Here is a 144179-nt window from a genome sequence, read left to right on the forward strand (position 1 = left end):
CCAGAGTTGTTGATTATCTACAAATATGTAGAAATTCTTTAAGTAAGGTTGACAAGACTACAATTGAAACAAGAGTGATCTCAGATTCCTCATGCATTATCTTATCTGTTATCTGTCACCAATCCTATTCCAAGCCTAAAACAACCCCTCTGGAGATTTAATGATGAAATCTTATTGTGCTAAATCAAGAAGCACCTAATCGAAAACTCTACCAGGAACTTCCTTATAGATAATAAAGAAAATGACTGATCAGACCTTGAAAAGCATTAAAGGCAACAGTAAGAGGAGTAATTCCCAAAATAAGTGCAAATATGAAATACAATTCACCACTAGCAGAGATAATAAAATCATAAGCCGGTATTTGGATAAGCAAATCCATCAAAGCCTTATCATCTAAAATGTAACCTTCAAAGGTATACCATCGACACAATCAAAGACATGAATAGAACCATATATACCAATACGAGTAAGATAGCGGATATATTCAAAGATTTCTACCAAAACCTATATGACAATAATCGTACATTAGACTATACTAAATGCAAACAATACTTAAAAGAAAAAGCTTGGCTGCCTATCCTATCAGAATAAGGAAAAGACTAAAGTAATGGTCCAATCACCCGAGAGGAAGTTGATGAAACCATTAAATAGCTCAAACCCAGCAAAGCACCAGGCCCTGATGGCTATAACACAAACATCTTCAAGACATTTTCAACATCTTTAACCCCACCTCTCTTAAGACTCCACACACACTGTGCAAGGTTGGGTTATAGTCACAGGTACTCCAGCTGAAGCTATCATACCAGTAATACCAAAGGATAGTAAATATCCCCTGCTCCCAAAATATTATAGGCCAACCTCATTAATCAATCTCAACCGTAAAATGTATGCCATGATATTATCCAGCCATCAACAAAAATACATATCCAAACTTATTTACCCCTCTCAAGTGGGATTCCTGAACCACAGACTGTAGGCAAGTAGGATCTGCTTCTTATGGTTACCCCCACGTTTTGCTGATGTATCACTGTTTTCGACCTACACTGACAGGGATCATGCTATCCATGCAGCATGTATTATGCCACCCCTGAGAGACCATTCAAACTGACACCACAGGTCTGCTACTGCAGCCTGTGTAAGGTGGTGCATGCACCCCTTACTTAGATATAGGTTCACTATATCTATTCTAAATCACTGCACATATAAACCTATCAGTCACCCCTTTGGCAGGCCTTATCAATCCTGAAGGCAGGGTGCTGGGTTTTATGTAACAGGGTGCACCTGCATGAGCAGAGCTCCTCTGCATCCTTCGGAACCTATTTTCCGGGGTTGTTTGTGATGTAGCCAACCATATATATTTAAGTGCATTATAACCTTGCGGTAAACTTTAAAACGGCTGCTTAGAAACATGTTGTGTTTGATGTCAAACACCTTGGAATCATACCTCCCCACCAGTAACTGGCGGGGGAGGTATGATTCCACCCTTTTAGAGGGACTTATGTGAAACACCCGGTACACCCGGTACTAGCTTTCTCGACCTGGGCATCACAAAATGGATGCTGCCAGCCACATACAGGAGTCTGCCCTCCTGCTGCTGAGTCAAGCTCGAGCAGGGAAAGGCTTGACATTAGATTTCCTGTCACAGGGAGGTGTGACCACCTCCCGGACAGGCTTTAGTGTATTAGGGCTGGGTGGGTGCACTCTGAGAGTGCTAGAAAGTCTGCACTGGGGGCACATTTGGTGTCCCTGTGCATAGTCCAGCTCAAACCGGTTGCAGAAGCCATTTGCTCATGTTCTGGCATGAAACTGTACAAAGAATATGGGTGTAGCCACCCCTCTGTCCTGACCCTCCCATAGGTGGGTCCCCAGAGTTTGTCACCCCTTCCTTGGGTATAAAGTAGGAACCCCGGCTGCAGGACTTTAGATTTTACCAGGACTAAACTTTGCTACAGAAACCAAGTACTTTGACGATCTACACTATGCTGGATCACTGAAGAATCTCCCTTGGAGTAAAGGAGTTACTCCCCTGTAAGGCAGGAACCTTTAACGCATCTGACTGGTTAGCATCGCCCGAGCACCTGAGGACTACGAAGATTTCTGCAACACAGTAGGTGGGTTTGCAAGGTATCTGAGGTCGGTCTGTTCTCTCAGCAATTCTGAGACCAGTATCCCTTGTGGGGACTGTGCAACCCGAACCCCTGTGCGCCACATACTTTTGCAACAGCATAAGCTTTTTGGCAATCCCTGAGGCTGTGCTTTGGGCTACCTATAGTCCTGACCCCAAGCACAATTTTCACAGAAGATTTCCGGCCCACACTCCACAAGTGTTCTGTGGGCTGGTATTTTGTGATTCAGCTCGAGGTCCCTTTGCGATCCCTGGTCCGTTGGCCTGTGGGTCCCTGTGAATGTAAATTTGACTTTCTGTGGGCTTTCCTGGTTGCTCCAGATGTGCCCTGACTTTCCATAGCTTGGAGAGTCCCCAGGACCTTGTTGGTCCTCACCAAAGCTGATTTTCTCTGCAGGTGTGGGTTGCAGTTGCCAAGGCTTGTTGGTGTTCAATCCGGACACTTGTGGTAAATATTTCATTACCGGTACTATTTTTTACGCGGTAAAGTCTAGTAAGAATAACTCAGTAAATATAAGAGGCAGAATCCGTGGTATTAGAGGTTCTAAAAGGCTTTATTCCTATACAAAGGAATACAATTCGAATTGCAGGCTTCTATTCCATCACCACGAAAGTTCAGGAAGGAAGGGCATACATTATTGACAGATAATTAGTTTTATAGGAAATGCATTACAGTGAAACAGATGCAAGAGGCGTAACAGCTGATAATACAGATAAAATGTGCATACGTAACTAATAGAGGCGGACATATGGGCGTAACTTAGTAAACGTCATTATACATGATGTCACAAGTGGGTGGATCCATAAGAGAATCCTGCAATGTCAGCAGAAATATTTGGCAGAGATGCGTGCGCAGCCGCATGACGTGTGATTGACGTGCAACTAGAGGGTGAAGGGGACTTGACATTTAGCTCTACATGTGGAGACAGAAGTCTGGGGGGTCATGTCAACCTAATCCCAAATCATATCTAATATCCTATGTTTAAAGAACTGTGTTATCCAAAAGGAAAGGTCTCTAGTATAGAATCTATTCTATACTGACTGTTAGTGCGTGTACAAGCGTCTAAGTGTCTACACGAGAGGCGAGGGGGTAGGAGTATTCCATGGTAACGGGGCTATGAATTACTCGCATGTGGACAGCGAGGCCTGGCCCTTTGCACGGTAGCTGGAGGAATGTTTACCTAAACTACTAGACAGGAATGCATCGGATGAGGAGCGGAGCAGATAATCTTGAAGGTGAAATACAGTTTTTGGCAGGCAACAGGCTGGATCAGGCACCGTTAGCCGCGCAGGGAGTAGGACAAAGTTCATGGATACAGATGCAGGCTCAGACTGGAGCTTTCAGAGGCAGAAGGCAGGAAAAGGCTTGATGACAGAATTCTGGGCCTACTCGCCTGAATCTGTAAAATGTGGAAAGTGAACCACATAAAGTCGGTGGCCTTTCATACTTAGGAATGGAATATCTGACCCATTCATGGCGGATCTGAAAGAGGACATGTTGACGGTGGACGCACATGTATCTGCGTCTTCAAAACTGGAACTGGAGGGAACATACATGTACTTATAGCATGCACATGGAGCCGTTGGGGTCTACGATAGGGGACATAACTGATCACAAAATTCATATTTCCTCACACTGACACCCCAGCACTCGACATCCTTTGTAGGACAGCTCACCTCTGGACTTTGGTCATCGCAGACGTCTCCTGGTCCCCGTGGCTGCAGACTCAAGCATCGCATCATCTCACCTGAAGCACCCAACATCGGCAGGCATTCGTCCATCAAGCCCCTGGTCACCCTGAAGTGACCCAGACTCTGTCCCCACTGCTTTCAGGTTCTTCTCACCTTGGGTCCAGGCTTGGATTCCACCGGACACTTTTCATCTTCCCGGGCGCAGCACTTCTTCGCATCACGCCATTGAAAACAACGAGGGTTTCTGACACCGCTTGACTCCTATGCACGTGGCTCCTCTGGGATAGGTAACACGGGTACCTCGGTACTCACAAGGGTGCTGGCCTTAGAGCCTTCTTTGTGTGAAAGGGTTTGCTTGAAGTCCTCTCCGAAGTGTCCTTAAACTCTAAAATTCCAACCGTGACTTTCGCATAGAGTTGTACGGAGCTTGTGCCTGTGTTCACACACTGCACCCGTCCTCCCCGTGTCCCCTGTGTCACTACTTTGGCTTGTTCCTTGGGGACCCAGCCAATGTTCCCTCTAATTTTTTTCCTCTGTGTGTGGCAGTTTAAGGTCTCTGTGCGCTGCAACTAAGACTATGTGCGCCGGGAACCAGACCACGTATGGGGGTGCAGCGCTAAATATCACTCCAAACTTTTGCTTAAAAAATTGAAAAGATTGTGCATTTCCACACATGCCAGGCCATATGAAGGGTCTTAAAGCAGGTTTTCAATTCAGATACACATGCAATGACATGAATTGGTTACACAGGCAAGTACACTTCCGGTTTAGAGAAGCACAGGACTCCAACAGTGGTACCGTAATAGGATTTTACTAAAGATCCTCATCTCGAGCACTGTTCATAGGGTGGGGAGTGTTAGGAGCCTATACAAGATCACATATATACACAATTACATGACATATTTACAATTTGATGTGCAAGCTATGGAGTGATGGCTGGATATCCCATCAGAGATAGTTTGTCACCAGTCCAAAAACATGTCTCCTACAGCAAGTCATCGTAACCACTTCTGGGTGAAAGTAACTTGTGGTAAAGTCGCAGTCGGGGTAGTGAATGCTCTGCAAAGACTGGTCGTTGTTGAGACTGCGAGGTAAAGGAGGTTTCCCGTGATTAATATTTCTGCTGGAGAGAGATGTTTGTCTAGTTGCAGTTTTGACTCATCATAAAGTAGTACAGAGGGTTAGTATGCCTGTTATAAAAATGTGTACCATACACATAACAGAACTGTATTTTATGTGGATAGCTCAGTAGGTTACTGCTTTTGTTGTAGAGATCCATTTGTTACTTGCAGTTCATAAGTTGCAATTATGATATAGAACAGTAACCTATGAAGTGTCAAAGAGCTGCTTGCAAACTGCATGGTAGAGGTTAAAGAGTTATGTTTTTTCCCTTATCTTTCACTATACTAATGATGGTAAAAAGGTTTTTTTTGGGTATTAATACATATTTATTAGGAAAGACAACAGTATGTGGGGTCTTTATTTTCCTAATTGCGTTCAATGAAGGGCCATCAAATGTATTTCCATTGTTGTCTTCTGGCTGTGGCAGACTTAATGTTACTTGGTCGCTAAACGCAGACTTATGTTCATTAATTAGCTCTTCTTGGGTTAATTGCTCAGATGAATCTGAGATTTTAGTAGCAGATTGCTCATGCCCTACAGCATCATCAACCAGATTGATGGTTTTAACTTTCCATTGCCTGTAATAGATCCATATGGTTTGCTAGTAAAATTGAGCGCAGCCAGGAGTTCTCCACTTCCTCAACGGAGTCAATGATGGAGTTGTTTGTCTGCAGATGGTGCTGGTTTGGGTGAGGTCTTGGCGTGAACCTGGGCCTGTATCATGATAACTTTATCCACTGACATTTCTCTGTTTCCAGGTACTGTTACGTTTAAATTCATAGATGAACTTATGCTGGACCATTGATCTGGACACCCGCTCCGCCCGCAAACACGCCATCAAACTCTGGGACCTTCTCGACTCCACCTCCCCAGACGTCGCCTTCCTGACGGAGACCTGGCTGAACCCCACCTCAGCTCCCGACATCGCCATAGCCATCCCGGAAGGCTACAAGATCACCCGCAGGGACTGTACCAACGGCGTAGAAGTAGGAATCGCCATCGTCCACAGGACCACCCTCAGAGTCTCGACCAACACCGACGACACCCTCAGCACCGCCGAACACATGCTCTTCCAGATCCACACCGACCCCAACACCACCCTCAGACGAACCCTCGTCTACAGACCCCCCAGACCCTGACCACAGTTCAGCGACTACATCTCCGACTTCATCAGAACACACACCCTCGCCTCCATAGACTACATCCTCCTCGGGGACCTGAACTTCCACCTCAAGAACAACAATGACACCAACTCCACCACCCTGATCGACAACCTAGCCAACCTCGGACTCAGACCGCTCGTGACAATACCGAGCCACGCCGCCGGCCACACGCTCGACCCCATTTTCACTGCAAGCCCCCACGTCTCCTTCAACCACACTGGACCGACCACCACTGCATCCACTTCACCTTCAGGAAGCCCACCACGCACCACCGCACCCAACAGATGCCTCGACGCTGCTGAAGCAAAGTCACCGAAGACCAGCTAACCACCACCCTCGCCCAGAGCATACCAGCCCCCACGACCACCACCGGCACCAACCGCCTGCTCTCCTGGACCAGCATCAACGATGAGGACACCAGCGAGATCATGAACACCATCCACTCTGGATCACCGTTAGACCCATGCCCTCACCACATCTTCAACAAAGCCTGCACAGCCATTGCACCCCATCTCCATAAAGTAATCAACATCTCCTTCGAGACAGCAACCTTCCCGGAAAGCTGGAAGCACGCCGAGATCAACGCCTTACTCAAGAAACCCAAGGCTGACCCAAAGGACCTCAAGAACTTCCGACCCATCTCCCTGCTTCCGTTTCCAGCGAAAGTCACCGAGAAAATCATCAACAAGCTACCTCGAGGAGAACAGCATCCTGGACCCGTCCCAGTCCGGGTTCCGCAGTAACCACAGCACTGAAACGGCCCTCATTGCCGCCACTGATGACATCAAGACCCTGCTTGACAACGGAGAAACCGCGGCCCTCATCCTCCTGGACCTGTCAGCCGCCTTCGACACGGTCTGCCACCGCACACTATGAACACGCCTACACGACGCCAGGATCCAAGAGAAGGCCCTGGACTGGACCACATCCTTCCTCTCCGGCAGAACTCAGAGTGTCCGCCTCCCCCCCCTTCTGCTCCAATGCCACCAAAATCATTTGCGGCGTACCCCAGGGCTCTTTCCTCAGCCCGACGCTGTTCAACATCTACATGGCACCCCTCGCCCGCGTCGCCTGACAGCACGACCTCAACATCATCTCCTACACCGACGACACCCAGCTGATCCTCTCCCTCACCAAGGACCCTCACACCGCCAAAACCAACCGCCCCTCATCTCTCCATAGCCCCTCCAAGTCATGGCCTACTCCTCGGATTCCCTCACAACCACCCTCCACCAGTGCCCTTCATCTCTCCGTAGCCTCTCCCCTTATTGACCTCCTCCTCGGATGCCCTCACTGCCACGTTCCAACAGTGACCTTCATCTTTCCATAGCCCCTCCCTTCATGACCTGCTTCTCAGACTCCCTCACTACCACCCTCCACTAGTGCCCCTCATTTCTCTGTAGCCCCCACCATGACCACCTCCTTGGACTCCCTCACTGCCGTCCTCCAACAGTGCCTCTCTTCTCTCTATAGTCTCTCCTCCTAATGACCTCCTCCTCGATTCCCTCATTGCCACCCTCCAACAGTGACCTTCATCTCTCCATAGCCCCTCTCTCATATGCATTGCATTTGTTGTATAGCGCTACTCATAGTGTAGGGTGTCACAGTACTTTACATTGTGCACACATTATGCAGAGACAGTCAATCATACAAGTATATAAATCAGCCTTCAGGGATTGTCACATAAACCAATGAGGATTACCAGGTGTAGGAATCACATGCCATCCATGCTGGTTACCCCTGCTTAACCCGTGTGCTCTGTGGAAAGCTTAGTATCTCTAGCAGGTACTACAACGTTCTGAGCTGTCTTCAAATATAGTTTATGTTCAACTAAGTACAACCTGAACATCTTTACTATAATTATTGTTCTTGTTGTCAATTGCTTGGGGAGCGGAGTTTTAAATATATGATGCATAAGTTGTCTTTTATTCACCCTAGTCCCGATAGCATGGCCCAACTTTGCCCACTTTTGCCACCGCCATAGGAATCCTAGTGTTCCTTCAGTGTGGACGTGTGATACTGACAGCTGTCACCTCTGCTTTGAACTGCATTCTGTCTGAGTCTCTTTAGGTCATGATACTGACAGCTGTCACCTCTGCTTTGAACTGCATTCTGTCTGAGTCTCTTTAGGTCATGATACTGACAGCTGCCACCTCTGCTTTGAACTGCATTCTGTCTGAGTCTCTTTAGGTCATGATACTGACAGCTGTCACCTCTGCTTTGAACTGCATTCTGTCTGAGTCTCTTTAGGTCATGATACTGACAGCTGTCACCTCTGCTTTGAACTGCATTCTGTCTGAGTCTCTTTAGGTCATGATACTGACAGCTGTCACCTCTGCTTTGAACTGCATTCTGTCTGAGTCTCTTTAGGTCATGATACTGACAGCTGTCACCTCTGCTTTGAACTGCATTCTGTCTGAGTCTCTTTAGGTCATGATACTGACAGCTGTCACCTCTGCTTTGAACTGCATTCTGTCTGAGTCTCTTTAGGTCATGATACTGACAGCTGTCACCTCTGCTTTGAACTGCATTCTGTCTGAGTCTCTTTAGGTCATGATACTGACAGCTGCCACCTCTGCTTTGAACTGCATTCTGTCTGAGTCTCTTTAGGTCATGATACTGACAGCTGCCACCTCTGCTTTGAACTGCATTCTGTCTGAGTCTCTTTAGGTCATGATACTGACAGCTGTCACCTCTGCTTTGAACTGCATTCTGTCTGAGTCTCTTTAGGTCATGATACTGACAGCTGTCACCTCTGCTTTGAACTGCATTCTGTCTGAGTCTCTTTAGGTCATGATACTGACAGCTGTCACCTCTGCTTTGAACTGCATTCTGCCTGAGTCTCTTTAGGTCATGATACTGACAGCTGTCACCTCTGCTTTGAACTGCATTCTGTCTGAGTCTCTTTAGGTCATGATACTGACAGCTGTCACCTCTGCTTTGAACTGCATTCTGTCTGAGTCTCTTTAGGTCATGATACTGACAGCTGTCACCTCTGCTTTGAACTGCATTCTGTCTGAGTCTCTTTAGGTCATGATACTGACAGCTGTCACCTCTGCTTTGAAGTGCATTCTGTCTGAGTCTGTTTAGGTCATGTCTTAAGGCTTCATTAAAAGTAGATTGAGGGTGTCATCATGCTGCCTGTGCATTTATGATCCTCTCTAGCAGCTTGCAGCCACTAGTAACCCCCTATTATAAGTGGCAATGGCTTCTCTGGGTTCCCCCGTTTATTTTGTATTTTTTAATTAGGGGCGAAAGGTCACACGGTGTTCTACAATGGTAATTTATGAATTATTACTTGGTTTTTTCAACCCTTTAGCTAAACAATTAGGTTAATCTCAGTGGCTGAAGTATGATCTTTTAATCCGTTGATACCTTTTTTCCAGACCTCGACTACTGTCTTCAACTGTTTCTTTAAATTGATATCTTGACATGGAACTCTCCATAATATCACCAGAATGTTGAAAAGGAATCCTTTATAAATGGGTGTAATTTATACTTTACTTCACTTGTTTGCTGACTGGTTCATACCTGTGTAATTTTGTAGGAATGACCGAAATATCTGTGCTGCTGCTTGGCTATGTGAAAACCTTGTAAGGGGAATGCAGTTCAGTACACAAGTGATAATACAATGTTTTATAGCACTCAACTTTGAAAGATTAAAGGGCTGGTGTTACTATCAGTCAGTTTATCGATCTCGGAAGAATAACACGCTGAGATGACCGCGCCGGGTCTCCAGCCGGTGACTTGCAGGGCACACGCAGATACCATCCTCAAGGTCTTCGTTGAGGCGTCGGGAGCAGTATTGCGATCCAGGAAACTGCAAGTTTCCTATTGGTTCCTGGCACATCATTATCAGTTTCTCAAATTCCGGGCCGGGAAACTACGGGCACAGAGACACAAGCCCTCCAAGAGCCATCTGCGGAGCTCATTGGGCTGCACGAGAGGAGAGCAGAGGCAGGCACCCCCATGAAAGAATCCTTCCCTCCCGCTACCCCCACACCCCTCTTTTACCCCCTCAGGGCAAGACAAAAAGACCCATAACAAGCAGGTGATAAATGCTTGTGGATTCCAGGAAGGAGGAAAAACAGGAGGAATTGGACATAGTGTTAGCTGGTTCGTATGTTATTCCCCATTCAGGGGAAAACAACTCGTCCCCCTGTAAACTCAAATAGACACAACGGCTAAACTAGTTTCGGCTCCGGTATCTCACTACCGAGTTAACGTGGAACTCAGAATGAGGCCCCAGGTGCTTATATCAGTGACCCTTCCTCAATATATTTAAACACCTTGGGGCAGATTTACAAGCCCCTTGCGCCACTATTGCGCCACTTTTAACATGGGAAAAGTGACGCAAAAGTGGCGCAAGGGGCTTGTAAATCTGCCCCCTTATACTTACTAGACTTGCACTTTCATAGATTTTCATTTACTCAACCGTCGACGCTCTTATTTTAATGACGCACGTGTACAATTTACACTCTCCTGTAATAAAACTAAAAAGCAAAAAATATTTGAATTTTTTTTTAAATGAAGCTCCGGAGCACACATCCCTGGAGCACTGTGCGCTTTGTTACCCCTTACAAAGCACCATTGTCTCTTCCTCTGGCTCCCGGGCCGAAACCAGGAAATGACCGGATTTCGCGCCGCTCGCGTTTGAATAGCAGCGGCGCGAACGGTCTCGCAGAGATGTCACAGTGTGCGCGCTAAATCCAGGATACTGCGCGCTTCGGGTGACCATGGTGCGCGCGTGGAAACAGTGGTCCAGCTATTCTACGTGCTCTAGGCACTGTGTCTAGTCAAGTCGTGGTTGTTATACCACTTTCTTAGTATATGGTTTGGTCTCCCCGGGGAGCCACTGTGTATTGTGCTATTTACTGTTGTTCTAGTGTTTCAATATTGTATGCTTGGTGCTCTAATTTCATAAAGAGGTTAGTAGAGAGTGTTTAGTAATAAATACATATATTTTATATAGCTCTTGTGTGGTTCTCCTTTCATTTGGTCATTCAGGAGGTTCTGATCTGGTATAACAAGCTGCTTTACATTCCTTCAAGACTTAGCCTGAAGGCTGCTCTCCACAGCTACCACTAGGATAGCTTTCTTTAAAAGGTTATCTGTAACCTAATTGTCAATACTGGTTGTTTGGACTGGTACAGGGTGCCCACTTTAATTAGTGGACAGCATATACCAGACCAACTTCTCATACAGACTTTCCGGTGATAGTACTTGAATCTTACACCACGCCCCAGAGAAAGCCAAAGCAGTAATATCCCCAGCAGTAGCCTTTAGATTGGACCAGAGAAAGTGTTTGACAAGTTTGACTGGACGTACTTAAGCTTAGTCCTGGAGAACTTCAACCTTTGCGAACCTCTGATTTGCATGATTATGGCCCTCTACCACAAACCAATGGCTAAACTTAGAGCAGGGGACACTATGTCCTCCTCTCTCCAGCTGAGACTGGGAACCAGACAAGGGTGTTCCCTCTCGCCACCTCTATTAGCACTAGAGCCTTTTCTATGCCACCTGAGAGAAGAAGAAGACATACCTGTCATCACGTTTGGTAAACCCACAATCAAAATTGCTGCCTACGCGTAAGACATATTAGTTGTCTCCAAAAAGGCACACTCCACCTAACCAGCCCAAATGTCTTCAATCCAGGAATTCTCAGTGATCTTTGGATACACTCCTAATAAAGACAAGTCCAAATTTAAACTTATTAATAACCAGGGTAACAAAGACATACCAGGAAACTCTGGGATTGCATGGCAACTGGGCTGTATTAAATATTTAGGAATAGCATTCACCAAGATCATATAACCACATTACAGATGAATGAAAGCACTTTACTTAATAAAATAATTCACTGCGGGACGGATGGTCACTTAAATTCTTTTCCTGGTGGGGAAGAGCCAAAGCATTAAAAACGGTGAGTAAACTGCTGGTTAATTACCTCATCAGCATGCTACCTATGACCCTTTCTGAAGACTTCTTAAAAAAAGGTCAATAACATTTTTAGCAAATTTCTCTGGCAAGGTAAGAAACCTAGAATCTCAATTAAAAAAACTGAAGTGGCCAAAGGCAGGCGTGGACTAGGCTCCCCAACTTCAGAAACTTCCAAGCAGTCTATCTCTGTAAACAGGGCACCAACTGGTTTTGTTAATGACTCAGAATCAGTAGCGGCTGGTGCTGTGGAATAGTGGTGGGTGCAGGGAAAGGGTCAAGGGACAACAAAAGCGTACCAGCAGCCGGCCACTTCGTGCACTTCTGCTCCTCTACTATGCAGGCACAGGCTCCCAGATTCCACTGGGTTCAATCCTGACGCTTTCCTTATGCTGCTCGAAGCATCGTCAGTATTGACCTGAGCACTCTGAATTTGCACTCCCAGTGAGAAGGGGGCCTGTGCTTGGCGTCTCCAAGATAGCAACATAGCCCGGGTTGGAGACAGCCTGAGACAGCCAGCCAAACCGTCATGCGCACTGACAACAGTGCCCATCACTCTTTCTACAGCATTTCATCCTCCATGGCCCACCTCCTAAGACTGGCAGGAAAAGAAAATTAAAGTGATAATAACATATTTGTTTTATTTTTCCTTTCCTGTGTTTTGAGGCAGCTGACAAGGGTGGCGATGCTCCTCTGCCATAGCGAAGGAACTGCCGCTGCTCGAAATACCAACTGGTGTGGGTTGCAGGGGAAAGATCACTCATAAAAGATATGCCCCTCACTGTAATGCTGACAATGCACAACTCCCAACTCCCCTGCTCTAAATACATCCTACAGAATACTAAGAAAGCTCTCTTGAGATTAGACTACCGCTCACAGATCAAAATGTGTAACTGCAACACGGCATCCATAAGGTATAAACCCAAATTCAGTACCGGGAGGGTGGTTCAAACCCTTCCGCTTCCTCGCCCTTGGAGTGCCTGAAGCTTGCCGCCAATGATGATCGTGTAGCAGGTAGGCAGCACTAGCCCCGAGGCCATTTTGAGCTACTTTGGCCTACTTTGCTTCAAAGGAGCATTGAGTGGGTGGTACATGGGTGCTCCCAAGCATCCACCCATAGGTTTGTTTTGATAAGAATCCCTTTTGTAGACAGCGGTTTATGCCACATAGTGATGCCTCCTCAAAGCAGGTGTCACAGCGCAGCAACTTTACAGCACTGTACAGCACACATGAGAAGTGGAAAAAGAATGAATGCATAGTTTTTATACTCGACAAGTCCCCTTCGCGTACAAACCCTATGCTTGACAGAATGCAATAGATATAGTGCTGTTCTCTCTGTCTTTCATGCGATGCAGTGTAGTAACTATGGCTGCACTGCACTATATGAAAAATGAGTAAGTCTTTCCCCATATTTCTTTTTGAAATCTGCAAATTATGTGGTAAATCTGGCAAAGCAATAAATATGTAGTAAACTCAGCTCAAACAGAGTTGCATATATCCAATTGTCAATGAACAAATTATAACACAACTGTGTTATCAAAAATGTATTCTTTAACGGTAAACATGAAAGGCAAATAAAGAGGAACTAATTCTCCTAAATATGCATTATGCTTGGTGTGTTAATTATGGTTTGTGTGAAAGGTATGCAATATATGGTTTGTGCAGCAAACCGTTAATGGGGGATTTCAGGGTCGTTTTGATTGTATCTCTTACTATAACTACACTTTAACTTTTATCCGTTGTTTAAGCTGCATTTAAATAAGATAACCTATTCTAAGCAGAGCTTCACATTAGCAGTGTTTTCTTGTGTATTACTAGTGGTTGTGTGGATCTATGTGCCCGGTGTGCGGTAAGTGTGTTAGTGGCTGATAATGCATCAGTCTCCAGCCTGCCCCATGTTCTGCAGGCCCTTCAGCCTGGTGCAGCGGGGCTGACTGCAAGGCCTGGACACAGGCCAGAGCCTGCCCCAACCCACCTATCCTGAGGCTAACCACTTCTGCCCATAACCCTCCCTCATGCGCAACAGTGGTTTGTCTCAGCAAATCAGCTTCCCCTTCGTCCAACTGTCAGTAGCACTTGTAGGTTTCAAGTTTACCCAATTCTGATGTCTCAACTTTCCTGTAAATCAAACAAAGGTAATAACATATCAAAGCTTCCTTCACCCAGATTTTAATTTGACATCTTTTGTCTTTATGAAACCTGGGATTGTAGGCATTTTACATACAGAAAAATAAGAACTCAAGGTCCCCTGCAGGAAATCACCCTATCAGAAGGAGGTTAAACATGTCAGGGGTCTGCCTGTGTTCATGGGAATGGAAAATTGCACCAAACTCATTACAAATGAAAGCTTTTAGGACCCCCTGGTTGGATCTGATTGCAACCTGATATCCTTGGACTGCCCTTGACTTACTAAAAGCTTGCAGAGGTCCTAGCAGATTCATAACAATGGTTTCCAACATGGGAATGCTTTTATGAAACCCACTTTAACTGGGTCCCTTTGATAGATTCCTCAACCTATCACGAGTGAGCTGAGCATGCTAATTGTCTACCAGTTGTCATGCAGATTTATGAGACTGGGACAAAGTTATTCTTTAAATCCCCTTTGACTTTGTCTTCCCTTGATGGGCTGCAGGAAACCTGAGATTTCTGCACCTGACTTCCCTTGCTGATCACCTGTCAAGTTTCTTGTAGATTCCTTGAAAAGCATCAATGTGGTCAGAACATGAAAACATGTTTCTCCCTCTTTTAACTTTGTCCCATCCCAAATCTGCACAAAATGTCTCATATTCACAGAAGGCTAAACACACAATAGCTGTGCCAAATTCAATGTGGTTTGATCATGGAAATCAGCATTATTAACAAGTGAACACTTCTCTGTACCTTCTCCTAACTCTGCCACCGACAATCAGAACAAACTTACAACTACAAAGAGTAAACAAAACATGGCAGCAGAATTCTGAGATGGAAACAGCAGCACATTATGGGGTATATTTACAAAGCCCTATCGCCACCACAACATTCACATTGGGGCGTCCCTCATTCACATTGGGGCGTGCTCTCATTCACATTGGGGCGTGCTCTCATTCACATTGGGGCATGCTCTCATTCACATTGGGTAGTTCCCTCATTCACATTGGGGCGTGCTCTCATTCACATGGGGCATGCTCTCATTCACATTGGGGCTTTCCATCATTCACATTGGGGCGTGCTCTCATTCACATTGGGGCTTTCCATCATTCACATTGGGGCGTGCTCTCATTCACATGGGGTGTGCCCTCATTCACATTGGTTCATGCCCTCATTCACATTGGGGCGTGCTCTCATTCACATGGGGCGTGCCCTCATTCACATTGGGGCTTTCCCTCATTCACATTGGGGAGTGCTCTCATTCACATGGGGCGTGCCATCATTCACATTGGTTTTTTGTAATGCAAATGCCTCTGACACCATAAATAAAATTTTTTACTTTTCTCAGCAAGCCTATTTATTGACTGCGAGTTATATTTCATTTATAACAATCTGGGATACTTTGAAACAGAAGGAACACTTCTTCATTGTGACAAGTACATGTCCTTTGCATAAAACATTAAACAAACTTTACATTTTTCACAATAACTTAATGACAAATCGACGAACATAAACAAAATACTTTAAACAAACAGGAAAATTGTTGCACTTCAGTACTAAGATATCCTATTTTATAGAGTATGGGGACTCAAACTTATTCTCGCTTCAACGTTGACTACTTGTTGTGGTCCTATGCAGGGTCAGAGAGAAATATTTCATAGTAGTTGTGGAGAGCATTGACTGAGTATGTTGTTTACACTCTTCTGGGGACGTTATTGTGTAATTTTTATCCCAAACGTGTCTCGTTCTCTGCTAGCCGACGCGTTTCGACCTGTGTTGTTGTGGAAGTATATTATATTCATAAGGTCTTCATCAGGGCTCCTATGTGAATCCAAATGGACATCTTTTTCATTGTAAAAATAATAATATATCTACTCTTAATATATGTTGTAAAACGAGGTTCTTTTCTTTTTAAAAAAAACCTTATTGTTGGGGATACTTACGTACTAACGGATGTGGGTTGCTGTCATCTTCTTTACCTATGACACACAAAGGAGAACATGTCTATGAGATAGGTGGTTCTCTGGTGGTTTTGTCGTTTATTGACATTGTGGAACAAGGCTGTATATAAATAATTTTTACGTACCCTTTGGGTTCGTTCATGGGGAAGGGGACTGTCATATGGTTCTGGTCCAATCTCACTTAGGGCAGCTGGAGACCCTGTGAATGCAAATGGAAGGTGACGTTGTAGTGAGGGAAGAGCGGAAACCGCTAGATGGCTACTTGTGCAGCTAATGCTACCTTGTGAGTTTTATTTAATAAATTTGGTTCGGCTCCTGTGTCACGTAAACTGACGGTGTCCAAAAAATAGAGTATACGGAAAAGGAGCTTTGTGCGTTTGTTGTACTGGGGTGCTCGTTATCTTTACTGGTGACTGTGATTATGAAACGCCCCTTTGGGACACCTCGGTCTCGTGCTGGTCACTCTCGTTAAGTGGTGATCTTTCGTTCCTCATTGTTCGTGATGTTTGGGGGGATGGACTCGAGCTATCACTTGTGCTCCGTGAATACGTATTCTAACGGAAAGGTAAGCATGCTTTGTGCATATTGATTTGAGGAATCATGGCGTTACTGGAGTGCTCGTTATCCGTGATGGCGTTTGTTAGTATCGAGTGCTCATGCATGCCGCCTCATTGTCACATGAGGGTGACAGACAGTATCTCAATGATTTTCATACCTTGTTATTCGCAAAAATGTAGGTACCGGCTTGTATCTTGTGCGGTGTTTCCTTCGTTTACGTCCTCAGCTGTTGGAAAACGCTCCGTTTCAATGGAGTGTGTTGATTGGTTATTTTATGTTTCCGGCGTGGCTACGTCCGATGTTGTTCCCGTTGCGTTGTTATGGCAACGTTCGATATCTTTGCAGCTGGTGTCTTCCTTCGTCTCTTTGTGCTCATTTATCGTGTCACGGGTGTTACCCTTCGTCTTGGGGACCAGTATGTTCGTTTTCTATGTTGCGTGTTCCTTTCACTATTTTGATACCTTGATGTTATGGTTTATCGATATCTTGTAGCATTCATATGATGTTATATTGAGATTGCCGGAAATGACCAAGCATTCTTGGGGGGAATCCTTTCGCTTGTTTCAATAGTCTGTTGTGTGTTGTTAAGCAAGCGTTGGCGGAACTTGTAACTGTCAATAAAGTTTCTGGATGTTCGTTTTATATTTAACAAACGAGATGATCTTTATTGCTTGTGGTGGGAAAAGAATTTATATTGCCTCATGTTGACCTCCATCTCTTTGCCTCAGGGGGAGAGGACAAATGGAACCCTTCTTTTACACAATGTGTGTTAATTCTGTCATTTCGTTCAGCCCATTTTCAATGGTTCCGAGGAACATTATAGTTTTTGCTTCGCATTTTGATAATAAGGCATCGATGTTTTTACCTTGGATGTGACGCAGAATTGTCCATTTTAGGTCGTTTGAACCATGTTTTTTTTCAATGCAGTGAGAAACCATGGGGGCATTAAGTATTTTGCATTTAATCCTGGAACGATGTTGGGAAATGCGTTTTTTATGGGCTGGGTAGTTTTCCCAATGTAAGCCAATGGACAGGGGCAAACAACGCAATATATAACGTTGTGGGTATTGCAGTTTGTGAAATCTTCATGGTTTATGTATTTAGGGCCATACACAAATCTGGTTCCTTCGATAGTGCTATCGCACGATACACAAGTGCCACATTTTCTGTGTCCTTTGATAGGTGGTAATGATAGCATGGACCTCAAGGTTGGTTCTGGTTGTCTGATGGTTGTGTTGGCTCGTACAAGTTTCTCTCTGATACTTGTGTTTTTTTTCAATGCGAATATTGGAATTTGCGTGAAAACTGGTATGCTTCTTATTGTATTCCAATTTTTTCGGATGATTTTTTGCATCTCTGTCGTGCGTCCAGAAAAAGTAGTGACGCATACCAATGGTATACTTTTTTTCTCTGTTCTCGGGGTGAGGAGAGAGTCTCGTGGAGTATACCATGCTCGTTTCAGAGCCTTCTTAAGAAGTTTTTTGGGATAGTTTCTCATAACCAATTTCTCAAGTAGTTCAGTCGCGTTTCTGAAATAGTCTTCTTTCTTTGAGCAGTTCCGCCTTATCCTCAAAAACTGGCTGAATGGTAGATTCTCGCGCAGATTTTTTGATGGAAACTTGAGAAATGCAGGAATGTGTTTCTATCAGTTTTTTTGGTATATAGTGTAGTATATATGTGTCCCTCTTCGTGTTTAATTAAGAGGTCCAAGAAGTTCATTTCTGCATTGCTGTGGTTAACCGTGAATTGAATATTCGGATTCCTATTATTGAGCCAGACCACGAAAGTTTCAAGTTGTTGTACATCGCCTCTCCACAGGAGGAACACATCGTCGATGTATCGACACCAGATTTTGATGTGTCCATCGTAGGGGTTGTTGTTATATATCCATTTTTCCTCCTAAAGAGCCATAAACATTATGGCCATTTCTGGGGCAAATGGACAACCCATCGCGGTACCCATGATTTGCAAAAATTGTGTGTCATTGAAGGTGAATAAGTTATTTTTCAAGCATATTTCTGCTAACTGGATTAAGAAGATCGTTGGTACATTGTGTGGCCTAATACGTTTTTCCAGGAACACTTGAAGAGCTTCCAAACCAGCCTCCTGGGGAATGTTGGAGTACAGGCTCACGATGTCAAGAGCTACTAAGAGTTTGTTTTCTTCATCGAAAGGGAAATGTTCCAGTATAGTAATTGCTTGCATAGTGTCTTTAATATAACTTGGTGTGTTGCAGACTAGTGGTTTCAAAAACGTATCTACGTATTTTGCCGGTCTTTCTAATATCGAGTTGACTCCCGAGATTATGGGTCTGCCCGGTCGGTTGTTGGAGTCCTTGTGCACCTTGGGGAGAACATACATTATTGGTGTCCGTGGGTTGTCATTGATCAGAAATTGTGACTCTTTTTTGGTTAACCACCCTTCTTCCTTGCCAATGTGTATGATGGGCACTAATTTGTCTTTGATTTTTTTATTCCAGTCTTCGTTGGTTTTCCGGTAGTATTTATTGTCTGCTAGTTGTCGCTGTACTTCCAGCTCGTATTTCTCTCTGGGCCAAATTACAATTCCTCCTCCTTTATCGGCTGGCTTTATTATGAGGCTCTTGTTGAGTGATAGTTGTTCTAGAGCATTTTTTTCGTCTTTTGTAAGGTTCCATTTAGTGAATGTTTTCCTTTTATTGAGTTCATCCAGGTCTCTTAATACATTTTTTTCAAATGTTAGGAGTTCAATGGGCATATTTGTAGCGCTTGGAAAGAATGTCGATGGATTTTTCAAGCCTGAAAAATTTCGAGGTGTCGTTTCTTCGCTTTCCTGGAAAAATATTTTCAGTTGCATTTTACGGAATAGTTGTATTATTTCCATTTTGGTTTGATTAAGATCTGGTCTCACTGTGGGGATAAATGATAACCCTTTCCGTAGTACTTTAATTTCATCAATGGTTAAGTCGTAGTTGGATAAGTTGTATATGCAATCTGTATCTTCTATTACCATCGGTATACGTTCCTCCGGGTTGTGATCTCCCCTTGGTATTGATTGGATTGGGGTTTGTACCATCTGTTGGCTCGTGACCTGCCTCTCGGTCGGCTGTTTCCTCTGTCTAAAAAAGGAGCCGGCTGGTAGAATGGTCTTTGTTGATTGTTTCTGGAGGTGGAGGGTCCTTCGCTCTCACTTGAGGTACCCGAGGATGATGAGGCGTCGGAGAATGTAAGGAAACGTCTCTTACTTCTTCCTCCGTACGTTCTAAGAGCTCCGGTGTTTTGAGATTGTTTGTAGTATTCCTTATCCAAATAGGGATAAACTTTGATTTCCGAAAAGTTGGTTATATCCTTGTGAATTTTAATCTCTTGGCGTCTTCTGTGTTTTTTTTTGAAGGTCGTGTTTTCTTTTTCCAGTTTAGACAGTAATGTTTGTGCGTTTTCTATCGCTGAGTTGTTGAGCAGTGCTTCTTCTAATTCTTTGTTTAGTTCTAGTTCCTTTTGACTCAAGCGCTTCGCGGTTTTAATTGAGTGGAACATCCAATCTCTTGAACATTTGGTTCCGATGTGGCTGAATCCTTCCAAATATTCAGGTTGGTCTGTGAATATAACAGGAATATTCTTGACTTGTAATCCAGAAGGTATTGTGCCGGCTCTTAGGTGTTCTAGAAGTACCTCGCCATGTAGGGCTGTCCGTATTTGTTTTTTCTTGAGTCGTGTTATTCTTTCTAAGTCTGATTGTTGGGCAAAACTTGTTGGGTTCTTGCCTAGATTGAATGTTGATGGACGTTTTAAGAGTTCTTCAATGTCCTCCTCTCTGATGCTGAGAGTTTTCGGTTCTGTCATTGGTGTAAGAAGGAAAGGATCAGTAGTAGATTTTATCTATACTTTAGTTTCGCCTGGTTCCCAGGTACGCAAGTTTCTCTGAAAATCTAAAATTGAATCTGAATTGGACTGGGTTGTGGTTCAATGTAGGAGTGTTCTGAAATAATTTGTTACGCCTAGATAACTTATGTCTAGGTGACGGGAGTTTTTAATTCTCAAAGGTAAATGATTCTACCTTAACCCTCGTAGGCCTGGTGCCCACTCAATATAGGGGTATATAACACGGGGGAGATTCAGTAAGGTTTTCAGAGGCCGGAATCTATAGAATAACTTTTTTGTAATGCAAATGCCTCTGACACCATAAATCACAATTTTTACTTTGCTCAGCAAGCCTATTTATTGACTGCGAGTTATATTGAATGTGCCCTCATTCACATTGGGGCTTTCCCTCATTCACATTGGGGCATTGCTCTCATTCACATGGGGCGTGCCCTCATTCACATTGGGGCATTGCTCTCATTCACATTGGGGCGTGCTCTCATTTACATTGGGCCGTGCTCTCATTCACATTGGGGCGTGCCCTCATTCACATTGGGGCATTTCCTCATTCATATTGGTGCATGCTCTCCTTCACATAAGGGAAACGCTTTGTCATTTTGCCTGTGCTGTAATATGGACATGCACTTAGAGGAACATAGGCTGTCATGAGGAGCAATGAGGGGCTTATTTACACACCCTTTGCGTTGCGTCACTATTTTTAATGCTCCGCGCAGATATGGTTTAAGGCAACTTCATCATGGAAGCGTTTTTGAGAATTCACAGATTTACAAGGATCTCTAAACCTGGGAATGCGTCAAAATTGCATGCTTCCCCAGGGCAGGTGCAACTAGGAGAAATATATTTATTTGTCCTCGTTTTTTCCACTTTCTATGTGTGTTGCATTTTACAGCACACATAGAAAGAGAAAATGACTCCATGGATTGATTTTGTGCAGGAAGGGTCACCTTCCTGCACAACAACTATCCTATTAACAATGCAGACACCCTTGTACCATGAGGTAAGGGGGCCTGCATTGGCGCAAGGCAGCCAAAACTGTGCCAGTATAGTGGGAAAGGACTGGAATGCACCATATATTATACATATGGTGCATTCCCACCCTTTCCTTTAGACACAAGGCAGCGCAGCAAACAGTCTTGCTGTGCTGCCCTGCGTCAACAACTCATAAATGAGGCCCTGAGTGTGTACCCCATAAAAGTCCCAGAGGGCAGCACTCTGGAGGACGATAAGGGGGTCACATGGTCCTCCCAAACCAGCTCCTTGTAGGCGGGTGCAGTCATTCACTACACCCACCTGGCCCCATCTGAAGTGCAGGAACGTGTCCCCTGCAGAGTGAAAGATGGAGCGGCTGCTTCAAGAACCCACGCTGTCTTTCAATAATGAGCTGCCCGCAACGTAGGAGTGAGTGTCTGGCTCCCCTGGGGGCAGAGCATTGACTGTAAAAGGGTGCACTGTCTCTGTTTGTGCCTGGTGCCCTGCGGTGCAAACTGCAACAGTGCACCTGAGACATACAACGGGCCATGACGTTTCTTCAATCAATTTGAAGTGTATCTATGTGAGGCTAGCAAACGCTTTCATACTTGGTTTAAAAAGATGAGGGTCTTAAAACAGTGGGTGTTTTCCACACAAGGACTGGTTTGCAATCCCAACTTCACATTAATATTTATGAGACAGGAGTCACTTTGTGACTGAAGGCTGACATTTTCATTCAAAAGACAGGTTAGACAATATAAAGGTTGCCATTGGGTAAAGACATCGGGAGAAGCATGCACTGGTCCCGCTTCTGGCTCTCGCATGAAAATGTGTTACCATCCCCTTAACGGAGTGGGTGCCTATTCACTTGGTCTGTGGCCCAAATTGCAGTTGCAAAACATTGATATATTCCATTGTGATTTGTTAGGAGAGGGTAAAACTTATTTTCAAACTTCTCCTCCCACTAATGAGAAATCAGTTGCAATCGCAAGTCATTTCCGAAAACCAATGTCCCCTTAGCTCATTTACAATTGCATTTTAGCTTCGGCAGAATGCGGGCTTTGCAATCACAAAAATATATGACGTTACAATGCAAAGAATTACAACGCATGCCTTTACAACGCGGTTTTTACATCGCAACTACCATTACATTGTAAGATTTTACAACGCCTGCCATTACACCGCATTTTTAAAAACTACCATTACAACGCATACCATTACAACACATACCATTAAAATGCATAATACTTTTAGGGTAACAGTGGGGTAAGTGTTGGATAGTGTTGGGTAAAAATTACTATTCCTACTCCAGTGAGTGCAACAGTAGTGTAAGTGTTGGATAGTGCAGTGGTAAAAATTACTATTCCTACTCCAGTGATTGCAACAGTAGCCAAAGTGTTGGATAGTGTAGTGGTGAAAATTACTATTCCCATGTCCCCAAAAACCCATACCCACCCTAAAACAAATTAATCTCCATTACTTACCTTATAATGCTTTGTAATGGCATGCGCTGTAATGGTATGCGTTGTAATGGTATGTGTTGTAATGGCATGCGATGTAATGGCAGTTGCGTTGTAACAGCCGCTTTGTAAAGGTAGTTCTTTGTAATGACTGTGTTGTAATGGTTGTTTCCCCAATCGCAAACACTTTGAAAATATCAGACCTTGGGAAACACCATGTAGGGCTGATATAGACTGAACGCTAGGCTGACTTTGTGCAACAGCTGGAGTGGATCGGAGTCTGTCAGTTGTTTTAGGAAGCCGAAAGACCTGCTGAAAACAGTAGCCCTAAACATGGCCTGCCCTCAAATTAAGAGATGTGTGTTGTCTGCAGCATCAGACTTGGTGTGAAGCAAAGAAGACTCAGCTTTGTACTGTATCTGGAAGTAATGGATCACAAGATCAGAGGCATCCTAAAGATTATGGGGACAGATCACTGACAGTGGACAGGCACACTCCTCCAAATTCTAAATGTGTTAATCAATCAATGAGCCAATCAGGGTTGATAAAGCAGGGCTACTCACCCGTGAGGGTATCAAGTCACTAAGGTGTAGGATGGGGGGGTTGCTGAACCCTCTGAGCGCTGGAGTTCAGTCGAAGATCCAGGTCTTGAAAGCCTTCCTGAATTGTGTCAGCAATGGGGATTGTCTGAGGTGGAGAGGCAGGGTGGTACAGGTCTTGGTGGCAAAGAAGAGGAGAAGAATTTTACACCGTCCTGCTTTTGTGAATCTGAGGGTCAGTGGTGAGGGCCAGCTGGGTAGAGCGGAGGTATCTGGTGGGTGCGTGGAATGAGATGCGGTGGTTCAGGTATGCTGGTCCTGCGTTGTGGAGGTCTTTGTAGGCATCTGTGAGGAGCCTGAAAGTGATTGTTTTTGTTTACTGGGAGCCAGTGGAGTTCTCAGAGGTGTTTGGTGATATGGCTGTGGAGGGGGATGTCAAGGAACAGTCTGGCTGCAGCATTTTGAATGTACTGTGGTTGCCTGAGACATTTCTGGCTGAAGCCGGTGTAGAGTGCATTGCCATAGTCAAGTTTTCTGCTGATGAGTGTGTGGGTGACCATTTTTCTGGATTCGGTGGAGATCCATCTGAATTTCTTTCGATGCAGGTGAATACATCTAATAATAAGGGATAGTGACATGTGTTTCAATTTTGTGACACAGCAGCAGCTCACTGATATTTCTGCAAATAACCTCTATGACGTCCTCCTATTTCTCATATGAGAGGTCCTATCATCTGGGCAAGACTCTACAGAACAGAGCTGGCTCTATCATGAGGCCCCCTGAGAGGCTAAGGTCCTGGGCCATGGCCCACTTTGCCCATGCCTTAAAACATCTCTGTACAAGATGATCTCTGCTAGTAACCAGAACAAGAAGGAGAAACCGAAACTGAAAATAAGGGTGAAAAGGAACTTGTGCTTGAGTCCAGTAAGTGTACCAGGTCATACCAGGAAGGATGTTTCTGAAGGCTGTTCCCATCTGGTACTCTATTTAAAAAAAGGAGGTTTAAGTATTGCTTAGTGGTTTATTTTACAGCTTCCAGTCATGGCCTCTGTTATAACCTGTGTGGTGAACAGGGTTTTCCAGGAATGAGGTTAGGTCTGTTACCTTCTGGGTGAAGGCAGGTCTGTAGCCTGTGACCAGATACGTTGTATAGTGCTGAGAAGTCAGTTATCCCTTCCACTAGTGAACATGAACTGCTTGACTACATTGAGTTGGGCAGTCACTGGGGTTCTGCTGTTGACTTCCTTATTGGACGATCTACTGGACCTGAATTTTAGGGCAGTCATAAGGTCAAAAATGGTAGAAAGGGAGGCAGATGGGTAAATTGCCCTCTTTACTTATCACTAACACTTTATAACTGCTTTATTCAAGGCGAAGGCTTGGTGTACTATTCAGCCTGGTGCACAAACCAGAATATTTGTAACAAAGAGGAGCTAGAATGTGAAAGCTCTCGATAATGTCCTCCCCTTTAGGAGGTGACCCAAGGAACAGTGGTTGGTGGATGGCTCCTCGCCACCCCTGCTGTTACGGACATGCCTAAATGTTGGAGTTCATCTCTGGGACCTTCTGTGAGAATTTAGCTACTTAGGCCTGATTCACAAAGATAAAGTTAAACCAAATGTTCACATTTAGACCTGAAGTCTAAGTTTAGACCTAAAGTATAACTTTACATCTGAAGTCCAACTTTATACCTTAAGTCGAACTTTATACCTAAAGTACAATTTTATACCTGAAGTCTAACTTTACACCTGAAGTTTAAGGGCCCGATTCAGGAAGGTAAAGTGAGAACAAAAGTCTAATTTTAGACCGAAAGTCTAACTTTACAAGACTTTTTGTCTAAGTTAAATGTTTGTCTAAATTTAGACTTCAGGTCTAAACTTAAACTTTTGGTCTACGTTTACCTTTGTGAATCGGGCCATTAGTTTAGACCTGAAATCAAAGTGAAGACCTAAAATCTAACTTGACAAAAAGTCTAACTTTTCTACTATTAAAGTAAGGGGCATATTATCAAGGATGGCGTTAAAAATGATCGCCGGTTTAGCGGCAGAAAACTGCCGCTAAAGCGGCGATAATGGGCTTGATAATATGCCCTTGAGAATTCCAATAGAAGCCCATGTTCTGGTGTGAACATGGGCTTTTATTGGAATTCTCCAGGGCATATTATCAAGCCCATTATCGCCGCTTTAGCGGCAGTTTTCTGCCACTAAACCGGCGATAAATTTAACGCCGTCCTTGAAAATATGCCCCTTAGACTTTTGGTCTAAACTTATATTTTAGGTCTACACTTGGACTTCAGCTGTAAAGCTAAACTCCAGATATAAACTTAGGGGCAGATTTACAAGAAAGTGACGCATCTGTAGAGATGCGTCACTTTCCCTGCGCCAACATGCCAAATCCTTGCGTCACCATGGATGCGCCGTATTTACAATACGGCGCACCATGGCGCAAGGATTGACAGATGCGTCAGAAATTCTGATGCATCTGTTGACGGAAAAGTCACGCATTGCTGGAGTCGTGTCGGAAGCACGACGCAACTCCAGCAATGTTCAGGGGCGCCCTATGCCTAACATGCTGCGTCACTCCTTACGCCTACTTCAAGCAGGCGCAGGGTTTTGACGCAGCATGGACGTAAAAGTGACTCAGTGAAATCTTGTAGATTTCACTGCGTCACTTTTACAGGGCTTCCTGCGACGGAACGCCCACCCTGCATACATTAAACCTGACGCAGGTTTAATGTGGCACAGGGCTTCACAACGTGACGCATCTCCCTAGATGCATCACGTTGTAAATGGGCCGCAAACTTTTACGCTGCCGCTGCGTCACAAAAGTGACGCAACGACGGTGCAAAAGTGATGCAAGGGGCTTGTAAATCTGCCCCTGTGACTTCAGGTCTAAAGTTAGTCTCTTGGTCTAACTTTACCTTTGTGTATCGGACCCTCAGTGTGTGTTCACAGATACGCCTCTCCTTTGTTCCTAGGTACTTTTCTCATCAGTTAGTGGTCATGTATTTCTTTATGGGGTTCTTTGATAGACTAATGGGTGTGTTCTTATCTTGTCCTTCAACAGCAGGTCCAACAAACTTAAGATTTCGGGATGAGCTGTTATTGGGTGTATGTGAGGGTGTCTGTTTCCTGGGACTTGCTGCAGTACATTCAGTGCTGGTGCCCGTCAATCAGTTACACGGGGTACGTGTTTTGCTTTTAATGCTTCTCAGTGCATTAATCTTTAACATATACGTCTACGTAAACTTGTATAATAATGAGAGAAAGAAGAAGTGAAAGAGAAGGAAGGAGAAGGAAGAGGGTTGACTCAACTCCAGATACCCCTCCCTCTTGTGATGATCAGAGCTGCCTCACTGTGGGAGTACAGCATGTGTGTATATATAGTTTGCCACATCCACTGTCCCACAGGCATTTCACCCACACACACACATACACACATCCGTGGTTTGCATGCACCCTCCAGCACCCTGAAGACATGAAGGGCTTCTTCGTCTGTCTCCTGGCTGTGGCTCTCCTGGTTGGGGCAGGTAAGACTTAATCTCTAGAACTTACATTATAGGTGTATAAGGCAACAGCTCCTATGATGGGCATCCCCACAGGTGCCCCTAGGGAAAGCCATAAGCACAAGGAGAGATTTGAAAGCGTCTTGGATAAAAGAGGTTTAAAAGCTGCATGCGCCTAAAACAGCTTTATTTTTTTTGGGGGGGTGCAGTTCTTAAGGAGCTTCAATGTGAACTGAGCTACATCAGCGCATAACGGAGCAATTCATTTTTACATCATGTTTTTAATGTGCATAAAACAGTATTAATCTAGAATATTAGATGCTTTTAAATAGCCATAAGGCAACTCGTGCATCACTTTTTTTTTATTTCACACAAACTATTACTTTTGTTTTTGACATATACAAATTTCTGATACAAAAGTAAATAAATAAAAGAGAATGAATCTACTTTAGTACTTCTTGCATCTTTAAAATTTGTAAAAGGATAAACTATAACCCTGACAGATTAAAAAACAATTATGCTTGTGTCTTTGCTCCTGAATTTATTATTGCCCCTAGCAATTCTTAGGAACAGATTATAACAAATTCATATCGTCACTGACATGTTGTGGAACAGTTTAGTGGAATAGAAATAAGATCTAGACAGTGATTTTGTGCAAGATTCCCATGTGTGGGTGTTAGTAGAGGTGCATCATATTTACCTGGACATTGGAAGACCAGAGGTGCCAATGTTAGTGGAACTACACAAAAGTGATCTTCCTAGCATCTGACAAAGCACTGTCTCCTCACAATGGATCAATCTACTTGATTCTAGATGTGCAATAGTCCCAATTTGGCCTTGCAAAGCTGCTTTGTTGGCATTAGTAATGAGCCCTGTAGAAGACCAGTCAGATCCACTGAACTCCAGGTGAAACATTTAGCTGTGGTGGCTCCCGGGGTTGATTCTATGTGTAGCGCAATATGAGATGATAACATTAGACACATTGAGAAGTGGTGGACTCCCCTTTCTGGGCCTGCTCAGTGCTGGGATGTGAGATGCCTGGGGTTATCAGAGCTATTTTTATTTGGAGTCCATGAATTCTGTTGAAGTTGAGTCACAGTAGTCATGATTTCCCATTGAAATCCCATTGCTTGAAGGACTTCACATACCAATTCGCAATTTGGATCTGAAAAGCAGTCATCTGATTTTCAAAATTAGAGAAATTGTTAGTAATTAGGGCTTTGATGTCACTCTGATACTAATATGTAAAGCAAAAGCCATAGGAAAAGAAACATCTTATGAAAGAAGGCTAGTGGCGCCATCCAGAAGCCCCCCTCCAGGAGATCAGACCAGTGTGATCCACCAGGCATGTGGAGTGAGTGACTAAAGGGAACGTTCCTTCCCACCCGCTGGCCCCATCTCTGCTGTTAGTGGCGACAGTAACAGTTGCAGGGGTTCTGCTAGAATCCTTATAAGACACACACATAACCCTACAAACCCAACTGCTTTTGAAGGAATGGCAGCTTGAAATCCGAGCTAGATTTGATTGAGAGCAAGAGGAGGCTTGTGCGTCGGCTTGGCAAGACTATCTCCTCATTGCTACTAAAATATGGTGGCATAAATGACATCAAATTCTCATGATCAACAGTTTCCCCCAATTTCATCAACATCACTCTCTAGAGACTCATGGTAATTGGGGCAGAAATCGTTGTGTACCCTCCAGCTCATGGTAAGACAGCTCAGTAGCGTGATGTGCCCGCTTCAGAGTCACAAATTTTCTAAATTCCGCATAGCCTTTCTTTCGTTAATAGGGAGAAGGTATTTCGGCTCTGCACCCTTCCACTTTAAATGTGTATCTGAGTGTAAACTAGAAGAGACAATGGGTGCTCTGGGGACTGCTAGGAAACCAAGAGGGCAGATTTGGGAGACCAGCTGGGTTCATGAGGATTAGTCAATGTGGTTTAGTCAATGATAAAAAGGATTTCAGCAAGACGTCCTGGAGCCATCACAGCTTGGCCACCACTGGAGAGGTGGAAGATGAGTGAGAAAGACTGCAGTCATGTGACCCAAAATGGAGCTAGAGAGAAGACAGATAGAGTCGCAGGGAGCGGAGAACAGGGGGATACTGTCAGTGTCCCAGGATATGGTGAATTTTCTGTAAGGCAATGTTTACTTCTGATGTTTGCTGACCACAGATCTAGGGGCTTTTCATGGGCTTAAAACTCATCAGGTGAAAATTACCAAGCCTCTCCCAACTTAATCATGGAAACTAGTAATCGCTAATTCAGGGCAGCGCTGATTTGATTCTGATGTACTTCTATGCACTTTTTTCACATGAAATACTGAAAGCCCTATCACTGATTCCATCCAGTTATTACAAATTCATTTTTTTTGCCCTGTTCTGCAAAACACATGCTGGCTGTACTTGCGATCTAACTGTGAGTTTTTGAATTTCTGAATCAATTCAAGAATACAACTGTGACAAAACTGGTCACATGGTAATTCATGTAAATCTTGTCTCACAAACTTTAAAAAAAAACTTTTGCAACCATTGTATTTGTCAAACTCTTTCCATTGGGAGATTGCGTGGATATGTGCATGCTCTCTGCTACCCATTACTTGATTTCAACAAATTTATTTTTCTGCTGCCTTCACTCCCCTCTCTGTACTCGAGAGGTTGTTGCATGACACCCCTACAGATGCCATAAAAAGGCACTGTAAAATGTTGTACCACAATCCTTCTTCACATACAAATTCTGACCTTTGCCTTTCATGAGTTGTAGCTGAGACTAGCTGAAGTTGACCTCCAATCCTCCAAGGAACTTGTGGTGGTGAGGGTATGGTCTTTTGTGTAGTGCACCAGTAACCTTCTCACCCCTCCAGTGTGACAGTGCTGAGGGCAGCCATCCATTCAAGCCCTCAGTACACAGGTCATCAAGCCCTAAGTGCATCAATGTCCATTAATATGCAAGTCATCAAACCCTTACTACAGAGGTCATCCTGCCCTTAGTATGCAGGTCATCATCCCCTAAGTGCAGGGCTCATAAGTACCCTGGTCATCAATGTCAATTAATATGCAAGTCATCAAACCCTTACTACAGAGGTCATCCTGCCCTTAGTATGCAGGTCATCATGCCCTTAGTGCACAGGTCATTGTGCCATTAGTATACAGCTCATCATACCCTTAGCACATACAACAACATGGCTGTAGCACACAGGTCATTGTGCCCTTACCACACAGGTCATTGTGCCCTTAGTAGATAGGTCATCCAGCCCTTAGTTCACGGTCATCGTGTCTTTAGTTCACACGTCATTGTGCTCTTAGTACACACGTAATCATGCCCTTAGCACACAGATCACTGTGCCCTTACCACACAGGGCATTTAGCCACTAGTAGACAGGCCATTGTGACCTTACCACACAGGTCAGCACACCCTTAGTACACAGGTCATCCTGCCCTTTGTTAACGGTCATCGTGTCTTTAGTGCACAGGACATTATGCCTTTAGCACACAGGTCATCAGGCCCTTAGCACTCAGGTCACTGTGCCCTTACCACACAGGTCAATGTGCCATTGGTAGACAGGTCATCACACCTTAGTAAACAGATCATCCTGCTCTTAGTACACAGCTCATCCTGCCCTTAGTTCACGGTAATCGTGCTTTTAGTACACAGGTCATTGTGCCTTTAGTATACAGTTCATCATACCCTTAGCACATAGGAGAATATGCCTGTAGTACACAGGTCACTGTGCCCTTACCACACAGGTCCCTGTGCCTTTAGTACACATGTCATCGCACTTTAGTACACTGGTCATCCTGCCCTTAATACACAGCTCATCCTGCCCTTAGTTCACGGTCATTGTGTCTTTAGTACACAGGTGATTGTGCCTTTATTACACAGGTCATCATCTATTTAGTACACAGATCATCGTGCCCTTAGTACACAAGTCATCTTGCCCTCAGTTCACGGCTATTGTGTCTTTAAGTACACAGGTCATCCTGACCTTAGAACACAAGTCATCCTTACTTCAGTACATGTTCATTGTGCCTATAGTACACAGGTCCTTGTTTCTTTAGTACAAAGGTCATCCTGCTCTCAGTACACAGGTTATCATGCCCTGAGTACACAGGTCATCGGGCCTTTAGTACACAAATTATCTTGCCTTCAGTATGCAGGTCAGCCTGCCCTTAGTATAGGGTCATTGTGCCTTTAGTACACAGGTCATCATGTATTTAGTACACAGAACATTGTGCCTTAGTACGTAGGTCATTGTGCCCTTAGTACACAGGTCATTGCTCCCTTAGCTCACAAGTCATTGTGCCCTTAGCATACAGGTCATTGTACCCTTAGTACACAGGTCATCATGCCCTTAGTTCACGGCCATCATGTCTTTAATACACAGGTCATCATGCCCTTAGCACACGGGTCATTGTGACCTTATCACACAGGTCAGCATGCCCTTAGCACACAGCTCACTGTGCCCATAACACACAGGTCATCGTGCCTTTAACACACGGGTCATTGTGTCCTTAGCACACAGGTCATTGTACCCTTGGTACTTAGGACGTTGTGCCCTTAGTACGCAGGTCATTGCTCTCTCAGCTGGCAGGTCATTGTGCCCTTAGCAAACAGATAATTGTGCCCTTAGTACACACAGGTCATTGTGCCCTTAGAACACAGGTCATCACACCCTTAGTTTACAGGTCATCATGTCCTTAGTTCACAGTGATCGTGTCATTAGCACACAGGTCATCCTGTCCTTAGAACACGTCATTGTGCCCTTAGTGCACAGGTCATTGTGCCCTTAGTACACACATCATTTTGCCCTCAGCACACATGTCATTGTGACTTTAGCACACAGGTCACTGTGGCCTTAGCACACAGGTCATTGCTTCCTTTCTACACAGTCATTGTGCCCTTAGTACACAGCTGACAGTGCCCTTAGTACACAGGTCATTGTTTCCTTAGTACACAGGTCATCAAGCCCTAAGCACACAGCTCTCGGTGCCCTTAACACAGAGATCATCTTACCCTTACCACACGTCATTGCTCCCTTAGTACACAGGTCATTGTTCCCTTACCACACAGGTCATCACGCCCTTAGTACACAGGTCAGCAAGTCCTCAGCACACAGCTCACTGTGCCCTCAACACAGAGGTCATCTTACTCTTAGCACACAGGTCATTGTGCTCTTTTTACACAGGTCGTCATGCCCTTAGCACACAGCTCACCGTGCACTTCACACACAGGTCATCATGCCCTTAGCACACAAGTCATCATGCCCTTAGCACACATGTCATTGTGCCCTTAGCAAACAGGTCATTGTGCCCTTACTACAAGGTCATCATGCCTTTTAGTACACAGGTCATCGTGACCTTCAATCAATCAATCAAACACATAATTTGTAAAGCGCACTACATACCCGGTAGGGTTTCAAGGCGCTTGGTGGGGGAATGGGGAGGGGGGGGAGGTGCTGTTACTGGTCGAAGAGCCAGGTCTTGAGTTGTCTCCTGAAAGTCAGCAGGTCTTTGGTTTGTCACAGGTCGAGGGGGAGGGTGTTCCAGGTCTTGGCGGCGCGATGGGAGAAGGACCTGCCTCCGGAAGTGGTTCTCCGGATGCGTGGGACCGTGGCCAGGGCGTGGTCAGCGGAGCGGAGGTTCCTGTTGGGTACGTAGAAGGAGAGTCGACTGTTGAGATAAGCTGGGCCGGTTTTGTGGAGTGCTTTGTGTGCGTGGATCAGGAGCTTGAAGGAGATTCTTTTGTCGAGGGGAGCCAGTGCAGGTTCCTCAGGTGGGGGGTGATGTGGTTGCGGCGCGGGACGTCGAGGATCAGGCGTGCGGAGGCATTCTGGATTCTCTGTAGTCTGCTGATGAGCTTGGACGGGGCTCCGGAGTAGAGGGCGTTTCCGTAGTCAAGTCTGCTGCTGACTAGGGCCTGGGTGACTGTTTTCCTCGTGTTGGTTGGAATCCATCTGTAGATCTTGCGGAGCATGCGGAGGGTGTTGAAACAGGTGGAGGAGACTGCGTTGACTTGTTTGATCATGGAGAGTTTCGAGTCGAGGATGACTCCCAGGTTGCGTGCGCGGTCGGTGGGGGCCGGGGGGGACCCCAGTGAAGTGGGCCACCAAGAGTCGTCCCATGCGGAGGGGTTGGATCCGAGGATGAGGATTTCCGTCTTGTCTGTGTTCAGTTTGAGGCGGCTGTCCTCCATCCAGTCAGCGGCGGCCTTCATTCCCTGGTGGAGGTTGGATTTGGCGGTGAGGGCGTCCTTTGTGAGGGAGAGGATCAGCTGAGTGTCGTCGGCGTAGGAGATTATGTTGAGGTCGTGCTGTCGGGCGATGCATGCTAGTGGTGCCATGTAGACGTTGAACAATGTCGGGCTGAGGGAGGATCCTTGAGAGACGCCACAGATGATCTTGGAGGCCTCGGATCGGAACGGGGGAGGCGGACTCTCTGCGTTCCGCCGGAGATCAAGGAGGTGGTCCAGTCCAGGGCCTTGTTACGGATCCCTGCTTCGTGGAGGCGCGTGCGTAGTGTGAGGTGGAAGACGGTGTCGAAGGCGACGGAGAGGTCCAGGAGGATGAGGGCCACCGTCTCGCCGTTGTCCAGCAGGATCCTGATGTCGTCTGTGGCGCTGATGAGGGCGGTCTCAGTGCTGTGGTTGCTGCGGAATCCTGATTGGGACGGGTCTAGGATGCTGTTGTCTTCGAGGTGCCAGGTGAGCTGGGTGTTTACTATCTTCTCGATGACCTTAGCTGGGAACGGAAGCAAGGAGATGGGCCTGAAGTTCTTAAGGTCGCTAGGTCAGTAGGGCGTTGATCTCTGCATGCTTCCAGATCTCAGGGAAGGTGGCGGTCTCGAAGGACAGGTTGATGATTTTGTGCAGGTGGGGAGCGGTGGACTTGCTCGCTTTGTTGAACATGTGGTGCGGGAGAGGGTCGGATGGGGATCCGGAGTGGATTGTTCCCATGGTCTTGATTGTGTCCTCGATGCTTACGTTGGCCCAGGTTGTCAGGGTGTCGTGGGCGGTTGGGTGCGGTGGGTTCAGTGCGGTGTGGTCGGCAGGGGTCATCCGGGGTCTGAAGCTGTCATGGATGTCGGTGATTTTCCAGTGAAAGAAGGTGGCGAGGGAGTCGCACAGGGCTTGCGATGGTGGGACGTCGTTGGAGCTGGGGTTGGAGAGTTCCTTCACGATGGTGAAGAGCTCCTTGCTGTTGTGTGCGTTGTTGTCAAGGCGGTCTGTGAAGGAGGTTCTTTTGGCGGTCCTGATGAGGAGGTAGAAGTTGCAGATGGCGTCTTTGTGGGCAGTGCGGCTGTCTGGCGTCTTGTCGTTGTGCCATATGTTTTCCAGTTTCCGGCAGGTGCGTTTGGAGTTGAGGAGTTCCGGGGTGAACCAGCTGACTCTTCTGCTGGTGTCTGTGTTGGTGGGGTTTTTCAGTGGAGCGACGGTGTTGGCGCAGTCGTTCATCCAGCGTTCGAGGGAGAGTGCCCCTTCATCCGGGTTGGTTGGGGTCGTCGGGGGGTTGAGTGCGAGGTTTGTTTGTAGTTGTTCTTCAGTGATTTTGCCCCAGCGGCGGCGGGGGTCTGTAGGGTGCGGTGGTGTGTGGGCGGTTTACGGAAGGAGAAGTGGATGCAGTGGTGGTCTGTCCAGGTGAGTTCGGAGGCGTGGCTGAAGGTGATGTGGGGGCTTGAGGAGAAGATGACATCTAGCGTGTGGCCGGCGTTGTGGGTCGGCGTCGTGACAAGCTGTTTCAGTCCGAGGTTGGCGAGGTTGTCGATCAGGGTGGAGGAGTTGCTGTCGTTCTTGTTCTCCAGGTGAAAGTTCAGGTCTCTGAGGAGGATGTAGTCGGTGGAGGGCAGCGCGTGTGTGCTGATGAGGTCGGCGATGGAGTCGCAGAATTGAGGCCGGGGTCCTGGAGGTCTGTAGACGCGGGTGCCTTTTAAGGTAGTCTTTGGGTTCTTGTGCATCTGGAAGTGCATGTGTTCGGCAGTGCTGAGGTTGTGGTTAGTGTTTGTTGAGATCTTGATGGTGTTTTTGTGGACGATGGTGATTCCTCCTCCGGCCCTGTTGGTGCAGTCTCTGCAGGTGATCTTGTACCCGTCTGGGATGGCTATGGCGATGTCTGGCGAGGAGGTTTTGTTCATCCAGGTCTCGGTCAGGAAGGCGACGTCCGGTGATGTGGTGTCGAGTAGGTCCCAGAGTTCGACGGCGTGTTTGTGTGCGGAGCGGGTGGTGATCAGGATGCATCTAAGCTGGTTGGCTTCCGTTGTGTTGGGTGGCTTGGCGGTTTCGTGGCAGGAGAAGCTGCAGTTCCGGCAGGTGAAGGGGCCGTGGGTGCGCCTCGGGGCGGCCTTGCAGCAGGTGTGATTTCTTCCTGGGTTGAGAGCGATGAGGGTCTTGGCGTCGTAGCGGATTTGGTCGTCCTGGCAGGTGCGGGGCCAGGGGTTCTGGTGCTGGGCGCGGTCCGGGCGCGGACGGGCGCAGACGGGCTTGCCTTAGGCTCACCATATATGGGGAGGTGGGGAGGGAGGAGCAGATGGGAGGCGAGGGATGGGTGTGGCAAATGGGCATGGAGGGGGCAGGGCCGCAGGGGAGGCAGCGGCGGGGACGGAGGACGGGAGACTGGCGCGGGGCACAGAGGAGCGAAAGGTCTACAAAATGCAAAGGGGCACAGAGCAAGCAGCGATCAGGATACAAAATACAGGGGGCACAAAGCAGAGCAGTGAGCCGGGGCAGGGGGCACAGAGCAAGCGGCGATCAAGATACAAAATACAGGGGGCACAAAGCAGAGCGGTGAGCGGGGGCAGGGGGCACAGAGCAAGCGTCGATCAAGATACAAAATACAGGGGGCACAAAGCAGAGCGGTGAGCGGGGGCATGGGGCACAGAGCAAGCGGCAATCAGGATACAAAATACAGGGGGCACAAAGCAGAGCGGTGAGCGGGGGCAGGGGGCACAGAGCAAGTGGCGATCAGGATACAAAATACAGGGGGCACAAAGCAGAGCGATGAGCAGGGGCAGGGGGCACAGAGCAAGCGGCGATCAGGATACAAAATACAGGGGGCACAAAGCAGAGTGGTGAGCGGGGGCAGGGGGCACAGAGCAAGCGGCGATCAGGATACAAAATACAGGGGGCACAAAGCAGAGCGGTGAGCGGGGGCAGGGGGCACAGAGCAAGCGGCGATCAGGATACAAATTACAGGGGGCACAAAGCAGAGCGGTGAGCGGGGGCAGGGGGCACAGAGCAAGCGGCGATCAGGATACAAAATACAGGGAGCACAATGAGAGCGGTGAGCGGGGGCAGGGGGCACAGAGTAAGCGGCGATCAGGATACAAAATACAGCGGGCACAAAGCAGAGTGGTGAGCGGGGGCAGGGGGCACAGAGCAAGCGGCGATCAGGATACAAAATACAGGGGGCACAAAGCAGAGCGGTGAGCGGGGGCAGGGGGCACAGAGCAAGCGGCGATCAGGATACAAATTACAGGGGGCACAAAGCAGAGCGGGGGCAGGGGGCACAGAGCAAGCGGCGATCAGGATACAAAATACAGGGAGCACAATGAGAGCGGTGAGCGGGGGCAGGGGGCACAGAGCAAGCGGCGATCAGGATACAAAATACAGCGGGCACAAAGCAGAGCGGTGAGCGGGGGCAGGGGGCACAGAGCAAGCGGCGATCAGGATACAAAATACAGGGGCCACAAAGCAGAGCAGTGAGCGGGGGCAGGGGGCACAGAGCAAAACGGTGATCAGGATACAAAATACAGGGGGCACAAAGCAGAGCGGCGAGCGGGGGCAGGGGGCACAGACAGATGCAAGAACAAAGCAACAGGCAGCAAAAGGAAACAGTGAAAAACAAACCTAAAGGCCACCACTGGCCACCAGGGATGAGGCGCAGGTGGAAGCCTGCAGGTGGAGGAGGGCCTCGAATTCACCGGTGGCGGCAGCAGCAGCGATCAGCGAACAGCAACAGCGGGGTTGCAGGCGGAGCTGCAGCGGGGGGGGAGCAACCTACCAGGAGGTCAAGTGTGCCCTTAGCACACATGTCATTGTGCCCTTAGTGCACAGGTCATCATGCCCTTACCACACAGGTCACTGTGACCTTATCACACAGGTCAGCATGCCCTTAGCACACAGATCACTGTGCCCATAACACACAGGTCATTGTGCCCTTAGTATATAGGTCGTTGTGCCCTTAGTACACAGGTCATTGCTCCCTTAGCTCACAGGTCTTTGTGCCATTAGCATACAGGTCATTGTGCCCTTAGTACACACAGGTCATTGTGCCCTTAGAAAAAAAAAGGTCATAACTCCCTTAGTACACAGGTCATTGTGCCCTTAGCACACGGGTCATTGCCTCCTTCATACACAGTCACCAAGCCCTTAGCACACAGCTCACTGTGCCCTTAACACAGAGGTCATCTTACCCTTAGCACACTGGTCATTGCTCCCTTAGTACACAGGTCATTGTGCTCTTACCACTCAGGTCATCATGCCCTTAGTACACAGATCAGCAAGTCCTCAGCACACAGCTCACTGTGCCCTTAACACAGAGGTCATCTTACTCTTAGCACACAGGTCATTGCTCCCTTAGTACACAGGTCACTGTGCCCTTACCACTCAGGTCATCATACCCTTAGTACACAGGTCATCGTGCCCTTAGCATACAGGTCATTGTGCCCTTAGCACACAGGTCATTGTGCCCTTAGTACACAGATCAGCAAGTCCTCAGCACACAGCTCACTGTGCCCTTAACACAGAGGTCATCTTACCCTTAGCACACTGGTCATTGCTCCCTTAGTACACAGGTCACTGTGCCCTTACCACTCAGGTCATCATACCCTTAGTACACAGGTCATCGTGCCCTTAGCATACAGGTCATTGTGCCCTTAGCACACAGGTCATTGTGCCCTTAGCACACAGGTCATTGTGCCCTTAGCACACTGGTCATTGCTCCCTTAGTACACAGGTCATTGTGCCCTTAGTACAGAGGTCATCATGCCCTTAGTACACAGGCCATCGTGCCCTTAGTACACAGGTCATCGTGCCCTTGGCATACAGGTCATTGTGCCTTTAGCACACGTCATTGTGCCCTTAGTACACAGGTCATTGCGCCCTTAGTACACAGGTCATCGTGCCCTTAGTACACAGGTCATCGTGCCCTTAGCATACAGGTCATTGTTCCTTTAGCACACAGGTCAGCATGCCCTTAGCACACAGATCACTGTGCCCATAACACACAGGTCATTGTGCCCTTAGTATATAGGTCGTTGTGCCCTTAGTACACAGGTCATTGCTCCCTTAGCTCACAGGTCTTTGTGCCATTAGCATACAGGTCATTGTGCCCTTAGTACACACAGGTCATTGTGCCCTTAGAAAAAAAAAGGTCATAACTCCCTTAGTACACAGGTCATTGTGCCCTTAGCACACGGGTCATTGCCTCCTTCATACACAGTCACCAAGCCCTTAGCACACAGCTCACTGTGCCCTTAACACAGAGGTCATCTTACCCTTAGCACACTGGTCATTGCTCCCTTAGTACACAGGTCATTGTGCTCTTACCACTCAGGTCATCATGCCCTTAGTACACAGATCAGCAAGTCCTCAGCACACAGCTCACTGTGCCCTTAACACAGAGGTCATCTTACCCTTAGCACACTGGTCATTGCTCCCTTAGTACACAGGTCACTGTGCCCTTACCACTCAGGTCATCATACCCTTAGTACACAGGTCATCGTGCCCTTAGCATACAGGTCATTGTGCCCTTAGCACACAGGTCATTGTGCCCTTAGCACACTGGTCATTGCTCCCTTAGTACACAGGTCATTGTGCCCTTAGTACAGAGGTCATCATGCCCTTAGTACACAGGCCATCGTGCCCTTAGTACACAGGTCATCGTGCCCTTGGCATACAGGTCATTGTGCCTTTAGCACACGTCATTGTGCCCTTAGTACACAGGTCATTGTGCCCTTAGTACACAGGTCATCGTGCCCTTAGTACACAGGTCATCGTGCCCTTAGCATACAGGTCATTGTTCCTTTAGCACACAGGTCATTGTGCCCTTAGTACACAGGTCTTTGTGCCCCTAATATACTGATCATCATGCTCATTAGTATATAGGACATCACATCTTTAGTACGTAGGTCATCATACCCATTAGTACCCAGGCCATTGTACCTTTAGTACACAATTATTGTTATTGTTGAGCACTAAATATTTTTAGCTGAAAATTGTGAAATTCACCCTTCAGAAATCTTTACCTGTTCTTGCACGACAGCGCGTAGCCCTTCAGGTCACTCCCCGGTCCACCACGGGTTTCTGTCCCGATTGAGTGGAGGGAGCTCACTTCCGGTACTGGGTCAGCGCTCCAGTCTCTCTGTGCCTCACGCCATAAATCCCGATGCAAAGCGAAGCGCGCAGCGGACGCGTCAAGGTAGCCATATCGTTGTTTTTCGTCAGTCTACCTGGCGCTAGCTGTTGGTTGCACTCGCTCCTTTAAAAAAGTTTTATACGCCTTACTTGTTTTAAAATTGACTGTCACTCGTTATTGTTGAGCACTAAATATTTTTAGCTGAAAATTGTGAAATTCACCCTTCAGAAATCTTTACCTGTTCTTGCACGACAGCGCGTAGCCCTTCCGGTCACTCCCTGGTCCACCACGGGTTTCTGTCCAGATTGAGTGGAGGGAGCTCACTTCCGGTACTGGGTCAGCGCTCCAGTCTCTCTGTGCCTCACGCCATAAAACCCGATGCAAAGCGAAGCGTGCAGCGGACCCGTCAAGGTAGCCATATCGTTGTTTTTCGTCAGTCTACCTGGCGCTAGCTGTTGGTTGCACTCGCTCCTTTAAAAAAGTTTTATACGCCTTACTTGTTTTAAAATTGACTGTCACTCGTTATTGTTGAGCACTAAATATTTTTAGCTGAAAATTGTGAAATTCACCCTTCAGAAATCTTTACCTGTTCTTGCATGACAGCGCGTAGCCCTTCCGGTCACTCCCCGGTCCACCACAGGTTTCTGTCCCGATTGAGTGGAGGGAGCTCACTTCCGGTACTGGGTCAGCGCTCCAGTCTCTCTGTGCCTCACGCCATAAAACCTGATGCAAAGCGAAGCGCGCAGCGGAAGCGCGCAGCGGGCGCGCCGGCGGCGCGCCGAAGGCGCGCCAAAGGCAAGCCCGTCTGCGCCCGTCCGCGGCCGACCGGGCTCAGGGCCCAGGATCGCTGGGCTTGACTCCCCAAACTCGGTTACCTACTCGAGAGAAAACTTGCTAGCTATCAGGGGTCACGCTAATAGATGTTGTGTCCACCCTATCTCCCTGGATGCTCCTAAAGATAAGTGTCCCCACTGTGGTTACAACTTTGCCCGCAAACCCATTACCTCGCTCCCCGCAAGCAAACAACTGAACATGGCCCTGCTGAATTGCAGATCACTGCCTAAGCACGCCATAGAAATTTTTCTACTATTAGACGAGTCAGAAATAGACATCCTATTTCTCACAGAGACCTGGCTCTCACCCAACTCAGACCCTGAGGTGATTCAAGCACTCCCCCCGGGCTACGTGATCCAACGCCTTGACAGAATAGGCTGCAGAGGTGGAGGAATTGCCATTATTCATAAAGACCAGTTAGTCTGTCGTCTCTTACACAGCCCCCTGCTGGACTGTGAAAATATTCAATTCTCCATCCAAATTACCTCTCTAGTTACCCTCTCTGGGATCCTTATATATCGCCCTCCAGGACCTCCTGGAAAATTCTGCAGCTCGCTACTCGAACCACACTAAATCTAGCCTGCATCTCGTCCAATTTTACTCTGCTTGGAGATTTTAACTTACATCTAGATGAGCCCTCTAACAAAGTGTCTACTGACCTTATGCACGACCTCGCAGTGTATCAGCTCCACTTGAAAAACCACCTTGTCACACACGCGAAGGGCCACCTTCTTGACCCGATCTTTTCCAATAATAATGAGTTAGAGGGATTGGACCCCATCCCCCTTCCCTGGTCAGATCACTTTCTGATCCCTTTCGTCTGGCAAATCCCCCAGACACACACCCCTCTGGTGTCTTCACGAACCTGGGTGCGACACTGGCCCAGACTTAGCATCAAGAACTGGACCCACGAACCCGAACGGACTATTCCTAGTCCCGACCCCAATCCGGTAGTCGCAAACAGAAAGTTTCACGCATGGATTGAAAACTCACTCAACATAGTACTTCCCCGCAAAAACAGTCTGCAGAAAAGTGGTCCTAATAAATGTCCCTGGTTCACTCCTTGCCTTCGCACCCAGAAGCAACAATGTAAAAGATTGGAACGGGCTTGGAGAAAAGATTATTCTTACGAGAAAAAAGTTGCCTATAGAGCAGCTATTGCTGCCTATAAAACAGAAATTAGAGCAACACAGACCACCTACTTTGCAGAAAAAATTCAAGCCTCAAGCAACTCTTCCAAAGAAATCTTCCGAATTATAAAAACACTCACACGTACCACTGACCCCCCACAGGCGGCAGACCCCACTGGCCAGCACTGTGAAGACCTGGCAGGTTTCTTCTCCTCAAAAATTAAAAAAATCCTCAACCTTCTTCCACCCATCACGACGGACTATGTTTTGAACCCGGAACCCCTGGAGAACTATAGATGTCTTGATTCTTTTGCCCCTCTCTCAGAGGAACACCTTTGCCACATCTTAGAAGCAATAAAAAGGGGCTCCCCCTACGACCCGGCACCCTTCAAAATCCTTAAGCAGGCATTGCCTACCATTATCCCCCCCATTACCAACTTGATCAACGCCTCCTTAGCCGCAGGCACAGTCCCCAGGACTGGAAAAAGGCGATGGTGAAGGCACTTTTAAAGAAACCTCACCTCGATCCCCTGGAATTGGGCAATTATCGTCCTATCTCTCTGCTTCCAGGCATTAGCAAGGCCGCGGAAAAGTATGTCAATAAAATACTCTCGGCCCACCTGGAAACCTCTAACCTGCTCCACTCCTCACAAACTGGCTTCCGCCCTGGTCAGGGCACCGAGACGGCGCTTATTGCGGTGGTTGAGGAATCTCGGAAAATTCTGGACGCAGGAGGATCCTCAGCCATCATCCTTCTAGACTTGAGCGCCGCCTTCGATACGGTGAAGCATCACATGTTAATTCACCGTCTCAGAAACGTGGGAGTGACGGGTACAGCCCTATCCTAGCTGGAATCTTTTCTGGAAGACAGATCCTTCCAGGTATTTGAAGGGAATACTCAGTCTCAACCTGTCCCTCTCTTATGCGGAGTACGGCAGGGCTCCTCTCTGAGCCCTACCCTTTTTAATGTTTATATGTCCCCATTAGCTCAGATAGTCTCCCCATTTGGAATCCAGCTGATCACCTACGCAGACGACACCCAGCTCTGAATCAGGAAGAACAGTCCTCTATAAATCTTTGCTCATGCCTTAAAGAAATTAATAGCTGGATGAGCCTCTCCCATCTTAAACTCAATGGGGACAAAACAGAGCTCATGTTGCTGGGTAATCAAGCTAGCTTTATTCCCAGCATATCTTGGCCTACAGACATGGGACCTGCACCACTGCCCAAACAAGAAATAAGAAGTCTGGGCATATGGTTAGACCAGGATCTCACTTTTATGACACAAGCAAGGAAAACTGCGGCTACCTGCTATGGCATACTCCGCACTTTACGAAAAGTACTTCCCCTCTTGCCCCCCCTCCCAAGAAAACTCGTGGTTCAGGCACTTGTTTTGTCCAGGCTGGACTATGGCAATGCCCTTTACCTGGGCGCACCGAGAACAGTAATCTCTAAACTTCAGATCGTTCAGAACTCAGCTGCTAGGCTTCTCACCAAAACTAATAGCCGCAGTTCAGCCAAACCTGCTCTGCACACACTGCATTGGCTTCCAATACAGGAAAGAATCCATTTCAAGACCCTCTGTATTGCACATAAAATTCTCCATAATAAAGGCCCTCCCGCCATCAAAAACCTCCTTAAACCCTACAAACCTACAAGAAATCTCCGCTCAGATCAACTTCATTTAGCAGCAGTCCCCAGAATCAGAAAGGCTCGTTCAGGAGGTCGCCTTTTTTCTTACAACGCCCCGAAACTCTGGAACACCCTCCCTCTTTTCATCCGCAAAGAAGCCAACCATCTGTCATTTAGGAAACAACTTAAGACCTGGCTATTTCCGTAAATTCCATCCCCTTCTTGACTATATCCGCAGCGCTGGGATGCCTCCGGGTAGCCATGCGCTATATAAGAACATCTTCATTCATTCATTCAAGTCAAGGTGCCCTTAGTACACAGGTCATCGTACCCATTACTATACAGGTAATCCTTCCAATAGAACACAGGTCATCATGTCATTAGTACACCGGTCACCTTGCCCTTAGTATACAAGTCATGGTGCCCTTATTGTACATGTCACCATGCTCACCAGTACAATGGTCATTGTACCCTTAGCACACATCTCATAGTTCTCTTAGTACACAGCTAATCACACCCTTAGTACTCAGGTCATCATGCCCATTAGTACAAAGGTCATCAAACCCTGAGTACAAAGGTTATCATGCCCTTAGCACAAAGGTCATCCTTCGCTTAGTATATGGTCATCTTTACCTTATAATACAGGTCATCGCTCCCTTAGTCTCAAGTCATCGCACCATTAGTACTCAAGTCATCATCCCCTTAGTACACAGATCATCGAACTCATAGCTCATTGGTCATCACGCCCTTAGTACACAAGTCATCATACCCATTAGTACACAGGTCATCGAACCATTAGTACAAAGGTCATCGTACCCTTAGTACAGAGGTCATCACGCCCTTAGCACAGAGGTCATCATTCCCTTAGCACAGAGGTCATCCTTTCTTTAGTACATATTCATCTTTTCCTTAGAATACAGGTCATCGCGCCCTTAGTCGCATCATTGTGTTGCAGGGATTCTGCACATACACAGAACTACGCGCAGGAAACCAGGACCTCAGTGTGTAGTGGTGTACCAAAATACCCACCTCGGTGCCCAGAACCCCAATCCGACTAGCTGCAGTGTATCATTTGTTCTCCGTGCTACAGCAGAGCTACCAATTATTAGACATCCTAGAACAGGCTACTCCGTCCCTCTCAGGATATGTGGAAACAAGAACACTCTTTCATTCAAACTCTCGTACTTGTCCCCAACATGAGTAAATAGAGTCAAGGAATAGTTTAAAATGTTTATTTTAACTAACATGCTCTATAATGCAGTACACGAGCAAATACTTGCAGCGATATGCATAAGATCAAACAAATCAGCATTGATACAATTCCATATAGAACAAAAGGGGAATTCATGTTCTAATGATGGTGGAAACAGGACTATAGCTCCTTGCCACCCTCCCTGTGCTAGAAGCAAGTTTATTATAATTATAGAAGACCTCCAGGCTTTGTCAGGGGGACCCCATACCTCCGAATTCAGATGCAGGAATTTACATCACCGGACGAGCACAGCTCTTCTATCCTGGAAAGCGTTTCTCAAAGTGTGTTAACACGAATGCAAGGCAATATTAAAAGGACCAGATTTCCAGGTTTGCAGCTGTGTTCTGTGTTATGGCTAGGAACGTGAGAATGACCAAAGCAAATCAACAGAGCTCATTGTACTTAAACCTTGAACACGCAGTACAGACGAGGAGCAGAGTGTTCAACTAAATATGTGAAATGCAGACAGTTCTCATGTGAAAGCGAGCAAGCAAAGTGTTTATGGGAAATGTGGCATGTAGTAACGTGAGCAAAAGCGGCAAAATGGCGGTCAAGCATATACTAACTTATGCTAACTTAGCAATGTCCGCAGGTGTGTCCATATCCTCACTACAATTGCACTATCACTACTCAAGTCATCATCCCCATTAGTACACAGGTCATCAACCCTTATAGGCAGATTTACAAGCCCCTTGCGTCATTTTTGCGCTGCTGTTGCGTCACTTTTCGTGACACAGCAACAGTGTAAAAATGCGGCCCATTTACAACGTGACGCATCTAGGGAGATGCGTCACGTTGTAAAGCCCTGCGTCACATTATACCTGCGTCAGGTATAATGTATGCAGGGTGGGCGTTCCTTCGCAAGTAAGCCTCGTAGGAGTGACGCAGTGAAATCTACAAGATTTCACTGCACCACTCCTAGGACGCCACAGCATCAAATTCTTACGCCTGCTTGAAGCAGGCGCTAGAAGTGACGCAGCACAATGATGATAGGCCTCCCCCTGCATTGCTGGAGCTGTGTTGTGAGTGCGACACCACTCCAGCAATGCGTGACTTTTGCGTCAACAGATGCGTCAGAAATTCTGACGCATCTGTCAATCCTTGCGCCCTGGTGTGCCGTATTGTAAATACAGCGCATCCATAGTGGTGCAAGGGTTTCTAATGGTGGCGCAGGGAAAGTGACACATCTTTATAGATGCGCCACTTTCTTGTAAATCTGCCCCTTAGTCCATAGGTCATCATGCCCTTAGCACACAGGTCATCCTTCCCTTGGCACACAAGTCATCGCACCCTTAGTACACAGGTCATCACACCCTAAGTATACAGGTCATTGTTCCCTTAGCATACAGGTCATCACACCCTTAGTACACAGGTCATTTTGTCCTTAGCATACAGGTCATCGCACCCTTAGTACACAGGTCATTGTGCCCTTAGCATACAGGTTATTGATCCCTTAGAACACAGGTCATTCTGCCTATAGAACACAGGTCATTGTGCCCTTAACACACAGATCATCGCACCCTTAGCACAAAGGTCATTGTGCTATTTGTACACATGTGATCATGCCCTTAGTACAACGTTTAAAATTATTTTTATGGAAGGAGGCACAGAGGCACCTTGCATCATACTCTGATAGGGGCACGCTAAAGCGAAGGCTTGTACTTGTTCTCATAATTCCCTTACATCCAAACAGGCACTCACCCATTAATCCATGTGCATGGTCATTCATGAAGTCAGACATCTAGGGATTTAGAGTTACCAACATCTACGTTAGGAGCACTTGTACATTGCTGTGCAGCAGCCATGTGTTTGGTGGTCCCCGAAGACTATCCAAATGTCTCTGTAATTTGTTGTCATTTAACCGAGATAATGTCTGCAGTAGTGAACAGTGAATTCATCCATCCATGCGCACATCCATTTGTGAACACTCACTCTTCCACACACACACGCACACACACTCACAGTAACACTGACACACACCACACACACACACACACACACACACACACACACTCACTCACACATAAACACACACACCCTCACACACATAGCCACACGCGCACACACACACTTTCCAATCAAACCTTCCAATCAATGAACGAGAAGTTTCAGTTGTAAGCCAGATGCATTGACTTTGTCACTGTTTGTTTATTACAACAAGATCAAGTTGGTGAGTGCAGGATCTGGTTAAAACCAGATCACAGCAGTCACAAAGTGATGAGGAAGGAAGTCAGCATGCATTTGCAACAGTCCTCGATTTACATTGCTCATACATACCATACTAGGGCAGGATGATGAAGTATTCTGAGCAGTGTCTCCCTCACCTGTGCTCATAGTGCACAGTATAAAGAGAGAGTCAGCAGAGGTGCAGGGAACACCTTGTTAAACTGTCTCTTTGTTTGTTTTACAGTACATTCCTTGAGGTGTTATACCTGCATTGCAGCATCCACCAGTGATGCGTGCAACACTGAAACCAACTGCCCCTCGAGGTCCGAATACTGCATGAAAATCGAGGCCTCTGTCTCTGGAGGTAAGTGCAAACTTGTGTGCCTGCATCTGCGTCATCATGCTATGTATCTGAAGATACATATCCTAAACAGATCTCAAACATAAGAGTCTTCACAAACATGTGGGGTCTATGTAAGCAGAAAAATAAAATCAGACTGTTAGAACTGGGGGTCTCAAGTTGGCAGCGGTAGGTACCTTTGACCAAATAGGGACCCTTGCTTCTAAGTCAGGGAAAGGGGATTACACCACTGGATAACTCCTGCTCACCCCCTTGGTAGCTTGGCACGAGCAAACAGGCTTATCTCAGAGGCAGTGTGTTAAGCATTTGTGAACACATACAGTAATACAGTGAAAACACAACAGATGGACACCACACAGGTTTTATAAAAATAAGTATTCCTTATACAGACTTAACACAAGACCACAAACAACAAAATTCCACAATACTGTACTCAAAATTTACTTAAACATGGTAGGATTAACTTAGTTCAAGTTGATGATAAATGCAACACAGTTCTCAGTACCTGGATGCGTAATGCAAAATAAACAAAAGGCTCGCAGTGTTGGAGATGCGTCGGTTCCTTGCTTCGGGGGAGATGATGCGTTGCGCCTCAATGCTTGCGCAGAGTAGGGGATGCGTCTTGATCCTTACAGTAGAGGATGTGATGCGTAGATTCTCGTGCTGCAGCCCTGTTGCGATGCGGCAAGATGGCGCCTCGATGCGACAATCAGGTGTGATGCGATAAGATGGCGCCCTTGATGTGACGATGTTGAGACGATGCGGGCACGCCCTGGAAGCCTTGCGGCGACTCTGTACTTTGGGGCCGTGACAGGCCCTGCGACACGCTTCTCTGATGATGCGACGGTGACCCTCACGGTTGTGACGCACTTCTCCGGTGATGTGACAGCAGACAGCTGCGACGAAGACACGCTTCTGGGAGATGTGGCGGCGGCACGCTTCTCCGGCGATGCGATGACTACAGCTGTGGCGCGACACGCTTCTTGTTGCGTCGAGCTTCCAGCTCCCAGTGGCACGCAGGCTTCTGCAGATAGAATTCCCAGCAAGGAAATTCAGGGGGGAGCTGGTGGCGAAGTCTTTTGTCCCTGAGACTTCAGCAGGAGGCAAGCACAAGTTCAAGCCCTTGGAGAAATATTCTGCAAGATGATGAAGTACACACAAAAGTTCCTTCTCCTCTCCTTGGCACTAAAGACACCACTGTAGGCCAACCCAGCAACACAGCACCCTGGCAGGGGGCAGTCCACTCCTACAGCTTCCTCTGGTTCTTCTCCTTGGCAGAGGTTTCTTCTTCTTTTTCCTTGTTCTAAAGTCTTGGGGTATGGGTCCCAATATTAATACTATTTTTCACTTTGTTCTCTGAAGGCAGAGAGGCCTTTGCCTAGTCCAAACCAGTTCTGGTCAGTCCTGGAGCACTTTGTTTACCTGACTCCTTCTTTCCTTTCAGTGTGCAGGGCAGAGACAGCAGACACACCACAGGAGGTGGAGCCAGCATTGTGGAGGGAAGGCGCAGCCCTATTCAGATTCCAGGTGCAACTCCTCCCACCCATCTACATGCAGATCTTCCTATTCAGCCCTGAGCTGACTCACCCTCTCCCCTGGAATCCCCAGCCCCTGTCACTCACAGAACCAGACACACAATGCACAACCTAGCAGAGGCAGGCTTGGACAGTTAAGCAAGAAAATACCTACTTTCTAATAGTGGTATTTTCAAACACAAAATGTTAAAACCAACTTTACTAAAAGATGTATTTTATCATTCTGAGTTCTGGCATACTAAACTCGAATTTCTACCTAGTTCCCTGAGTCAGTTAGGATTTTAAGATGTAAAAATCAAACTGCCCATTCTGGCCGATGGGGAACAGGTAGCCTTGCAATAGTGAAAAACGAAAATGGCTGTAATTCACTATTAGGACATGCCACACATACCAGGGCATGTCCTACCTTGTACGTACAATGCACCCTGCCATTGGGCCTACCATAGGGGTGGCTGATATGAAGATAAGGGAAAGTTTAGGGACTGACAAGTGGGTGCACTTGGTCAGTCAGCATAGCAGTACCAGACTGCACATAGGCTCTGCAATGGCAGACCTGAGACACACTTTACAAGCTGCTTCTGTGGGTGGCACAACCAGTGCTGCAAGCCCACCAGCAGCATTTGATTTACAAGCCCTGAGCACACATGGTGCACTCTACTAGGGTCTGACAGGTAAATCAAATAACCCAATCATGGAGTCGCTAATCGATACATCAATTTAACATAGGGAGCACATGCACTGTGCACTTAATAGCAGTGGCACAGTGCCCAAAGCATCTAAACCAGCAAACCATATCAAAAACAGAGGAGGCAATCAGTAAAAATGCAAGGGAGACTCACGCCAATGGTACCAGGTCTAACACGTGTCCCCTCCAGCTGAAATGTGGGGAGAACTACCCTTCCCCTTGGGAGTTCTCTTCTCTAAGGCAGAAAAATCTGGACAGACATTGGCGTGTTCTGTACCAGGGCGGTGTTCCACCGTAAAGTCCATCCCCTGTAGGGAAATGGACCACCTCAACAACTTTGGGTTCTCACCCCTCATCTGCATCAACCATCTGAGGGTCCTGTGGTCTGTCTGAACCTGGAAGTGAGTCCCAAACAGGTATGGTCTCAACTTCTTCAGTGCCCAGACCACAGCAAATGCCTCATGCTCAATTGCAGACTACTTCTGTTCCTGTGGAAGTAACCTCCTACTGATGAAGGCTACAGGTTGGTCTAGGCCCTCTTCATTAATCTGTGATAGAACAGCCCCCACACCATGCTCTGAAGCGTCTGTTTGAACAATGAATTATTTTGTGAAGTTGGGCGCCTGAAGCACGGGTGCTGTGCACATGGCAGTCTTCAGGGCGTCAAAAGCCTTCTGACAGGTGTCAGTCCAGTTCACTTTCTTGGGCTGCTTCCTGGAAGTCAGCTCAGTCAAGGGTACAGCAATGTTGCCATACCCCTTGACAAACCTCCTGTAGTACCCCGTGAGTCCTAAAAAGGCTCTCACCTGTGTCTGAGTCTTTGGGGGTTCCCACGCCAGGATGGTATCAATCTTGGGTTGCAGGGGCGCCACCTGACCGCTCCCCACCTGGTACCCCAAGTACACCACGGAACCCTGCCCGATCTGGCACTTACTCGCCTTGATCATAAGGCCTGCCTTGTGCAGTGCCATCAACACTTCCCAGAGGTGACGCAGATGTTCTTCCCAACTGGTGCTGAACACTGCAATATCATCTAGGTAGGTGGCACTGAAATCTGCCACTCCAGCCAAAACCTGGTTGACCAACCTCTGAAAGGTGGCAGGGGCATTCTTCATCCCAAAGGGCATAACCCAGAATTGGCAGTGCTCATAAGGTGTGGAGAATGCTGACCTCTCTTTGGCCCCATCACTTAAGGCGATCTGCCAGTACCCAGACGTCAAATCAAACGTGCTGAGGTACCGTGGAGCCCCCAACCGATCAATGAGCTCATCAGCTCTGGGGATGGGGTGCGCATCAGTCCTGGTGACTGAATTCAGTCCTTGGTAGTCCACACAGATCCTGAGTTCAGGTGTGGCACCAGGCGAGGCAGCCTTTGGGACCAAGACCACTGGGCTGACCCAAGGACTGTTGGAGGACTCAATCACCCCTTAGGCAAACATTTTTTGAGACTTCCTCCTTGATGTAAGTCCTGACCTTGTCAGTCACACTGTAAGCCTTGTGCTTCACAGGAGGACTGTCCCCAGTGTCCACATCATGGACGCACCACTCAGTGACACCAGGAACCAAGGAAAACAAATCAGAGAATTGTCCCAACAGTTGGCGACAATCTTGCTGCTGATCAGGGGTCAGTGTGGCCGAGAGACTGACACCATCCACTGAACCATCTTGCTCTGTTGCAGACAGGAGGTTAGAAGGAGGTTCTGTCTCCTCCTCGATTCCATCATCCGTCGCTAGAAGCATGCCCACTTTGGACCTTTCTAAGTGGGGCTTCAGGCGGTTCACATGTAGGACCCACAAAGGCAAGTTCACCAGGTAGGTGACATCACTCTTGCGCTCTACCACCTCAAATGGACCGGTCCACCTATCCTGGAGTGCACAAGGCTCTACTGGGGCCATGATCCAAACTTTCTGTCCAGGTTGAAGCTCAATCAGAGTGGCATTCTGATCGTACCACCACTTCATCTCTTCCTGGCTGGCTTCCAGATTAGCCTGAGCGAGCTCTCTGAATCACAGAGTCTGGTTTCTGAATTCCAGCATGTAACTATATGCATCCTAGGGAGGTTTCCTGGGAGATTGCTCCCAGCCTTCCTTGACCAGACTCAAAGGTCCTCTTACCGGGTGTCCATAAAACAGTTCAAAGGGACTGAACCCTAGGGACTTTTGTGGCACCTCACGGTAAGCAAAAAGAAGGCATGGCAAGAGGACATCCCACTTGCGCCTCATTGGTTCCTCTAGACCCATGATCATGCCTTTAAGGGTCCAGTTGAATCTTTCAACCAGCCCAATACCTTGGGAGTGGTAAGGAGTGGTGAACTTGTAGGTAACACCACATTCCTTCCACAGGGACTTCAAATAACTGGATATGAAATTGGTATCACAGTCTGACACCACCTCTCTGGGGAACCCCACACGGGAGAAAATCCCCATCAGTGCACATCCCACCACAGGGGCTGTCACTGTCCTGAGCGGGATGACTTCCGGGTGGCATGGTCCATCAAGACCAGGATAAACCTGTTGTCCATGGCTGTCTTGGGGTCCAGTGGCCCCACAATGTCAATGCCCACCCGTTCAAAGGGGGTACTGACTACTGGGAAAGGTTGGATAGGAGCCTTTTACTTCCTTCCACTTTTCTCACCTGTCTGGCAAGTTTGACAGGTCCTACAATGAGTATCTGAACACTTCTGCATCTGGGGCCAATAAAAGTGAGTGACAAGCCTTTTGTCCTGCCCCAGATGTCCAGCTAAAGGTACATCATGAGCCAACCCCAGTAGGAAGGCTCTGAAGCGCTGGGGTACCACCAGCACATGGGCTGACCCAGGCTCAGCAACCTTAGGCTCTGTATACAGGAGGTCGTTCTCTCAGTAGATCCAATGTGATCCAAACTGATCACCTGCTGCCTGGTTTGTGGCCTGTTGCTGCAAACCCACAAGAGAAGGGCACTTCTTCTGTTCTGCACACAATTCCTCCCTGGAGGGTCCCCCTTCTTGCTGCCAATGGCTCAGCTCAGGCAGGTCCCCAGTTCAGCAACCTGCTCCCCTGTAGGTGCCAGGGCATCCCCCTCAAGGTCTTCCTCCTCCTGGACCGTGGGAACACTGGGGACTGGTTTCCCATGCACCCTACCTCTTCTCTTCAAGGCAGGCTCCTGGGCCATACTTTCAGGCTCCAGGACCTCTTCAAGACCCTTACTGGCTGCTATAGACCGAGTGGTTACACACGCCCAACATCTCCAAATGAGCCTTCTTCTCCACCTTAGCCCAAGGGGAGCTTTGCAAATCATTGCCCAACAGACAATCGACAGGCATGGCAGGCCTCACAGCTACTTGAAGAGTACCAGAGACCCCTCCCCCACTCAAAGGGAACCTGAGCCACCTTGCAGTGGCTCTCTGTGTTGTCAGCAGCAACAACTGGCTAAAAGGCATTGGGGACAACCTGCTCTTGAGACACCAGGTGACACTTGACAGCCGTCACACTGGCTCCAGTGTCCCTAAGAGCCTCCACTCTATGGCCGTTGATGGTCACCCACTGCCTGTATTTCTTAGTGTTATCAGGCAGCTGAGCTTGAGGGACCATCTCAAAGTCTCCTAATGAGACAAGGGACATTTTTGCGGGACCCCACCCACCTTGGGCACCTTTCTCCTCCCCTCCCAGGGCTACACGCGCCATCTGACGGGGTGGTGGTGCACGTGGTGGCACTCTGGAATCCTTCATGGGACACTGTGCATCAAACCAATGGTGGCCCACTTGACCACACGTAAAGCACTTGTAGGGGCCCCTCTGAACAGGTTTACCTGTCTGGGCCTCTTGCTTCTTCTCAGGGGGAGGCTGGGAACCCTTCCCTTGGTTCCCTTGAGAATTACTTTGGGGCCCTTTCTGGATCTCCCTCTGTTTACCCTTGTCCCCCCCACTCTTCTGCTGGGGACCCTGCCCACCTTTGACGGAATCTCCCACATGACCCTTGTGGACCCTGGGACTGACCCAGCGGTCTGCCTCCTCAGCAAGCTTCCTAGGATTATTTAACTTGCTATCAATAAGGTGCTGGTGTAGCTCTGGAAAACAGTTAGCAGACAAGTGCTCCCTTGCAAACAATTCATAGAGCGCTTTAACTGAATCAACTTTGCTACCCTTCACCCAACCATCCATAGCTCTGCAAAAAAAGATACATATTCTACCCAAGTGGTTCCCTCCAGTTTCTTACAATTCCTGAATCTCTGTCTATAGAATTCTGGGGTTAAACCATACCTTGTCATCAGGGCTTCCTTCATGTGGTCATAAGACATCCTATTCTCACTGGGCAGGTCTAACAAAGTATCCCTCCCCTCACTCGCAAAGCGGCCACACAACCCAGCTCCGCAACCCTTCTCAGGGACCTGGTGGGCCAACATTGCTATCTCATAGGCTGCAAAACACTGCCCAATAGCCTTATGCTTGTGGAAATCTTTGATGACATCCTTGGGAATGTACACTCTGCCTTCTGAAGGCACAGATGCTGTGCTGCCACCAGAGGGAATGATCTCTAAGCCCTTTGCCTTGATCTCTAACTCCCTCAACATACTCTCATGCTCCATTCTCATTCTCTCTCTCGCCAAGGACAACTTGTTGTTCTCCATTTCCCTCTGTCCCTCCATCTTAAGCTTAGCCATCTCCAGATTATGTGCCCTATTTCTCTCCCTGTCTTCCAACTCTCTGGGGGACAGGTCTTTGGAAGAGACACTACTGCGAGGTAGGGACTACACCCTTCCCCTGGCTGGAAACACTGGCCTATCCAGTTGCCCATCTGCCTCCCCAGCTGGCTCCACCACTGACTCAGGGGCATTTCTTGCTTCTACCCAGGCCCTCAGCGCCTTTTGATCGTCATCCTTTTTAGAAATGCCTGGTGCTGCAACTTTCAATTTCTTGCAGAGATACTTGAGATGAATCAAAGTGTAGGTTTCCAATCTATCTTCCTCAAAATCTAGATCCATAAATGCAACAGATGCTGGCCTACTCATGGCAGTAAAAATTGGCAGTTTCTCAGTAAAAAATAACAGTCCAAGGAAAAAACAATTCTGCCAAAAAGTATGTGGTCGCGGTTGTTCTGCACTCACTAGTAGTGTACACCAATCGCTGTATATGAGTCACAAATGCAGGTTCAAATCCCACCGCTGCCATCAATGTTAGAAATGGGGTCTCTAGTTGGCAGAGGTAGGTACCTTTGACAGAATAGGAACCCTTGCTTCTAAGTCAGGAAAAGGGGACTACACTACTGGATAACCCCTGCTCACCCCCTTGGTAGCCTGGCATGAGCAGACAGGCTTATCTCAGAGGCAGTGTGTTAAGCATTTGTGAACACATACAGTAATACAGTGAAAACACTACAGATGGACACCACACAGGTTTTATAAAAATAAGTATTTTTTATATAGACTTAACACAAGACCACAAACGACAAACATCCACAATACTGTACTCAAAATTGTCTTAAAGATAGTAGGATTAACTTAGTTCAAGTTGATGATAAATGCGACACAGTTCTCACAAAAGTACCTGGATGCGTAACGCAAAATAAACAAGAGGCTCGCAGCGTTGGAGATGCGTCAGTTCCTTGCTTCGGGGGAGAGGATTCGTCGCACCTCAATGCTTGCGCAGAGTAGGGGATGCGTCTTGATCCTTACCGTAGAAGAGGAGATATGTAGATTCTCGTGCTGCAGCCCGGTTGCGATGCGGCAAAATGGCACCTTGATGCGATGCGACATTCCGGTGTGATGCGATAAGATGGCGCCCTTGATGCGACAATGTTGAGACGATGCGGACACGCCCTGGCAGCCTTGCGGCGACTCTGTACTTTGGAGCCACGACAGGCCCTGCAACACACTTCTCCGATGATGCGACGGCGACCCTCAAGGTTGCGACGCGCTTCTCCGGTGATGTGACAGCAGACAGCTGCGACGAAGACACGCTTCTGGAAGATGCGGCGGAGGCACGCTTCTCCAGCGATGCAGATAGAATTCCCTGCAAGGAAATTCAGGGGGGAGTTGGTTGTGAAGTCTTTTGTCTCTGAGACTTCAGCAGGAGGCAAGCATAAGTTCAAGCCCTATGAGAAAAATTCACACAAAAGTTCCTTCTCCTCTCCTTGGCACTGAGGACACCACTGTAGGCCAACCCAGCAACACAGCACACTGGCAGGGGGCAGTCCACCCCTACAGCTTCCTTTGGTTCTTCTCCTTGGCAGAGGTTTCTTGTTGTTGTTCCAGAAGTGATCTAAAGTCTTGGGGTCTGGGTCCCCATATTTATACTACTTTTCTCTTTGTTCTCTGAAGGCAGAGAGGCCTTTGCCTAGTCCAAACCAGTTCTGGTCAGTCCGGGAGTACTTTTGTTTACCTGACTCCTTCTTTCCTTTCAGAGTGCAGGGCAGAGACAGCAGACACACCACAGGAGGTAGAGCCAGCATTGTGGAGGGAAGGCACAGCCCTATTCAGGTGCCAGGTGCAACTCCTCCCACCCATCTACATGCAGATCTTCCTATTCAGCCCTGTGCTGGCTCACCCTCACCCCTGGAATCTCCAGCCCCTGTCACTGACAGAACCAGACACACAATGCACAACCGAGCAGAGGCAGGCTTGGACAGTTAAGCAAGAAAATACCTACCTTCTAAAAGTGGTATTTTCAAACACAGAATGTTAAAACCAACTTCACTAAAATATTCTTTCCGTGAAATGAAATACACTGTTAAAAATGCTCCTTGCTCCCCCTTCGTTTGCCCACCTTTTTTTTTTAAAAGCAAAGCTAGAGAAGAATGTACGCAAAACAACGTTCTGCAAATAAAATGTTAAGTTAAACGTTATACTATTAAGCAACACTAGATGGCACTGTGACACAAGGTAACAAATTCAGTTACTTGGTTCTTCTCGACGTGATGAATGTTACTTCTCGGAAAGTTCAGTGAAAAGCGCTGTTGGAATTCAATAAAGAAAATTAAAAAAAACTTTAATAAACGTCGATGAACACGCTGTCAGTACCTTTCGTTTCCCTAGTAACGTTAGGGAAATAAATATGCCTTCCACATAGCGTTACGCACGTAAACAACGTTGCGTAATGTGACGAGATGATGACGGTGGAAGTCAAAAGAGTTCAATGACAATGGAACAGAGCGTGGAACCTTCGTGTGTCCTGAGTGCAAGTAGGTTGTTCCATGCAAATGGTTGAGAATGCGGTTGAAGTTTAAGAGATGTAATTGCATGAGCGTGTGAGTTTTGAAAAACGCCAGTCTTGTTTCCTCAAAGTAAAACAAGCATTTGCAATGCAATAGGTCTCGCAACTGCGAGATTTGGAGCTATTGGTATTGTAAATGACAATGCCTTTAATTTATTCACAAGCATCAGGCATCAGACATCCACAAGCATCAGACATCAGGCATAAGACATCCACAAGCATCAGACATCAGTCATGAGACATCAGGCATCAGACATCCACAAGCATCAGACATCAGTCATCAGGCATCAGGCATCCACAAGCATCAGACATCCACAAGCATCAGGAATCAGACATCCACAAGCATCAGGCATCAGTCATCAGGCATCAGACATCCACAAGCATCAAACATCAGGCATCAGACATCCACAAGCATCAGACATCAGGCATAAGACATCCACAAGCATCAGACATCAGTCATGAGACATCAGGCATCCACAAGCATCAGACATCAGTCATAAGGCATCAGACATCCACAAGCATCAAACATCAGGCATCAGACATCCACAAGCATCAGACATCAGGAATCAGACATCAGGTATCACACATCAGACAGACATCAGGCATAAGACATCAGGCATAAGACATCAGGCATCAGACATCAGGCATCAGACATCCACAAGTATCAGACATCTACAAGCATCAGACATTAGACATCAGGCATCAGACATCAGGCATCAGACATCCAAAAGCATCAGACATCCACAAGCATCAGGCATCAGGCATCATGCATCAGGCATCAGACACCATGCATGAGACATCCACAAGCATCAGACATCAGGCATCAGACGTCAGACATCATGCGTCAGACATCATGCGTCAGACATCATGCGTCAGACATCAGGTGTCAGACATCAGGTGTCAGACATCATGCGTCAGACATCCACAGGCATCAGACATCAGGCATCAGACAGCCACAAGCATCAGACATCCACAAGCATCAGACATCAGGAATCAAACATCCACAGGCATCAGACATCATGCATCAGTTATAAAGGTCTGAAAGATACTTCATATCGACACACTTATGCTTACTGAAGATTCACTGTGTGTTGTGTGAGACCTGGTAGAAAATGTACTGAAGAATACACCTGTAACTGGGCCAAGGCTAATATTCAATCTATTGTGTACTGTCAGTAAGTTAAGGCAGAGTGGAACATTTAAGTCACATCTTTGGCATTCTGCCACAACTGGCCAGGAACAATTCAAAGAGAGAGGAGGTGAAGCCGACGGGAACTCAACGCCCAGCTTCTGCAGCAGACCTAAACTTTTTTAATCCATGCCGGGAGATAGCGAGCTGCCTGCCCAGGGTCGAAGTTTGTTAAGAGGTGGAGCCAGGGGTACGCTTTGTGAGTTCTTTCGAGCCTTCAATAAGTGACACGACTGATTAATTCAATGGTTTTCACTGCTTGACCTCAGAAGGATAAAAGTCAGAGTCATCAGAGCTGGTAACAGAGATTTGAGGAGTCACATTATTGGTATAACGTAGGAGTGGGAAGTAAGCACGCACCACCTCTCTTGGTGCACGCCTTCCCCAAGCGCTTTTAAAATGTTTGAGCTCGGCTGGCATGCGGTAGAGAGATTTCTTGCCAGCCTATCACGTCCGACAAGCCGTCAGGGCTGGGGCAAGCAGCCATGAGTCAGGCTTTCCTGCATGGCAGGAGTGTATCTGGGCCTTCATGCTGTGGAGAGTGGTTAATGGTGACACCAGACACTGGGCTTGAATGCACGTAGCTGAGAGAATGAGGGGGTTGCGATACAGTGGTGGGGTGTTACACACAACTCAAGAATGCCTCAAGAACGCCCCTGATGCCCACAAGTTTATATGACGTGTCAGGGAAAATCTGACTCTAGGCTCAACCAAAAACACTGTATGCATACTCCCTACTTGGAGCAACACTACTGCATTACATTGTAAAAGGTAAAAGTTTAGCTTAAACTAGTGAGTGCCAATACATAGCGCACAGCAACGTCACACAGACTTATAATAATCACATACTACTATAACAGTACGCATAACTTCACCATCCCTAATGTGTTGTGTTACAACACGCTACTCGACTACAATATTACATCAAGAAATGTATGTCGATAGGACGCACACGCTCCCTCACTGACAGTCACACGAAGAGAACTTAATATAAGCATGGTAATTGAAATAGTATAGATGCACGCCCCTCAGTAACTTACCGGCATTGGGCAGCTCCAACAGTGTTCAACGTATAAAAGTAAACTAGTCGTAGAGCCCGGGCAGCAGTCGTTCCTCAAGTTAAGGGCACAGCACCATGCCCCCTTTAGCAGCTACACCGCTGACTTGAATGTTTAAAGGTGCGCATATTGTCGCGTACGGGTCAGCCATGGAAAAGGCATTGCAAACAAACTAAACGCAGATGTCTGCAGGCCATCCCATCTGCTATTAGCTGCAACCGCCTCAAAGCAAACCCCCCAAAAAGGGCTAGGCTCAAAGTCGGCTCAGCAGTTCCGATAAACAAAAGAGCATAAAAAACAAGTACAATAGAAAACGTAAATCAAAACCCTTAGCGTGCGTGGTGCTGGTGAACTTTGAAGCTGTTATTCATGGCTAGGGTCTTAAGGGGCTCGATGTGGACGCTGAACAATGCGGCGCCACCACAGAACAAGAAACACTAATCAGAGCAGGGACTCTGCTCTGTACGTTCACGGCAAGACACTGAGCATTAGGAGAAAGGAAGCCCTTGTATGTTTCTTACCAGGGGTGTACTTGAGCACCATGGACTGTGTGCGGGGGGAGGCGCCCAAGTCGGCCGTTAGTAGCTAGATGCTGCTGGGCAAGGCCGGGAGGGACGCCAGCCCTGCTCCCGATGTGTGCTCAGCAGCAGTGCCCTCAGACTGAGGGTATGGAGGGCAAAGGATACCTCTGTTGGTGAAGGGAGACATAGGAGCAGCGATAGCACCGGAGCAGCCCTAGCGCCAAGCCTCCATCTCGTCCCCATAATAACAGCAAACTCAAATCAGACGTGCACATTCCCAGCGTCTCGTGAGTGATGTGCACGTGCTGAATGTAAAAAAAACAGCGATCTGGGAGGGGTGGTGGGGCGGCAAACACGCACAGGGAGACAAGCGCAATATAAATTACATAAACAGCGTCCTGCGAGTGGTGTGCCCGCGCTGGCACAGTCATACTTTATCTCTCTGTCTATCCGCCTGCCTGCCTGTCTGTCGGTCCTGTGTGCCTGTCGTCTGGGCGGCCGCCTCTGGAAGAGTCGGCTGTAGCTCGGTGGATGCGCCTTTCTCTTTCTTGGTTGGTTGGTCTATTTCCATACATAAGTATCTATCTATGCAGCTAGTTTGTCCATAAAATAGATGTCTGTATGTTTATAAGGCTGCATGAACACATTGTATAGGTATATGTCATATACATAGTTGTTTCCGTTTAGCGCCTCCCTGGCTTGGGGCCGTTTTGTGCGGTGTGCTGCTCTGTGAGGCGCTGTCTGTGTCGACGGGAGTGTGGGGAGAGGCCACGTGGGTACGAACGTGCGTGAGGCACAATGGCTGTGTGCGTATAATAAACGTGTGTATTTGTAACAGAGCGGGTCTGTCATCTTTGCATGTTTCTTTCTTTTCACACGCTGTGTGTGTCGGTGGGCAGCGCACATTACATGTTTTTCAACAACAAGTACATGGACCAGAAGCGGAGGGGCTCTGGTGAAAGTTGGGGTCAGAGGCTTGCGGATTAAGGAGGGGGGGGGGGCGGGAGATAGGGGTGGGGGCACCCCATCCACTGCTGAGCAGAGCCCAATCACAGCGAGATACAGGTAGTGCGCTGCACTTTGAGAATCTGGTGGTGTGAAAGGAGGAGGGGGTTCTGTCTGTACGTTATTCACCTGTGTACAGAAAGAGAAAAGTCTGGCTTAAACAGAACCAATGCATCACCGCTGCTATGTGTCACAAAGACTTGCATCTCCTCTGCAGTCCTCAGAACTCACTGATGCTGGGAACAAAGAGATTGGAATCTTTACTGCCGATCTTTACTGCCGTGCGGCCCCCGAAAGTGAAAGCAAACGAGTGCTTTCAGGCCTCCAAATGGTGCGCGCGCCCGGCCGACGCACATGCACTGTATTTGGAGGCCTGAAAAGCCACTGTTTGCACTTCCAAAACTCGCTTACTATAAGTCTCGCCAGGGCAGCGCTAAAGCGCTGTCTCAGACGAGACCTAAAAAAGACAAGTTCAAAACATTAAAACAGTCAAAGAGAAAGTTGTCTCTGTAGCGTCGCGCTCTAGTGTTCCGAGCGCGCCCCGGGGCATGCCGGGAAGAGGCGCGGCTTCGCGCCAGATAGCCGCGAGGCAGAGCGGCGTTAGGATGTGTGCCCGGCGCTCGGGTGGATAAAAGTTAGTTACTAGCATTCCAAAGCGTATTGTGTTATTCCAGAGAGTCAGGAACTCCTACAGTCTCCACGCTTGGATGAATTCTTTACAATCTTGCCACTTAAAATCCAAACGCTGAAGAAAATCGATGTGAGGCAGTTTCATTAGTTGGTTACAAGTGCTGACCACTTGCACACAGAGGAAAGTAGACAACTCTCAAATAGTGCTACCAGACCCTCAGTGTGTCAAAAGGCGCCTCCAACACAATGCTCTAGGCTTTCAAGACTCTCAGAATGCAAATAGTGCTGGTCCTATCCAACAAGCAGTGCTGCAAAGAAAGTACTTTTGAGATAGTAGAAACAGCGTGAGATTCACACCAGCACAATCAGAAAGGATGTGAAAGAAAACGATGATAGCCCACTATTAATGAAATATCCATGAGCTATCAAGCGCCATGAGAGCCTAGCGATGACAATTCACTAATTTCGAAAAAAAAGTCCATGAATTATCATCACTAAGGTAGAGCCCGCACCGAAATCTCCCGACCAATTGTACCTAAATTTGTTTGCTGATTTTAATAGTTGAACAAATCAGTGCCCAAATTAGCGTTTGGTACTTACTGCCTGATGTGCCCCTGATCATCCCCATTGCAGCCGAGTAAGCGCTGCCGGGGTCTCCGCCATCTTGGGTGAGGGCAGGAGCAGGGCGAGCAGGCGAGTGCTTAGCCCCTCCCACCCTCCCGCCCCTCGCCATTACAAAAGACCCAGCAAGCATTCCCTCATTGATTGCTATTGAGCGTGGAGTGTGGGTAAAGCGTCCTGAGGCGGAAAGCCGGGACTTTTAAACTAAGCTATTTGCACGTTCTACTAGCGCTTTTTAAAACATTGTTTAAATCGTTGTATTGTACCTAAATTTGTTTGCTGATTTTAATAGTTGAACAAATCAGAGTGTCCAAATTAGCGTTTGGTACTTACTGCCTGATGTGCCCCTGATCATCCCCATTGCAGCCGAGTAAGCGCTGCCGGGGTCTCCGCCATCTTGGGTGAGGGCAGGAGCAGGGCGAGCAGGCGAGTGCTCAGAATCTCCCACCCTCCTGCCCCTCGCCATTACAAAATGGAGCCACCACGCCGGAAGCGCAGCGGACGGGCGCAGCGGGCGCGCCATCAGCGCGCCGAAGGCGCGCCTAAGGCAAGCCCATCTGCGCCCGTCCGCGACAGGCCGGGACCCGGGGCCATAATCCCTGTCCCACCCTCCAGCCATCCACGGCCATTGAGCAAATGCTCCATCTCTTATTCAGGGAACGAGCTAAGAAAACTAAACACCGCTGACTCTCAGACCCAAGCATCATGTGCACAACTGGAACCCTTAAGCACCTTGGGACCAGTCAGCTGTTGGAACTGCCACTGGCTGAGCAACCCCTGGCACTGCCCCACCAACCTCTCTACCCTCGAAGTAACTCTAAAATGTATCTATCTTAACGTAAGGTCCCTCCCCAAACATGCAATTGAAGTATGGGACATTCTAAAAAATGATCAACCAGACCTAGCTTTCATTACGGAGACTTGGCTAGATAACCACAATACCCCGGATATTGCCACGGCCCTCCCAGACAACTACAAAATTCTCAACTTGAATAGGAAGAAAAAGAAGGGAGGGGGGGTAGCACTGCTGTTTAAAGTCTCATTTTCTTGTAGACAAGAAGTGATCACTCAGGCCAGTACCCACGAGGTTATGGCATTTTCTTTATCCTCTAACACCACCATCCTATTTGGTGGAGCCGTCATCTACAACCCCCAGGGCTTTACCTCTGAATTCAACACTCATCTCTTGGCACAAGTTATGCCAATCTGCCTTCAGAACAAAAATATATTACTCCTAGGGGACTTTAATATCCACTACGATGACAGTAATAACCCCCTCACTAAACAACTAACTGAAAATATGGAGATACTGCAGCTGTCTCAGAGAATTAACCAACCAACCCATCAGGCCGGACACACCCTCGACCTGATTTTCTCCAATATTAACCCTATCTCCATCTCAGGGATAAGACCACTACCATGGACAGACCACTCTTTGGTTGAATTTGATATTCAATTACCGGCTAAAAACACTAGGCCCTCCTATCAGACAGCAACCCACAAAAGAAGTTATGCTAACTTCAAGGTTGAAACTTTCAAGAAAAACTTTGTACATCCCCCTACAGGAGAAATAAGTGTTGATGAAGCAACAGATAGACTGCAGGACCACATCGCAATGGCTCTCGAGCACTGCACTCGACAGTGTCGGAATCCCAAACCCAGGCGCACCATGTCAGAAAAGTGGTACGGCCAGGAACTGAAATCACTAAAAAGGAAATGCACCATGCTAGAACACAAATGGAGGTTAACAAAATCCCAAGAGACTAGGTCAATCTACAAAAAAGAACTGTCGCAATATACTAAAGCCATCAGGAAGGCAAAAAAGGACTACTTCTCTCATAGAATTCTAGAGAATAAAGACTCCTCTAAAGAGCTCTTTAAAATAGTTAATGAGCTATGTAGCCCGCCCAGTTTATCATCTAATCTGATTCCCTCGCAAATCAGTTGCGACAAAATGAACAACTTCTTTTGTGAAAAGATAGACAAGATCTATTCTTCCTTCCCCAACCCCGAGGCGGGCTCCCCGATGGACCACGAGCCACCCACCTCCCAAGCCCACTGTACTAGCTTCGGCCCATTCTCTGAAGAGGAAGTGGGCAAAGCAATGCTCGAAATTAAATCTGGCTCCCCCTTGGACCTTTGCCCCCATCATATTTTCCGACAACTCATTCCTTTAATTTGCCCTGCAGTAACTCAAGTGCTGAATCACTCGCTAGAAGCGGCAGAATTTCCATCCAGCTGGAAGAACGCCACAGTCACCCCCCTTCTAAAAAAAGCAGGCCTAGATATCAACAACCCGGCCAACTATAGACCCATTTCCCAACTTCCCTACTTGTCGAAAGTCCTGGAGAAACTGGTCAACAGGCAACTGGTCAGTTTTCTCGAAACGAATAACCTACTGGACATCACGCAAACAGGTTTTAGGGCCAACAACAGCACGGAAACAACTCTCCTGGCCGTGCTTGACAACATCAGAATGCATGTGGACCAGGGGAAAACAGTTGCCCTAATCCTGTTGGACCTCTCGGCGGCATTCGACACCGTCCCACACAAACTGCTCCTGGAGACCTTAGCATCTAGAGGCATTAGGGACAGAGCACTGGGATGGCTGCGGTCTTTCCTATCGGAAAGATCACAATCGGTGCACCTGGGCAAGTTCTCATCCCCCCGCCGGATCATCAAATACGGGGTCCCGCAGGGGGCCTCGCTAAGCCCTACTCTGTTCAACGTTTTTGTGTCTTCCCTGGCTGTAATCGGCAGAAAATGGGGTGTTGAAATCTGTTCCTATGCGGATGACACCCAACTCACTGTAATCTTGGACGAGAAGAACAACCCCAAGGACAGGCTTCTAAACTGTCTCTCTGAGTTGGCTGAATGGATGCACAAGCACTACCTTAAGCTAAATGCAGACAAATCAGAGATACTGCTGTTCGGAGGCCACACTCAACTGTGGAACGACACCTGGTGGCCTGAAGCCCTGGGTATCCCTCCTGCCCCGACATCAACAGCAAGGAATCTTGGAATAACTATTGACACCTCCCTCTCCATGAAAACTCATGTAGCCGCTATATGCGGTAAAGGCTTTGCAACTCTGAAGATGCTTAAAAGAGTCTTTCCATGGATTCCAATAGAGTGCAGAAGGATCCTAGTTCAGTCTCTCCTGATGAGTAGGCTGGACTATGGAAACTCCCTGTTCGTAGGCATGGCAGAGTACCTATTCACCAAACTTCAAATGGTGCAGAACGCAGCAGCCAAGGCTATCTGCATGAAAAGAAAATTCGACTCGGCCACAAATTGTCTGCGTGATCTACACTGGTTGCCAATGAAGCAAAGAGCAACTTTTAAAATGTTGTGCATCACTCATAGAGCACTGCACAAGACAGGCCCTCTCATCCTTAGAAACAGGATTCAGTTCTACACTCCCACCAGAAACCTCCGCTCACAAATCTCGGCGCAAGCCAGCATCCCCCGGGTAAAGAGAGCCAGGATGGGTGAACGAGCCTTTTCCCACGTCGCTGCAAGGAAGTGGAACGAACTTCCCGTGGCCCTCCGACTCACAGAATGCCACCTGGCATTTAGGAAACAACTAAAAACCTTCCTTTTCCCCCACTCCGACTAAACCACCCAACTATGCCCACTGCACCCAAACTTTAGCAATCACAGCGCCGTGATATCCCTTGGGATGATTGTTAGCGCTCTATAAGAAACCTAAATAAATAAATAAATAAAAACCTCTCAGGGAATATAACATCAATCTACATTTCAAGACTGGATTATCAAAAGAATGGTATTCTTCTGTATGTGAGTACCATTTATCACTTTGATGAGCTTATACATTAGAGCAACCACTGCACATCTCATCTCTTAATGTTCACAGAATGCACTTACTACTTTTGGTATTCACAGAATGCAATTACTACTTTAGGTATTCACAGAATGGATTTACGACTACTAACTTTATGTCCGCACTCGGGCCGGAGATTCCAGCCCGGAGGCGGAGCTTCCGGCCCGGAGGCGGAGCTTCCGGCCATGGCTAAATCTCCGCCACCGGCCGGAATCCCCACCTCTGGGCCAGAAGCTCCGCCTACGGGCCGCAAGCTCCGCCTCTCCGGCCCGAGTGCGGACGTAAAGTTAGTAGTCGTAAATCCATTCTGTGAATACCAAAAGTAGTAAGTGCATTCTGTGAATACCAAAAGTAGTAAGTGCATGCTGTGAATTCCAAAAGTAGTAAGTTTAGGATTTTGTCTTAAGTTAATTCTGTGAATCGGGCCCAGAGTCGTCACAACATTGTACACCTGTACAGCAATATAACTCACTAAGCCATCTCTATACTACACATCTGGACAGACATATTGCACACTCAGGCATCAGAAAATATAATATCTTTAGCACAATATACAACACTCAGGCAGTGTGACACATAACATCTGTAAAGACACATAGAAGACTAAGGCATCACTCCATTGTACACCTTTACATTTATATGAAGCACTCAAGCATCCCAACACTGCACCTCTGTACAGTGGTATGGGAAACTCAAGCATCATATAGCGTTCATATTGAACAGACCAACATCACAACACTACACATCTGTACAAGGATACATCAGCATCATATAGCGTTCATGTTGAACAGACCAACATCACAACACTACACATCTGTACAAGGATACATCACACTCAGGTCATTACACTGCAAATCTGTGTAGAGGAATAGAACATGCATGCATCACCAAACATAACATTTGTAGGGCTATTTAAAACACCCAGACACTGAACATCTGCACAGGATTATTGAACACAGAGGCACCACCACACTATACATCGGTCACTGTGAATAGGGCACTCAAGCATCACAACGTTTTATGTTTGAACTGTCGTAAAAAGCATACAAGCATCAAAACACTCTACATCTGTACTGCAATATAAAGCACTGAGCCAGCACAACCGTGTACATCTGAAAAATGATAATGAATGCTCAGGTATCACACCACCACACACTTGTAGAGTGATATAGAACCCTCAGGCATTAGACATCACAGCACTGTACAGCTGCCCAGTGATATGAAACATCCAGGTATCACACCACTATACATCTGTAGAGTCATATGAAACACTGACCCATCACAACACTTTGCATTCGTAGAGTGAAATACCACACCCTGGCATCACAGCACTGTACAGCTGCCCAGTGATATGAAACATCCAGGTATCACACCACTATACATCTGTAGAGTCATATGAAACACTGACCCATCACAACACTTTGCATTCGTAGAGAGAAATACCACACCCTGGCATCACAGCACTGTACAGCTGCCCAGTGATATGAAACATCCAGCTATCACACCACTATACATCTGTAGAGTCATATGAAACACTGACCCATCACAACACTCTGTATTTGTAGAGTGAAATACCACACCCAGGCATCACAGCACTGTACAGCTGCCCAGTGATATGAAACATCCAGCTATCACACCACTATACATCTGTAGAGTCATATGAAACACTGACCCATCACAACACTCTGCATTTGTAGAGTGAAATACCACACCCTGGCATCACATCACTGTATACCTTTAAGTCCACATGCAACACTCTGGAATCACAACACTGCACAGTAGTATAGAGATGAGGAAAATTCAGGCATGACAACAGTCCACATCTGTACAGTGATAAAGAGAACTCAGCCATTACAACACTGCACATTTGTAAAGGGATGCATAACATCAAGGCCATGTGATACACACATCTCTACAGTGGTTTAAAACACTTAGGCCTCACAAAACTAAACCCCTGTATAGGCATATACAACACTCCAACTTCACAGCACTGAACATTTGAAGAGCAATATAGTACACTCAGGCAGCCCAACACACCATCTGTACGGCAATCTAGAACACAGAAGCATCACAATAATGTCCACCTTTAAAGCAATATAAAACGCTGAGGCATCACAACACTGCACATCTGTAGAGTCAAACAGAGCACTCAGGCATCAGAAAACAGTACAACCGTAGAGCCAAATAGAAGGCTCAGGCATCACGCTACAGTATTCCTCGACATTTAAATGAAGTGCCCCTGTTAAGACAACACTGCAGCTCTGTAGAGCTAAATAGAGCACTCAAGCATCACCACTCTGAATATCTCTGCAGGCATCATGACAGTACACATTTGTGCAGGGGTATACGACACATGTTACTGAACATCTGTAGAGCAATGTACACTCAGGCATTGCAACACAACATCTGTACAGTGATAAAAAATTACACAAGCATCACAATAGTACACATCTGCATGCGCTCATAATGACGCTGCACATCTTTAAAACAAAAAAGAAGAGTCATTCATCACAATGAAGAGAACTGTAGACCACCTAGGCATCACAACACTGCGCATCTGTCTATGGAGACTGACCACTGAGGCACCTCAATAATGTGCATCTTTATATGGGTAAAGAACACTAAAACGTGAGAAAGATTTACATCTGTGCAGTTATATCTCACACACACATCACACCACTGTATGTCTGTATGACAGCATAAAGCACCAGTGTGAGAGGCTGGCTCAGTATATGATGTACACTTAAGTAAGTGGACACCTTGCACTAATCCAGACAACCCATGGTGACTCTAAGTGATAGCTGTGGAGAGCAGCCTTCAGGCTTAGTCCAAAAGGAGTGTAAAGCAGCCTGTTTTACCAGAACGTTATCTTACAGGTATTTATTATAGGACACTCACTAACACATACAGATATCTCCTACCTGGAGATATGCACAATGCACACAATACTTTGCAATAGAAACACGTAAGTACCACCGAATGCATGACTCAAGTCAAGACAATACCCAGAGGACGTTGAAGTGCTGGGGGCCCAAGGAACCACTCGAAGTGAGTATCTAGGAACCCCAAGGAGGTTGTGTGAACTGTGGGACTGCATTCTTACTATAAGTCAACAGGTAAGTGACAGTTGCAATTTTAAAGAAAGAGGGCCCTTCCCAGTGGACCCTGAAGAAACCCCATGAAAGACAGAAGGTTGGAGAGCCACCCCATCCATGGATACCATTGTGCCCATATCACCTGCACCAGGGAAGCCGGGTGCATAGTTGTGAAGTGGTGTCAGAAACCGCTGTCGAACCCAATGGAGGACTTCAGGAAGATGCCACTGCCGGTGAAGGTGAGAGTGTCTCGTTGAATCAGAAAGTGGATTCAGGGTGAAGAGTGACTGCAAGCAGAAGGGACAGAGTCTATGTCACTCAGGAGTGACCAGGAGGCCTGGAAGACAAATGCCCACAAGTGTTGGATATTGCAAGAGAGATAACGGTGACCTTGGAGCTGCAGCTGTGAGGACCAGGCAACCCAGTGGAAGACCAGGAATTGTTCACGAGCTGTCCCACGTCGGACGTCGAGAGCTGAGGGGTCGGTGTCCGTCCAGAGCACAAACAAGCCTTGGGAACTGCAAACAATGTGGAAAGCGAACAAGGTGGACTGTTGGGACCAGCAATACCCAGGGGACTCACCACAAGCAGGGGAGTTCGGGCAGGCCCGGGTAATCAGGGGAGCCCAAATAATTCAAAGGTGACCCTCAACAGGGCTCACAAGCTGGAGGCACTGGTTTCACAAGACGACCTCGAGCAGCTCACCAAAAGAAGTAGCCACGGTGCAAGCGATGTGGTGTGGTCGAAGATTCTGGTCACTGGAGATTAGGGCTACTTGGAGCTTGAATATCTTGATAAAAAGAAGCCAACAAGCCTTTGCACCAGCAAGTCGACTCACAGGGGTTCGGTTCCTGTGGCTCCGATGAGGGATACTTGCCTCAAACTCGATGAGAGGATAGGGCAGGCCGAAAGGGACCACGACTTGTGTTGCTTATCCTTTCGGAGTCTGTGGGAGCCCAGGTTCAGCAGACCAGTCAGCTTAGTGGCTGTCCATGCAGATGCAGGGAAGAGACTCCTTCAATTCAAGGGAGATTCCTCCAGGTGTCTTGTATGTCCGCAGGCCTTGGAAGGTTCCTGTATGGATCACAGGCACAGACATTGCGAAAGACGAGCAGGGCGGTGAGACCAGGAGCAGCAGCAGTCTTCCCAGTTGCAGAGCAAAGTCCAGCGAAGTCCAGAGTACCCAGATAGTCGAAGTAGAAGTGGTGTGTCAAAATGAATCTTTTCCCACGATGAATCTAGGGACCCGCCCTCAGGTAAGCCCTTAAGTAGCCTAAGGAAGGGGTTGGGAAGATTCATGGTTCCCTCCTGGGTCAGAAGTTGGACAGTGGAGAGGATACTCTCATATCCTTTGTCCAGTTTCGCACTATGGCGGGAGCCAATTGGCTCCCTGAGCTGGTTTGAACTGGACTATGCAAGGAGGGCACCAAATGAGCCTGGCAAGCATGCACATCTGTACATGGTTACAAAGCACTCATGCATCGCAAACTGTAAATCTGTACATGAATCTAGAGCGCTCAGGCATCACACAATGTAAATCTGTGAATGGTTACAGAGCACTCAGGCATCAGAAACTGAACATCTGTACCTGGGTACAGAGCACTCAAGCATCACAAACTGTACATCTGTAGTTGGTTGAAGAACACTCTGGCATCACAAACTTTACACGGTTACAGAGCACTCAAGCATCACAAACTGAACATCAGAACACTCAGGTTTCACAAACTGTACATCTGTACATTAATACAGAACACTGAGTCATAACAAACTATACATCAGTACATTACAGTATGTTGTTACAGAACACTCAGGCATTACAATGTATACATCTATACATTGATACAGAATACTCAGACATTACAAACTATATATCAGTACATGGGTACCGAGCACTCAGGCATCGCAAAGTGTGCAACTGTAAATGAACTCCGAGCACTCAGGCATCATAAACTGTACAACTGTATATTGTTACAGAACACTCAGGCGTCACAAACTATACATCTGTACATTGATGCAGAACACTCAGGTATTACAAACTGTACATCCGTACATGGGTACAGATAACTTAGGAATCACAAACTGTACATTTGTAATTGGTTACAGAGCACTCAAGCATCACATAGTGTTGATCTCTTCTTTGTTACTGAGTAGTCAGGCATCACTAACTGTACACGGTTACAGAGCACTCAGGCATCACAAGCTGAACATCAAAACACTCAGGCATCACAAACTGTACATCTGTAGATTGTTACAGAGCCCTCAAGCATCACAAATTGTACATCTGTGCATTGTTACAGAGGGCTCAGGCATCACAGACTGTACACCTGTACATGGATACCGAGCAATCAAGCCTCACAAACTGTGTATCTGTACAAAGTTACACAACATTAAGGCATCACAAATGGTATATCTGTACATTGTTACACAGCATTCAGGCATCACAAACTGTATATCTATACATGGTTACAGAGCACCAAGGCGTCGCAAACTGTACATCTGTATATGGGTCCAGAGCACTCAGGCATCACAAAGTGTACTTCTGTACATTGCTTCAGAGCACTCAGGCATCACAAACTGTACATGGATACAGAGCACTTCAGCATCACAAACTGTACATCTGTACATTGTTGCAGAGCACTCGGGTATGAGAAACCGTACATTTGTACATGGGTACCAAGCACCCAGGCATCACAAACTGTACATCTGTACATTGTTACAAAGCAGATCAGTGCATGGATACAGAGCACTCAGGCATTGCAAACTGTAAATCTGGCCACAGGTACAGAGCACTCAGACATCGCAAACTATACATCTGTAAATGGGTACAGAGCACTCAAGCATCACAAACTGTACATCCGTACATGGGTACAGAGCACTCAGGCATCACAAACTGTACATCTGTACATGGTTGCAGAGCACTCAGGCATCACAAAATGTGCATCAAATGTGTACATCTGTACATGGGTTCAGATGACTCAGGCATCATAAACTCTACATCTGTCCATGGATACAGAGAACTTCAGCATCACAAAGTGTACATCTGTACATTGTTACAGAGCACTCAGACATGACAACCCGAACATTTGTACATAGGTACCAAGCACTCAGGCATCACAAACTGTGCATCTGTACATTGTTACAAAGCACTCAAGCATCACACACTGCAGATCTGTGCATTGATACAGAGCACTCAGGCATTGCAAACTGTACATCTGGCCAAAGGTATAGAGCACTCAGGCATTGCAAACTGTACATCTGTACATGGGTTAAGAGCACTCAGGCATCACAAATTACATTTGTACATGGGTACAGAGCACTCAAGCATCACAAACTGTACATATGTTCTTGATTACAGAGCACTCAGGTATCAAAAAGTGTTGATCTCTACACTGTTACAGAGCACTCAGGCACAACAAACTGTACACTGTTACAGAGCACTCCGGCATCACAAACTGTACATCAGAGAACTCAGGCTTCACAAAGTGTAAATCTGTAGATTGTTACAAAGCACTCAGGCACATAAACTGTACATCTGCACATTGATACAGAGCACTCAGGCATCACAAACTGTACATCTGTACATGGGTACAGAGAACTTAGGCATCACAAACTGTACATCTGTACATGTGTACAGAGCACTCAGGCATCACTATATTCTACATCTTTACAGCGATATAGCTCACAGTGACATAATAACTCTTCACATTTGTTCAATAATATAGACCAGTGAGATATCCCAACACCGCAATTTGAGGGGTATAGAACACTCAGGCATCGTGACACTGCAAAGCTGCACAGAGACGTTGTTTAAATTGAGGCAGAGCAACACTTTTAATCTGTACATGTGTAGATAGCAGTCAAATATCACAACATTTGATATCTCTAATTAGAGGATGCAGCCATCACAACACCGTAAAGCTTTACAGCAATGTAAAACTCTCAGACTCCACAATGCTGCACTTCTGTTCAGCCAGGTAGAGCACTCAGACATCACAACTCTGAATATCTGAACACGGATATAGAACAGCAAGGCATTTCAGCAGAGCACATACCAGATACTGCACAAAGAATTCCCAGAATTATAGATACAAAAACCTAAGAATGGACTGCACCTACTATACCGCGTCTCCTCTTGGGCAAGCACAAGCATTTTCACCCAAACCAATTCACAAGAAAACTAGCTAAAAATGCCCCTGTCACCCACTTCAATGCACTCAGTGGCTCTCTGGGTAGGATTTCAGCTTACAAATTCAAAGAAATGCACATATATAGTTTTTCCAGCAGAGAATAGAGGATGTCAGGATATGACACATCACCCAACGCAACAAACACATCTCACTACGAATAGAACTCTAGGGCTCTTATTTATGAGGCCCTTACGCCACAGTTGCGTCACAGAGACAGCGTAATAAAAGAGCCGCACTGCGCCATGTTTAAAAAGTGAAGCATCTAGACAGATGCATCACTTTGTAAAGCCATGCGTACGTTATACCTGCGGTATTGTATGCAGGGTGGTCTTTCCCCAGTAGAAAAGGGTCATATGAGTGGCTCAGTGAATTCTATCAGATTTCACTAAGCCACATCTAGGATGCCGCTGCATCAAATCCTTACGCCTGCCCACAGTATACGTAAGACTGACGCAGGCGCCTTCACCATGGGACTCGCCCATGGGTTTTGATACATTGCTGGAGTTGCATCCGTTTTGTGACACACTCCAGCAACGTATTATTACTGAGCCACCAGATGCGTCAGGATTCCTGACGTATCTGGTCAATCCTTGTGTCATAGAGGGCTGCTGCGATCGGCGGCAAATGGCATCCAACATTGAGAGGGAGATTGTACTCACCAACATCCAGGAGTTCAGATGCGTGGCGTGTTATGTTATGTTAATGATGCTTATAAAGCGCACTTCTACCCTGAGGTGTCCTGGCGCTGAAGCGTTGCCTACATGGTGAAAGAGAGAATGTCCAATTAAGAAAAGAGTCAGGTTTTCAGGCCCCTTCTAAACTCTAGGAGCCCGGCTGGTCCTCTAAGCTGCAGGGGGAGGCCATTCCAGGCCTTTGCGGCGCAGTAGAAGAAGCTCCTGCCACCCCAACTGGCTGTTTTAACGCTTGGAACTTTTACCAGCTTTGCCTCAGCTGAACGTAGAGCCCTGGAGGGAATATACCATTGGAGATGTTGTCTCATAAAGGCAGGGCCGTATCCTTCAAGGGCCTTGAAGACCAGACAAAGGGCCTCACATTCCACGCGTTGTTTCATTGGAAGCCAGTGGAGGTCCCGAAGTCCCCTCTTAGCTGAGACAAACCTAGAGATACCCCGAAGCACCCAGGTGGCTGCATTTTGCACAACTTGCAGTCGGTTAAGCTGCCTTTTTTGGATGTTAAGATACAGGGCATTACAATAGTCTAGGCAAGACAGAATGAGCGCAGTTATTACTGTCCTAAGGCTATCCACAGGAAGAATACATTTAATTTTCCTCATAATCCTGAGGAGATGGAAGCAGGAGGAAACCACTATGCCGATCTGGTCCCCAAAGGACAGTTTAGAGTCCACCATCACTCCCAGATTCTTTGCCTTAACAGTTGGGGTTGGTGGTGGACCCAATGTTTCAGGCCACCAATCGGTTGACCAGAGATTTGAGGGGTTTCCAAAAATGATCACCTCTGTCTTCCCTGTATTTAACTTGAGGCAGTTTGCTGACATCCAGCCTGCGATAGACTGCATGCAGTTATATCAGTCACGACCAGTCTCAGCCTCTTTAGCCTTTTGTACAGATAACACTATTTGTGTGTCATCGGCATAGGAGGTCATCTGGAGACCAAATGATCGTATGAGGGCTGCCAGCGGAGACACATATATATTAAACAGCGTGGGGCTGAGCGCCGACCCCTGTGGAACCCCACAGGGCAAAGAAAATGGCCTTGAACAATCTTTACCCATATCTACTGTTTGGGTTCTGTCGGTGAGGAAAGATTTTAGAAGGGCGAGAGCCTTACCTGTAACCCCCCTTTCGCCTAACCGGTCCAACAATACTTCATGGTGGACCGTGTCAAAGGCCGCCGAAAGGTCCAGCATAATCAAGATCGCAGCTCCACCCTGATCTAATGCTTCACTAATTTTCTCGGTTGACTTGATCAGCGCCAGCTCTGTGCTGTGTTCTGCACGGAAGCCAAACTGAGTTGAATCTAAAAGACCATTGGTCTTGATAAAGGAGCTTAGTTGAAGATTCATTTCCCTTTCAATCATCTTAGCCGGTAAGGGAAGACGAGAGATAGGCCTATAATTGTTTGGCTCCTTAGGATCCAAGTTGGCTTTCTTGAGAAGAGGAAGGATTGAGGCTTTTTTCCAAACTTTGGGAAACAGACCTGACTTAAAAATGTTGTTAAAAACAGGAGCAAGGGCTGCTCCGATGGTATTCGGGACTAGTTTAGCTACTGATGCTGGACACGGATCTGAAGGGGAGCCGGATTGAATTGCCTGCAGAAGCTTAGTAGCATCTTGGGCATCCAATGTCGCAAAACTATCAAAAGTGGAGATTACCTTAGTATCCTTGGGAGAATCCCAGACTCCCATCTTGATGCCATCCTTTGGCAGAGTGCAGAGTGACCACTGCGCCCTCGGCCTGGTCGCCCCCACACCTCCTGCCTGCTCCTTACCTGCTGAGCCTCCTGCTGCCACCTGCTGCCTGAGCCACCACAGGGCCGCTGAGCGCCACCCCAGCCGCCACAGGGCCGCCGAGCGCCGCCCCAGCCACCTCAGAGCCGCCGCCGAGCCCCCAGGTTTCCCGCCGCTACCAACGAGACCCCGCCCCCCCGCCCGCCGATTGGGTCCCGCGCTCCCCGCCTCCCCGCAGACCCTCCCTCCCTGCTCCCCTCTTAAGGGGACCCTCACCAATGCCCCAGGAGTGACCACTGCGCCCTCGGCCTGGTCGCCCCCACACCTCCCGCGTGCTCCTTACCTGCTGAGCCTCCTGCTGCCACCTGCTGCCTGAGCCACCACAGGGCCGCCGAGCGCCGCCCCAGCCGCCACAGGGCTGCCGAGCGCCGCCCCAGCCATCCCAGAGCCGCCGCCGAGCCCCCAGGTTTCACGCCGCTACCAACGAGACCCCGCCCCCCCGCCCGCCGATTGGGTCCCGCGCTCCCCGCCTCCCCGCAGACACTCCCTCCCGGCTCCCCTCTTAAGGGGACCCTCACCACTGCCCCAGGAGTGACCACTGCGCCCTCGGCCTGGTCGCCCCCACACCTCCCGCCTGCTCCTTACCTGCTGAGCCTCCTGCTGCCACCTGCTGCCTGAGCCACCACAGGGCCGCCGAGCGCCGTCCCAGCCGCCACAGGGCCGCCGAGCGCCGCCCCAGCCACCTCAGAGCCGCCGCCGAGCCCCCAGGTTTCCCGCCGCTACCAACGAGACCCCGCCCCCCCGCCCGCTGATTGGGTCCCGCGCTCCCCGCCTCCCCGCAGACCCTCCCTCCCGGCTCCCCTCTTATGACGCCCCCAGAGTGACCGCGCAGCGGACGCGCGCAGCGGGAGCACCGATTGAGCACCGAAGGTGCGCCAAAGGTAAGCCCGTCTGCGCCCGTCCGTGCCTGGACCGCGCCCAGCGCCAGAACCCCTGGCCCCCGCAGAGGCCACCCCACCCGCCGGACTTACGATGCCGCCACCCTCAACGCACTCAACACCGGCCGAACCCCCGGGTGCTACCGAGCCACTCCGAGACGCACCCACGGACCCTTCACCTGCCAGTCCTGCAAGTTCTCCTGCATCCGGACCTGCACTGCTTCAGCACCCACCAAACGGAACACCAGCAGCAACCACCTCAAGTGCATCCTGCTCAACACCCGCTCCGTCCACAGACACGCCGTTCAACTCTGGAACCTCCTTGACACCACAGCGCCTGACGTTGCCTTCCTCACGGAAACCTGGATGAACGACTCCTCAGCGCCCGACATCGCTATCGCCATCCCAAAGGGCTACAAGATCATCCGGAGAGACCGCGACAACCAGACTCGAGGAGGCATCGCCATCATCCACAGGGACACCATCCGTATCTCGACCAACGCCGACGACACCCTGACAACCGCCGAACACCTGCACTTCCAGATCCACACCGACCCCAAGACCACCCTCAGAGGCACCCTGATCTACCGACCCCCGGGACCACGCACTCAATTCAGCGAAGACATCGCCGACTTCATCAGCCCGCACGCCCTCCCCTCCGCTGACTACATCCTCCTCGGGGACATCAACTTCCACCTGGAGAACAACAACGACCGCAACACCACCACCCTGCTTGACAACCTCGCCCCCCTCGGACTCAAGCAGCTGGTGACCACCCCCACCCACCTCGCCGGACACACACTCGACGCTGTCTTCTCGTCCAGCAAAGACATCTCCTTCAGCCACGCCACTGGACTCCACTGGACGGACCACAGCTGCATCCACTTGACCTTCAAAAGAACCACGGTCCACCACCACCAGCAGCAGGCTGCACGAAGAAGCTGGAACAAGATCACAGCCGAACAACTCGCAGCATCCCTGAGCCAGCACCCTCCCGCTAGCTCACCGAACCCCAGCCAAGCCGCCGACAACCTCACGAAATGGATCTCCACCTGCGGGAACGAGCTCGCCCCTCTGAGGACCCCGCCCAACAGACCCGGAAGCAAGAAGGCCCCGTGGTTCACCGACGAACTCAAGAGCTCCAAGAAGAACTGCCGTGCCCTCGAGAAAGCCTGGAGAAGAGACCCAACGCCGGACAACATGACTACCCTCAAGCTCGCCACCCGAATGCACCATCAACTGATCCACGCCACCAAGAAAACAGCATTCAAGGACCGGCTGGACAACAACGCACACAACAGCAAGGAACTCTTCAACATCGTCAGAGAGCTCTCCAACCCCAACGCCGGAACCAACGACATCACCCCATCGCAAGACCTCTGCAACTCCCTCGCCTCCTACTTCCACAACAAGATCGCTGACATACACAACAGCTTCAGAACACAACCAACGCTCCCCACGACCAAACCAACGCCCCCCACCACCACCCTCAACGCCTGGACACCGATCAACCTCGAAGACACCATCAGCACGATGAACTCCATCCACTCCGGATCCCCAACCGACCCCTGCCCTCACCACATCTTCAACAAGGCCGACGCTGTCATCGCACCCCACCTGCGGGACATCATCAACACCTCCCTCAACACCGCCACCTTCCCTGAGAGCTGGAAGCACGCCGAACTCAGCGCTCTACTAAAGAAACCAACGGCGGACCCCACCGAACTCAAGAACTACCGCCCCATCTCGCTCCTCCCGTTTCCAGCCAAAGTCATCGAGAAGACCGTCAACAAGCAACTGGTAGCCTTCCTCGAGACGACTGGTTCCCTCGACCCATCCCAGTCAGGCTTCCGGGCCAACCACAGCACCGAGACCGCCCTCATCGCTGCCACCGACGACATCCGAACCCTGCTGGACAACGGAGAAACAGCGGCCCTCATCCTCCTGGACCTCTCCGCGGCATTCGACACTGTCTGCCACTGCACCCTAGTGCAGCGCCTCAGCAACGTCGGAATCGAGGAGAAGGCACTGGAATGGATCATCTCCTTCCTCACCGGAAGGACACAGAGAGTCCGCCTGCCCCCGTTCAGATCAGAAGCCACGGAAGTCATCTGCGGCGTCCCTCAGGGCTCCTCGCTCAGCCCCACCCTCTTCAATGTCTACATGAGCCCCCTTGCGGCCATCGCACGCCAACACAACCTGAACATCATCTCCTACGCCGATGACACCCAGCTGATCCTCTCCCTGACCAACGACCCCGCCACCGCCAGAGCCAACCTACACGAAGGGATGAAAAACGTGGCCGAGTGGATGACGACCAGCCGCCTGAAACTGAACACAGACAAGACGGAAGTCCTCATCCTGGGCTCCTCACCCTCCGCCTGGGACGACTCCTGGTGGCCCCCCGCCCTGGGCAACGCACCCAAACCGACAGACCACGCACGCAACCTGGGCTTCATCCTGGACTCCTCCCTCTCCATGACCAGACAAGTCAACGCCGTCTCCTCGTCCTGTTTCAACATCCTGCGCATGCTACGTAAGATCTTCCGGTGGATCCCCACCGAGACCAGGAAGACGGTCACCCAGGCCCTCGTCACCAGTCGACTGGACTACGGCAACGCCCTCTACGCCGGTACCACCGCCAAGCTCCAGAAGAGACTCCAGCGGATCCAGAACGCCTCGGCGAGACTCATCCTCGACGTCCCCAGACGAAGCCACATCTCCAGACACCTGAGAGACCTGCACTGGCTCCCGATCAACAAAAGAATCACCTTCCGGCTCCTCACCCACGTGCACAAAGCCCTACACAACCAAGGCCCGACCTACCTCAACAGCCGCCTCAACTTCTACGCTCCCAAACGCCACCTCCGCTCGACCAGTCACGCCCTCGCCGCCGTCCCCCGCATCCACAGAGCGACAACAGGAGGAAGATCCTTCACCCACCTGGCCGCCAAGACTTGGAACGCCCTCCCGACCGACCTACGCCTGACCCAAGACCACCTCTCCTTCAGGAAGAAGCTCAAGACCTGGTTGTTCGAGCAGTAGCGGACCCCCCCCTCCAAGCGCCTTGAGACCCTCCGGGTGAGTAGTGCGCGTTATAAATGCCTATGATTGATTGATTGATTGAAAGACGAGAAAATAATATCAACTTTTTCCCGAAAGGCGGAGGCAAGAATTTCACAAAATTCAGGGCTGCTCCGTGGTTTTGCCCTGATAGGTGTTGTAAGTTTTAAAACAGTATTAAAAAGTTCTTTTGTGGAAGATTTCGCATTGCTAATCTGTTCCCCATAAAATTTATTTTTTGTGTCAAAAAGCACTTTTTTATAGTTAAAGAGACTATCCCGGTAAGCTTTTTTAATAGAATTAGTATACCCTTCCTCCATGCGCGTTCCAATCGTTTGCATTCTGCTTTATGTAGTTTTAAACTATCAGAGTACCAGGGGGCTGAGGGTGTTGTCCTCCTAGGAGTGCACTTTCTGATTGGGACTAATGTTTTACAGGCTGAGTCTAGCCATTCGGTATATACCACCGCAGCCTTCTCCACAGTGAGGACCAAGTACCCATAGTAGTCTTCAGATGATTATCAAATTCCTCGCTGTTAATGTTTTTCCAGGCCCTAGTTTCAACCCTGGGTATAGGTTCAGTTTTTGATTTGGGATCCTTGGTAAGAGAGATCTCAAAGAAAACGGCTACATGGTCTGACCAGGGGATTGGCAGAACTCCACGGTAGTAAATATAGGGATGGTTAGAAAAAATTCCATCCAAAGTGTGACCGGCAATGTGGGTGGAATCTGGGACTAGTTGAATAAGTTCCCCACCACTTAGGATTTCTTGTAACTTTAAATTATCAGAGTCCGTAGGATCCTCTAGGTAAAAATTAAAATCTCCTAAAATGGTAAAAGATTTGGCACTAAGTCCCTCCTCTAGTCTAAAAACGTACCTCTAGCTCCAGGAGGGCGATAGAGGAGGATTGCTTTGAAAGTATCATGAGGGGCGATACGGACGTTCACTGCCAAAGCTTCACAAGTTTGATTGGGAACTGAAAAAAGAGGGCTCCAAGGAATTGTGGTAAAGTATAGCCAATCCACCACCTTTCCTACCGGGTCTGTCTTGTGTATAGCAGAGATATCCTGGCGGCAGGGTTTTTACTATATCCGGGCCAGAAGATTCATCCGACCAAGATTCTGTAATAAAGGCCAGTATCATTTTGTGGTCCTCAATTAGCATTGCGCATTCCTCGCTGTGCTTAATTAGGGATCTGGCGTTTAGGAGCATAGCTTTAATAGGTGCAGGAGAACAGTTTTTTTTTACAGGGCTTTGACCCGATAGGACATTTCATAAGGCATGGGAACTCCATAAGGCATTTGGAGCAGGAGGCTGAGCCTGCTCGAGAAGCACGCTTGTGACCTACATACCAGGGGGAGGGAAGGCCGACGGAATGCTGACTTGTCTGTACCCATTACCTGCCTGCTTCTACACCTTACAAACAGTGACGAGGTGAGGTGTCTCCGGCTACCACGCAGAAGAGATTCCGGATAAGCAGAGTTCGAGGCATGTGGGCTGCTGAATTCATATCTGTGCATAGATCGCCGCCTAGTGTTGGGTCCGGATGTTTGCACGTTGTTGTCCTGGAAGAGTCTTCGAAGTATCCTTGGATAGGTGACTCCTCCCCTGGACTACAGTGCGCATGGGCATCCTCTCCATCCTCAGATTGTTTTTTTCCGCCATTGGGTTCGGATGTGCTATCTTAGCTCAAGTTAGGAAAAAATTTTGTCGAGGCCACAAGGCCTTTAGTTCGCGTCGGTACTGTTTATCGATCGGTTTTCGATACTCTCTGTTAGTTTACTAACTTTCAGCACCGACTTTGTTCGCATTTACCTGTCCATCAACTACTTCGACGATGGAATCGAGGACGCCATTCAAAAGGTGTCCGGTATGTAATGCGAAGTACCCACACATCGACGTCCATCCGGTGTGCAACAAATGCCTTTCGCCGGACCACGACGAGTCGACATGTATGGCCTGTGCCCGGTTCCGTTCAAAGAAGACTCTGCGGAATCGTCGAGCGGCGAGGCTCGAAGCGCAGCACGCGGCACCGGCCCCAGCTGACATCTTCGACGACGCGGACGACGTCGAGGAAGTAGAAGTCTTACCCTCCAGTCCCGTTTCCGACCAAGAACCCGGATCGGACGAGGCCGACGAGTCACTCTTCCACAGAGGTGAAGACGACACCGAGGTAGGAGACGACGAGGAGGCCTTAGGGGCCGAAGAGAGTAGCTCCGATGATGAACAAGGCCTACCTGTTCAAACCGAGAATTCACCAGTGCCACAGACTATGGCTCCGGTCGAGGGATCGCCTTTGGGCCTTACCCGAGACCTATCACGCAGTCCTTCGGCCCCGCCCTCGGGCCCGGCCTCGGACGTTCAGCGGCAGCCATTACCGCTTAAGCCAGCTGGTTTCCCTTCCACGAAACCGAAACCGAAAGCTGCTCAGGTTCCAACGAAACCGAAACTGAAAGTGGCGCTAGTCGGATCGAGGCCTTCAACACCTTCGACGCCGGCGCACCGTGTCGGCACCGACCGCACCAAGGGGGACTTCGGTGCCGAACTCGAGACGGGCGACATGGGAGTCGACAAACGGAAGAAGGCCATCGGCGCCGACAAACCTGCTCGGTTACCGGCGTCGACGCCACCGACACCGAGGGCCGTCCCGCCTGCTACGCCTCGCAGCACTCCCTCGACGACACCGAAACCTCACGTGTCGAAGACGTCGGCGGTGATCTCCACACCTCGGCTCGATGCACCACGGGCGCAGAAGATATCTGCAGCCGCCTCGACGACCCTGGCGGAGGCCACGACCTCTAAGGCGCCCCGAGTACGGACTGGCGCAATGCCAGGCTGCAAAACCAAGGCTGCCCTCCAGGACCAGTCGGGTTCGATCGATCCAGCGGTTTCGTCGGTGCCGACCAGCATTACCTTCAGCTTGCCTCCATCCACAATCCCGAAGGCGTTTCAACTCAGGACACAGGCCACCAAAACTGCGGTTACGCCTGTCGAGCCGTCTCCGTCACGCGTCATCGACGCCGACACTGGCAGGATGATTCTCCACGACCGAAGGATAACTTCGGAACCGCCATTGGAACCTTTCAGGATCCCGCTAAAGAGGAAGCTGCCTGTGGACACAGAACCTCTCCTGTATGAACCCTTTCATTCACCCTACCAGGATCCACACCGGGCCTCCCCCACACGCTCCGACACGGATGCATTGGAGGACTACATGGGTGAACAAGTCCCCTACCATGTGGACACGGACCCTGATGACCAGCAGGACCCTGACCAAACTTGGGGCGACCCTGCAGACCCCAGTGCACCTCTTGATGCACAGGACCCACAACTATATGGGGCAAAAACGTCACCCACAGAGGATACTGCGGCGTTCAACGCTCTGATTGAACGAGCGGCGAACAACCATGATGTACAGCTTCACTCTGATATCATCGAAGATGACTTTCTAATGGACACCTTTGCATCCTCAGAAAGACATGTAAAGACTCTGCCAATGTTGAAGGGGGTCCTTAAGCCAGCCACTGACATTTTCAGGGAACCCACCAGGGCACGAGTGATAAACCCCAGGATCGATAAGAAATACAGATCAGCACCTGGGGATCCTACTTACATCAGAGGACAATTACCACTCGACTCCATCGTTGTGGCGAATGCCCGCAAAAGGGCACACTCGCAGACAACGGGTGACGCTCCTCCCCCGGACAAGGAGTCCAAGGTGCTGGAGACCTCCGGCAAGCGAGTTGCCGCACAAGCTGCAAGCATATGGCGCATAGCTAACACTCAAGCGCTCCTCGCTCGCTACGATAGGGCGCACTATGACACAATGGAGCAACTCCTTCAACACCTCCCTGACCCCTACAAAGAAAGTGCAGAAATCCTTATCAGAGAGGGACAGCTACTCACAAATGCTGCCATCAAATGTGCACTAGACGCTGCTGACACGGCTGCCAGGGCCATCAACACTAGCGTCATCCTACGACGTCACGCCTGGCTACGTATCTCAGGATTCAAGCCTGAGGTACAAAACAATATACTTAATCAGCCCGTCAACCCCGACTTTTTGTTCGGGCCTGAGGTTGACGCCACCCTCGAGAAGATAAAAAAGGACACGGACACTGCAAAGTCCATGGGCGCCCTACAAACTCAGTCCTTTCGGAGCGGCTCCTTTCGTCGCCCCGGAAACAAGGGAGCAGGCAGAGGACAGGGGTCACAACAACCATATAACAAGGGTAATACGCAGACCACCTACGATAAGAACACCCGAGGTGGCTATCGTGGCTCCAGTACCAAGGGCAGAGGACGTGGCTACGGCAACACCAGGTCCTCCCCCAAGAACAAGCAGTGACGCCCTCTCCCTTCCTCCCGACCACATAACACCTGTCGGGGGAAGGCTACAACGGTTCCTGTCCACGTGGAACTCCATCACCACGGACAGGTGGGTCAAAGATATTATAAAATACGGTTACTGTCTGGAGTTAACTTCCACTCCACCCACAATACCACCAAGAAACCGTCCTATGTCCTCAGAGCACTTGACGCTCTTACAGCAAGAGGTAGAAAGTATGCTTCTAAAAGGCGCTATCGAGGTCGTACCCGTCCACGAGCGGGGCACGGGGGTTTACTCCCTCTACTTCTTAATTCCAAAAAAGGACGGGTCGCTCAGGCCTATATTAGACCTGAGACCCCTGAACCAGTACATTCTTTCGGAGCACTTTCACATGCTCACTCTACAGCAAGTCCTTCCGCTTCTCCAGCAGGGAGACTTCCTAGCATCACTGGACCTCAAGGATGCGTATTTTCACATACCCATCCACCCCTCACACAAAAAATACCTCAGGTTCACTGTTCAGGGGCAGCACTATCAGTTCAAAGTCCTTCCCTTCGGCGTGACAACAGCGCCCAGGGTTTTCACAAAGTGCCTAGCTACGGTGGCGGCACATTTACGGAGACAGCACATACACGTCTACCCCTACCTAGACGACTGGCTCGTTCAAGCGAGATCAGCCCAGCAATGTGCAAGCCACGTGTCCCGTACCATTCACCTTCTTCACAGTCTGGGATTCTCACTAAATTACCCAAAGTCTCATCTCCAGCCCGCACACGTACAACAGTACCTAGGTGCGACTATAGACACTCTGGCGGCCACAGCTCAGCCAAATTTAGTGAGGATCAACAGCATACAAGCGCTAATCTCCAAGTTCAGACCCAACCACTCGCTTCCAGCGCGAGTGTTTATGCAGTTGATAGGCATGATGGCCTCCTGCATCTTCATAGTCCCGCACGCGAGATTACATATGCGCCCACTTCAGGAGTGCCTAGCACGTCAGTGGAATCAGGCTCAAGGACAGTTGAAAGACCTAGTGTTGGTGAGCGGTCGGGCATACAACTCTCTGCATTGGTGGAATCCACAAAACCTTTGCAAGGGCCGACCGTTCCAAGAGCCTGTTCCACAAATAGTACTGACAGCGGACGCGTCTCTCCAGGGATGGGGAGCTCATGTACTCCACTACACAGTACAGGGACTATGGACGACACAACAGAAGAAGATGCACATCAACCTTCTGGAACTGATGGCAATCTTCCTAGCCATGAAGGCTTTCAAAGTACATCTGTGCAACAAGGTCGTGTTGATCCGGACGGACAACATGACCGCAATGTACTACATACAGAAGCAGGGAGGGACACACTCTCCACAGTTGTCTCATCTGGCTCAGAGCATGTGGAAGTGGGCCATTCAGAGGAACATGTTCCTCATGGCGGAACACCTCCCCGGCAAGGACAACCAGATGGCGGATCTGCTCAGCAGACACAGCCACCAGATGCACGAGTGGGAGTTACACCCATCGGTACTCCAACCGTACTTCCAGCAGTGGGGTCACCCAGAAATAGACCTATTCGCGACAAGCGAAAACGCAAAATGCCAAAGCTTCGCCGCCAGATTCCCACACCCGCAGTCGCAGGGCAATGCGATATGGATGAACTGGTCCGGCAGATTTGCGTACGCTTTTCCCCCAGCACCGTTGATACCGCTGGTGGCTCGCAAACTCCGACAACACTCCTTGACACTCGTCCTAGTTGCTCCCACGTGGGCACGCCAGCCGTGGTACACCACCTTCCTCGAACTTTCCGTGGTACCGCATCAAAGGCTGCGGATCAAACCCGCGCATTTGACGCAGAACCATGGAGAGGTTCAGCACCCAGATCCGCAACAGCTGAACCTGGCGATCTGGCTCCTGAAGTCCTAGAGTTTGGCTATCTCAATCTGCCACCTGACTGTATGGACATCATCAAGGAGGCCAGGAGACCCACTACAAGAGCTTGCTATGCAGCCAAATGGAAACGGTTCGTCATTTATTGCGGTAATAATGACATTAACCCGCTGGACGCATCCATCCACAACATCATATGTTACCTCTTACACCTATACCGATGCAATCTGGCGTACACCTCTATACGTGTCCATTTGACCGCAATATCAGCCTATCTGCAAACCAGGCAGCACCTCTCTCTCTTCAGAGTGCCTGCCATCAAAGCATTCTTGGAAGGACTCAAACGAGTCATTCCACCTAGTCACCCACCGGCTCCAATGTGGAACCTCAACTTGGTCCTCACACGCCTGATGGGTCCACCCTTTGAACCTCTACACTCATGCGAGATTCAATTCCTTACCTGGAAAGTAGCCTTCCTGGTAGCGATCACTTCCCTAAGAAGAGTTAGTGAACTCCAGGCACTAACCGTTCAAGAGCCATTTATTCAGGTTCACGCCAACAGGGTCGTACTACGTACCAACCCCAAATTCATGCCCAAGGTAATATCGCAGTTCCACATGAACCAGACTATTGAACTGCCCGTTTTCTTCCAAAACCCACAAACTGTTGCAGAGAGGGCATTACATACACTAGATGTACGGAGGGCCCTCATGTACTACATCGACAGGACTAAACCCTTCAGGAAGACAAAACAACTGTTCGTTGCCTTTGCCCCACACCACAAAGGTAACGCCATCTCCAAAGCAGGGATAGCCAGATGGATAGTTAAGTGTATTCAAATCTGTTATCAAAAGGCAAAACGCACATTAACTATTCCACCACGAGCCCACTCAACACGCAAGTTGGGGGCTTCCATGGCCTTCCTAGGAAATATTCCCCTGCATGATATATGCAGAGCAGCCACATGGTCCACTACACACACATTTACAAAACACTATTGCGTAGATGTGCAGTCAAAACAGCAGGCAGCTGTAGGACAGGCTGTTCTCAAAACACTTTTTCAGACCGCTGCAGCTGGCACGGGTAGCCGCCGCCAATAGAGGGCACTGCTATGTATTCTATGCACAGATATGAATTCAGCAGCCCACATGCCTCGAACTGAATATGCTACTTACCAGTATGCATCTGTTCTTGGCATGTAGGGCTGCTGACATTCATATCGCCCTCCCTCCTCCCCGGCGCCTGTCGCAGCTGCAGCTCTCAGAATTATTGCAAGCATGGTCATCATTTTCTGTATCTACTCCATCACTGCCACAATGGCGAAAAACAATCTGAGGATGGAGAGGATGCCCATGCGCACTGTAGTCCAGGGGAGGAGTCACCTATCCAAGGATACTTCGAAGACTCTTCCAGGACAACAACGTGCAAACATCCGGACCCAACACTAGGCGGCGATCTATGCACAGATATGAATGTCAGCAGCCCTACATGCCAAGAACAGATGCATACTGGTAAGTAGCATATTCATTACTGAGCGACACATCTCACCTCTGTTCTAGTGCAGCAGCCTTGCTACGAGGAGTGAACCAATTGGCTGCGCCACTCGTGGCTCGGAGTCACTTTGGAGCCCGGTGTGTTTGAGCCTGTAGCTTAAATTACAGTCCCCTCCAGGTGGCATAGAAGTAGAGGGGCTAGTTTCCCTTTTATTTATGGATTGCAGCCTGACGTTGCCTCGGATGTCTGCTTCTCCAGCGGGTATTGCAACACTAAGACTAACGTAGGTAGAGTGACTCCCTCTAAAGCTGCTGTCTAAAAAGCATAGGATAACTGCACCATTTGCCACGTCCATATAAACAGAAAACTAAAGTGAAGCAAAACATCTTAATACAGAACTAAAAAGAACGGCTAGTGAACACCCTCTTAAAAGCAGCAATTCCAAGAGGATACTTAGACAGAGAACCCGTTTCTTACTACACCAGCACTTTCACTTTCCTGCACAGAGGCAGCCGGGGACTGCATCCCCTATCAATCCCCCATCCATCCTTTGCCTGGAGGCCACTTTCTACGTGCCAGCGGCGCATAAAGGCACTCTCGGGATCCCGCAACGCAGGATGCTCGTGAGCGAGACCGGGCCAAGAGCGGGCCCGTCTGCGCCGGTCAGAGCCCAGAGGAGGCTGGGCTGGGTATTATTTTCCCCATAAATTGGTTACCTCTTAAGTCAAACTTTATTGAAAACTCATCCTTACTTAACATGGGAAAACAGAAACATGGCCATGCACCAAAAACAACTGACACTACCTTGGATGGTTTTCTGAAAAAGGCGGTGGGGGCACTAAACAAAGAAAAAGAATTGGTGGAGAGGAGACTGTCTCTAGTGTCCACCCCTGATCTACCAATTACATCTATTGTTACTGAGAACTCTCATATGGTAGACATTAGAATAAACTCTGAATTTAGAGCACTACCCTCATCATCGCCCTCTATTATCATTGCGAGTCAGGGAAATCCATGTGCTATTCATGAGGAAGAAGAGACTGCCCCACAAATAATCATGGAAAAAACTGGGCCCCTGAGTGGGATAGGAGGGAAGAGGAAGCAAACTGAATTGGTAGGGTTGATCCTAAAGCAAAAGGTTGAGCGCAGAAAACTATCTCACCTTTCAAGTACTGTATGTAGAACTCACAACGGTGGAGGGAAAACTGTACAGGTTGTTCTGGACATATTGATGGAAAAAATTAGTAAGGTTGTTGAAGATGCCCTGGAACCTATTCGCCTGGCTAGCATTGAAGAGCATCTCATGCGATTCCGGCAGGATCAAAGGGAACACTCAGAACCTCAAGATCAGAAAGCAATGGACCCCTTAACCAGCAGAAAAATTAAAAGGGTAACCGACGAATCTTTTAGTGTCTCTCCGGTGACTTTGGAACCATCAAATGTCCAACCTATCATAGATAGCTGGGTTTTTATGCCCAGCACCAGAAAAAAGCAAATTGATACGAGAGGAAGGGAAATTGGTATGGATGGGACATCTAGCGTGGACGGACGAGGGTGGACAAAACGGGTGAGATGAACAGAGAACCGCTATGCTCAGGGGAGAGGGAGAAAAACACAAGAATTAAGAAGTAACTCGGGCCCCAGGATATAGATGTTCAGCTAGGGATGGGGCCGAAAATGCTTTAAATCTCCCTCCTGACTGTTCTTATAAAGTAATTTTGACAGCCTTCCCATACCTCCTCTCAGGGCAACAAGAAAGTTGCTCAAGCCTTATAAATAAGGCAGTACATTGGTGCTCTAGGAGAATTCCATAACACAATAATTGGTTTGAACACATTATTATAGCAAGGAGAGTGGGCTGGTTATGCCCTACAACCAAATGCTGAGAAGGGGACTGCGTTGTACTTAATTTTAACGACACAAGGTGCGCATTCTTTGCCCTGAAGCACACCAGAGACTCATTAAATGACTCGATAAAGGTCTGTCCTTTGGGTTTTTTCTACCACCCCCCCCCCCCATCAGGGGACGAGCAAGCGGCAACATCTTCTAGGGTACGGGCCAAAAAGACACCCTCCTCTCCAGCCCCTTTCATTTACCCACCCTAACAGCTTTGATGTTCTTTCTGGCCTGACAGATATTGACTGACTGCCTGTTCAACCAGGAAGTCTAGTCGATCTGAAAAGTTCACGCCCATGGCGCCTTGTTTCAGGGGAAAACTTAGGTACAGTTGATATCGGGAGTAGGCAATTAACAGATCTATCTGGTCCCTTTTTGCTAAACATCAGCACACCCAGCAAAACATAATAATTCCTGAAACCCACACTTGGGACTTAATTCCTGTTTCTAATGTGAATTTGGGGCGGAGGGGTATGGTATCTTTTGCACACCCACCATACCTGCATCGCAATCAACCAAGGCAGGCCTGGCCACATGCTACCCCTGTGTAGAATCATCTCATGGAACATTGCAGGAATACGTGTGAAACTAACCAATGAGGATTGGGTGGATTATATTAAGCATTTTGATGTTATTTGTCTCCAAGAAACAGGACACCAAGTTGACATTGTGTTGGACGGTTATTGCTCGTTTAATGTCAATGCAACACCCTCAGCGGCTTAGAGGGTGCAAAGAGGGCTTGTGATTTTAATTTCAGTCAAACCCATGTCGTAAAAACTGTACCCTGGTACCAGGTTATCCCGATGTCCAACCTGATTTGGGCTAAGTTACTGCTAATAAACTGGTATTATAATATCTTTGACCAGAATAGCAGTCACATGATTGAGAACTTACAGGAGCAGATTAATACCATTGCGCGGAAGTGGCAGCCCTTATGCATCCTGTGGGTGGGGGATCTTAATTGTATCATTTGTGCTTTCAGCAATATTGGAGTTTGCGGGCTGCTAGAAACAGATGGTCAGCCACAGCCACACTTTATCCATACTATACAGGGTGAGGCCTTGAACTCCATTATCATTGATAACGATTTAGGTCTCATTCATACTAATTATTTGGACTGCAATTCTCTACCTCAGTGCTCCACATATGTCAGGGAGGTAGAAGAAGTACAATTGATTTTATGTTTATTGCTAGGAAATAATCCCTGTTTGTTGGTGATTTTGAGAACGCACCAAACGTTGCCAGTGACCATAATCCACTAACTGTACGCTTCAGTATAACAGCTAGGATAGGGAAAGGTGATGGATGCCCTATTGATTTTAACTAAAACAAAGAAATGCGGCTAAACTGGGGGTAAAGTTGATCCGACCCAATTTGAAGTAAAAATTGTTGACGCAAACTTAAATCTTATTATGAGCTGCCTCCATGATGACACTTCCCCTGATGAGGTGGTTCACGACTTTGAACTGATCTGTGCAGATGTGGCAAAAGACCTGACCAGATCGGTTTGAAGAATGGAATCCCAGGATGTGCGTTGGTTCAATGCAGAGTGTTTTAGGGCACATAGGAATATTAAAATGACCCTTCATACCACCCCACATGCTAGAACAAAAATTATAAATATAAGGCAGATTTATAAGTGTAGTATCAAACAAAGACAAGATGAACTGAGGAGCTTGGCTTGGGAGGATCTGGAGAGAGCGAGTTTCTGGGACATATTTAATTGCCCTCTATTTAAGGATGAACCTAAACCTTTGGATTCCCTGATCTTGAGGTCCACCTGGGAATCTCACTTCTCAGCCATATTTAATCCAAAAAATGCCTCAATAGTCGAAGCAAGTGAGGAACTGATATGTGATTTAAGCTTGGCCTCACAATTAAGTTTATCAATTACAGTGATAGAGGTAGAGGAGGCTTTAGTAAGGAATTAGTATTAAAGCCCCTGGCCCAGATGGGTTCCTCTTGATTTGTTTAAAAACAATCCTGATTTACGGGCACCCATACTCACTAATGTTTTTAAAGCTGTAGTGACTGGCCCCATTCCATCAACCTGGAAGGAGTCAATTATTGTTCCAGTATATAAGAAAGGTAGTAGGATTGACCACGCCTGCAACAGGCCAATTTCGCTAATCGACGATACTGCTAAAATACTGGGAAGGGTTATCCTTGCGAGACTTGAGACCTGGGCAAATAGTACAGGGATTGTGTCTAGACTGCAATATGGATTTAGATGGTGGATGGGTACTACAGAACAGTGCCTAAACATGTCACTTATTGTGGGCAAGTTCATGAAGGCCAGGAGGAGTTCCATCCATCTGGCCTTCATGGACTTGTCCAATGCTTTTGATACGGTCAACAGGGAGAAATTGTGGGGGCTTATGGAGCAAATGGGTATTGAAGAAGCTCTTATATCCCTCCTACGTAGGCTTCACACCTCCACAACAGTTGCTGTACAGTACAGTCCTGGGGGGAGAAGACAGGCCCCATTGTTTCCACAGAAGGTGTCCGGCAGGGTTTAATTTTAGCTCCATTCCTTTTTTTAGTGTATACAAACGGTTTAGAGGCTTTTTTAATAGAGAAGGAATTTGATTTCCCTAAAATTGGAAACAAAGCGATCCCATTGTTATCTTACGCAGACAATACTGTTTTAATGGCCTTGAAAGCCAATGGCCTCCAAAAGTCACTTACTGCTTTTACTGATTTCATGGCAGCATTGGATTTAAAAGTGAATTTTATTAAATTGAATGTCATGGTCTGTGGCCTTAAAGGTACTAAAACAAGAAAACTTGAGGTTAGGGGCAAGGCCATAGACAAGCTGAAAAATGTCACTTACTTAGGGAACATTTTTAATGATACTATGAATTGGGACCATCTTATCAGAGCTAGGGCACAACATACCAGTCGGGTTGTGGAGGGATTATTTTGTTTTGCCCACCAGTTAGGCTATAAACCAGTAACAGAACTGGTTACCCTGTATGAACGAAATGTTTGTCGGTGAAATCCTATGGTGCGGGAGACTGGGGGTACTATAATATCCGACAATTGCAGGTCCTGGAAAATAAATTTATAGAGAGATTATTATTGGTTCCTAATAGTGCCCCCACATATTTTTGCCACCAGGATCTAGGGTTGGTCTACCTTGAAGATTGAATTGCTATTGCTCCATTGCTCTTATGGGCCAAGATTTAGTTATCTGAGGACCTAATGTTCTCAAGAGACGTTATCCAAGATTGTACCAACTTGAATAGTGCATTGTCTATTCCCTGGCATCACTTTGTGAAGACAAATCTATATGGTTAGGTTTGGGGCATTATTAAGACAATCCTGCAAGTATTAATATAAATGCGAAAGATGTTATAAGAGAGGCATCTTTTGCCAGGGCCCACCTGCGCCGTGCACAAATGGTAGTATCAGATCCCCTATGTTTATCTCCTGGAGAACAGACATTTTATCTAACCTTTGCTACTAACGTCCAAGCACAATTTTACCCTACTCGGTTTTGATTAAACACATTGCACTATTTAGTGGCATTCTCTGAAAAATCAGGTTTTGTTCATAGTTTATCACCCTGTCCGTCAAAAAATTTATCAGCACAGAGCACGTTGCACTTTATTTTGTTCTGTCCCCTTTATAAATTTCAGAGGGGGGAATTTTTAACCCCATTACTGAGGGAAATAATGTCATGCACTAATATTTGCGGTTTTACCTTTCTACTGTCTTTGTCTACCATCTGCACTGCTGTTTCGAATTTTATTAGAGTTGCAATGTCTATAAGAAAACGCTACAAGCTATTATAACGGAAGAAAATCTAGGTAATCCTTTCTTACTAATTAGTTACACAGGCTATATTGTACAGGTGATAATAGCGATGGATGCTTATGGGAACTCTCACTTAAGCAATTTCTATGATTTGATCTCAAATACATAAAAATACAAAAGTAAGGGTACATCAAATTAATAAACACATTTTGAAATGCTGCATTTACTTCATAGACAAAAACATGCACAAATCAAAATTTTAATTTTAATAAAAGGTTAGAACTTCCAACATTTGGTTTTATTTCTAAAAGATGAAGCAATTTGCTGGACTCTTGCTTATGATTTTGTCTTTTTGCTCTACAGGCATGATTTCTTTTTGTTGGCTTACAGCAGTGCTTGGATTGAGGCAACTCATCACCCATACTAGATTGCTCTGTTGTATACTCGCGTCTCTCCCATGAATCAAGATAAGGATAGCAATTTAATTTTTGGCCACCCATTTCAAAGTCCTTCATATTGAATGTTTCAATTTTAATTTTTTTATGTATATGTTCTTTTTTAATCAGCAAATATTATTTAATTTTCTAATAGTCGCAAACCCTGCGACTCCGGTTAATGAACAGGACGGGAGACGGTGATACCACTTGACCGGCAGCAACTAGAAGTGAGTGCGCTCGTATCACGGAGCTAGCACGTCACTTAGAGGATACTTTTTGATGCACGCATTTACATCTGTTTGAATATTGGAGACGCAAGAAGCGCATACACTAAGATTAAATGGTGTGACATTGGACGATTTTATATGGGAATTCGTGTTTACGAACCACATGACTGGATATTCTACCAACTGCTTCGTTGAATTTGTTGCCTTGAAAAAGTCTTTTGTAAGACGAAACACGTGTCGGCTGGTCCGTGTATTTTGGAATTGACTGAACATGTGTCAATAAAGAAAGGATGAAAAAAACAACCACTAATCCAAGGGTCCTGGATTGAATTTGTGACTGATTAATGATTGAAAGCAACTGTTTTCATCTTTTTTGACATTGTAATAGGTTTATATGATCTAACTAAGAAACTGACAAACTTGTATCAGTTGGGTATTTTACCCATACATTGGGTAGGTGTGCAATATTAGTCTTCTAAAAAAATTACAGTAACTCTTGCAGTGTAATAGTTGTTTAACCTCCCTACTCCCCGAATGTCTAAAAAGAAACTACTTTGTCAAGTCAGCAAGCTCAAGCCGTATATGCCTCCTGAGTTTCCAATGACATCTGCAAACTTCCCACAGGGACTTCCTAGTTGCCATTGACTCTTACAAACTGAAAAAACTACCATGACAAAGGAGAACACACATGTCCACTATATATGACATGATCTTGAGGATAGTTCTATCTTGTGTGTTGATTTTCTACAAGTTTCTCTGCAGTTTCAAGTTTCACACACATCATTTGGTCTGTAGACAACCTCAGAGCAGTAGCAGATGTTATGAAAAGATCTCTTGTTCAATTTGGTATCAGCAAAGTGGACATGGACTAATTTAAATGCGTAAATGTTTGGGAAAGAAGCTAACTGTTGCATGGTGACTTGTAATCGTCAAAATGGAAATGACACAGACTCCTCTTTTTTAGGTCTCGCCTGGCGAAAGCAGCACATGCGCTGCCCTCGCCATGGAGAGGACCTTTTGGAATCATTTCTCCCCAACGCTTGCATGCACGCGTCTGCATGGACAAAGATGGCGCTCTCGCCATCTGTCCAATGCAGACAGTAAGTGCAGTGGGTAAACCTCAGAGCCTTCTGCTGGACTCAGTTGCACAGTATTGAAGCAATCCCTTGTGAACTTGGAATTTGACTTTGTTGGGTTAGGCCGTGGCACCAGGACACTGGGCTTGACAGGAGCTCTTTGCTTTCTTGAAGCAGCATGCCCAGGTCTAGTCCTTCCGCTGTGCAGGTGTGTTAAACAGTGAACTGATTCTGCAAAACAGCAATCTATTTGTTTAAGTTATGGAGGATAGTGCCCATCTAACTACAGTCTCTGTTACTGACCTAAATGCAGGGAACTGAAGAGAAGTAACCAAAGTTAATTGGATATCGTTCTTATGTGATGTCCGGTTCCATGGTGGCAAAGCATCCCATAAGACTACTACTGGTGTCTGCTGGTGACTGAAAAATATTTGCAACGGCCTTGCCCTGTGCCTAGTGGGTCCTACAAGAAGGGGGTCTGTACAAAGTACCTCTCTTGGAATATTCAATATGACCTCAGCGAAGACACAATTGAAGGCATTACCGAAGAGACACATATTTTGTATTTGTTATCTTTTGCCTCTAGTGGGATTACAGCCTCTTATCAATGGCAGCTAGTTGTCAAAATGTATATCAAATGTTTACATCTTGTTTATTGTATGTGTACATATAATTTTTGTATGCAGAATTACAACAGGGTTTTTCCCCTGTATTATATCTGTAAGGACATCTAGTTGCAGACAGTGGTACTGCAGGTTTTACTGTCTACAAGCTCTATGAGGATATCTGTGCTGTGAAACTGTAACTGTTGTGTTGCAGTCACGACTGATGTGGCCACGTGCGAACAGATTATTGCATTTTGGATTTCGTTAATGAGTTTGTGTGTGAGGCCCTGAGCAGTGCAGTGTTCCATAGCTAGTCTTAACTGTGGTATTTCAGAGGTTGGAATTACACTCCTCCCCTCAACTAGATTTTTCGGCAGATTTTGTATTTTTATAATCGTGATTAGTAACCAATTTTAGGTGATGATGCTTCTTAACTATGGTGTGTACCAGTAAATAATAATTATTGATAGATATAATTATAAAATGCCATGTTTTGTTATTCTCATATCCAGGAATTGAAGTCGGTAGAGATATTGAGACTAAATAGATTTTATATTTAATCACGTTAGGATCTAATTTTAAAATTTGAAGACATTTAGGCAGTGGGTTCCTACAGATTAACCCTCTCCTTTCCTTACAGCATCAGTGGTTACCAAGGTCTGTGCTCCCGATTGTACAAAGGAATCTGTCTCTGTGCCAGGTGGGTCAGGTACAGTTTCCTGCTGCAAGTCTGACCTGTGCAATGGTGCATCCAGTGCAAGGATTAGCTACACACTGCTCTCCCTGGCAGCGGGCATCAGCGCCCTGGTGGTCGGAGCTGCACTGTAAGGTAAGGAGTAGTCAGACTAGATGAAGGCAACCCTTGGAAGAACCCTTTCTCACTGTGTCACTATACATGCAGCATGTCCAGGATGTTAAAGAATGAAAAAGCACACAAGCCTACATTTCAATGCGTTCAGACTAACATATCCACCACTCTAATAATTTCATTGTTCACTATAATAGTTCACCATTAATTCTTTTTGGGTTCTGGAGTAGCACGTTACCCGCAGAAACAGCGCTTTGACATTTCGTCAGGGGTAGTCAGCACTATATAAATCCAATTAGAATACAATGCAATACTCAGTACTGGACAGTACATACCCATATAGGGCACTGAGCCTAAGTCGATAGATGTTAACGCCTTTTCCACAGTGGTAAACTATGGTATTTGCAGTTCCAGTAGCAATCACAATCACCCTAAGCTAGATGTGCCATAATCCCAAAACATGAGGAGCTGAGCATGTTGCATTAATCGCAGCAGACCTCCCTCATTCAGGGCACAATGATTCACTACTTCTTCAGGCTGGCACAACCTAAAACAAACGTTTGTGATCTGGGATCCGTCAACCAGGGTCAACTGAAGATGCAAAACAAACAAGTCCTGCATCACAGGGGCAGTATTTATAATTAATTTACCAGAACCTGGCACCAAACATCTGCTCCCATTTCTTTTGAGCCTTGACCCTGAATATTGTGGGAAACCTGCCCCATAACTTTGCCTTTGGCAAATATGCAAATCTGTACTGAAACCCTAAAGCCACTGTTCGCACAAAAGCCAGAAGTTACAGGCAGAGATCTCTGTCTCCGCCTGCACTGAATTTCTTATATTTTTGGAATTCACACACATTCCCAGGAATATGCCTGGAGACCCACAGTTTGAGGTGGCAACAACAGACCCATGCTGTGAAAACTACACTGGCTCCCAATAAGGCATAGAGTCCCTTTTAGAGCACGCTGTTATTGCGTGAAGGCTCTTTCCTCGCCCGGTCCTCACTCCCTTCAGCTGATGGTGCATCCCTATGTGCCCACTAGAAACTTGAGTCCAACGGAAGCTAGACGACCCATCATCCTGAAATCCATAAGGGCCAGAGCAGGAGGCAGTTCTTTTGGTTTCCTAGCTCCTAAAGCCTGGAATACCCTCCCTGTGGAAATTCAGCAAGACCCATCTGGAATCCTATGCAGGAAGAAGTTAAAGACCTGGCTTTTTAGCGAAGAGTGAGCTTTTCCATCAGACTGGGTGATCCCTCGTCCACTGTGTCAGTACACTAGTGGACGAGGGATCTAGTGCTGGGACACTCCGCAAGGAAATAGCTAGGCGCTTTACAAATCACATTATTATTATCATATCGTGACTTACACAGAGCCCTTTAACAACACCAGCTCTTTCCCATCAGCCGGGGTTCACACATCCCACACAGAGGGGTCGTTAGCTCCTGTCGAGTTGCTCTGGAAAGAAGAGAGCCCCGTTAGATTCAACGCATTCATCGTGACCTGAGATTCACTTTCTGGGACAGCACCCACATGGATTAGAAACAGGCTCAGGGGCTATACTCCATAATACATTCTGAGCTGCACCAACACTGGTTTTCTGCATGACCCTACAATATTCCTCACATATACTGATTCTGCTTCTATGTGTGAGTGTTTTAAGGGTCAAAGGCCACTCTCTCTCTTAGGTGACCTCACAGTCCCAGGGCACACCTGGCACTCCATTTGTTACTGTGGAAATCCAAAAAAGCTGCACATGGTTCAAGAGTGTCTGTGTTGCATGCAGGATTGTTTTTGAGCAGGAAGGAGCTCCTTCAATCCAGAGAGGGGTTTTTCTCTTTCTATGTGTGCTGCAGAATGCAGCACACATGGAAAGAGGAAAAAACGAGATGTATATTTTACCTCGTTACGCCTGCTCTGTGGTTGTATACATTTTTGGTGCTGTCCCAGGTTTACGTGATTAAGTAAATCTGGGTCAGTATAAAAATCCATGGGTGTTGCAGGGGGAACCAAACACAAGGAGATGATGGACAGAGCGCTGAAACTTTTCAGACACTCACCCCCAGTCACAGATCTGGGTTGAATCCATCATCGTTCTTTAGCTCACTTCGCCACCTCAGTTCAGACCCAGCTATATGCAAATCAGTCTTGACTTTGTGCCTCATGGGAACAGTCCAGCCCGAACTGCCAAGCCAGGTCCTCCATGAACTGGAAACAAGCATCCTGGGACCGGTTTCGGGGTTACATCCCTCATCAACCAGGCCAGCTTGAATCCAGTGGCAAAGGGCCTTATGTAGGTGGGCTTGCATTTACCACTTCATAAATACCGAATCATACCGATTCGGTATTTATGAAGTGGTAAATGCAATGTAGGTAATGAGTCGGTAAATATTACCGATTCGGAAAAATTCGGTAATTACCGAATCGGTATTTACCGATTCGGTAATGAGGCATACCTTCCCATTGATGGGAAGGTATGCCTCATTACCGAATCGGTAAATACCGATTCGGTAATGGGGGAGCACATGCAAGGGTGGCAGGGTGTCACATTGACACCCTGTTGCACCCCTGATTCGGCCATGTGTGCACATGTGGCGCACATACATGCCCTAAGGGCATGTATGTCTGCCACATTGCACACTTAAACGTGCACAAAAATGCTTTTTGTCACCTATTCGTCATTTACCACCAACCTTTAGTTGGTGGTAAATAACGAATCCCCACACCCACCACACACTCCCCCTACATCTCATTTCTGTATTCGGTATTTACCGAATCGGTAAAATTACCGATTCGGTAATTTTACCGATTCGGTAAATTACCAAATACAGAAATGAGCCCCCTACATGTCAAAAGCCTAAATACCGGTCGGTAACGGTATAATTACCGAAAATCGGCCGTTACCGACCGGTATTCGGCTACGTACATGAGGCCCAAAGTGAGCAGGGGAAAACGCAGTTCAATGCCCATGTAGAACCTCCCTGGTGCAGAGTAGGGCAGCGCAGTGACTTGCACTGCTTCATCTTACTCCATATCTATGTGGTCATGCAAAGTGAAAAAGTGACGCTTCAGCAGTGCTGGCCTCTCATAAATAAGTTCCTTATTTCCTTCCCTTGAGCTCAAAATTACTCATTTTTAATCATTCCTAAAAATACTTGGGCAATATATATCTTTCGCTTAAATATTCCCTGACTGGAGCAGGAATACTATATACTCCTCCTGGAATATTTGGGGTAAAAGTTGCTCTTTCCCCAATTATTCTAGGACTTGAGTTAGAAATGGTGCGCTTGCCACATTGACTACGGGGACTCCAGGTCCTGAGGAGGAGGGGCGGCAACGTTGCAGTCAGGTGCTGGAGCACAATAAAAGTACGGGAACCACCCCCTGCACGTGATGCTTGCCCCATAAGCTATGGGGAATCCAGGTCCCGTTTCTGCCTTTTTTGGCCCGAGGAGGATGGTCCGCAACATTACGGTCAGGCGCCGGAGTGCCCTGAAACTACGGTAGCCATCCAGCTGTGCAGGACGTGCCCGGGATTGGCCTGGGCAAAGACCGGGCAAAGACAGGCCCATCCTAGCCCGTCATAGCCTGAAATAGGCTGGGCTGGGCCATTCCTCCGACGTTTTGCATCTGGGATCCAATTCATCACTGAGGAGGTTCCTTAAATAGAGGTACTGTTTATATGTTTTGATTGTTTCTGCCTTCTGGGCGTCTTGGGTTTTCCCTTGTTTTATTTATCACACCAGCTTCATCATTTGCCACGCGAACATGGGAAAAAAGAAGGACACCTCAGGTACACTTAGCGCCCCACTACCATGTACTCGTTCCATGATTGACAACTACTAGACACCGACGGTGGACACGGTTTCTAATGAGATTAGATTGGTGGAACAATGTCTTTCACTCACTTCGGAGGATTTTGCACCAGTCCGGCTCTTCAAACAGGATTACTGTAATGCCTCTGGTGGTCCTCTGGAAACTTCCTACTTGAGGTTACCTATTGCTTCTGCATTAAGTCCACCAGTTGTTCCAGCTACCGAGGCCAACCCTGAGGTTAAACATCCAGCTACCAATGCCAAGCCAGTTGACTTGGGTGGTGCTTTACATCCTTCAGTGATAGTCCAAGTAGATGAGTCAAATCTTACCTGAACGGTGTCCCCAGACCAAGCCTCCGACCCAGATTTTGGACCTAAATCAAAGCTTAGGAGGAAAGCTGTGAGCTCTCTGGCTAATAAACCTCTAAAAGCCAAGGGCAAACCTGTGCTCCGTAAAAAGCCCTTTTAATGAGGATCTGCCTGTGCAACCATCGGCCATCACAGAAGAATCATGGAAGCTTTTAGGCATTTAGGCATGTAGGCATTTAGGTGACCGGCTGAATATTAAACTGCACCCTATCATCGATCGCCTCACCCATATTGAGGTGAAACTGCCTGAGACATCAGCTGCCAGGGTAACAACTTGCTCCAAGGGAACGGAGTACTATCCAGTGTCTCCATTGTCCCAAGCCCCTGTTCATAGGGGTGGTTGGTCCATTGTAAACCAAAACTCTGCTCCTGTCAATGGTCTGGATTTAAATGGAACCTCATGGCAAAATGAAACGCAACCTCTAATAGCCAAGCAGGTTGCTAATCAGGCTGAATGTTGTCAACCTAGTCCGGTTCCCCTCCCGGTGATCTATCTCCCTCCTGCGTCTTCTCCCCGTGTAATTGTGTTAGCTGATGTTCCCAGTCTCCGTGCTGATAGCTCAAAATCTACAAGGATCCTTATGAAAAAATCAGTACACTGGTTGAACACTAAGGTATCTGCCTATTCTGATGGCAAGAAGTGTGGGGGGAATAGTGGGTCGGGCAAACAGTACAATGGGGAAGACATTGTGATTAACTTCCGTAATCGCAAAAACGTATTGGGCTTAGCAAGGGCTGGTATGGTTAAAACTAGTCCTGTTAAGATCCTGTCTCTTGTTTCTCTTAGGGGCATCTGGCAACCCCCAATATCAGTACAGAGGGACCAATAGCGCCAACTAGAACATTTCCTAGATCCTCGCTACATTCACCAGTACTCCCGAGATATACGGCCCTGGCAGGTTTGGAGGATGATGATTGACTGCATTGCAAGGAGCGTGTCTGTATAGGCGTTCTGGACAATGGAGGTGTGATTAGTAGTGAGATACCCGGCCCACACCTCTCTATTGCCCCTTCTTTATCAAGCTTCGGTAATCCTGATAGGGCGCAAGTCCATGTTAATCGCCCGACTTCACAAGAAAGGTCTGAAGTTAGAATATCGAAGACTGAAGGGGCTGAATACTCTCCCCTTCTTCACCTTGTAAGTTGGAATGTTGCTGGCCCAGCCTCAAAAATCCTAATTGAAGGCTGTCAATCCCTTATCCGTGATTACGATACAGTTTTTATGCAAGAAACTTGGGAACTGAAAGGGGGATCCTTCAATGGATACACATGCTTCACTCTGCCAGCGGCAGCGGAGCCAACTGGATGAGCCAAAGGGGACTACCAGCCTAGTTTAACCTTAGCATTGGCTGTATTATTACTCCCCTTCTCTTAGATCAGCGGGAGGCACAGGTCTTCTGCCTTTGCTGGAATGGTAATCTTTGGGTGTTATATGATGAATTTCTACAATCAAATATTTCCCGGCAAGGGCGATTGTAATTTTCAGGGTTTGTGTTCTGTAATTGACCTGTTAGTAGAAAAAGAGGTCCCGGCTGAATGTCCCTTTAACCTGCTGGTGTCAGGAGATTTTAACGCCGAACTAGGGCATTTACTCCCTCTATCATCAACTATTGTTGGTCCATCTGCCCGAGAAGTTGATCACAAGGATATGGACGCTAGGGGATGTGCCCTGTCTTCCCTGCTGGCTGAGCGCGTTTTGTCAACAAGGCCCATAATTCTGCTGGTTCAGATTTCCCAACTTTTACAGGACAGGGCGCTGGAAAACAATAGACTACGTTTTTACCTCCCGATGTATGTCATCAACTATTTTGAGTAGTGAGGTGCTTGCACAGATCTATATGCGACCACAAGCCGATCGCTGTGCAAATAGCAGGCCCGCAAAAGCAATATAAGCCTAAGGCTCTGCTCTCCCAAACGCTAACCGTGAAGGATGCTGGTCGAACTGTGAACTTGGAGCACATCATGTCCCAGGTTGTCTGTAGAGTTCAGCACTGCTAGGTGCCTGTAATTTAGAAATAGGTGACCCAGCACTTACACTAAGTCACTTTATTGATCTTTTAAAATGGATTAAAGGGATGCTATCTAGACCCTATATTCAGCCATGTTTCCATGTTAAATATTGGTCTGACAAAGAATGTAGAGCCGCAAATGACTCTTTGCGTAGGGCCCTAAAACAATCCCCCAGAGACCAGGCTGTTATTGCAGCAAACAGAAAGACTTATCAACTGGGACTAAAGAAAAGGAGATCGGCCATGCAGGATGAGAAATGGGAGTCCATAGTTAGTGCCTGTCCGCTCAAAGATCCTCAAGCCGTTTGGAAGACAGTGCGGTCAGTCTTATCTCCCTCGACCTCCCAAGATAAAGTAAGGGTTCATATTACGGCTGAGGCTTGCTTGGTACATTTTTCCGGGATGTATGCTACTGACAATATGGCTGCCGATGAAGCGCCGATGGCTGACTCCTTTTGCTTAAAACTTGATTTTTGTGAGGAAGAGGTGCTTAAGGCAATTGTTGATACCCGGTGCGAGAAGGCAATAGGTCAGTATGGTGTCCCCCTTGATTCATTCAGGGAAAACCCGGGGCTTTGGACACCGGTCCTCAATTGCGTATTTAATTCTGTGTGCTGTTTGGGTGTACCTGCATTGTGGTGCACCTCAATCATCGTTCCCATTTTTAAAAAGGGAAATGTCCACGTTGTAACGTCCTACCGTCCGATGGCTCTCCTAGACTCTAAGGCAAACATTTTTTGGGAGAGTAGTCCTGGATCGCCTTCTTGTCTGGATATACAAAATAACATTTTATCCCAAACTCAGCATGGGTTTAGAAAGGGGCTTGGGATGATTTTACAGTACCTCAACCTCCATCTTGTGGAAAAAGATGAATATGCAAAGGTTGCCTCTACACATCTGGCATTTATGGATTTGTCCAGCGCTTTTCCGTGACTAAAAAATATCAAGGATTGTTCTCTAGCTCTTGGTTGTGCACATTTGTTTGAGTACTGGAGACTATCATGAAAAAGGACAAAGATTGGGTCCAGGATAGCTTTGTTAAGCATAGGCAGGCCTCTCGGGAACTAACGGAGTGGCCAAACCCATGGTTAGGGATTATTGTATCCTTCCGACTGTGCCAACGATTGTCCCTTGTTTATTATATGTGGTAAATGTGAAAAAGCATTTGCAATGCAATAGGTCTCGCATTTAGGAGAGTTTGAGCGGTTGGCATTGTAAATGAAAAGCAAGCCAGAGCCAAGGGCCATCCTCCCCACCCCCTAAAAAAAAAAAGAAGCATTTGCAATGCAATAGGCCTTGCATTGCATTTACGAGAGTTTCAGCTGTTGGCATTTTAAACGACAATGCCTTTTACTCATGTTTTGTTTTTAAAACAGATAAATAAAAGGCCTTGTCATTTATAATGCCAATAGCTTGAACTCAAGTGCGAGACCTATTGCATTGCAAATGCCAGCGCCCGTGCTATGAAAAAGGCCAAATATTGGGTCCAGGATAGCTTTGTTAACCATAGGCAGGCCTCTCGGGAACTAACGGAGTGGCCAAACCCATGGTTAGGGATTATTGTATCCTTCCGACTGTGCCAACGATTGTCCCTTGTTTATTATATGTGGTAAATGTGTACGAGAGAACGCTACTGGCTAGATTCAGGTTAGGTTCCTTTCGCTGGCTAATATGCTTTCCGCTGGGCCAATATTCCTCAGCTACCATTGGTATTTGGCCATGCGACGAGCAATCTAGCCCAACTTTACTGCATTTTGAATTTTTTTGTTGAAATTATCTATCGTTCACAAGGAGGTTTTTATTACCATTGCTGCGTAGACATAAATTCAAAAAGGCTGTCCTATTCTTTTTATTACAACTGACCGATCAAGACACGTTACTCAGTTGCTAGCTATCTGAACTGAGCTTTGGCCCAAAGAAGGAGTATGATGTTCTAAATTTATGTTGTATAGAGATCCATATGTATCATGAATTGTCGGTTCTTCATTATGATGTCATTTCTGAATTAATGCACTTTAGTGCACTTAAACCACTTGTAAGGGGTTGCAAGCTCATCTGAATAATACATTGCTATTCTTATATTGATTTTTTGTTTTTTTACTCCTCTGAATGTAGTCATTCATGAATTTTATTGCAGATATTTTTAATATTCCTGCTCTTTTCTCTTCATTTGTTTGACTCTTTCTGTGTATCTTTTCTGATCTACTTTTGGTTGATCGAATGCAGATTAAGACTAAGACTAAGATTTAGAAAAGTAATTTTGACCTTCCAGTGTTCACCACGCCCACGGTCTTCAGTGCACAGAACTACTTTGTGCCCCTGGGGCACCTTTAGTAAGATGCAAAGGCTGCTCCACTGCCCTATCTCCTGGTAAGGGAGGAGGGTCCTAATATGGGGTTCTCCTGGTAACCTGAAATCATGAACACCCTTGTCTGTACCATAATGTAATAAAAAGGGTTGTTTTAGGTGTCAGTAATAATTGTATTTATTGTCTCTTAAACCATCATGACGTGATCTCTTGTTTGTTTCCTCCTAGCTGAGGAGACCAAGGTCACCGAAAGGTCTGCGTCCAGTCCACCTGCACTTCTCCTGCTGTCTGTGATTTTGAGAAAAGACAATATTACCAGTTCCAATATTACTAATGAAGCAATAATATCTGTTTCACTGAATAAAAATGCACATACCTGTGTCCTCTGTGTTCTTCTATAAAGCACTACATTTAAGCTGGCCTGTTTTCTATAGGTAATTAAAACGAGTACAGCCCAGCTGTCAATTTCTATTGTTTACCAACAACAAACAGAAGGTTCCTTTCCCTAAGCTGTTGTTGCCAGCACATGTCTCAATCTAGGCTTTGTGGCACTTTGTAATTGTTAAATAAATGCCCACAAAGATGTTTTCTATGCACTTTTTCATTCAGCTCCAAGCGCGGCAGGCGAGCACAGGTCCAACCTCTGCACCTCAATGTACAGGTGTAACTAGGCCTGGGGTAACAGCATCTCAAGGGAAACAACCATAAGGTCATCACAGTAACTGTGTGATCCTCAACACTACATATCATCCTTGCAGCCTACCAGTAACCCCATAGTAGAGAGCTGAGGCTGAAAACCTTCCTTGCGACCTCAGAGGGCAGAGGTCCACTGGTCAGCTGGCTGCATCCTTAAAACTTACAGCCTCAACACACGACTAAATCAAAATCACCTACAGTGAACCTGACCCCATTGTTGGCTTTAACTCTGGTGGTAACCAGTGTGACAATCTGTGTTGGTGGTCCCCCAATGACCTTCTTCTCCATGCATCCCTCACCACCTCCCTCCAATGATGCCCACATCTCTTAGTAACCCTTCCTGCACAGCGATTAAATGGTATCTCAAAGTAGTGTCACAGCTCTTTACATCAAACAAACATGTTATTCAGAGACAATAAATCATATGTGTGTAAATTAATGTATAGGGAAACTTACATAAGACATAGAGGGATAACATGAGTCGCTTATCAATCATACTGGTTGGCATTATGGGGAATATCTATGAAATATGGCAAAGTGCAGCGCTGCATTCTTGACTTTTTGCCCTGCGCTGGTGCACAACGTAGTAACTCTTGCACCATGGTGCATGGGTACCTGCGTTCCTTACTGTATTGCTTTTGTGCAGGAAGTGACACCTTCCTGCAGAAAAACCACACTGAGAGGTAAATGTTGCTCGTTCTCTTTGTGCTGCTTAGAAAGAGGAAGTAACAAGTAGAAATGAAGATGTTTTCCGTCCTTACACCTCTCTTGGGCAGGTACATCATTTTGGTGCATTCCCAGGTTTACAAGTTCTTGTAAATCTGGAAATGCGTCGCTATCCATGGGAGTTGCGTGGGAACACCCATGTGATGCCCATGACATGCCTTCCCTGGGCAGAGCGACGCAATGCAGTGATTTGTGCTGTATTGTGTTGCTCCAGATTTTTAGAGCCTCATTGCCTCATAGATCTGACCTAAAGCTGGCTTCGCTCTTGCATCACGTTGCGTTGGTGCAAGAGCAACACAAACCGGGTCATAAATATGTCTTTATGTGTCAAGAGTGTATGGTTTGGACAAACAGAAAAACAGGCTTTAAAATGTAATGCAGCAATAATAAGAAAGGGTTACTACCCTAAAGAGCCATTGTAGCAACCTTAGAATAACAAACGATTCAGGCAATGGCCGAATATAATTCTAAACCTAGGTCTTGCAGTTGGCAAGCAGCTCTTTCCTGCTGGTTCACAGCTCTCTGTGCTAAGACTGATGAAGCACTGTTGCAATTAGACTCAAAAAGGAAGTCCAGGCAAAACTAATGGAACAGAAGGAATGAAGGAGCCAGGAAATGTCCTGCACAACCGCCAACATGATGATAAGCCACTGGAGGGTATAGGCCAGGGGACAATGAGGTCAGGAGATGACATTACCACAAACCACCAACTTTGCTGCCAGCGATAGGACCATTCAACACACCACTTCCCCTCCCATCCGTCATAAGTGTCATCTCCAAGGCCAAGGAGTAGATCAACAAGGATTGCACATTACTGTCCCCTATAACCAACACCATCCACTCACTGATGTTGAGTAGATAACAGGAAACATGAAGGGGGGCTGAGGAGGGCCATGGGAGAAGAGGATATGTCAATCGATAAGGCGTCATAGGTGGATCCAGGGGGCTGTTTAGCTCCACTGCTGCGCAAGGGATGATCACCGCCATTTTGGCCACATTTTAAAACTTTGGATGCTTCTGCCAGATCTGGACCAGACCATGATAATGTGGTTGGGCCGAATGATGTATCCAAAAATGAATTGTTTTTCCACAGTTCTGTTCCTGTTTGCAGTCGTACTGATGGTAGAATAACTACGGAATTTGTTTGGGGAAATAAAAGAGCCAGGATATCATACCAAGTGAAGAGGGGGCCTTCTCTCTTCCAGGACAGAAGGCATATTGTAGAGTAGCTCAACTTAGTGTGTTCACAGACCACCTGAGAGAGAGTACCAGGAGACAGTGATCAGATTTAAAGTACTGTACAACTTCTCCTTTCAAAGTATGAGGTTAAGAGTGGTCCCCCAAAAAGATATCAAGAACTCTAAAGGACCACCCTACCTTTGGTGACTTATGATGTGGAATAATACAAGCCGGCAGAGACCTCAACAGGCTGGCGTGAGCGCCATACTTCCGAACTCTTTCACAAATGTTGAAATAAGGATCACCCAAAAGTGCAGAAAATGACACCATACTTACATGCATACCGCAATTGTATGAATGCTCCAATATTACCAAGCCACACTTTGAACTGTGAGATATAGCCAGTGACAGCACCAGCATTGACTATACCTAATTGATTTAAAGACATACGTCAATAAATTGTGCAACTCATGCACATATATGAATCTGATGAAACATAACTGTGATACAGAATAAAGCACTCCATGAAATTACATCAACAAGCAGGCGTGCACGCCATACTTTCAAACTCTGGGCCTCATTTACAACACTTTGGAGTACGGCAGCAAAGCAGGTCTTTTTGCTGCACTGCCCTATGCCATTTCAAAAAGGCAGAATGCACCATATGTACAAGATACGGTGCATTCCTGTTCTGGCACACAATTTGCAGCCTATGCAGGCTCCCTTGAAGCATTGTGCAAGTGTGTCTGCATTGATGGTATGATTGCACCTTCCTGCGCAAAAACAATCCATGGAGGTAAAATGACGGAGACATGGAAAGAGGAGAATGAAAACATGTCTCCTTGTTACTCCTGCTCTGAGGAGGCAGAAGGTTTTGGTGCTGCCCTAGGTTTACAAATTGCAAATTGACCACTAATAATAATTAATAATTCATTTTCCAACAATGCATAATATATTATGCATGCTACTCTTTGAAATATCAAGCTATGGTGGCCATGCCCATTCTTTACTCCTGGTTGTAATTTATGCAAATTTAGTTCAGACTATTTTAGTAGATTTGAATTTCCTCCTACAGCTTCCTTTCCTTTACCACTCACTTTTCGCATTGAGGCCAATGCTTAGAGCTGAATAGTTTCCTCCTTCAGACCACTAGTTCATCTCTAGATGACTATATGCCACCTCAAAATGAGTCTTTTCACTCTTCGGTTAGGCTTCTCATATGTCGCGGTTGCCTTGTTCATAGTCTATCCTTAGCCTTGTTTCCTTTATTGTAAGACTTGGCAAATTTCACTCACATCTTGATTGATTTTCACATAGTTTGCATAGCTAGAATTTGTCTTCCTCATATGCTTATTCCTGTACTTTCCTACAGTGGGAGGATTGTTTGGGCAGAAAATGTCTTCCTGGAAATGTAAAACTGGATGCCTGCTGATGCCCTTGTGCCACACTAGCAAAGTTCTCTGTTACTTCAGAAACTGAAAAAGAAAACATTTTAGCCTGTGTATCGGTTGACTTTTTGTATGTGCAGGCACACCATCATGAAATGTTTTTAAACAGATGACTGTTCACTGGTATTTTGTGCAATATATGCATATGCTTAATACAGGGGTACTTTTTACAACAAATCTTGCTTATTTTATTTTACATGAAAACATCTAAAGTTTGCCCATTTCTCATCTAATGCATCTCCTATTACAGTCTTTTTTCTGAATTTCCTCATCTAAGATGTGCCCATTACTTATCAACACCACAAACCTGGTCACCAGGAGGTCTATGAGCACATTCCTGAAGTGTTTTTCAGCATGGTGTCTTTATGTACAAAGTAATGTTCAAGGAATGTGGAATCGCCTCAAAGAATTCACAGAAATGGCATTCCTTCAGAATATTTGTGAGCTTAGCGGCAAAGTGAGTTGTTTCTCTAAGTACTCTTCTCACTTGGAAGCCAATAACATATCTTTTAAGAAGGAGATAAAAAGTTGGTGTAGTAAACATTATGCGACTGGTCCATCGGATTGTGAGACAATGGACTGGACATTATGAGGCAGGGTTCTTTGAGTAATGTGGCAAGAAAATCAAAATTTTACTGCAGAGAAACACAAAGTAAATTGCATTCTAAGTAATAAAAGGACACTTTTGTGATACATACTGTAGGCTTTTATTCCTAGCTACTTGATGACGTGAAAAAACATTACAATGCCATATAAAAATCATATGCCTCTTCATAAACAATGTAATACCACATCTTCTTCATTTCTATGCCCTGTAATTATTATAATCTCATTCATAACATGATATAAAACATTATATTATGTACTGCATATTTCAGAGGTAGGAGTTTAGCTCGCTGAGCCACCCGGGTGTAGGTTACTTGCGAACAATCATTTGTTTTACCTTACATATAATATCATGAAGAGAATTTTACTAGCAGGGACCTTTCTACCTCCCAGTAAAGTTGTATGTGTAAAATTAATACAAGGCGGAAAACGTACTTCTACGGAGGTGTGATACCTGTACCTCTTGCATCCTGCATGTCGCAGGGAGTTTTAAAGCTTGTTTTCAATATCAATCTTACCCAGTGTATTTAATTCATATGTATTTTCGACTTGGTTTAGTAAGGCGCACTTTAAAAATCAAGACATCAAACACGCTGAAACAATCTCTACAAATTCAGAATAGTCCGTATTGTGTAAAAAAAATAATTGTTTTGTTTTTTTAACTTACCAAAACAATTTGATAACAAAAGCATGTTTTTCCCTTTTTCTAATAATGTGTATTTGAATTTTCTTTCCCTCCAGTTAAAAAAAACCTTTGGTTCAGTCACTCATATGGGGATGCCGATACTATTTGCCTTGAGAGGAAGTTCAAGCCAAGTCAATAGGGGTTTTTTAAAGACCCTTTTTTTGACAGTCCCGTGGCACAAATCATAAAATCATATCTATGAGGCAATGCAAAGCCACCCTGCCTCATAGATTTTGAGTAAGAAAAAGCAGGGCATGTCGCTGCCTTGCCCTATTCTGCATCAAAGAGCCATTCCACGGGCGTTGCAGTTGGTTTTCCCGCGCAGTGTCCATGGATTGTGCCGCCGCCCCGGATTCGCTTGATCATGTAAACCTGGGGCAGTGCCAAACCATACGACACCCTAGAAGAGGCGTACCGAGGAGAAATATTTTTATTACTCCAACTTTTTTCCTCTTTCCATGACTATTGCATCGTGCATCACCCATTGAAATAGAAGATTAGGCAGCAAATGAGGCCCCAGTGCAGGTGAAAGGACAGGAATGCTCTGTCTTTCAAAAATGCTGTGCATTTTTGCTCTTTCACATTGGCTTAGGCAGGGCAGCAAATGTGGATGCCCACATGACAAAAGGCCCATTAGATCGACAAAAGGACTTGCCATGCAAGCTTTATAAGTTGTGCGCTCTTTCTACCTGGGGGTTGGGCCCTGCTGCTTTGAACAGACCTTCCTACAGAAGAGCAGTGGGAGATGAGACTTCCCTCACAAACTGATAGTAGCCAGAAAGGCACAGCCTAAGCATGTGAGGATATTTGGAAGTTGTTTTCCAACCTCCTCACATTCACTCCATTTCGGATTGCATCAACTGATCATATGTTAATCTGGATCATATGTTAACCTTGACCTTGACCCTGTTATCAGGCAGGTCGCTCCTCTCGCCGCACAGCACCACCTCTGTGTCGCTGTCCCTGAGCCCGCTGCTGCCGCTGCTTAGGTTCGAGCCTTGAGCTCGCTCTGCCCCCTCTGTAGTGAGTGTGCATCTGCCTGCATTTTCTGTATTGGTTTTTCACTGCTGTATTGCTTTTCACTGCTGTCCCTGCTGTAATTATTGTTTATTTCTACCCTCAGTCCCCTGATTGTACCCCCTTTTTCTTCTGAATCTCCTGCCCGCTCTCCCCTTCGTTGTCCCGCCGCTGCCTCCCCTGCAGCCCCACCCCCCAGCGCGTCCATTCGCCACCCGGCTCCGATCTCCCAGATGCTCCTCCCTCCAACCTCCCCTTATATGGCTGCCCTGCGCGGGGAGGAGAGAGACCCTTTACCCTGTTATCAGGCAGGTCACTCCCCGTGCCGCACAGCACCACCTCTGTGTCGCTGCCCCTGAGCCCACTGCTGCCGCTGCTTACGTTCGAGCCTTGCACTCGCTCTGTCCCCTCTGTAGTGTGTGTGCCTCTGCCTGCTTTTTCTGTATTGGTTTTTCACTGCTGTATTGCTTTTGACTGCTGTCCCTGTTGTAATTATTGTTTATTTCTACCCTCAGTCCCCTGATTGTACCCCCTTTTTCATCTGTATCCCCTGCCCGCTCTCCCCTTCGTTCTCCCGCCGCTGCCTCCCCTGCAGCCCCACCCCCCAGCGCGTCCATCCGCCACCCCGCTCCGATCTCCCAGATGCTCCTCCCTCCAACCTCCCCTTATATGGTGGCCCCTGCGCGGGGAGGAGAGAGACCCTTTACCCTGTTATCAGGCAGGTCACTCCCCGTGCTGCACAGCACCACCTCTGTGTCGCTGCCCCTAAGCCCACTGCTGCTGCTGCTTACGTTCGAGCCTTGCGCTCGCTCTGTCCCCTCTGTAGTGAGTGTGCCTCTGCCTTTTTCTGTATTGGTTTTTCACTGCTGTATTGCTTTTCACTGTTGTCCCTGTTGTAATTATTGTTCATTTCTACCCTCATTCCCCTGATTGTACCCCCTTTTCCTTCTGTATCCCCCATCCGCTCTCCCCATCGTTCTCCCGCTGCTGCCTCCCCTGCGGCCCTGCCCCCCCAGCGCGTCCATTCGACGCCCCGCTCCCGCCTCCCAGCTGCTCCTCCCTCCCACCTTCTCTTATATGGTGGCCGCTGCACGGTGAGGAGAGCAACCCTTGACCCTGTTATCAGGCAGGTCGCTCCCTGCGCCGCACCGCACCACCTCTGTGTTGCTGCCCCTGAGCCCACTGCTGCCACTGCTTAGGTTCGAGCCTTGTGGTCGCTCTGCCCCCTCTGTAGTGAGTGTTCCTCTGCCTGCTTTTTCTGTATTGGTTTTTCACTGCTGTATTGCTTTTCACTGCTGGCCCTGTTGTAATTAATGTTCATTTGTACACTCATTCCCCTGATTGTACCCCCTTTTCCTTCTGTATCCACCGCCCGCTCTCCCTTCGTTCTCCCGCCGCTGTCTCCCCTGCGGCCCTGCCCCCCCAGTGGGTGCGCCGCTGGCATGCTGAAGGCTCGCCTAAGGCAAGCCCGTCTGCACCAACGAAGTAGGAGGAGGAATCGTCATCATCCACAGGAACACTCTCCGTGTCTCGACCAACACCGATGACACCCTCAGGACCACCGAACACCTGCACTTCCAGATCCACACCGACCCCAACACCACCCTCAGAGGAACCCTCATCTACAGAACCCCTGGACCCCGACCACAGTTCAGCGACTCCATCGCCGACTTCGTCAGTACACACACCCTCGCCTCCACAGACTACATCCTTCTCGGGGACCTGAACTTCCACCTCGAGAACAACACCGACACCAACTCCACCACCCTGATCACCAACCTCGCCAACCTCGGACTCAGCCAACTCGTCACAACAGCCACCCACTCTGCCGGCCACTCGCTTGACCCCATCTTCTCTGCAAGCTCCCACATCTCATTCAACCACACACAGAACTCCACTGGACCGACCATCGCTGCATCCACTTCACATTCCAGAAACCCACCACACACCACCCCACCCAACAGATCCCCCGCCGCTGCTGGAGCAAAGTCACCGAAGAACAGCTAACCACCACCCTAGACAACAATGCACACAACAGCAAAGAGCTCTTCAACATCGTGAAGGAACTCTCCAACCCCAGCTCCAACACCAACGACATCCCACCTTCGCAAGACCTGTGCGACTCCCTTGCCACCTTCTTCCACAGCAAGATCGCAGACATCCACGACAGCTTCAACGTCACGACTGCTCCGACAACCACTGAGACCTCCGTCCCCACGGCCACCATCCTCACCGATCCCCTGCTCTCCTGGACCAACATAAACGACGACTACACCATACAAATCATGAACACCATCCACTCCAGATCTCCGTCAGACCGTTGCCCACACCACATCTTCAACAAAGCCAGCACCACCATCGCACCCCATCTCTGGAAAGCCATCAAAATCTCCTTTGAGACACACAAACTTCCTGGAGAGCTGGAAGCACGCCGAGATCAACGCCTTACTCAAAAAACCCAAGGCTGACCCCAAGGACCTCAAGAACTTCCGGTCCATCTCCTTGCTCCCGAAGGTCATTGAGAAGACCGTAAACAGACAACTAACCCGCTACCTAGAGGAGAACAGCATCCTGGACCCATCCCAGTCCGGGTTCTGCAGCAACCACAGCACCGAAACTGCCCTAATCGCCGCCACCAATGACATCAGGGCCCTGCTGGACAACGGAGAAACCGCGGCCCTCATCCTCCTGGAGCTGTCAGCTGCCTTCGACACTGTCTGCCACAGCACCCTACGCACACACCTCCATGATGCTGGGATCCGTGACAAGGCTCTGGACTGGACCACCTCCTTCCTCTCTGGCAGAACCCAGAGCGTCTGCCTCCCCCGTTTCCGTTCCGAAGCCACCGAGATCATCTGCGGCGTACCCCAGGTCTAATCCCTCAGCCCGACATTGTTCAACATCTACATGGCACCGCTTGCCCACGTCGCCCAACTGCATTACCTCAACATCATCTTCTACGCCGATGACACCCAGCTGATCCTCTCCCTCACCAAGGACCCCCTCACCGCCAAAACCACCCTCCACGAAGGAATGAAAGCTGTCGCCGAGTGGATGAAGAACAGCTGACTGAAGCTAAACTCAGACAAGACGGACGTCCTCATCCTCGGCCCCACCACCTCAGACTTGGATGACTCCTGGTGGCTGACCGCACTGGGAACAGCTCCAACACCCACCGACCATGCACGCAACCTGGGGTTCATCTTCGACTCTACCCTCTCCATGACAAAGCAGGTAAACGCGGTCTCGTCCTCCTCCTTCAACACCCTCCGCATGCTCTGCAAGATCTACAGGTGGATCCCCACCGAAACAAGAAGAACGGTCACCCAGGCCCACGTCAGCAGCAGGTTGGACTACGGAAACGCCCTCTACACAGGAGCCTCAGCCTAACTCCTGAAACGACTTCAACGCATTCAAAATGCCTCCACATGCCTGATCCTCAACATCCCTCGCCGCAGCCACATCACACCCCACCTAAGAGACCTGAACTGGCTCCCCTTCAACAAGAGGATCACCTTCAAGATCCTCCCCCACGCACACATGGCACTCCACAACACCGGACCAGCATACCTCAACAGACGACTCAGCTTCTACACCCCCAACCGCCAGCTCCGCTCCACCGAACTCGCCCTCGCCACTGTCCCCCACATTCGAAGAGCGACCTCCAGCGGCAGGTCTTTCTCCCACCTCACCGCAAGACCTGGAACACCCTCCCCATCCCCCTACGGCAGACCCAGGACCTGCTAACCTTCAGAAGACTCCTCAAGACCTTGCTATTCGAGCAGTAGCAGCATCCCCCCACCCCCTAGCACCTTGAGACCCTCACGGGTGAGTAGTGCGCCTTACAAATTAGCTGATTGATTGATTGAAGTTTAAACTAAAATAATATTGTACACAATTTGAAATGTTGTTAGGCCTTACCTTGAGCATCCTTGGGAACATTGGGCAGGGAAGTAACACAAGCCCCCGCATCCACCCGCAGTGCGGGGGCCCCGAGCTGCAGGGGGCCCCCTAAGCACTGTACTCACGCCGGAGACCTCTGGATTAAATTCTGAGGGGGCCCCCTCTTTGTACCTTGCAGGGGGGGCCCTTCAACTTTCGTTACGCCACTGGTGTGACACAATACACAGAACATGGTGGATGCGTTGAGACAAATAATGGGAGCACACGGTGGACCCTACCTTAGGTTTTTGTTCTTTCCTCATCCCCCCTTTTTGCTTCTTTAATCATAGTTTCTATCCCCTACTCTGTAATGGCGGATTGTAATCTGATTTCGTATCACATTTCATGTTCTCGGATGTCGGATGTATAACCTGATATGTCACTCTTGAACTCCAAAAGTCCCCTATGCATCTTGTTAAATAGTTTTTTAACTTCTGCTTATGTTAACCTTGTACGTGTGATTATAGCTATATGCAATATTTCTATGTATTTTCATGGCCATGTTGCTTATTTAAGAACGAATATCTGATGCATTACCTGTCGCATTTGTCTCAATTGGCTTACGTCCTGCTCAAGACATGTACGTGAGCTACAACGGCTTCCTCACTAACAAACCATGTCACCTTAGAGGTAACACTCGCTTTACAGAGAGGTTAACCGCACCCACAGTGTCTCGCCAGCCAGGCTTCAGGCCAGAAACGATCAAGGAACACCAAGAACCATAATCCCTCTCTCTTCGCCATCATCCTGCCACCACCGACTAGCACTGCCACCAGCCCGCCTTCCTCTCTTCTGGGAGCCAGCGCACAGTAGGTACATGCTCCAGCGACCCCTGGAAGGTGCATCTGCTGCTGTCCTCTGCTTGGAAAGACACACAAGAGATGCAAGTATCTACTCACCCTTTCCAAAAACCAGCACCATCAGCTTTGAGAACCGCAGCAGCAGAGTCTTGCTTTATAGACGATGATATGGTTGAGGGAGTGAATGAATGAATGAATGAATGACACATCTTGGAGAGGTTTTATGAAGAATGTGAAATAAGAAAACACACAGGGATTCTGGTTGACTAGGGGGCTCCCACTTAGGAATATATTTTAAGTATGCAGGTTGTATTCCTGAGAAATGTCTTCTGTTGTACAGTGCATTGTTCCTGCATTACTTTACTGCAATGAAGCGTGGGGTACAACTGCCTTTCCCCCACGCTGACCTAGATTTTCTACAAAATACAATTTTTAGAGCCCTCATGGGCTCGCCAAGATATGCCCCCATTTCTGCTGTAGTCAGGCTGATCCACACATGTATTTGTGGCTTCTATATATATATAACTTACTCTTTGGGTGCACAGGAATATGGTTTCAGGACTACAATGAGGCATCTCTACAATGGCTTTTGAGGCCCGAGCCCACAGTTGAGGGCCTACAAGGAGACAGAGGGCCCTTAACCACCAGGATTGCCAGAGGCAAAGCAGCTATGAGGCTATTAGAACATTCACCCACTGAAGTCTGAATATTCTTAAATGAGAAACACAAACATTGGAATGTTGGAGCAGAAGGTCGTTATCAGCTTTTATTGGCCTCAACACACTCCATTGGCTTCAGAGGAGTCTCTCAACATTCCAGTGTTCTAGGACTGCGCTGGGTCAGGGACTTCATAAAGAAACGAGGCGGGCAGATGGAGAGCAGGCCTAAGGACAAGAACCTCAAAATTCAGCATTTTGTGTTACACATAGTGCCCCTGGCTGACATAAGAGCTTTAGTTGGCAGATGTAGGGTAAATACACTACCCCTGGGGGTGGAAAGTTATCAGAGCCACACCCCATGTGTGGTGTGAGGATGTATGTCGTTACAAAGGTTGTTCCCCGTGGTGTGACTGTGGCTTAAAGACACAGAAGACCTCATGAACTTTCTTCTGTTTTTCCTTGAGATCAGAAGGCCTAGACCTGGTCTTATGAAATCCCATAATCCCAGTATTTCGATAAATGTATATTCCTATGGAAAAGAGGACGTGTGGAGGCTTTGTACTGTAGGGGCAGGTTTGTAAATGAAGCATTAATGAAATGCAGGGTGTCTACTTTATGAGCGATATGTCCAATTTGATTTTTATAATGGAATTTTAGCCAATTATGTAAGAAATGTGTGAATACCTGATGTATAAATTCTTAGCATTGTATAAACATCTCAAATAAAATAAACAAAATTACCCGGAAGTTTGCGGGGGGGGGGGGGGGATTCAGGCAAGAGCTGGTGGGAGCTACACTTAAGGAAAAGACACACCTCCTTTGTTCCTTTGAGCACCTTGGGTGGAGAATACATTCAGATTTTGATTCGGGTGCATTATGGGTTGGGGAAATTATGAACAGTAATACTTTGCAATCATTTGATGCTTGGGCTTCTGGGTGCCTGATAACAGTGATGGAGCAGGTAAAGCAAAATTTTGTATACCTCCTCTATTTTGCATGAAAATACTAATCACTTAATCGACTTATATTATAATTTGAATTAACTATTTGCTGTGTTATACTGACCAACCTTTTTCATTTTTGGTACACACAAATTACACGCGGGACTTATTACTATTTGCATGGCAGAATAACCATAATACCGAACTGTGGTACGCCTATTAATAATAGTACATGTGGTAATAGGATATTGCATGATTTATGTCGCTTTGGTGACGTTTGCATTCATGTTTGGACCGAATGGTGAGTTTTATTGCATTAAATGTCGCTATAAGTTAGGTAAATACCAATACATAAAGGGATTAGTGCAGGTTTAACATTAGAATCTTCATTTTGGTGTATTAATTATTCTTTTGTGTTTGTTTGGCTTAAGTTGGCATTTGGGCCTACCAATCCATGACATCCAAAATGGAGTTCAGAAGTGGCCACCGTCTCGTGAGCGCGATGTCTACTGCGCAGACTCGGATGGCTCCGTAGACCTCCAGGCAACCTCAAGTCAGAGCACAGTGTTCCTGGTCAAGGATAGGAACATGGAGAACTGCCGAACTTCAGTTAGTAAAAAAAAAATACAAGAACAATGAATATCCACAACCAGGAGAAATACATTGTTTCATGGACACGTCCAGGACTGAGGAAGTGACTTAACCCATCTTTGGGAACCAAAAGTATGGGAAAGTAGGATGATGTTGACATTTTTTCCAAATGAACCAATCGGATTATAGTATTGTTAAAAGAATGTTTCATGTTATCCCGAATTTAATTATAATAAGGGTAGTAGAATAGGGAGGAGTTAACGCACACCCCTACCGACCCCACAGGCGATGACAGACGCACTAGATGCTTGCACGATTCCTGGTCCTTTGGAGATCTTTGGGACTGTGACGTGCTGAGCAAAGAACTTTTCCGGACTTTGAGTCTTGGCCTGCTTATTGGGACAATTGATCAGAGATATTCGGTTTATGCAGAGCCAACTGAATTAGAAAAGCCCGATAGCAAGAATAGGTAATTATAAAATATCATGCGATTTGTGTTGTTTGACTAAATTTCAACTTGATTGACCAAAATGCTAATTATATAATTGCGAACATGATTTAGATAAACAAAGAATTTGATTAACAGAAATTTCGAGTTTGTGATTTTTCCAATAGGAGATTACAGGATTCTGAAGCTTAAATGTGTTTTAGCTGGTTCTAAATCACCATCTACCAGTCCAACTAATTGGTCCGTCGACCAAGTGGTGGAGTGCCTTGATGTTAAGGTTAGGATCCTATAGGTGGTGATGCAAATGTATATTCTGTAATACAACTTTTCTTTCCTATAGGTAATAAGGTACCCCCCACATGTCCAGCGCATCATTCCTACTGAGTGCAGACTCGTGAGAGAAACGTATGAGTGTTGGTGTTATGGGCCCCACCAATGAATGCGTGTGTGAATGAGTTAGCGTGACGACGGGTCTACGACGCAGGGAAGATCTGTAAATTTTGCACCCCAGTTTCGCGCTGGATCAGTTAATTATTGATTGCAGATGTTTGGATGAGTATTGATTTATGTTCTAACATTTTATGTTGAGTTGCGTCGTTTACTATGTTGTTTTTGAAGACTTCTGGGATGTAGGAAGTCGGATGGCCTGTGGCAAGTGAAGTCACATGGTGTATTGTTTGTTGCCCTGTAGGTACATGGGGAAAACGTGTGACGATTGGAGTCGCACAACACATTGTCTGGGTTCGATTTGGTAACATCGTCATGTGTTATCGTTAGGGATATTTCTGTGTGAAAGAGGTGTATGGGCAGCGAAGGCCATCTGTGAAATTTAGATCTTAAGTAACAGGAGTCCAGTGTGAGCTCTGATTACGCTTATCCCTGGAAAGGTAATAGGTGTTCCCTAAGCTTGTTAGAAGGGTAAAGTAGAGGGAAGTGCTACTTTATCAATAAATGAAATAATTCTGTGGAAGGGCAGAGGTAAGCGCTGCTCTCGAGAAATACAGGATTATTGTGTAAATGAACTACATTTTCCGTATGAATGTGTGTACGTGAAATAGCATTCGGCTAAATTGTGAAACTCTGGACTTAATTCTCAGGAGCAGTGTAGTCTCCAACAGGTGTTTTATCTCCAGAGAAATGGTTAGCTAATGCTTGCTGGAAGGGTAAGGTAGCGGGAAGTGCTACTTTATCGGCGAGTGGAATAATTCTGTGGTAGGGCAGAGGAAAGCGCTGTTCTCGAGAAATACGGAATTCTTGTGAAAAAGGTCAAAAACGATCTCTTTGTTAGCAAAGCAGACAATGGTGGTATTTTTATGTCGTTACTAACAGATTTTGAGTAAAAGAGAGCGTAAGAGAAATTTTGCCAATACATTTTGTAAAGGAGGGGTCAGCAGAAGGAGGAGTAGCTAGACAAGTCAGAAAGACCGCGCTGGGATTGGCCAGCCATTGAGAGACGTAGACGCTCCGGAATAGTGCGTTAGTGTACGCCGCGCTAGGAGTTGAGAAGTGACAGGGTGACAAAGACGCTCCGGATTGGTGCGTTAGTGTTAGTCGCGCTGGGAATGGAGAATCGCAAAAGTGACATAGACGCTCCGGATTGGTGCGTTAGTGTGAATCGCGCTACGATTGGATAAGACAACAGAATAGTCGTAGAAGAAATCTAGCGATACTAAGAAGAGAAAATTATGTATTACGATCCACCAGAAAAGGAGAAAAAGTCCTGGTTTGGAAAGATTAGGAACTTACTCAAAAAAGATAAACTAATTGTGACTAGAGAGGGACAGGTGCTTCCTCCACCGAAATCACCCGCATCCTTCATGGTTGCGAAATATGGGTATCAAACATGTGTTTGGCTAGATAATTGGGCAAAGTATACAAAAGATGATGGAGTTTTAGCACTTCCAGAACATGGTTCATTCAATTTAGCGGTATTAAGGAATTTAAGAGAAAGAATGATGAGATTAGAACCGATACCTAGACCTACTCAGTTTGAAGCATTGACTGAATGGGAAGATGAGATGTATGAAAGAGAACAACAGCAGAGTGGCGGAAGGTATAAATACATGTTTGGTAGACCATGTGGACAAGAGAATCATGATGCCAAAATGAGAAGATGGCGAAGTGCACATATGGCTGATGGGATGTTCCCTATGAGAAATGCTGAAGAGACTAGTAGTAGAAAATGTATACAGAAGAAAAATAATACAGGATCAGAAGGTTACAAGTATGGTGTGAGTCGGAGGATGATGTACTTGAGGAAATGTTTTATAAAAATCCTTCCCTGTATCAACCAAATTCCACGTTATTGACACCAAGTGCCCCAGTAAAAGAGACACCACAAAATATAAAATTTGAGACAATACCACCTGAGGTAGGGAGAAATAATCCCTTTAGAGAATCAGAAAATACACAACCTTGTAAAATGACAAATGAAAATTCAACTGAATTGGCTAGAACTACTTTAGAGTTAACTGAAAATATTAGGGAATTGACAAAAAATATGGAAGCTGTAACAATAGGACCCGTAATGCCTATTTTTGATAAGCAGAAGGATAGTGAACATTGTCTAATGATCCCATACAAAAGTAATAAACAGATCGAAATGGAAAAGAGGGATTCAAGAGAAAATCCATGGGGACAAGTGGCAGGAACTTCTGAATTAAGTAGTCCTAAAAATGTGACAGTGAATCAGAGCCTAGCGAATAAAGCAATAATGACGACAGAATCAGTACGAGGGACACCAAAGAGTTTAGAACAAACAAGAAATGAACCAAATCCTGTAGGTCCTACTTCAGAAGAACTAAGTGAATGGTTAAGGAGCTTACAGCAAAAAGATGCTGAACTCGACCTCTAGATGTGGCAAAATTAAAAATAGTCCTAGAAGAATTAATAGAAGGAACTATTCCCACAGAAAAATTAAAAGCATATCAGGATGAAGAACTTATGTTTCTATGCAAAAGTATAACATGGAGAGCAAGAAATGTATAAGTGAAATGGGTATCGATTTTGAAATCATTACAAAAACCATACAGCGTAGACTTTGCTGAAAAGGACATTGAGAATTTGAATACAGCGGGAAGAATAACCCAAATTAAAGAGCTAATTGTTTTGCTGAGAAAATGGGGCGACATATATAAATGGAAAAGTAGGTGGTTTTGAAAACGGGACGATGCAACAGATAAAACGTTCGCAGTTTTCCCAGAAAGAGAAAAAGAAAAGGTGGTAACTGAGTGTCCCATGAGGGAGATTCCAGGAGGAGGCTATGTGCATGACTCCTGGACGAGACAGGACATTTTATCATTCACCAACGACTTTCCTTGCTTGCGTGAGAAGCCAGTCGAGTGGTACAGGCAGATAGACAGGTTTGTAAAATTATCAAAAGTACTATGGATTGATTTGAACAGTTTATTTGACATAATTCTGCCAGCAGATCTATGGGCAGAATGTAAAATTACAATAGGTTAACCTACTCAAGAATACCCTAGGGATCCAAAAACAGGTGCTCCTGATCCAGAAGTAATGAGAAAATACGAACAGGTAGTTACCTTCCTGAAAAATAAAGTGCCTCCAAAAGAAACTGATGGGGTAAAGATTGATAGAACTCACCAAGAAGTAAAAGAATCTGTACATGCCTATTATGAAAGATTATTATTGGCTTTTAAACAATACAGTGGTGATGAAAATTTGAGCGAGAAAGATCTGAGTCATTTTGTATATCGATTTGTGTATGGGTTGCGTCCTGAAGGAAGTGAAATGATTAAACAGCATACAGTGGATTGGCAAAATAAAAAGATAGATGAAGTACTGAGACATGCAAAATATTTTAGCGATGAGATTGAAGCCAAGCAACGTAAGTTAAAAGAAAAAGCCATGTGGGCTCAAGTAAAAGTGGCAGAAAGACAGGAAGCCCAACTGATTGAACAGGCAAATGGCATGAGCGTGAAACAAAAGCCCAATATTGGGAAAGGAAAAGAAGAAGCCAAAAAGAAGTGGCCATGTCATAACTGCGGAAGGATAGAGCATTGGAAGACCGAGTGTAAATTTCCCCCGAGTGCTAATGGCGATAATGCATCATTGAATCCACAGGTGCAGAATGAGGTGAGTTGTCAACCGCAGCGACAGCAGCAGGTTGTTGCCCAACAGTGTCAGGTACCAAAACCGCCTTTTCTACAGAGCGTAAATCCTCAGAGATACAGTAAAGAGACAGGATTTTACAACGAAGAACAGGTAACTAAGCTGCTGCGCGCTAGTGCTGTTTCGCAGTATTGGCTACAACGCGATGAGAGTGAGTCAGAAGAAAGTTATTGACGGTGTCGAGGAGAGGAAGAAGAGTGCGTACTTGGCGCAACTCTAGACGTAGACCAGACAGGCCCTTTTGTGGATGGAAAGATAAATGATGAAAACGTTACTTTCCTAGTAGATACTGGTGCTACTCGTTCAACTGTTAGATCAGCTGATATCAAAAGTTTTCTCTCTCGGATGAAACAATCCAAGTAGTTGGAGTATCCAACAGACAGATAAAAACATATCTTACTGAACCAGTCAAGGTTAAAATAGGGAAATTTTCCGAAATGCACCGTTTTGTCGTGTGTGATACAAGCTCTGAAAGTTTGTTAGGAAGGGACTTGGTGTGAAAAATTAACTGCACAATTTTCTGTACTCTTGATGGTATAGCTTTTGAGACTCCTGATGAGGATGTACTGTACAAAATGACTATACCTAATATGGAACCTGAAATTACTGAGGCATTTGCTGTATTTGACCCCGAAGAATTGCCTCAGGAATTGAAGAAAACAGTGAAAACGGAGGTATGGGATTTCACGGGAGAAGATGTGGGATTAATGAAAAATGTAGATCCCGTAAAAATTTCTGTAAAGGAAGAAGTGAGTTACCCAAATATTACACAATACAAATTGACACCCGAGATAATTGCAGGAGTTACTCCTATAATAGACAGAATGATTGAAAAAGGTATTTTGAGGGAAATAATGAGCAGTCCATGTAATTCGCCAATTATGGGTCTGAAAAAGCCTAGCGGAGCTTTAAGGATAGTACAAGACCTGAGGAAAGTGAATAAAATTGTTGTATCATGTTGTCCCATTATACCAAATCCTTCTGTGATTTTATATCAGATTCCTCATGCTGCAGAATGGTACACAGTGATTGATTTGTGTCATGCTTTCTTTTCCATTCCTTTGCACCCTGACAGCCAACAGATTTTTGCGTTCCGGTTTGGCGAACGTACTTTGGCATGGTGCGAATCCCTCAGGGATATACAGAAAGTTGTCTATATTTAATCAAAGATTGAAGAAATCCCTAGAAGATTTAAAAATGCCCGAAAGCTCGGTACTAGTCCAGTATATCGATGACCTATTGGTGGCATCGAGGACTCGAGACGCTTGTGTAGTGGATACTGTTGCATTGCTGAACCATTTAGCAGATGGAGTACTTAAAGTATCCCCATCAAAATTACAATTTTGTCAAAAGGAAGTACAGTATTTAGGCTATAAAATTGAAAAAGGGCTAAGAAAAGTGACTGCAGAGAGAATCAGGATAATCAAAGGAATGAGAGCTCCAATGACTCAGAGAGAGGTGAAAATGTTTCTTGGAATGGTTGGATATTGCCGTCAGTGGATTAGTAATTTTTCATTGATTGCAAAACCTCTGGTACGCTTAGCAAAGAGTGATGTAAAAGACCCCATTGAATTAAATAAAGAAGAGTTGAAGGCTTTTAAACAATTGCGAAAGGGGTTGTGTGAAGCCCCAGCTCTTGGCATGCCTGACTATGAGAAAAAATTTGAACTCTATTGCAGTGAAAGAAATGGATGTGCACTTTCCGTATTAGTGCAAAAACATGGAAAATTGAGAAGACCGATTGCATATTTTTCAGCTATGCTAGACCCTGTAGCTGTGGCATTGCCTGGTTGTTTGAAAGCTGTAGCAGCAACTTGTAAGAGTCTGGAACAGAGTGAAGGAATTGTGGTGGGATAGCCTGTGAGAGTGTTTGTGCCTCATGATGTGGCGATCCTTTTAACTAGGAGCCGCACTCAGTTTATGACACATAGTCGTCTAACTAAGTATCAGAAAGTCATACTAGGTGCAACAAATGTGAGCCTTGTGCGGTGTCTGAATGTGAACCCTTCAACACTGTTACCTGATGCTGAGAGTGTGGAAGTCAGGGATGATATGGATCATGACTGTTTGGAAGTGCTTGATTTTTGTACCAAGCCACGCCCTGATTTAAAAGATGTACCTTTGACAGAAAGTGATTATGTGATGTTTGTTGATGGATCAAGCTTAAGAACGGACAAGGGAATTTTGAGTGCAGCGTATGCAGTATGTACTGTAGCAGCTGTACTGGAGGCATCTTGTCTGAAAGGAGTGAAATCAACCCAGGTTGCTGAACTATTTGCATTAACAAGGGCATGCAAGTTGGGAAAGAATCTGAGAGTGACTGTGATTACCGATAGTCTGTATGGCTTTGGTGTGGTGCATGACTTTGGGCAAATTTGGTCCCAAAGAGGATATTTGACATTGAGTGGAACTCCTATAAGGAATGCAGAAGTAGTTGGAAAGTTGCTTGAGGCGATACAGCTGCCTAAGCAATTGGCAGTAGTAAAATGTGCTGCACACTCGAAGTCTACTGATTATATATCAGCGGGGAACGAGTTTGCTAATGACATGGCTCAATATTGTGCACGGAATCAGAACTCTGTGAATCATGGTAGAGAAAAAGAAATGAATTCATGTCCCTTGCTGTTTACTAACACTGTGAATACATGGGAAGAAGTGAGACAGTTGCAAGAAGAAGCAGGAGATGAGGAAAGAAGACAATGGGTAAGAGCAGGGTGTGCACCACGGGAGATAGATCATGTGTGGGTTTATCGGGATGGAAGACCAGTCATGCCTGATAGCATGGTTTCTACCATGGCACGGATGTATCATGGACAAGCACATGTAGGAAGAGATGCTATGATCAGACTTTTCAAACGGACATGGTATGATGCAAAATTCAGACTTGTAGCTGAGAGCCTTTGTCAAAGATGCCTTTAATGTCAGCAATACAATCCTGGAAGAAAAACAGTGGTAAATCTAGAAACGATAGGACGGGAAGGAGGGCCTTTCACAAGAATGCAGATTGACTTCATTGAAATGCACCCCTGAGGTTGAGGTATGTTCTAGTGGTAGTTTGTTTGTTTGTTTTCTCGATGGGTGGAATCATACCCAACTAGAAGAAGTGATGGAATTACAGTAGCAAAGCTATTATTGCGAGAGTTCATTCCCAGATTTGGCCAAGACCAAACCCTGAAAGGGGGAGTCAGAACCAAGTCCAGTTATAGCACCAGAGAATCTACCATTAAGAAGGAGATTGCAAATTTCTGACACCAGCTCAGAGTCAGACACTGAACCAGTACAAGTACATGAGAGTGTAAACGAAAATAGTGAAGAGACTGTCAAAGAAATACTGGATAAAGAAGCTCCACATGAAAAAACAAGAGAAATTCCACCAGAATTCACAGAGGTAGATGGTGAGGTACCAGATACAGAGAGAGAGAGGGAAAGATTGTTCCGGAAGACCCCCGCGGAGATGTAGGGAAACCATACATCCAGGTAGAAGAAGGGACAGTTAGTCAGCAGGAAGATCGTGTGGAAGAAACACGAGGAGGGACAGGAGTAGATAAGAACAAGCATTTACAATGCAATGGTCTCGGCATTGGTAAAGTTAGAGCTATTGGCATTGCTCATGACATTATTTTTGTTCATGTTTTTGTTTTTAAAACATTTAAAGAAACGGCATTGTCATGAGCAATAGCTCTAACTTTACCAATGCCGAGACCATTGCATTGTAATGCTTGTTGTTAAGCCCTGACAGCGAACACCGACAGATGCAAAGTGTAGCCCACCTAAGATCTATGCAGGCGGGCAACTAGAGCCAAATTTCGGGGGGGGGGGTGGCGGGGGGGGGCTGAAAAAGATTTCGGGGGGGGCTACGTCTTCCAGCCATAGGCAGAGTGGCTGTAAAAAGGGGCAGCCTTCGAGCCGAGACCTAAAAAGCCTGCCGAAGTCAAGCACCTGTCTGTGTCTGCCCTGCCTCGACTGCTGAAATTGAGAGCCTGTCGTGCAGGTTTTTAACACAGATCCCAGAACAGCAGTCCTGCCTCATCAAAGCTGCTGCAGGAATGAGTTCACCAAACACAACCACCAGCGTCGCCCAGCAAGTAAAGTGGGCCTTAGCCATGAGACAGTTAAACGACTGCATGCCCAGATATATATCCACCGCTAAAACACTGGACTTTTGCCCATATGGCAAGAACTGTTGAGTTCATCCAAGCGTTAGCCAGTAGGGAAATGCAGAGTAGAATGCACGTGTACGTGTACGATGCAACGTAGTCATTAAGAGAACTCAAGAACAGGGAAGAGAGAGCTGTCGCAGAGGAGTTTGCAAAGAAGTTTGTTACCGTTCAGCTAAAATTTTACTGCCCGTTCGTTCACACATTCACTTACCTTACACTAGCAGCTACTCACGTTTAATCCGCTTGAATCTGTAATATTTCACAATTTGCCACCAGCTAGCGGACTGTTTATAGTAACCTTAGAGGCACGTGCGTACTTCAAAGCCAATGAGCACATTCGAATTCTGTGCAGCTGCGTAGGATTGGATGAGGTGCCGAAAATGCTCCAATCTTGTGTCACTTTACAGATTAAGAGTCTTTTCCACTCTCAGACGACTGCCAGTATACATTCAGGCGTGGGATTGGCTGTCATGTGATTCGGAAGTAGCGCATCGGTGGACGAATTTTTATTCCCGCGGAGCGCAAAGTGAGCAAGTCGAAATATAATGTCAACACTTCTGTTTAGGGGGCGATCCTCATCTCGGACTGCATAACTTGAGGTTTACGTAGCACCCCAAGAAATTCAGCTGATGGAGGAGGAAGCGCCCTCACTGCGGGTCACAAGGAGCACCCCAAAGCCCCTTGCTGATGGGGAGATCAGCAATTCGAGGCCCACAACTCGAAGTAAGAATAGGGCCCTTCAACCACCATGCTTGCTCAGACCAACAAGCACACCACTGCCTTTCTCCGAGGCAATGTATGCAGCCCAAATGGAATGTCCCTTTCTCATCGCGCATTTCCATATGTAATGGCGATTCACTGCTCTGGGTAAAAGCAGCTGGTTCTGGTAATCCTTCCACCACTTTCCAAAAGTGCCAGAGGCAGACCGTCTCGCTGAGCCATTCTTGGTTATTCAGCGAGTCCGATAAATTTTTACAATAATTCTTCCATCAGCCAGATTATTCTTAAATGCATGGTGACAAAAGCTCAGATAACATTCTTGCGCTTCTCTTGTTAAGCCATGGCATTATTTTGTGCGCTTCTTGAGCTATGCTATGCAGGGTGTGAGCATCTTGAAGAGCAGCCCCGGCTCTACCTCTCCCCCAATGGCCGCTCTATGACTTAGAATGACTTAGAATGAGAAACCGGAAGAATCGTATCCAAGCCTCTTGCATTTAAGAATAATCAGGCTGACGGAAGAAATGTTGCAAACATGTATTAGACTAGCAGAGTACCGAAGAATGACTCAGCGAGCTGGTCTCCATTTGACCGTTTTGGAAAGTTAGATAAGGGATTAGCAGAAAGGAGCTGCATTTACCCGTTTGGGATTTCTGAGAGCCAAGGAGATACAGCGGCCCCAGCTCTACCCTGCCCCCTCCTCCAAAGGCCTCGCCCGCACAGCCTGAGAGGCCACAACGGAGGAGCAGAGCGGCCTCTAACAACTGTCTGGGACAGGAAAGCAATGCAAAGTTGAATTGTAAACTCCACGTCTGCCACAGAAAATAAATGCATTTAACCTGTGAGGTGCGCTGGGGTGAAGTCACCATAATTAACCAATACAGGGTTGAAAATGTAAAAGCAGAGTCTGAGACAGGAAAGCAATGGCTCCTTAAAAGGTAAGCGCGAGGTATCTCAAATAAGGCTACATCCTAAAACAAGCCTTCGATTATTAGCCTCCTGCTTGGTTTTATTACAAAGCCTAATGAAAGTTGGAAGATTGCCTGACACGAAGTTTGGAAGTGGAAGTGAAATAGCTTCTTTGAGTCAGACGACATTCTGTGGCATCACATTCAGGAAAATATAGAGTATTTTGTCTTCAACATGGAGTCTGGGGAAGGGAGCAACATTGCACTGTATCGCGTCTATAACCAATTATGTAAACACGGGAGAGAGTGGTTTCAGATGGCTGTGTAAAGGAAAACGAGCTATAGGAGGAGAAGTAAAAGAAACTGTGCAAAATTAAATATGCTGCATACATCAATATAATTTACTCTCCCTAACATGCCTACTTTGTGACCCTTAGCAGACATGCCAGCCCTCCCGATTCAGGCGGGAGACTACCGATTTCAAGGCTAGTCTCCCGCCTCCCGATTCAAGCTCCAGAAACCCGATTCCTCGGGGTTTCAGCTGACAGGGCTTGGTATTGTGTAACGTGCTAATTCTTCCAGCAATAGTGGCGATGCAGGGGCTCTAGGAGGGGTGAAAATCCAACAAAGCCCCATTAACAAGGGAATGGTCTTTTAAAGACCTATGAAGTACTGGGGGGCGGCTGTGTGGGTGCCCGGGAAATTGTTTCAGCCCGAGGTGCCACACACGAGGGAGGGGGGGGGGGGCGGGTTGGTGTATGAGCTGCCAGCAATCTGCCAGGCCAGTGCACAACACTTTGATGTTTCACTGGATCGATCGAGCGCCATGAAGTCTAACAAATCACAGCATGTGGTTACGAACAGAGCAATTGGCTTTTAACTGCTAATTCCTCACTAACATAACCAGCTCTATTGTACAGCGCTCTGACACCTTTGGGTAATGTACGCGCTTTATAAAAATGCACTAAATAAATAAAATAAATAAATAAATTAAATGGTGACATAGATCACATAGATTGTATTAGTAACTTCTGCTTTCAAATCGGCTTTGTGTTGTTGCTGCTACTGCAAAGTGACGTACACAAGTTTCATCAATGGAGAGCTGGTCTCTTCCAGCCCAAAGAGCCTGCACGGATGCCTGTTGCACGAAGCAGCCCCAAGAGCTGTGGGTCGCTTGGGAGGGATGTCAGAATGTGACGTAGCAGAGGACAGGAATCATGACTTGCCTCTTCAGCACTTAGGTGGGGCAGGGGGGGCTAAGGCTCGGCTGGACAGGGAGCGCAGATTAGGTTATTATATTATATTGATCGAAGATATTTCCCAAAAATAATTAAACAAGATGTCGGCTGTCGACATCTCTCGTGCCCCGCTGTATTTATATAGTACGGCTCATACCGGAGATGCTGGTGTGCTTCGAGGACGGGGCCAGCGCTGTGCATAGTGATGATGTGAGGCGCTGTGAAGTGGTGCTGCGTGGCACTCTGACAGCGCTCCAGCCCAGCAAAAAAAAAACGTTTGAAAGCCTGCTAGCTCACCGGCACAGCGACACCAAATGCTAATGCGGGAAGATTGAGGAAAAGTCATCGTTTGCGCTGTTCAACGTGTGTGTAGGATTGATGTCGCATTTCCAACTTTGCTCTGATGTTTCACTGGATCGATCCGCTGTAAGTTAAGAGGCGAACAGCGAGCCAGAGCCACTGTATTCAAAACACTTCCTTATTTAAGATATCAACCATAAACCACTGGGTCTCTGGGCAGATTTGACATGCCTGAGGCCAGGCGCCAGAAGAATCAAGGGGGAATGGGAGGGGGTGTAACGCAGGCTACAGCATGAACAAGACTAAATACACAGACGTCCTAAAAACAAGTTACGTTGCAAAAGTGAGAAGCCGGCCGTGCACATGTGCGGACTTGGGGAAACCGACTCGTTTACGATGCACGGACACTTCCTTCCCAACGTGGGCAGAGAGAAAACAGAATATTTACCGATCGTGCAGGAAATCTATTCAGGTGAGCGGCAGAGGGAGCCGAGAGCAGGGGGAGAAGACAAGCACACCACTGCCTTTCTCCGAGGCAAAGCTGAAATGCCTCGGAGAAACGCTGCGTCCTTTTCGGATTCGGGGGCGTGTTTTGCTGTTGTCTCCTCCCTGAGACTTTTCGCAAAAAACACGCCCCCCGATCCGAAAAGGACGGGGCATGATTGGAGTGACGGGACCTCTTCTCCAATGGCTGGCCAGCATTTACGAGGCCAGCCAATGGAGAACAGGGCAGAAGAGGGGCGGGTTCAAGCCCCTCTTCTCCCAAGTCATTAAATCTCCGGACTTCCGGTCTGCCGACCGGATGGTCCCGAGACCTAAAAAGGAAGTGGTGGAAAGAAAAACTACTGAAAGTAAGAGTCAAGATGGAACTGAATCTGAGGACAGTGATGACGAAGTACAAGATGGTCGAGTTCTAAAAAAAAGAGCATGGAGAACGGAAAGAAGTGAAAAAGGAAGTAAGTTGAAAAGGCCAGCAAAGGAAGAAGTTTGGCCAAACAAGATAAAGAGATTGAGATACAGATTGACACGAGTAAAATCATCCAGAGCTGGACAAGTGAATGAGGTGTCTAGCCAAGAGAAATCAAAAGACGTTGAACAGACACCATCAGAGGAAAGCAAACGGACTAGAAAGCCTAACCAGATGTATAAGTCACCAGAATGGTCTTATGTGGCACTTTCTGAAGTACAAGAGGAAGCAGACAGCCAAGGGGATCTAGGGTGACTATACCAGAAGTGGTTGAGGAAGACGAAGAATCGGAAATTCTGAGAGTTATCTCATCCGACATCGTAGAAGAGACGGATGTTCAGGAAATTCTGAATCAAGATTGTGAGAGCAAAGTGAAAAACAATCAAATGCCAAATTGAGGAGACAAGAGTGCTCCAGAAGAAATTTTTTGAAAATTACCGAAAAAGAGACATATCCGAAAAGAACCAAGTAGGCGCTTAGAGCCTTGGGTTTAGACAAAACTAGTTGTGTGTGGACGAGGCTAATTCAAAAGACACTGACCAATTTCTGAAATGGCAAACACGGAAAGTAGAAAATCTACATGTGTGTTCCTTCGAAGATGGTGAAAGGTGTGTTGCTGTTGTACAGGATTACTAATGCTTCTGTGGAATGCGTAACCTTTAATAGTATCATTTAAAGTAACTTTTGAGACAATAGAAGGTCATACTGAAAATAAAACTGGTGTAGAGAAGATTCATGATAAAAATCCAACTAGAGGAATAGATAGAACCTATTTACATAAAGATATGTCCATAACTGATTTTTCTAACAAAGTTTTTTCAAAATTATTATATGAATATGTAAAAACGATGGATGTGAGAGAATGCTACATCTGCATGCAGTTGCCTGCATCAGTGTCTGAGGGAGTGACCTACCACCACCTTCCAGTAACATATGGAATTACATGTAGTGTATTAGCAAATTTGTTTTATAAAACAGGGAAACTAGAATATTATTTTTCTGATGTAGATAACATTTTTTCACAAGTACCCGTAGTTCCTGAATTAAATAGAGTAAAACTCGGTAAAAGTATTAGGTGAATTTTTTCTAGAAACTAGAGAATTAACTTTAGAATCAGTATTTAGAAATAATCTCACTTGTAGTTTGAAGAAGGAAGAAAATACTTTTCTAGATTAGAAGAAAGGAGAATAAAAATGAAAAAGAAGATACCTTTAGAGAAAAGAAGAAAAGTCAGTCTGGGATGTTGAAAGAGAAAAACATTTGAAAGGTGAAACTAGACCAGCTATACCTTTAGATTGGCCACAGAAAGGGAAATTGTGTATTAGAAGAAATCAAACTGTGTATGATAACTACTTCATAGGTGTGAGTGACTGCCATGATACTTATAGAATCATGGGTGGATGGGGATTTAAAGGAGGAAATGATCCGGTATTCCCTGGATTATATTTTATCTGCAGGAACAAAGCTTATTATCGATTACCTGACCATTGGTATGGCACATGTTACCTAGGCCTGGTTTTCCCAAAGATATTTCATGTGGGAAGGGGAAAAGATGGTGCACATGAGATAGGTAGACAAATAACACATAGAAGGAGAGAATCTTGGGCAGAAATTGTAGGGGATATTTTTGGAGCACTGATACCAGCAGTTGGAATATCTCTGAATGCACATAAAATTAGAAAATCATCAACAGTAGTGGATCGCTTGTCAACAAGCACTGCTGGAGGATTTTTATTGGCAAACACTGAAATGGTTGCCATGCGAGCCATGGTGATTCAAAATCGACTTGCCCTTGATATTATTTTGGCCAAAGAGGGTGGAGTCTGTGGAATGCTGAAGGTTCAACATTGTTGTACTTATATTCCTGACGAAAGTCAAGATTTGAAGACATACATAAAGAATATAACTGATTTGCAAGAGGAGATTGTTCCACTGGAGGTGGAAGGTGTTTGGGAAAAGATTGGAAAAGGGTTTTCTACTATTAAGGACTTTTTTACTAAAATTAGGTAGTACTTTTATTGGTAAGATTTTAATTCCAGTAACATGTGTTATATTTTTAGTATGAATTCTGAGATTAGGGTGCTTATGTAGTAAGAGGAGAAAATTACAAAAACATATAAAAAGAGAAGCTACTAAGAAAAGAGAGAAAGAGAGAAAGGAAAGGGAAATGGAAGATATAGAATTAGAAGTATGGAAAGAGAATGTGTATAAAAAGACAAGAGAGGAAGAGACAGGGGAAACAATTATGTGACCTAACAAAACTAAATTCATTTCTATTATAAATTTTATCCAAAATTTAAGGAAATGTGTGGTGATATTAAAAATCACCAAAGGGGGGATTGATGGAGCAGGTACAGCAAAATTTTGCATACCTCCTCTATTTTGCATGAAAATACAAATCACTTAATCGACTTATATTATAATGTGAACTAACTGTTTGCTGTGCTATACTAACCAACCTTTTTCATTTTTGGTAAACACAAATTACACGCGGAACTTATTGCTATTTGCATGGCAGAATAACCATAATAACTAACTGTGGTACGCCTATTAATAATAGTACATGTGGTAATAGGATATTGCATGATTTATGTCGCTTTGGTGATGTTTGCGTTCCCGTTTGGACCAAATTGTGAGTTTTATTGCATTAAATGTCGCTATAAGCTAGGTAAATACTAATACATAAAGGGATTAGTGCCGGTTTAACATTAGAATCTTCATTTCGGTGTATTAATTATTCTTTTGTGTTTGTTTGGCTTAAGTTGGCATTTGGGCCCACCAATCCATGACATCCAAAATGGAGTTCAGAAGTGGCCACCGTCTCGTGAGCGCGATGTCTACTGCGCAGACTCGGATGGCTCCGTAGACCTCCAGGCAACCTTAAGTCAGAGCACAGTGTTCCTGGTCAAGGATAGGAACATGGAGAACTGCCAAACTTCAGTTAGTAAAAAACCAATACAAGAACAATGAATATCGACAACCAGGAGAAATACATAGGGGCAGATTTCTGTTTCCTGGCGCATCCCTGCAAATCAGCAAGGATGCGCCAGGAATGATGCGTCACGCAAGTTTACCCTTGCGCCACACATGATGCGCTGCATTTACAATGCGGCGCATCATGGCGCAGGAATAAACAGATGCGTGACGCATCCGATGGCGTAAGGTTGGCGCAGTGCTTCAGCACAGTTCCAACCTACCCTATCCCTAACATGGTGCGTCAAGCCTTACGCCTGCTTCAAGCAGGCGCAGGGTTTTGGCGCATCAGCGTTGGGAAAGTGACTCAGTCAAATCTTATAGTCACTTTTCAGGGGCGTTCCTGCGACGGAACGCCCCCCCCCTCTGTCGACACGCCCACGTGAACCCTGACGCAGGTTTTACGTGGCGCAGGGCTTTACATCGTGACGCATCTCCATAGATGCGTCACGATGTAAATATGGCGCAACGTGGCGCAGGGTTTATACCGCCGCTGCGTCACAAAAGTGACGCAACAGCGGCGTAAAAGTGGCGCATCTCCAATATAGATCTGCCCCATTGTTTCATGGACACTTCCAGGACAGAGGAAGTGACTTAACACTTCTTTGGGAACCAAAAGTATGGGAAAGTAGGATGATGTTGAAATTTTCTTCAAATGGACCAATCGGATTATGGTATTGTTAAAAGAATGTTTCATGTTATCCCGAATTTTATTATAAAAAGGGTAGTATAATAGGGAGGAAATACCGCACACCCCTACTGACCCCACAGGCGATGACAGACGGACTAGATGCTTGCACGATTCCTGGTCCTTTGGAGATCTTTGGGACTGTGACGTGCTGAGCAAATAACTTTTTCGGACTTTGAGTCTTGGCCTGCTTCTTGGGACAATTGAGCAGAAAAATTTGGTTTATGCAGAGCCAATTGAATTAGAAAAGCCTGATAGCAAGAATAGGTAAATATAAAATATCATGCGATATGTGTTGCTTGACTAAATTTCAACTTGATTGACCAAAATGCTAATTATATAATTGCAAACAAGATTTAGATAAACAAAGAATTTGATTAACAGAAATTTCGAGTTTGTGATTTTTCCAATAGAAGTTTACAGGATTCTGAAGCTTAATTGTGTTTTAGCTGGTTCTAAACCACAATCAACCAGTCCAACTAATTGGTCCGTCGACCAAGTGGTTGAGTGCCTTGATGTTAACCACTTTCATGCTCATGACGGCTACCGGCCATCATGAGTCACGGTAGTCATGTGCTCATGACGGCCGGGAGCCGTCCGAGTGTTGCCGCTCTGGCCACGCATGGCTAAGTCCCCGCCTGTGCGGGTGAATTCATTAGTGGGCGGAGTTCGGACGGCTCCTGGCCGTCATGAGCAAATGCCCACCGCGATTTATGACGGCCGGGAGCCGTCCTGAGTACCTGGGCGCCATGCCCAGCCCCACCCCCCTCGCACCGCTGCGGAATTTGCCACGCGTGCAAGGGGTTAAGGTTAGGATCCTATAGGTGGTGATGCAAATGTATATTCTGTAATATAACTTTTCTTCCCTATAGATAATAAGGTACCCCCCACATGTCCAGCGCATCATTCCTCCTGTGTGCAGACTCGTGAGAGAAACGTATGAGTGTTGGTGTTATGGGCCCCACCAATGAATGTGTGTGTGAATGAGCTAGCGTGACGACGGGTCTGCGACGTAGGGAAGATCTGTACATTTTTGATCCCCAGTTTCGCGCTGGATCAACAGCATGAATTCAAGATTCAGGAATTCACACCTGAGCTTCACGATGAGTGTCGTACCTTGATGAGGTCACAGCGTGATACTGATTGTACAGGTGACAGACCCCAAAACATTTAAGAGGTCGGTGCAGGGCCTACAAACAGTCAATTTACCAGCGGGGGGCAGGGGGTGGCAGGGTGGGAGACTTACTATGTGTGGCTGAAGAGAGCAATGTAACTGCAGCTTGGTTCATTGTAAGTCAGGTCCTTCCCGCCCCTCTTAAAAGGGCGATGCCACTGGGGAAGTAAAAATGAACTAACACAAAATGAGGGAATGCGTTGGTGACTAAAAATCTCGACTACGTACTCACCAAGTGAGTTTCACTTCTGGAACTTTAAATATGCCAACATTGCATAATGAGCTGTCCTTTGACTATGACCTAGGGGTCCATTTCATGTCTCCCTTTTAATAACCTTATTATACAGCCTCCCAAACTGTCAAAATGTTTTGGATGTGGGAAATTGGAATGGGCCAATTTGCTGCAAGAACTGCAAACATGTCATTAGTCCTTCCTAGGACTCCATAACTGCAAATCGCACCACAACCACCCGCTTACGCAATGGGCTGATTAATGCTCGATCCATGTTTAAACATGCCCAACACATTTATGATCTCATAGTAAATGACAATCTAGATTGCCTTTTTATAACTGAAACATGGCTGAAGGCCTGGTGTAATCCAGATATAGTTAATGCCCTCCCTCCTGGCTATGCAATCCAGAGAGTGGATAGACCAGAACAACGTGGTGGAGGCTTAGCAATTATCCATCGTAGCTCCCTGAGGTGAGCCACATCTCAACTATCAGAGTTAAAAGGAGCAGAAGGTATCAGCTTCTGCTTTCAAATAGAAGACTCCTTTGCATTTGCAAGAGCATTGCTTTACCATCCGCTGGGGTCCTACAAGACTTTTTTGGAAAGTATTGGAGCCACAATTAGCTCACTTATCCTCAGATACTCCAATTTCACTCCGCTGGGGGACATTAATATTCACCTCAATACACTTAACGACCCAGGGGCAATATGCTTTAAGGAATTCATGAACACCCTCGGCCTAGAGCAGTGGATTTCATCCACCACACATATTGCCAACCACACGTTAGACTGTATCTACTCTAACCTGAAAACCTTTAACATTAAACCTCCAGTGGATTTAACCTGGACTGACCATAAGCAAATCCCTTTTGAAGTTGTAACCAAGAGTATTCAAAACATAAAGGGGCATGCCAGAGTTCCTCAATTAGACAAACCTAGGTGGAAGGAGATGACAACACATCCTGACCTTCCCTCAGTGGTGCAAGCCTGTACACCTAGCCTGTCAGGCGATCCAACTGTAGATAACCAGCTTTTTACACAGTGGATCCTTACCCTTAGAGACCGCTTTGCACCTTCTGTTCCACAAAACAGCCGCCCCATAGACAAGCCCTTCACACAATGGTACTCTCAAACTTTGAAAAATATACAAACCCAGTGTAGAACACTTGAACGCAGATGGCGTCGAAATTATGAGCCCACCGAACTTACCAATTTTAAAAATGCTCTTCAAATATATCATATCCAAATCAAACTAGCAAAAAAAAGCTTACTATACAGAAGTAATTAATGCTACTAATTCTAATCAGAAAGTCATTTTCAAGATTGTTAATACCTTCACCAATCCTAAAGTAGTACACCAAGAGATTCCCCCCTCGCAATCCCTCTGTAATAGCATAGCAGACTATTTTGAACAAAAAGTCTTAACATTACAAAAAGATTTTACAGCTCCCCTTTCCTTTCCCACCAACAATGACATCATTCTTGACAATGAAAGGTTTACACTACAAAATTCTAAACCAGTTACCCATGAAGAATCACGGCAGGTGATACTTATCGTTAAATCGGGATCCCCTTTTGATCCCTGTCTTCCCTGATCCTACATGCCTTAATTGACATTGTAAATACCATCATAAACCAAATAATAAATACCTCCCTTGCAACTGCTAAGGTCCCTGCAGAATGGAAGCTCCCATCGGTAAAACCACTACAAAAGAAACAACTTGCGGACCCCGCTACCCTCTCGAACCTACGACCAATCTCTCTTCTTCCTTGTCTTAGTAAGATCACTGAAAAAGTTGTCAACCGTCAATTTACTACATTCTTGGAAGATGCTAATCTGCTTCACCCCAACCAATCCGGTTTTAGATCTCAGCACTCTACTGAGTCGGCCCTACTGTATACGGCTGAATCCCTCAGAGCAGCTCTGGATCAAGGAAAAAATGCTGTACTGGTCTTATTGGACCTGTCGGCGGCGTTTGACATGGTCTCACATGTCATTCTGCTAGACCGTCTCGCTTCCTTTGGCATATACCGCACACAGTTTTAGCCTGGCTAAAGAATTTCCTGCAGGACCGAAGACAGGTTATCACTTTAGGTCCTTATAAATCAGAAGATAAATCAATGCTTTCGGGCGTCCCTCAGGGGTCAAGTCTCAGCCCCACTCTTTTCAATACTTACATGGCCCCCCTAATTAGGCTGATATCGTCATTTAACATAGAGACTATATCATATGCGGATGATACATAGATAATTCTGGTCTTGGAGAATAACACTGCTCAGGCAGAAGAAAATATACGCCAGCGTCTCACGGCTACCTTCAACTAGATGAAGACTAGCCATCTGAAAAGCAATTCTGAAAAAACAGAAATACTACTGCTAAGAAAAGGGAATTTTTACTCTCCCAAGACCTGGTGGCCAGCTGACGCCATCCCCCCACCCCCTGCCCAACACTGTGAATTTGGTTTGAAATTTAGGAATTAAATTTGATGCCACTCTCTCCTTTAAACAACAATCATTGGCAGTTGCTGGGACTTGTTTTCACATTGTAAAAACGCTTAAAAAAACTTATTTGACTTGCTTCCCATTGCTGCCCGACAGACAGTTGCTGTGGCCCTAATAACGTCAAGACTTGACAGACAGTTGCTGTGGCCCTAATTACGTCAAGACTTGACAGACAGTTGCTGTGGCCCTAATAACGTCAAGACTTGACTACTGCAACAGCCCGTATTCAGGCACAAATAAGTCAGTTTTCCACAGGCTTCAGATGGTCCAACATGCAGCTGCACGTCTAGTGTTGAAATGGCCTAGGAAGTCATCCGCATCAGCAGCCCTACAAACACTGCATTGGCTGCCAATTCATAAACGATTCCTTTTCAAGGTCCTGTTAATCACTTTCAGGACAGTTCATGCCACAGGTCCCTTCTATCTCCGATCCAAATTCAGGCATTATGTACCCACTCTGAACCTTAGGTCGTCCAGTGCCAATTTGCTGAAGGTTCCAGCATTTAGACTCATTTCAAAAGGAGGGAAATCATGTGCAGTAATAGGGTCGAAGGCCTAGAACATACTTCCATTCAAGCTCTGTCAAATTCAATCTGAGACTCTCTTTAGGAAAGCTCTGAAAATCTGGATCTTCACAACATCTGACGCCATATATAGAACTCTAATCTAAATACCTACTCTTTCGCATCCCCTATGAATCTGGTATGGGTTCATCAGCCAGGCTCTCTATGTTGCCGCTTAGCGCCATGATGCTCCTTTGGAGTGGCAGTTGTGCTTTATAAGTGCCCAATTACATTACATTACATACACTGGCGTTTATAACGGGGACATGGTTCAAGTATTTAAAAAAAAATTGAATTTCTCAACACAATAACCTGAGACAAACAACACTTGAAGTTACAAATAAAAAAACGAAGGTGAGACCCTCAGTGACTGCAACAGGCGCAGAACCCATCAAGATGTTGCACCCCCTAATGCCGCTCCCCAGCTTCGAGGCTTCCAAGGCTCACTGAACACTAGTAGATGCCTTTTTGGTGACCGGAAGCCCACAGTCATTCGGTGCCTTATAAGCCGAAGTGATTAATTTCAGCCCTGAATCTAGAATACCGATAAAAGATCACTGCTGGTGGGCACACGCTGACAGCCTCCCACACCAAAACTTACGTCCATCGTAGACGTTGCTAATTCCCTATAGAATATTGGAGTTAAATACTTACGAAGCTTAAACTAGTAGAATGTTTACACCCAAGGAAGCACTAGGTGTAGGAACGACTGGTTAGTAACTATATTTATTGAAAATTGGGAGCCCTGTGCTACCTAGTGGCACCAATCTAAGGCAGGCACCATCTGGGCTGTGTGGCTGTAGGAGAGAACCTACTTCTCTTGTGTTCCTACAGGCAAGACAGCAGCGTAAATGGCGTCACGATAGGTCTGAAAACCCAAGCAGACTTTAAACAAACATTCTAGAATGCCTATTGTTTGTGACTGTTTAAGATGCAAGACTGGGCCAAGAGAGCTCAATTTTTCTCTACACTGGTTGCCTCTTTAAGCAATTCTAATGACATAGAAAGGGAAGATGGTTGAGGGATTAGTGGCAGTTTAGAACTCCACTGATGAGATGAAGAGTGGAGAATTGATACTATGTACCAGAGATTACTGCCCCCCACTCTGTAAGATGGCAAGGTCCAGAGACATCTGGCTGGCCTAGGGCCTGATCCTGGCCACGGAAAGCTAAAGCGTCCCAGTGGGGGTAGCTAAGTTGGTCCTGGGAGCTTTGAGAGAGGGAACCACATGGGTTCAGATTGGCGTAGAACTGGAGTGTGCCCTGCAGTTGCGGGCCCGCGTCCGTGTTCTATCGCCCCAAGCACGGAATCTCATCAAGGTATTGATTGGTCTACCCTGGCTTTAGGCTGGAAGGGGATTGTGTTGGACTTGGCCCTTTTTGCAGGGTCATCCCTAAACTTTTTGCATTTGTCCTGGTATTTTTTCTGACCTAGTGATGGTGGATTTAGGACTCTGGGCACTTTATCACTGCTTTCAAGTGTAAAGTGCATGCGCTCTCTATGGTAAAACGTGGTTAGATTGGTCTACACCTGTTTGGCGTATTTAATTCACTTATCAGTCCCTTGTAAAGTGGTATCTCAGATACCCAGAGCCAATAATGTAATGCTACTGTTGGGCTTGCAGCGCTGATTGCGCCATCCACCAAAGTAGCCTTTCAAACCTGTCCCAGGCCTCTGCCATTGCAGGGCATGTGCACGCAGTTCACTGCTGCTGTGACGTGGCACCTAAAGTGACTCCCCTTTTAATACATATCAGTCACCCCTAAGGTAGGCCCTAAGGTAGGCCCTAGCTAGCCCTATGCGCAGGGTGAGCTGTAGGTAATAGGAAGGACATGTGCCTTAACTGTGTGGCATGTCCTGGTAGTGACAAACATCCATTTTGGTTTCTCACTACTGTGAGGCTGCCCTCTCATAGGAATGCATTGGAGATTCCCTGATATGTGTGTCAGTGGTAATTCCTGATATGAGAGGAGTAGTGTGAACAAGTTTGGTATGTTTAGAATAGTGGTAATAAATGCTGCGTAATGGTGTTCGTATATTTATTGTCACTATTTTAGAAATCCCACTTTTAGAAGTGGGCATTTTTGTGTGCTATGTGTCTTTGTGCCAGCCTGTTATGTATTGCATGTCTGGCTCTGGATGACAGGGGCTGGGGAGGTGCAGTGGATCCAGAGGGGCTGGGTGAGTCAGCGCTAGGCTGAATAGGTCGATCTGCATTTGTAGTAGTGGGAGGAATAGCACCTGGGCCTGAATAGGACTGTGCCTGCCATCTACAATGCTGGCTCTTCCACCCTGTGGGGTGTCTGGGGCCAGAGCCTACACTAACAATGAGGGTGTTTCTGCACTCTAAGCAAATGTATGGAGGTACCCCCCCAGAAATGGTTTGGACCGGGCACAGAGCCCTGTGCCAGGGGAAGAACAAAGACAATTACAGTTTAAATATTGGGGCTGTGACCCCATGTAAGGGTGCTTACTGGAAGACAGGACTGGAGCACTGCTGGGCACCAGGAGGAACCGTCAAAAAGGACTTCCACACTGCTGGAGGGCCCTGTGAGCTGGCCTGCCTGGGCCAAGCTCTACCCCATGTGCTGGCCTGCATGTGCCTAGTTTTCTGGCCCAGGGATTTACTAGGGCTGTGTGGCTGGTCCTTGGGTCAAATATAGCGTGTGTTGAGCGCTACACCAGTTACCTTTCTTTACTTCAGAGCCAAACATATTGGGCGCTTTTCACTTTTTTAGACTGGAGGTGCATGTGTTTGCTCTGCTCCCTACCGAGTGCGTGTAAAGCGTGCTATTGGAGGCACCGAGGTGAAGCGAGAGAGCTCCTGGTGAAAGAAGCACTCCGACCTAGGAACACTATACGGGCCTACTTCCAGCACGTGCTGTGCGCTGAAAGGCTTCTTTTGTGCGGGCTTATTCCTCAGCCTGCATAGCGCTTCCCTTGCGTTGTGCCCTCAGCAATGTTAATTTCACTGTCCTTCTGAACCGCACCACGAAACGGAAGGCAGGCGTGCACCTCGTGCCTGGTTGTGGGCGGGGCCGTGACAGCCCGTGACCAAGTGAGAAATTCAGGCGGAAGATGCCTGATCCCAGGTGGGGCTCCCGTGAGGAAGGAGAGAGCCCCACGGGTTTCCTGGGCTTGATTGTCGGAGGGCTGCGACCTACAAAAAGAGAGGGGCAGGTGGCGGCCAATGGCATCACCCGGCTGTTGGAGGAGCGGCGCGGGCTGCCAGGGAAAGACACCCGCCAGCACCGCTGCCTTGGCCAACAACACCCTAAATGGAAAAGGAAACCACCAGGGAGGGACAAAGCTGACGGAGACTTTGCTCCGTGTTTCGCACCGAAGGGAGTCATCGGCTGGCACCGCAGCAATAACAGAGTCGGTGCAGCTCGAGGCTGGTGGGTGAGTGCGGAGCCCCTCACCTTCATTACCCTTGTTGAGAAGTGGCCTTGGGCAATTGGGTTTTCCTACTGAGGGGGACGAGGTAGTTCCTCCTCTCCCCTACCTTAATGGAGTGTTTCTGACTTCTCAGACCAGGCGGGAAGGGAACTTCCACGGAGATCTCAGTCCGGCGGAGCAAGTCAGATCAACAAACAGATCATTGGGCATTTCTTGGCTCACAGAGTGGGGTGGAACCTCCACCAAAGCACCACGCAGTCCAGTTGGTGAGTGCAGAGGCACTGGGACTTGCGATTGGGGGGCAGTGGGCTCCAAGTGATATTGCTGCTCATAGGCAGGTATATTTACGCCCAATGAGGGGCTAATGTGATGTGCATCGCGGCAGGTGTTACTGTGGGTACTTTGGTGCCTTATTGCTACTGATATGTGAATAATGTGTGCTGTCAGAAACAGTCTCTACCAGTAGTGACTGAGGTGTGCTAATGATTTAGTGCACTGTTGCTAATTAGGATGTTTGCCTAATATGTTTATGCTAAGTGTACCTTTAACAGTAGTTACTGGTTGTTTTTCACTACCTGTGAATTGTGAGGTTCTGACAGAGGCTTGATTGGCCCTGTAATTGTATATAATACCCTGTAAAGTCACACCTAGTTCCAGGTGGCACAGTTTATATAGGTGATTACTTTCTAATTTTTTTTATGCTAATACAAAGGCTATTTTTTATATAACCTTGTGTGGAGTTTCTTTTGTGGTGTGCCTAGTGTGTCGCTGGTGTGTGAGTGTGTTGGACAAACGCTTTACACATTGCCTCTGGGATAAGCCTGAATACTCGTGCAAAGCTACCAAGGGGGTGAGCAGGGGTTATCATCAGCATGTAGATCCCTTGCCCTGACTAGAGTGGTGGTTTCTGCCTGGATTAGGCGCTTGCCCTAGCCAACCAGAAATCCCATTTCTAACAGATGCTCACCCCCAGTCAAAGATCTGGGTTGAATGCATCATCGTTCTTTAGCTCACTTCGCCACCTCAGTTCAGACCCAGCTATATGCAAATCAGTCTTGACCCTGTTCCTCATGGGAACAGTCCAGCCCAAACTGCCAAGCCAGGACTTCCCTGAACCGAAACCAGGCATCCTGCCTGGTTCCAGTTAGGGAAGACCTGGCTTGGCAGTTTGAGCGAACAAAGCAAACAAAAAGAGATGATGGACGGAGCGCTGAAACGTTTCAGACACTCACCCCCAGTCACAGATCTCTGTTGAATTCATCATCGTTCTGGCAGTTTGGGCTGAACTGTTCCCATGAGGCACAGGGTCAAGACTGATTTGCATATGGCTGGGTCCAAACTGGGGTGGTGAAGTGATCTAAAGAACAATGATCAACCCAGATCTGTGACTGAGGGTGAGTGTCTGAAATTTTTTAGCACTCAGTCCATCATCTCCTTGTGTTTGCTTTGTTCGCCCTAAGTTGGCAGGGTATGCCCAGACCTGGGTCCCTTGCTCACTTTGCCACTGAATTCAAGCTAGCCTGGCTGATGAGTGGTGTTACCAAGAAAACGGTTCCAGGAGGCTTGTTTCCGGTCCAGGGAGGACCTAGCTTGGCAGTTTGGACTGGAATGTTCCCATGAGACACAGGGTCAAGACTGATTAGCATATTGTGAGAAGTTGGCCTGATATATGCCGTCCACTAGTTATAGTGGGCACACTGTATCAGTCCAAACAACCCCTTATTGGTTATAGGTTTAAGACAACCTTTATTGAAAGCTATCCTAGTGGTAGCTATGGAGAGCAGCCTTCAGGCTAAGTCTTGAAGGAATGTAAAGCAGCTTGTTTTACCAGTCTATAATCTCTTGAGTCACTAAATGAAAGATATCCACACCAGGTATATATATAAAATATATGTATTTATTACTAAACACACCCTCCTAGTCTCTTTCTGAGACTAGAGGTCAAAACACATAAGTTACACTTCAATAATCACAGTAAAATAAAACAAATACACGTCAGGCCCTAGGGGCGAGCCAAACCATATACTAAAATAGTGGTATAAGAACCATGACTTAACTAGACACAAGGCCTAGAGCCTATAGAATCGCTGGGACCCCAAGGAACCACCCAAGGTAGTGACACAGGGGACCCATTGGGGACGCGTGCAGTGTGAGAATACAGCTGCGAATCACCGTTAACTTCTATGGGGAAAGTCGCGGTTGGAAATTTAGAGTTTAAGGACACTTTGAGGATATTTTCGAGCGAACCCTTTTGGACTTAGAGGTGTCTAGGGCCAACACCCAAAGGAGCACCGGAGTAGTCGAGTTACCTCACCCAGTGAAGCCAGGTGCATAGGTGTCAAAGTGAGTTGAAGGGTGTCTTGATTCTTCAACCACGAGGGCCAGGAGGCGCCAATGACGACTAGGAGCTGGATTCGAGCTGTCCCACGAAGTCTGTCGAGTGCTGCAGTGTCGGTGACCAGATTGGACCCAACAAGCCTTTGCAACAGCTCCAATTAGTTTCTATGGGGAAAGTCGCGGTTAGATTTTTAAAGATTAGGGACACGTAGAAATGAGTCAGGACCAAACCCTTTTGGACTTAGGAAGTTCTAGGGCTCGCACCCACGGGAGTACCGGAGTACTCGTGTTACCTCACCCAGGGAAGCCGGGTACATAGGTGTCTTTTGGTGTCGGGTCGCGTTGTCAATTTCAATGGGAGCTGGCGAAGAAGTGCTGCTGCTGTGAAGTTGCGAAGTGTCCAAAG

The 144179-nt window shown here is 46.8% G+C and overlaps 1 protein-coding gene across 1 annotated transcript; it reads left to right on the forward strand.

The window, feature by feature from the left end:
• Positions 1-26888: 26888 nt before the first annotated feature.
• On the forward strand, positions 26889-104123 carry LOC146830196 (lymphocyte antigen 6E-like). The gene is made up of 4 exons (XM_085604421.1): positions 26889-27042; positions 46622-46741; positions 95072-95260; positions 103971-104123. Exons 1-3 carry the CDS (start codon positions 26991-26993, stop codon positions 95257-95259), a joined length of 360 nt encoding a protein of 119 aa, XP_085460547.1. The 5' UTR covers positions 26889-26990; the 3' UTR covers position 95260; positions 103971-104123.
• The last annotated feature ends 40056 nt before the right edge of the window (positions 104124-144179 follow it).

The sequence above is a fragment of the Triturus cristatus genome, chromosome 5_1, assembly GCF_964204655.1.
Source record: "Triturus cristatus chromosome 5_1, aTriCri1.1, whole genome shotgun sequence".
NCBI lineage: Eukaryota > Metazoa > Chordata > Amphibia > Caudata > Salamandridae > Triturus > Triturus cristatus.

Excerpts from the sequence above, each read along its gene's own strand:
- LOC146830196 (XM_085604421.1), top strand. The coding sequence starts at position 26,991 with ATGAAGGGCTTCTTCGTCTGTCTCCTGGCTGTGGCTCTCCTGGTTGGG. Across the intron at positions 27,043-46,621 it reads GGCTCTCCTGGTTGGGGCAG|TACATTCCTTGAGGTGTTAT; the intron begins GTAAGACTTAAT and ends TTTGTTTTACAG. Across the intron at positions 46,742-95,071 it reads CGAGGCCTCTGTCTCTGGAG|CATCAGTGGTTACCAAGGTC; the intron begins GTAAGTGCAAAC and ends CTTTCCTTACAG.